Raw genomic sequence first — 144,179 nt, 5'->3', positions numbered from 1 at the left:
CAAATAAGAGTTGGGATTTGGAGAAAGTAAAGGAGAAAACTTAATGAAAGATTTCTTAAATAAGCTATAAAAAGGGAACAATTGATAAAGTAGATGCAATAAAATGAAAAGATCCCACATCTATGCAGTGATGTTTTGACTGGAGGGATACAATCTGACGTGGCAGTGTGATGTGCCATGCTATAATATTCATGTTTCTCTTTCTTCTTGGTTTTTATCCTAATGAAACATTTGAGATGTTTGTACTGTTGCAAAACAAATGGAATTGTGACTTTTGCTTTATGATATATGAAGTTGACTTCATATACTGTCAAATGTACCAGGAATAACATTCAACCAAAAAGGTACGAACAGCGAGAGGCTAGGCATAATGAGGTTCCACCCAGAAGTTCAGTTAGTACAGAGGTGGACCCCACGTATGCAACTACAACTGTGCTTTCCTCAGGCTAGAATGATAGCAAGTTTAGTAGAAATAGAATACTTTTAGTCAAGAGACTTGGGTTTCAATCTTTTGTGTCACTGATTTTATGATCCTTGCCAATTGTATGCAATTCTCCTCATGTATAAAAGGAAGACATACAGAGCTGTTGTAAGTGTTCAGTGAGATACTATATGTGAAAATGCTTCATACAGCCTCTGATATAGTAGGTGCTCAACAAATATAAGTTCAATGTAAAGATGATTGGTGAGCACAGAGATAACGCCAAGTTAAAGAGTCGAGGGGTCGATATAGGAGGAAGCTGAAACTGGAGGTAAAAACTAAAGTGACCTACTGTCCCATCCCAGTTTGCCAGGGACTGTCCTAGTTTTTGCACTTAAAGTCCTGTTTTGGGAAAACTCTTCAGTCCTGGGAAAACTGGCATGGTTGGTCACCCTAACTCAGAATCTAGAATAGGTGTGCAAATGGCAAGGGTATGGACTGCAAGAAAAAAAACAGTGGTGAGAACACAGACACAGTCCGGGAACATTAGGAAGAATGGTGCTGAGATTGACCACTATTTCTCAGGCAGATGGCAAATCAGGCTCAGCATGTGAGTAGGGAAAAGCCCACAGGTGGAATGTGTCAGTAGATACACGACTCAATTGAGGGAAACTCAAGGTCCTATTCAAGTAGCGCCATACAAGAGAAATTTGACACAACTAATTTCTACAGTGAACAATAAAGAAGAGATAGTCTCTTCAATGAATAATGCCGGAACAATTGTTATCTACAGGAAAAAAGAAAACAAATTCGCAACCTCACACAATACACAAAAGTTAGCAACATAGAAGCCTAAATATGTAAATCAAAACTTTAAACATTCTAGAAGAAAATAAAGGAGAAAAGCTTGCAAAAGGATTTCTTAAGCTGTAAAAAGGGAAAGATAGATAAAGTTGATTACATTAAAAAGAAAGGATCCTATGAACATAGTGAAGAGCCGAGCCATAAACTGGGGAACAATATTTGCAGTGCATTAAACCTACAAAGTACTTATATCAAGAGTATGTAAAGAACCCCAAGAATTCGGTAAGGAATGTGCTAGTAATCCAATAGACACATGTGAGGTATAGGCAATTCACAGTAGAAACTTGGGTGGTAAAAACATATTTTTTAAGAAGCTCAGTTTTACTACTAATCAGGGAGATGCAAATTGAATATAAAAGTATATACCTGAGCACTACTTTCTTGGCATTCAGACTTACAGAAACTCTCAAACGTGTGCACAAGGGGTCAAATATGAGTGTTCACTGTAGCATGGTTTAAAAGAGCAAGACACTGGAAACAACCCAAATGTCCATCAATTGTAACATAAATTGTGCTATAATTTAGTCAATGGATTACTACCACACAGTAGTTAAAATAAATGACTAGAGCTAATGATCCACACAAATAAATCTGAAAAGCATAATATTGAAACAGAAAGAGCAAGCTGCAAGGATTTATACAGTATGGTATTATTTATATCAAGCATAAAAAGTGCAATATTATAAATTTTACAGGTACATAAATATGTAATAAAAAATGTAAAAACAGTCACAGAAATAGTAAACCAGATAGTGGTTACTTCTGAGGAGAAAAAGATGAAAATGAATCAGGAGAGTGTTCACAGGACATCAAATGTGTCTATTATGTTTTACTTTTAAGGTATCTGAAGCAAATACAGCAAAATGCCAAAATTGGGTGATAGATCCATGAGTGTTATTTTATTCTCTATACAATACTTCTCTCTGTGCTTTGAGATTTTTTTATGAAAGTAAAAACAATGTTATCGACATTTAAATTCAGATTATTTCAAAATTACTCTAAACTGTAAAAAAGAATGAAAACAAAACTATGCTTTTAAGAGTTGGTCAAGCCAAGTTTAACATTATTTCCAAAGAATAAGTTAAAGCTACAGTGTCCTTATACATATTTCACTGCCACTTAACCAACACTAGATGTCACTTTACTTCATTCATTTAGTTTAATGTGAGCGCTTTTAGTTGAAATTAGATGAACTTGAGTATGTCTTATACATTTTTTTCCTCCAGTTGATATAGAGAACAAGGAAAACTGAGAGTGTCTTCTGCTATATATCCATCCTGGAAGGTGAGGGACATGTCTGTTTTGGTTCATCGTTTTTATCCTCAACATCTGCACATAATACATTTGCAAAAATATTGCTAGCTGAACAAAGGATATAAGAGACTTTAACAGAAGAAATGTTTAAAATTACCAAAATCTATAACATTACACTTAGAACAGTTTTTCTTGCAAATGGCAGCTAGGTATTTGAAGGGTTTTCCAGGGAAAGTTTGTGGTCAACGGGGATGGGACATCATTTCAAATCTTCTTTTTTTTTTTTTTGGCCGTGCTGTGAGGCTTGCAGGATCATATTTCCCTGACCAGGGACTGAACCTGGGCCCTGGCAGTGAAAGCACCGAGCCCTAACCACTGGACCACCAGGGAATTCTCATTTCACATCTTTTAATCCAAAGTTGTATTGCATTTTTGTTTTGTTTTGTTTTGTTTTGTTGTTGTTTTGGGGGGTTTTTTAAATTAATTTTTATTGGAGTATAATGGCTTTACAATGTTGTGTTAGTTTCTGCTGTACAGCAAAGTGAATCAGTTATACGTATACATATATCCCCTCTTTTTTAGATTTCTTTCCCATTTAGGTCGCCACAGAGCACTGAGTAGAGTTCCCTGTGCTATACAGTAGGTTCTCATTAGTTATCTATTTATACATAGTAATGTATATATGTCAATCCCAATCTTGTGTTGCATTTTATTGGAGTGCTGGATCTTCCATGAACAAAGACTCCTTAAATCAATAATTGTTACCTTTTTAGGGGGATAATGACCTTTGATAATAATGAAAACCATGGACTCTCTAAAAATTTTCATATCAACACATAAAAAGTTTTCATGCAGTTTCTGCAGATTTGCAGACCTCGGCTCATTAAAGCTCATGCATGGGCCCCAGATTGAGATCCCCTGCTTGAGATAGGCAAAAGCACTTGCCTAGGTGCTTTTCCCAAGCCTCTTAAACTGCTTTCACTCTGGCAATAACCAGAATGTGCGTCTGAGGCCTGCACATATGATGGGGGCTTAACGATTTGATCATGTGAATGAAAGGTATAGAAACAAACCCCATAAATTCAGGTATTAACCAATCATGGGCAATATCTACTTTGGAAATATTTGGCTTATAGATACGAATCAAAGTATTTGCATATATATATTGTTTTTCCTATCAAAATATTTAAGAAAAGAAAAAATGTAATATTTATTTGCTAAGGTATTTATTGAAAGATTGCTCTTCCCTGCGGAGCAAACTAAATCCCAGGAATTGCTCCACAAATTAAAAATATTTCCTGTGCCCCCTTGTCCAACTCTTTTCATTTTATGCATTCTAAATGGAAAGAACTATTTTAATTTTTTATTATTGATTTTCTTGCATCATAAATAGTTCAAAAGTAATCTTTAGCTCAAACTAGGTGATAGTAGTTGATTTTATGAATTCAAGTTAATGAAATTTCACTACATAGTGTAAAGATACTCAAAATCAAGTAAGTCTGAAACCTCTTTATCTTCTTTGTTTCAAATTCTTCCCTTATTCAAAAGGCCCCCTCTCTTTCTAGGAACTCTCAGTTCTGTTAGTCATTCTCAATCTACCAATATCAGGTGTTGAAAGACAAACAGGATTCTTCTTTAACACGCCAATTCTTTTTATTTAAACAACTTAGGCCATAGTTAACAATAGATATATTGGGCCAGTTATTTTAAATTGTGGTTTTACTCAATAGAGATTATGTTAATGCCATGAGAATTGCACCAGACTTTATTTTTCTCCTATTATGCAACCCTACTACATGTGCAAGGTCATGGTAAAAAACTAAGAGTATTTTAGAGTCCTGATTTGGTGCAATGACTCTGTATAGAACTATCAGGTTATAGCACCCATTGTGAAATTACATGTAGAAAATGGAAGCTGCTATAAGAGAACAGAATCTGTCTTGGGTTCTCATTATTTGTCCACCAAAAACTTTCACAACCCTAATAGATAGAGAAGAACCTACGGCCTTTATCAGTGGTACAAAAGGCTGCATTGCAGCTGTTTTATTTGGGCAATTAAAAATTCAGAGCTGGGGCTTCCCTGGTGGCACAGTGGTTGAGAATCTACCTGCCAATGCAGGGGACACGGGTTCGAGCCCTGGTCTGGGAAGATCCCACACGCCACGGAGCAACTAGGCCCGTGAGCCACAATTACTGAGCCTGCGCGTCTGTAGCCTGTGCTCCGCAACAAGAGAGAGCGCAACAAGAGAGACCGTGAGAGTGAGAGGCCCGCGCACCGCGTTGAAGAGTGGCCCCCCGCTCGCCGCAACTAGAGAAAGCCCTCGCACAGAAACGAAGACCCAACACAGCCATAAATAAATAAATAAATAAATTAAAAAAAAAAAAAAAAGATGTTAGCTGTCATTAAAAAAAAAAAAAAATTCAGAGCTCTGTTTCCTTAAAGCAAAGACCTGAATTCTGATCTTTCTTTATAATTGACAATGCCCCTAGGATGTTTTCTTAAAGAAAATGATCAATATAAACTTTTTAACTCTACGGAGAAAAATATATTTTCACAGCTAAATATTTAATCATTTACCCAATAAAATCTCTAAATTTCCAGTTATTGATTTAACTATTTCTCTCTGGCCTTAGAATTTAGAAACATTTGAACTTTTCTTCATAAAAACTATTAGCATAAGTGCTTAATTGAAAGACCAATCTTTTCCTTGGAGAAAATCATGAAGACTCGTATCATAGACTCGTATTTCTAGTTCTATAGCCAAAATCTTGTAATAACATTTGATCATTTTGCTTTTTGCTTTTATATTTTGCTTTTATATGATAATACCATATACTAAATTTGAGTGTTTATTTTACCATCATTATTGACACTTTAAAAATTATTAGCTTGTTTTAAGGTTTAGAATTTCTCAGTTTGGGGAGTTCAGTGAGGACTGTTGGGAGATAGCATCAGACCCAGGCATTCCTAAAAGCTGGCTCCACCTCCTCATGCTGCTCCTTGGAAAAAGAGACTTTCTTTCTGTTTCAAGTTACGTCTCCTTTTCCTTGAGTTGTAAGCGTATCTCAAGGTCTTACAGTCTTTTCTCCTTCTTATTAACATAATAGAAGTAATTGGGGGCAGATGGGAATCCAATAAAGTATAATTTTGGTCAAACAGAAAACATGTTACACTCCTGATTAAATCCCACCTGTATTCCTCACCCCCAAAGAATGTTAAACGTCACAAGAGCACAAATCTGGTCTGTGTTATCTCCCACAGAATCCTCAGTGCCTGAAAGAATGCCTGGCACATCGAGAGAACTGTCAGTATCGACTGAATGAATGAGTGAGCGAATCCAGTGTTTAGGATTGTGTGACTCTGGCTTTGGGATAAGAAGCCTCAGTCCTCGCAGTCTCCACTCGCCAAGCAGCATCATGATTTTTAAAGATTACCAAGAAGAATTCTTAACTTTAAACATTCTTCAAATTCACAGAGAAAGTTCTGCCTCTGAAGTGATCTTTATAAAATGGTCTTTATATATATTCTGGTATCCTGAGTCACTAGGTTGTTTAAAGACTTTCACAAGTTAATAAATCAACTACATTTATTTTTGCATACAGAATCACTAGATTTTGTCGACTTAGATTCATTTTATATATTTTAAGAGAATTTTTAAAAAATCATAGACACCATTGGTTTTGGTATCAAACAAATACTAGGTAACTATAATTTGTGACCACTTTAACTCACTTATACGGAAGGTCCCCGATGTATGACGGCTGGACCTATGATTTTTTGACCTTACAACAGTGTAAAAGCGATTCACATATAGTAGAAACTGTACTTTGAATTTTGAATTTTGATCTTTTCCTGGGCTAGTGATATGTGGTACAGTTTCTCATGATGCTGGGCAGCGGCGGTGAGCTGCAGCTCCCAGTCAGCCACACAATAATGCAGGTAAACAGTTGATACACTTACAACCATCCTGCTTTTCACTTTCAGCACAGTATTCAGTAAAGTACATGAAATATTCAACACTTTATTATAAAATAGGCTTTGTGTTAGATGATTTTGCCCAACTGTAGGCTAATGGAAGTGTTCTGAGCACGTTTAAGGTAGGCTGGGCTAAACTATGATGTTCGGTAGGTTAAGTGCATTTTCAACTTATGATATCTTCAATTTACAATGGGTTTATAAGACTATAATCCCATCGTAAGTCAAGGAAGACCTGCACTCAAATCCTTAGAGTTCCACAGTGTTCTTTGCTTGAAATCTGAATTTTTATGAGGCGAATCTATATCACAAATAATGCTGAAATATAAGAAAAATTTTAGAAGCTTCTCAACCTCATGTCTAATCATTTGAGCTGGCCAACAGTGGAAGGGCCATATACCCTGGAAAAGGGTAAACACCTGGCTAGAGTGTGGACTCTGCAGCCAGACCATCTGTATGAGGATCTTGGATCAGCCACTCACCAGCAACGTGACCTGAGGCGAATCACCTGTCTTCTCCTTGCCTCACTTCCTCATCTGTAAAGTAGGGATGAGGAACATACCTTGGTCACAGGGCTGTTATGAGACCACTTGAGTTAATGTCTGTGAACTCTTCAGAGCAGTACCTGGAGCATAATTAGTGTTTGCTAAACAAACAAGAAACATGTAACAGTAGATGTTAAATGGCTATCATCCAGAGATGTTATAAAAGAGATTTTTGCACGTTCAGAAAGATGACATCTAAGCTCCCTTCCAGGCTAAATTCTATTATTCTACTCACCTCTGTGTACCCTGCTCCTATGACACGCCTACCCAGTGTATCCCAAACATTCCTTATTCACTTTAAACCTTCACTCCTGCCTTTGGAGAATGTCTTCCCTGCCCTTCTTTAGCATATCCAAATCTTAGCTGCTCTTCTTCTTCTTCTCCTTCTCCTTCTCCTTCTCCTTTTCCTTCTCCTTCTCCTTCTTCTTCTTCTTTCTTCTTCTTCTCCTCCTCCTCCTTCTCCTTCTTCTTCTTCTTCTTCTTCTTCTTTTCTTCTTCTTCTCCTTCTCCTTCTCCTTCCTCTTCCTCTTCCACCTCTTCCCCTTCTCCCTTCTCCCTTCTTCCTTCACCCTTCTCCTTCCTCTTCTTGGCATACCAGTCTCTGGTGTGTTTTATTGCTTTATATCATTCTCTCTTTGTTTTACGTGCAATTATTGTATTCTCAATCAGACGTAAGCCTCTTGAGAACAGTCTTATGCTTCACTTATGTTTCCCAGCACATAAATAAATATGTATTAAATGAATAAACGGTAGGGGGAAAGCAAATCAGAAATCAATTCTTCAGTGATAATTAAATGCAATTAAAGTGGATTATATATCCAGTGTTTATATTATATATTATATATATATAATATATATCCAATAAGCAGTTCTTATTCCTAAAGAAATGTTGGCTCAAAACTCCTCCTTCACTTTTTTGTGGTCTGATCTACTGTTGGTGAAACATTTGTAGATTAGCTGGTTTCCCTTCATTCCTTCTCTTCTGAAATGTGTGGTAAAGTAAAAATGCCTAGAGCAATAATTTGTGGATAAAAAACAGCTGCACATGAAAAATAATTGATGTGGTTTTAAAATTACCCTGAGATGGAAATTAAAATGCCTTTTCAACCTATGCTCTAAAAAGAGTGCTGAAACTAATTCCTTGTTAATCATGAAATGGAAGCAGAGGAAGACACAAGCTTTTGAATGGTCAATTGATTTTGGATAAGTAGAGGTTTTAAATTTTGTTACATTGTATGTTAAAATCTTCAGTTCTATGAAAGGACATAGCTGTAGTTATGTAGTCTTATCTATACCGTTAGTAATGTGAGTAAATTGTTTTCCATAATTATAAATAAGAAAGCTGATCACTCTGACTTCTTTATAAGTTAATTTTTTAAAAATTTTTTTGTAGTTTTAATTCTTTTTCCTATTATGCCTCTGATATTTTCCGGGAAGTGAACCAAATGGCAAATGTACTTTATTCATCTTTTTTCCAAGGGGAGGTTATCAGTGTGTGCTGCCTTCATGCCACCTATACCTGGTATGCAGGTATGTGAATGATGCCAGACTTTGGGACAAGACTGGAGAATTCACAAAATAATATTCTATTAACATGACAAAGACAACATTTGACTGACTTTTTAAACTCTAGATCTACATAGACCTATCCTTTCTAAACTCATAAAAATACTTTTTTTCTATTCACTTTTTCCTTCATCCGAAATTCTTAGCTCTAGAAGATACGCCTGTTACGAGAATTCTAATTTCCTGGTTTTCTTTATATAGAGAATGCCTGAGAAATATTTAAAAACAATACTTTCCTTTAGAAAGAAATTAAGCAGGAAATAGAAAAGGTTTTAGTCATTATTATTTAAATTGCTGTATCTCTTAGCTAATTCACACAGGAAGCCTAAAAATTAAGCAGCATTAAAATGGGATGCAGGGCTTCCCTGGTGGCGCAGTGGTTAAGAATCCACCTGCCAATGCAGGGGACACGGGTTTGAGCCCTGTTCTGGGAGGGCTAGGTGGATGGACCTAGAGACCTAGAGTCTGTCATACAGAGTGAAGTAAGTCAGAAAGAGGAAAACAAATACCGTATGCTAACACATATATATGGAATCTAAAAAAAACAAAAAGGTTCTGAAGTACGTAGGGGCAGGACAGGAATAAAGATGCAGACGTAGAGAATGGACTCGAGGACACGGGGTGGGGGAAGGGTAAGCTGGGACGAAGTGAGAGAGTGGCATGGACTTATATATACTACCAAATGTAAAATAGATAGCTAGTGAGAAGCAGCCGCATAGCACAGGGAGATCAGCTCAGTGCTTTGTGACCACCTAGAGGGGTGGGATATGGAGGGTGGGAGGGAGACGCAAGAGGAGGAGATATGGGGATATATGTATATGTATAGCTGATTCACTTTGTTATAAAGCAGAAACTAACACACCATTGTAAAGCAATTATACTCCAATAAAGATGTTTTTAAAAAATTACATAAACAAGTTTAAACCTAAGCATGGGTTTTAGGAAAAGTAACAGGCTAAAACAGTAAAAGGCAACTACTCTGAACTAAGTATCTAAGGATTAAAATAGAATTAAAGCAATAATTACAATATACTAAAATTAGACAGATAGAAAAGCTTGAATTTCAACCACGTATTAAATATATTTTAGGCATTTAGAGTAGGGGAATTTGAATGTTTTCCTATGGACACTTTGCTGATAAATTTTTAAAAATCCATTGACAAAATACATTTTTCAACTATATGGAAAAAGTATAAAAGAAATAATAACTCACGTAAGTGCAGACTATGTGCAAGGCATATTCCTAGAACTTTATTTGTAATGACTCATTTAATCCTCATAAGAAGTTTATGACGTAGATACTATTACTATCCTAATTTACAGATGAGGAAACTGAGGTAAACAGAGGGTAGATAATTTGCCCAAAGTCACTCTGCTAGTGAGCGGAAGATCTGGGATTCTTCTAGAGTTAGAATGCCAGAGTCTGGTCTCTAAGCATCTCACTATTCTGCCTTTGCAACATGATCAATAATCTTTTAATTCATTTTTGTTAAAGCAATATGAATTCATGGTTAAAATCATAAGTTAAGGTATGTTGTATTACAACATGGAATATCCAAATAAGTTCTATAGAATTTTTAAAAAATATGAGTACATGCTAGAAATCACATTCTTGGGCTATAGGAACTGAAAACATGTAGTGATACTGTAATTTTTTTGTAGAAAAAAAATTAGAAAAAACAATCCACTGCCCCAATAGGAAGAAAATAAATAATAGTTAACTCTTATTAAATGCTTTCTATGTGCCAAGTATTATTCTCAGTGCTTTAATTAACTTATTCAATCCTATGGAAACCTACAAAATACATGTTATTATTAGTCCCATTTTATGAATGAGGTTAAGTGGGCGGTAAAACGCTCACTGTCCCCTCCCACCTCTATTCTTTATTCCTGGAGATTTCTGGATCTTTGGTGTTTTCTTGTTTTATATTGTTAGGTAATTAGAAATGTTTAGGTGGCTTTTTCTGGTGAGGAAGGTTGGAATCATTGATTGAGTTGAAGGATAATGCTGCTTAATGACAGAATAGGGAAAAAACCCATGACAACTTTAAGGCATTTTGCTTTCTACCTGCCATGTAACTACTGCATAATCTAGTTTAGCAGAATGGTAATAGCCACAGGCTCTGGAGTCCAATTTTTCAAATCCTGGCTCTGTCTCTTCTTAGGTTATCTTGGGCAAGTTACTTAACTTCCAAAGATAGTGCTCCTGAGTGGATTACAGGGAAACATCCCTGCCTCGTAGGGTAGGGATGGAAGAGGGCAAGGGGAATAGGAGAAGTCAACATGTGAAAGGGAATGAAAGGAAGGAGGTTATAAATTATCTAGAAATGTCTCCTCCTATCATCATTCAACATTTTCCATTACCTATTTGATGTTTCCTATTTATTTAATGATGAAATCTGTTCAATTTCTGTTAGCGTCCTCTTAGTCATATGAGAACTTTCTAGAATGAATGTGCTTGTATGAGAACTGACCTACCAGGCCCACCCATGCTGCTTACAGTGAGATCACTTTTTTGCAGCTTGTTCTCAGTCTGTTTGCCATCTTTCCTGATGTGTCACCAATGCTGGCTGAACCACACCCACAAAAACAACTCAGAAACAGATTTTCTTTAGCCACATGTGACATTTGTGAGTTGGGATATTTTATTTTATTTTATTAATTTATTAATCTATTTATTTTTGGCTGCGTTGGTCTTTGTTGCTGGGCGTGGGCTTTCTCTAGTTGCGGCGAGCAGGGGCTACTCTTCGTTGTGATGCCCCGGCTTCTCATTACGGTGGCTTCTCTTGTTGTGGAGCACGGGCTCTAGGCGTGCAGGCTTTAGTAGTTGTGGCATGCAGGCTCAGTAGTTGTGGCTCGCGGGCTCTAGAGCACAGTCTCAGTACTTGTGGAACATGCTCCGCGGCATGTGGGATCTTCCCGGACTAGGGCTTGAACCTGTGTCCCCTGCATTGGCAGGCAGATTCTTAACCACTGCACCACCAGGGAAGTCCCGGAATATTTTAAATTAGGTCACATAGGTATCTAATTGATCATCCTTTTTCTGTTCTCAACAAGTATTTATTGAGAACTTATTCTGTGCCTGGCACTGGTGATATAAAGATGAAGTAATACAGTTGATGTCCCTGGCCACCTCATATTAGTGACAAGCCTAATATACCTTATACATTGCCAGGGCAGACTGTTTTTATTTTTTTCATTTAAGTTGCTTTCCAACTTTTGACTATTCATAACTTTTTCATATAACCTGTGGTCTCTATTTTAGCCCTCTGCTTAGCTTCTATGCTAGCATCATTATTTGCAAAAGTGTCCAAGCATCCAAACTTTATCCTTTTCTATCAAGGTCATGACTGATCTACACTCCTCTTTTGGCTCCATCCAGTGCTTTTTTTCTGATAGCGCAAGCTGGTTGCATGCGCTTACTTTGCACCCAGCACATATTATTCCCTTTGTGGTATTACCCGCTGTGAGGTCTAAAACTGTGCTATCCAATACTGAATGAATGAGTGAGTGAAATATATATATAACTTGAAACTGCAGATGTACAGCTATAAAGATGAATTGGCTACAATCTTTGCCCTTTTTAGTCTATAACTAAAGACCTGCCTTTCTAAAGAGAACTTTATGGGTTCAGTCAGATAAAATTAACTTTGACATTGCTTGGGCACGAGATGAGAGTTCAAAAAGTTGAGAATCTGGTGTCATTGTATGTTTGGCATACATCATTAACACTGACATTTCTTAGTGAGAAAGTAGCAGCTATGCTATATAATCCTCTCTCTTTCTCTCTCTCTCAAGAACTTTTTATGGCAGAAACTAAGCCACAATGCAGTTTAAATTTGGAACTAAGCCAAAGTCTACAAATAACAAATGCTGGAGAGGGTGTGGAGAAAAGGGAACCCTCCTACACTTTTGGTGGGAATGTAAGTCAGTGCCGCCACTATGGAAAACAGTGTGGATGTTCCTCAGAAAACTAAAAATAGAATTACCATATGATCTAGCAATCCCACTCCTGGGCATAGACCGGAAAAAACTATAATTAAAAAAGATACATGCATCCATATGTTCATAGTAGCACTATTCACAATAGCCACAACATGGAAACAACCTAAATGTCCATTGACAGATAAATGGATAAAGAAGATGTGGTACATATATATACAGTGGAATACTACTCAGTCATGAAAAAGAACAAAATAATGCCATTTGCAGCAACATGGATGCAACTAGAGATTATCATACTAAGTGAAGTAAGTCAGAAAGAGAAAGACAAATACCATATGATATCACTTATATGTGGAACCTAAAATATGGCACAAATGAACCTATCTACAAAACAGGAACAGACCCACAGACACAGAGAACAGACGTGTGGTTGCAAGGGGGCTGGGGGGTGGGGGGAGGGAAAGACTGGGAGTTTGGGATTAGCAGATGTAAACTATTATATATAGGATGGATAAACAACAAGGTCCTACTGTATAGCAGAGGGAACTATATTCAATATCCTGTGATCAACCATAATGGATAAGAATATGAAAAAAAGTATCTATATGCATATGACTGAGTCACTTTGCTATACAGCAGAGATTGGCACAGCACTGTAAATCAACTATAACTTCAATAAAAAAAAGGGAACTAAACCAAACAACTACGATTCATTATTATCATTACCACCTTACCGTTATCTAATCACAAATATTATTATTACTACTAGTGAGATTTGTAATTTATTAGTTTTATGTTGACTCTTCCCCCAAGCAATTCACCCAACTTTCCATTTTTTTACCTCATCCGAATTGTGTGTTTATATAAACGGAAGTGACAATTTACTTAATTACATAATACTAAAGTTAAAGAACACTGAATCAATACTGATTTGGGGTGGAAGAAGAGGCTACCTTACTAAAGCTGTATTATAGTAACCTATCTCCTAGACATAGTATTTTTCTGCTTGCAGCCAAAGAATCTTTTTGAAACACATTTATGGTTATTTTTGGAGCCAGACATTTGCAGATTATCACTACTTGCTTGAGAGAGAACCCACAGTCCTAATTACAGAAAAGTGAAACACACAGGCAAGGCCACTACAACAGCCTTGCAGGTTGTGCACTGCAAATTTCAGGAAATGCCATTCACAGAGACAGTGATGTGAATGGTGCCTCTGATGTTGTGCAACAAAGCAAGCTGCACATTTGGAAGTACTGGAAATATTGTAGGAAGATATAAAGAACGCTTCATTAATGTGCTAGGTAGACCCACGGTCATCTCATTGTCTTTGAAAGTACTTTCATTTTTTAATTAAGTTTTTCCTGGAAGCCATGAATATTAAGAAGTAATTTGAATGTAAAGAGAAAGATAATTTCTCAATAGGGTACTGATTTCACAATCAATATTCAATTTCAAAAAAAATACACCATTGGAAATGAGAAAAATGATTTTAAAACATGGACTTAGAAAGCGTATAAAGAGCAATTCACCTAGTAGAAAAGGAAGGTAAGGGTATGGGAAATGATTAAGGTAGGACATGAGTCTAGCAATAGGGCAGATTAGACAACTTGATTTCTCTCAGTACAAAACACCTAGTGCTGGGTTAAAAAAAATCTTTTAAACACATTGCTTACCTCACAAAATAATAAGGGAAATCACCGGTCGGTCTTCCAGTATTGTGACTATTCAAAATGTACTAAGTGTTCTAGCCAGCGTAATTAGCAAAGAAAAACAAAAGTTTTAAGGTTTGGAAGTAAACCATGTGTATACACATATGATATGATTGTTTATACAGAAAAATCCAAAAAGTAAAAATATCAGAACTATGAATTTAGTAAGGTTGCTAGATATAAGATCAATACACAAAAAATCAGTTATGTACCAATATACCAACAACAACAATTTTTAAAATATTATTTTTAAAAAGATATATATAAAAATAACCAAAAATAGTGTCTAGGAATGTCTGATTAAAGATTGACAAGATTTTTATGAAGAAAAGTATAAAACTATTGAAATGTCTTAAAGAGGACTTAAATACATGGAGAGTTATACCATACCCATAAAAATTTAAATTCAATTTCCAAAAAAAGTAAATACTCCTAAAATTAACTTTTAATGTAATACAATTCCAATTCAACCCAACTCAACAGATGTGAGTAGTGGAATAGAATTGAGCTTCTGGTATTTGAAGTGAATCTGGAATTCTCTGGGGAGCCTAATATAATTAACGGTACCTCTGATAGAAAAAAAAAATCCCTGTAAAGTTTGTTATCAGAAAGGTGAATGCTCAGATATATGTATACTGCAAAGAGAAAAGCTGTCTTATATACCAAGAACTGGATTGTAATGTCAACATTAGGAAGTTAGGAATGTGATTTCTTGGCAAAGGAATTGCTATCTCAATTGCAAGATGGCATTTTTCATCTATGACTCAGAAGGGAAGTCTGGAATACCAGCCCAGTGCCTAAGATACAGACTCTAGGTTTCCAGATCTAGAGAGGAGAATGTTTTAGCAAGTGTACCCTGCCACACATGAGAGCATCCAAAGCATCCAGAGGTATCTGAATGACTATACCTCACCCAAAGGCCACTTGTTAAACTATAACAGACATGCCACCTGTTCCTTCAGAGGCCAATAAGTGATCTTTGAACAGGGTTGGAGTTAAAAAGTAAACCTATGGTTCACGTTTTTGGATTGCTATAACTAAAATGCAACAACTGACTTGATATAAGTATGCAGTCAGTGTTTGCTTCTAAGATTGGCTCAGTGTTTACATTTTAAAGGAAGAACACATATATTTTGAAAGAGGTTTTCCAAATAGTCTGATTGCTTCTGAAGGAGCTCTTAAAACTATAATACTATGTAATCAGTCAAACTTTCTGTACTACAGTTACCTTTACAACTCTATAACTGTGATTTTCTGGTATTTTACAGTGAAAACAGGGTCAGTTCAAAATATGAGATTATAGATGTTGTTTTTAAGAGTTATTACTTTTTAATTAAAAATTATGAATTCTCAAGAAGACAAAGATAAAATAAGCTTTTTTTTTTCAATAGGCGTGAAACCATCATTTAGAATATGGAGAAATCTCAGACTAGTGACGTGATTGGTGTTTCCTTTCAACATTTTCTTCTGTGTTTCTGGCTTACCCTCTCACCCAGCTTTTCCTCTCATACATCCTCTTCATTGTTAGAAAGAGGTAATAGGCAAAAATGAAAAACTTCATGAAAAGCATGCATGGAAATCTGTTTCCTCTATTATAAACTTTAAGTGTAATTAAGTTTTTTAATTTACTTTTCTCTTCTGTTGTTTTGTTCACTAGTTGTAAAAAGTGAGTATAGGGGCTTCCCTGGTGGCGCAGAGGTTAAGAATCCGCCTGCCAATGCAGGGGACACGGGTTAGAGCCCTGGTCCGGGAAGATCCCACATGCCGTGGAGCAACTCAGCCCGTGCGCCACAACTACTGAGCCTGCGCTCTAGAGCCCACGTGCCACAACTACTGATGCCCACGCACCTAGAGTCTGTGCTCTGCAACAAGAGAAGCCACCGTAGTGAGAAGCCCAAGCACCGCAATGAAGAGTAGTCCCTGCTCGCCGCAACTAGAGAAAGCCCGCGCACAGCAACAAAGACCCAACGCAGCCAAAAATAAATAAATAAATAAAAGTTAATTAATAAAAAAAAAAAAAAGTGAGTATAGGACTTCCCTGGTGGCGCAGTGGTTAAGAATCCGCCTGCCAATGCAGGGGACATGGATTTGAGCCCTGGTCCTCGAGGATCCCACATGCTGCGGGGCAACTAAGCCCGTGTGCCACAACTACTGAGCCTGCACTCTAGAACCTGCGTGCCACAACTACTGAAACCCGCGTGCCTAGAGCCCGTGCTCCGAAACAAGAGAAGCCACAGCAATGAGAAGCCCGCGCACCGCAACGAAGAGTAGCCCCCGCTCACCGCAATTAGAGAAAGCCCGTGCACAGCAATGAAGACCCAACGCAGCCAAAAATAAAAAATAAATAAATAAATAAATAAATTTATTATTATTTTTAAAGTGAGTATAATTTTAAAAAAGTGAAAACAGTAAGGGTATAGATGACCTGAACAGATCAGTCAATTTGATAGAGTTGACATTTACAGAATACTCCATCCAACAACAGCAGACTCACAAGAAGTATACACCAAGATAGACCATATTCTGGGTCGTAAGACACACGTTAAGAAACTTGAAAGAATAGAAATCAAACATGGTATGTTCTCAGACCACAATGAATTAAAGTAGAAACAAATAACAGAAAGATAACTGGAAAACCCCCAAATATCTGGAAATTAAACAACATATCTCTAAGTAACTCATGAGCCAAAGAAGAAATCGCAAGAGAAATTTTAAGATATTTTGAATTAAAGAAAATAAAAGTACAACTTATCAAAATTTGTGGGACACAGCAAAATCAACTTGCTTAGAGGAAAATTTATAGCATTAAATGCATATATCAGAGAAAAAGAACTAAAAACAATAATCTAAGCTTCCACCCTAGGAATCCAGTGAAAAGGGTAAAATAAAACTGAATAGCAAGCATAGAAAAAAATGTTCAATTTTGCATATAATCCAGTAAAAGAAATGCAAATAAAAAATCACTTTTCGGGTGGGAGGGAGGGAGATGCAAGAGGGAAGAGATATGGGAACATATGCATATGTATACCTGATTCACTTTGTTATAAAGCAGAAACTAACACACCATTGTAAAGCAATTATACTCCAATAAAGATGTTTAAAAAAAAAATCACTTTTCACATACTGAACTAGGAAATCTATATTTCTAAAGTATAATACCCAATGCTGGTATGGGTGAGGTGAAATAGGCACCATATTAGTGGTAGTTGTACAGATTGATGTAACCTTTTTGGAAAATAAATTTGGCAATGTGACCTTAAATGTATTTAACGTGGCCTTTAAATGTATGTATTTGACCTGGTGTTTCCATTTTAATGATTATAAACAAATAATCCCAGATTAAGAAAATATTTAATTCACATAAATAGCTATAAAAGTATTATTTATAGCAAAAATCTGAAAATAGCCCAAGTGTCCAAATAAGTGTGGCATTAAGTTGAACAAGGAATATCCAATCACTGGAATAGTTAATGGCCATGAAAATTGATATTTTGAAATAATTTCTAATAAGTTAATAATAATAAGTGAAAGAGTATGGAACAAAAATTGTATGGATAGAAATACAATCAGAAAGAAATATACCAAAATGAAAACTGGTTTCTTGGTATGATGGGTTTGCTCTTTTTGCCACTCCTCCATATTTTCCAAAGACCCATGATGGACATAGTGGTTTTGGAGAACAGTGGTTTGGATTACGGTCTCAGCTCTGCTGTGTGAGCCTCAGTTCTCATTTGTAAAGTGAGGATGATGATTGAAGGTCTCTCCCTAGTGTGACTGTGAGGACTGAAGGTGATAATGTGTGTCACGTGTTTAGCATAGGGCCTGCCGTGCTTTAAGTCCCCAGTAAACACTAGCTATTGTTACTGGTTATAATAGTTTAAAAAACAATGTCCCATCCAGAGTAAGCACATTAGGACAGGTTCATCCAAATTTGCATAGGAATTTTTCTTTCTATTTACTGATCCCTTTGGATTACATGCATATTCAAGATATTTGTTTACTGATTGCAGGATATTTTGAGTCCATAGAGGGGCAATTAAATATCCTTTTGTATACAAAAAAGACGTACATACTAGAAAACCACAAATGTATTTGACTCTCTTCGTGTATTTAAAAGTATGCATATAGCTGGTTCACTTTGTTATACAGCAGAAACTAACACAACATTGTAAAGCAATTATTCTCCAATAAAGATGTTAAACAATTAAATTAAATTAAAATTAAAAATAAATAAATAAACAAAAGAAGCATCAAAGCATCATGGGAAAAAATAAAGTACTATACCCAGGACCACACCAGTGAGACTGAGAAAAGAATTCAAAGCTACTGTTTAGCTACATATTACTTCAAGTCTGCAGGTTTTGATTTTTCTTTTTTTCCAGAGTAAGAGATAGTAATCTGTACCTCTTTCTTTTCCCCTGTTCGGTAGGAAGCCAGAGAATATGATAATTTCACAGAGCAAACTTCCTATAGGGTCATTAGTAGACTGAGAAATCTCCTACTGCTTCAGGATTCTTTTTAATATAAATTCTAATACTGCTTTAAAAGTGTTAATATAATTCTATATGCTTTCATTACCAAAAGCAGAGTTCTGTCCGTAATAGGGATATCATGTATTCTAACAATAACCAATCATTTTAAAAGAGGATTCCTTCTTTTCTGTTTGTAATAAAATCTGCCTTCATTCAAACATTCTTCTTTTTTTTTTATAATTTGTTTAATTTATTTATTTTTGGCTGCGTTGGGTCTTCATTGCTGGCACAAACTTTTTTTTCATTGTGGCGATCAGGGGCTACTCTTTGTTGCAGTGTGCAGGCTTCTCCTTGCAGTGGCTTCTGTTGTTGCGGAGCACAGGGTGTAGGCGCACGGGCTTCAGTAGTTGAGGCACGCGGGCTCAGTAGTTGTGGCTTACGGGCTCTAGAGCGCAGCCTCAGTAGTTGTGGCGCACGGGCTTAGTTGTTCTGCGGCATGTGGGATCTTCCCGGACCAGGGCTCAAACCCGTGTCCCCTGCATTGGCAGGCAGATTCTTAACCACTGCGCCACCAGGGAACTCCATTCAAACATTCTTGAAGGAAGGAAGAAGGTGGGAAAATGATGTACTATTCCTTTATGATGAAGGAATCTTCTACAGTTATGTTAGAGAGACTAACTGCATACATGAAAAAGTGCTTAGACTTCACCAGAGCAATGACTATTTTCATATTAATTTTGTATTAACTTTGGCTTTAAGGCCTTTATTCCTCAAGTTTAATAGGCACTATTTCTGTGAGTAAATAGCATTTATAAGTAGAGAAGGTTTAAAGTAGAACATTGGAGGTGCTATTTTGAATTTTGCAGGAACATAAATGAAATTATTTTTACCGTAACCTTGAGTGGCTATGGCCTTCCAATTTCTTTTACTGCTCAGTTGATAGGCTTTCGAAATGTATTAATACCCTGAAGCTGTTACCTTGAGCTCTGAGGATGGTGTTATGGTTCGACATTATTTAATGAGGTTCTCTGATGTTCCTGGTAACTGAATCTCTCTTCTACGATGAGGTCCATTATACTGAATTTAGGGTTAAAGCAAATTATGTCACCATTTTGCCCTGTAAATTGCATTGTAATCTTGTGAGATTTGAAATAAAAACATACAGAAAAGTGCTTGTGTTTGAAATCGCAGCCCAAGTTTAGTATTAAAAAATATCCAGTGAAATTAAGATCTATAGGTAAAACTTAATTAGAAGCATACCTAGCTTAATTAGCAGCTTGAATACATTGTCCTATATTATTTATCTTGAATCACACTTGCAGACAAAGTTTTTTTTTTTTTAATTGCTGCTTCAGGATGCAAACTATTATATATACAATGGAGGTATATATAAATAACAAGGTCCTACTGTATAGCACAGGGAACTCTATTCAATATCCTGTGATAAATCATAATGGAAAGGAATATGAAAAAGAATGTATATATATATGTATAACTCAATCACTTTGCTGTACAGCAGAAATTAACACAACATTGTAAATCAGCTATACTTGAATAAAATAAATTTTTTAAAAATTGCTGCTTTAGGAGACTATGGGCTCTTTAAAATCAACTTTCTAATTTTTGGACACTAGTTTATTTGATTTTAAGCTAAATAGCTAGAAAAATTGAGTAGGAACTTTGTGCTCTAGATTGCTGATTTAGGAGTACTAGGCACAGAGAAGGCTCAAGCCCAGCTTAGTCACTGGTCCTAACTAGCTGTGTAACCTTGAGTGGACTGGGGCCCATGGAATAATAGATTTTAAATGTATAATTTCAGCAGACCTCAGCTTTCTCATGTCAAAAAAAGGAGGTTGGCCTAATAACATCCAAAGTCTTTTCCTATGCCAATGTTTTATCATGATAATTACGAATTAGGTAGTTACAATACTGATGGAAAATGTTCTTAAATTATCCACTTCTCTTGGGGATTTCAATTTATGGTTTATTGCTTATTGTTTCAACTGTATCTTTTTTTTCTGGCCACGTGGTGTGGCTTGGGGAATCTTAGTTCCCCGACCAGGGGTTGAACCCAGGGCCTTGGCAGTGAAAGCAGCGAGTCCTAACCACTGGACCGCCAGGGAAGTCCCTCAACTGTATCTTTATGTAAATCATTCCTAAACCTGTATCTGGACACTTGACTGCTCTGCCATTCTCTCTAGTTCAACCTGTTCAAGGCCATCTCCTATTGCCCCACCTCCTAAACCAACTAAATTTCCTGATTCTCCTATTCTTGCTAAATAAACTATTATTTTTTTCAACTAACCAGATTCAGAGTCACCAAGTCATTTTAACTTCTTCTTCCATCAATCCCATGATCAATTACAAAATCCTGTCAATTCCTTAGTTTTTTTGTTTTTTCTCCAACCCCTCTCTCTCTTTCCATTTTCCCTATCATCATCTTGGTTTATATCCAAGCCTCCTCATAAAGTAGCTCTCAACACTCCTTCTAGGTCTTCCTTTTTCTAATCTATTATATTATATGCCACATCTAGATAATAACAGCTGTAATCATGAAACTTTCCAACACAGATCAGCTGGACTCACCAAAGCATTAACTGTTTGGCCCTAGTCTATTTTTTCTCCTCATCTCCTACTGACCCTATAAATCCCCTCTCCTATTAGACTCCACCCACTCTCCCAGAAGGCACTTTGTGTATTTACACCTGACCATTACAAGCAAGGCTCACCCACACTGGCCACCACATCCGTCCAAACCAGTCCAATTGTTAAGAGCTCAACTATGTCCATATCCTCCATGTAGCATTTCTAACCTCCTGGGCCCACAGCGTTCCACCTGCTGCTAATCACCTATTTATATGTCACTAATCAGGTATCACTTTATCATATTCTGCCTTAAGTTGTTACAACTTTAGGGACTTCCCTGGCAGTCCAATAGTTAAGACTTCGCCTTCCAATGCAGGGGTGCGGGTTCGATCCCTGGTCAGGAAGCTAAGATCTCACATGCCTGGCAGCCAAAAAACCAAAAACATAAAACAGATTGTAACAAATTCAATAAAGACTTTAAAAATGGTCCACATCAAAAAAAATCTTTTAAAAAAATTTGTTGTAATTTTAAAATAAAAATGTGATCATAACAATTATATGGTATTGCTGAACGTTTCGAAGCTAGAGAAACATTCATCTCTAGTATTTTTGATACATTCCGTGCCTTTTTCATATGGATGTTTCCCATAGTTCTAACTAAAGCATAAATATAATTTTGCTTCCTGTTTTCCCCCACTTAATATATAAGAAAAAAACTATAATTAAGGATAATGAAGTGATCCATGGGATGATAGAGGGGGCAACTAACCCTGTTGGAAGAGGAGAGAGCAAGAGAGAAATGTGTCATAGTAGTTATTGTCTGAACTGAATTTCCGAGAACCTGCCAGAATTAGCCAGAAGGAGAAGAGAAGAGGAGGCAAAGGAAGGCAGAGAGTATGCAGAAACAAGAGGCATGAAGCCCGTTACCCACTCAGAGACTGCAGGAAGTTCACTCTGGGTGGAGCCAGAGACCCTGTGGCAGGAACTGGTACATCATAGCAGGTTTGGGTGCCAAGCAGCATGAATTCCATCTGTCAACGATGTGGAGCCATGAAATATGTGAATAGGTGCTTGGGCCAGATACACTAGTGAAATTACTAACATTTGATGACATACACAATATGTCTACTTGACATTCAATCTCCTCTTCCTTTGAATAGAAGAAGCCTGATTTTTTAAGGGTGGCAATGTGCCCAGGTAAAATATTCACCTCTTCAGACTTCCTCAGGGTCTGGAAAGGCCACATAACCCAGTTCAGGAAATTAGACATAAGCAGGTGGGTGGGGCTGCTGGGGAAGCTTTTTAAGACTCAGATGGCATACATCTTTTTTCCTTTTCTCTTTTCCATTTCTCTTGCCTAGAAGGGGGATACAAGTCCTGGAGGTGGAACAGCCATCTTGCGACCATGAGGAAGAAAACCACGCAAGTCCTGATGACTTCCTTGAGCAGCTGCACTTGTTCTGGACTGTCTACCTCCTGACTTCCTGTCATGGGAAGAAAATCAATCTCAATTTGGTTAAGCTAGTGAGTTGAGTCCACGCAACTGAATGCAATCCTATGTAATATAATGTTATGTCCATTTCTTAAAGATTTGCAATGAACTTAGCATATGAAAGATGCTGAGAAGTCCTATTTAATTTTGTTTAACCTAATATTGATATCATTTGACAATAGAACTGTTTTTCCTCAGAACACTTAGTATATCTCACCGAGCATGAGTATTCTGCAGAAGCTTGGAAAATACTACTCATTTGTGTTGATCCAGTAGATGGATAGTTGTGACCTTCTACTAAGATAGGAAACACAGGAGGAGTAACCTGCTAGGGGAGAAAGATAGTGAGTTTGAATTTGAGATGTCTAAGTGGAGCTGTCCATTGACAGCCCTGAGGCCCACGAGTGATGTTAGAGAGTAAACAAGGTAGGTGGTAGTTAAATCCATGGCTCAATGGGTTCAACTGTAATTGTTAAGGTAGAAAATATTCTATGAGTGTTTTTACCAATGAGGAAATTGGCAATCTAGTCTCACACCCTTTCTTTAACTGACTTGCTATGCCACCTCTCTTGAAAGAGGAAACGGAAAGAATACTGTGCTTAAAGTCAGACACACTGGGGGTTCAAATCCTGCATAGTCGGTTTACTTAGCTGTTTGACCTTGGCTCAGATATTTAACTTCTATGAGCTTCAGTTTTCTCATCAAGTGGTTGACAACCTAACCATAGAAAGTTGCTGTGAGAATTATGAAGTATTCAACATTGTGCCTGGTAAATTGCAGCTGCTCCATCAGTGCCAATCCCTCTTTCCCTCTAGTTAAAAAAGATTTGTTGCTTCATACTTTCATCTCCTGTGCAGTGCCTTTTATACAGCTAAAACAGCATTTAAAATTAAGCCAGGGCAACGATTTCATTTCTGCCTATTAAATATCCATATATAACTTGAAGATGGAATTCTACGGCAGGTCAAAAGAGATTGTATGTACTTGATGGATGTGTACTTTACTGTATTATGTATTTAACAAAACTTAAAGTGCTTCCAATGTGTCTTGCTCTTTTCTACCATTTCATAAATATAAACTCATTTAATATTCATAATAACCTTATTAATTAGATTCTGTTATTATTTCCATACAGCAAATAAGGAAATGGTTGCACCAAGAGGTTAAATAACTTGCCCACACTCACACAGCTAGCAGGTGGCAGAGCCAGGCTTAAAATATGGGGAGTCAGACCCCATAGTCCATGTTCCTAATTACTATACTGCTATATAAAAGATATAAATAAGAGAAATTACCCATATTGCTTACTGTTCTTTCATCCTCATGAGGCCTTTGGTAGACTGTTTCTTTATCTATTTCCCTACGTTTAAAAAAGTAGTTATTTGTCTCTGAGCATCTTTTCATTAATGTCAGAAATAGCAATATGTATAGAAAGTTTTAGCTAAGAGCTATTTTGAAGAGAAAATGTTTAAAATTTGTGTCAATACAGTGTTGTCCAGAGTAGCTATCTCTGTAACAACAACAGAACTGTTCTTGTTTGTTTGAACTTTCTAGACTCCATATAATTAATTTGAACATGAGAGAGCATGTGTGCATTTTTTTTTTTTTTAAGGAAAGTACTGCTTACCTTCCTGGAAGAGCACATGTATTTTCAAAGGCTCTTACTCCCTTCCTAGGAATGAGCAGCTGTAGCCAGGAAGCAGATGAAATAAGAAACACAGTGCCAGTGGCAGGAGGCTTAGATTAAAGCTTAAGGAAATTCCCAGGACGGTGTTTTTAAAGGGCATTTGAAGGGCATAGACCAGGTAGAAAACAAAATATAGGATTATTTCGATGGAAACAATTCTCCATTTCATTTTCTCCTAAAAGTCTTCTAGTTCAAAAAGAGAAGATTGTACTCATGGAAAACTGATGGATAAGCAATAATTAAAACAAACAAACAAACAAACAAATCTGGAAACCCATGTCCTATCTCTGGTGTATATTTATTGGATGATCTTAATTTGGCATTTATATCTTTCACATCATTTTCTCTCTCTGAAAATGTGCAAAATTATACCTGTTCCTTCCCACACATTGATGCTTCCAGGATAAATGAGATAATGTTTATAGTTCCATGGAGGAAAGATAATAAGTATACTAAAAATATCACTATTTCAAAGTCCCTCCTTTCCTTGGAAATGTATAGTAATACCAATGTATACTGTGTTATTGAATCAAATTTTCCATAGAAGTGATGATTTTTTCGAAAATAGATACTTATCCCATTCAGGAGTAACAGTTTCCTTTTAAAAATTTAACCATTTTTCAAATTTAGCATTTTGAATTTGTTGCTTTTTTTCCTTAATATTTATTGAATGCTTGCTATCTGCAATGTATTTTAGTGGAACTCTTTCCTTCTGCTAAACAAAACATGTTTTATGTTTTATTAATGACTCTTTAAGACATCAATATATAAAAAGGGGATTTTAGTTTGCTTCAAGCATAATATCAGCTGACATCATAAAGCTTCTAATACATTTTTAGGCTAATGAAATATAAGCCCTAGACCTAAGTTAAAGGAACTACTAGTTCAGTTTTATTCTACACCGATTCAGACAAACCTGGAGTTGAGTTCTAGGTGCACAGTATAAAAGCAACATTGACAAACTGTAGTATATCTGAAAAGGGGTGAATAAGATGGTTAAAGGTTTGGAAATCATGCTACATGGGCAATTAAACACTTGAAGAAGAGAATAGTTAGGAGGAGCAATAAAACTTGACTTCAAATCTTCAAATACCTATTAGAAAAGAGATTGGACCTATTCTGTATTGTTGCAGACAACTAAACTGTAAACATAGGTAGAATTTTAAGAAGAAAGATGTCACAGTTAAACAAAATAGTACCAAAAATGAAAAGGGCTGCTTTTGAGGCTTTTGTTTACTGAGGTTTCTAGAACAGAAACTGGATGACCATTGGACAGAGATTTTGTGGAGAGGATTCATGATGGGGTAAGAAGTTGGCCTCAAAGACCCCTAAGGTTCCTTTTGATGCTAAATAATCCCATGATCCATTAGAAACCTCATTTACTGTACTAAGTTATACTAGAGTGATATCTTTGCAGCCTTTTGGTGCTTTGCCTCTAAACTAAAATTCTTCAGATGGCTGTGGGGTTTTTGGACCTTATGGCTACTTTTTTCTTACCACTTTGCAACTCATTCCTTGTTTTAACAGGATTCTGCTTCATTCTACTTTGTTACTTCTAATATGCTATGGTCTAGGATAACAGCATAACCAAACTTATTAACATTGCATGAATAATTTAAGTGAAGACCTAAAGAGCTCTCCTGTGAATAATGTATTTGGTGCATGGACTTTTTGCCACCTATTTTAGTTCTTAAAGGCCCTTTTATCTTTCTTTCAAGTTCTCAGGAGTAGTCTAGATTTGTCAATTACGTGGCTTCTGAAAACTGGTTATCAAATTCCATGCTAAGCTTCCTACTAATTCATCATTTTTTAAAAAAATTCTAAACTCATTACTAAAATTTTCAAAAACACTTAATCATAGGCAATATATGCTTATCACTGAGCAAGATTTTCCTTAGGTAGGTAAACTTTTCCTGTATAGTTTCTTCAAAATGAAAATAGAAAAAAAGAAAAAAGAAAAAAAAATTTTTTTTAATGCAAGTAGAATTTATAACTAAATTAGACTATACAACCAAATGAAATTTATTAGAATGCTAATTACTTTTCTCTCCTGAGCTGCTTCATCTTGGTATAAACGTACAGATTTCTTTAGAATATGGAGAATCATTCTGATTTCACTGGTTTTCTTCTTAATCCCTGCTCTTAGTATATAGTAATAGTTTTAACATTACTCAGTCAAAAACATTTAATGAAAATTTATTATATATCTAGCAGGTGTTCTCAGTTAAGAATAAAAGAAAAACATAATAATGTTTTATATAGATTAAGTATAAAGACTGCTTGACCATTAAGGCACTTACTCTCTTGTTAAAGGAAACAGGAACCAGTTACAGAGCAATCAAGGAAGTATATTATCAGGCAGGATTGGTGCAGATATTATGCCCCTAACACTTGTAATGAGAAATGGAGTTCTGCCTCAATATAGTAGAATCAGAAGTTAGTAATAAAAGTGCATTTTCTTTCTTTTTTTTAAGATTTGCTTTGTTAATTAGGTTAATACTGGTGCTAAGAGCCTTTGGTTGTTATAATTTCCTATCATTTATTTGGTAAGAAGAATAATTTGGAGACGTGTTTCACTGACTTCATTGGGAGCATGTCTATAAGATATGAAGAAAGCCCTAACATTGCCAATATTTGAAAAATTCAGAGGGTTTATTTTCTAAAGTGTTACATAAGTGGCTGTTCCACACCTTTTGCCACTTCCCAGTGTTGGCCAGAATAATTTAAATGTCTCCCCAATGGATGACGCTGACCTTGCCCCATTCCCTCCTGGGAGATATAAACGTCTTACATGCCCCCAGCTGAGTCATAAATAATATCTACGTATGTCCCAAAGCTCTGAATTGTCATCATCAGTAATACACACAACTGAATGGTATCTGTAAAGTAGATAATTTTCTGGAAAATATTTAAAGGCACAAAATGAACACTGCAATAAAAAACTGCTTTCTACTTAACTTCAACCAATTTTCCTGGATGTATACGTAGAATTATATCTTCATAGAACTTGCAAAAGTCCCAGACTCAAGGGCTGTGTAATCGTCTTCCATAAGCAGCAGCCCTGAGCAATCCTATCCACAATTAGCTGCTTGCCGTCGCTACTAAATTGTTCCCCATACATTATTACACAACATTATTGTTTCGCAGCACAACTGGAGTGAGAGTGCTTGGAAGGATCAAAGAGGTTGTCTTTGTCGTGCCCCTGCCCCTAGACAAGGATGTTCTTAAACTGGGCACTAGCTAATCCTGTGACCCTTTTCTTTTAGCACCTTGAGTTTGAATTAGGGAACACGTTTTACATCAAAACGGATACACCTCGGATAAAGTAAGCATTGATTGTTTAGCCAAGATGCCCTCCCCCACCCCCCGAAAGTCAGCAGAGAAGCGGCGAATGCCACTTAGCAGTTAATGAGCTCTCCCTTGCCCTTGACCCCGGACTGGATGAGGGGTTCCATCCCTGGGTCGTTAGACTCTGGGAGAAGGGGTGGCGGGAGAAGAGGAGGGCTTGTTTTTGTTGGGGGATGTGGGAAGTAAGAGCTAGCCTGTTTCGCGGTTTTTTAAGCCCCTTGGCATGCCCTGACCTGATCAAGAGGGAGTCAACTGCTCTCTGGAATGTTCCGGGAGAAGGTGGGAGACTGCTTCCAGAGGAGGCCTGTGGGTGCTGGAGGGCACCGGGGGGGTCACCCAGAGAGATGCAGGGCAAGAGACGGGAGGGGCACGAGGGAAGCTGGGGTGCGAGGTGACGGACGCGCGCGGGGGCTGAGGCGGGCGGGTGGAGCTGGCAGCGAGGCAGCGGGGGCGGCTGGTCGGGCGAGAGGATCCCTCCCCGGGCGGCGGCGGCGGCAACACGACCGCGCGGGCTACTGCGCCCAGGCTGTCAAGCGAGCGCGGGGGGCGGGCGGGAGGAAGGGGTGGAGGTGCGAGGGGAGGAGGGCTGGCACCGGAGCGCCGCAGTGTCGGTGCAATAAAAATGCATCCCATGGAACTGCCCATGGAGAAGGACGGGACCGAGACGCAGCAGCAAGAGGACGTGGTAAAAGCGGAGGAGGACGCCCAGGAGGCGGTGGCGGCGGCGGCGGCGGCGGCGGCGGCGGCGGAGGCGGCCGGGAAGTGAAAGGTCTCGCAAAGTTCAGCGGTTGCTGCGGGCGCCGAGCCCCGGGCTAGCGGCGGAGGAGCCCGCAGGACCGCTCCGCGGGGCAGCGCGGCCAGGCGGGCTATGGTGCCGGGGCTCCCGCCGCCCCCGAGGTGCCCGCGCCCCTCCAGGCCGGTGCGCGAGGGTCACGCCACCACCCGGCGCGGCCCCAGCCCGCAGCTCCCTGCCGCCGGCGCCCACTGACCGAGCCTGGCGCCCCAGGAGGAGGAAGAAATAAAGAGCCCCGGTTCCTCCCGAGGACTGCTGGCGCTTCATCCCGCAGCCGCGAGGGCTCGACTCCCTCCCGCACCCGCCCGGCCCGGGTCCTCCCGGCTCCTCCCGGCCATGGGGAGCTGCGCGCGGCTGCTGCTGCTCTGGGGCTGCTCCGCGGTGGCCGCAGGTGGGTGGTGACGCTGCCGGGCCCCCAACCCCCTTCCTTCGCCCCTTGTGTTCCCCACCTCGGGACTCGGGGGTGCAGGCGAGTGCAGGCTGAGAGCGCCGAGCTCAGCTCCCAAGGATGAAATGAGTGGCCATGTTCCGCCTCCTTTCCCCGGGTCTCAGCAGTTTAAAATACTGAATTTTTTTTTGCAACTGGGATACACATGCCTTTGGATAACCCGATATCCTGGGTGCGCCCTGCCGGAGATAGCGCGACCTTGGTTTTTTTCTCGGTTTGGACTTGTAAAAAACTGCCTTTCCATTTTGTGAGGGAACAAAGGACCAAGCTCGCCATCCCCAGGCACTTCATGGCCTGAGGAATGATGGGGAGGGGTGGCCCAGCGACCCTGGGCGCGCGTGGGCCGGGGCCGCCCTCTTGTTGAGAGCGATCGCCGTCGTCCCCGACCTCATGCTGCGTACTAGGGAGCCAGGTAGGGACACCTGGGGCGGGGTGAGTGGCCTCTCCCTGGGCAGTGGCTAGAACTCAGTGAGACCCCGGGCTGGGACGATAGGTAGTGATCGCCCCGGGTTGCACGGAGCCGGCTTGCCGCCCTTGGGGAATTGGTACCCTGGCCGAGGCTCCGCGGGAGGTCGGAGGCGGGTCTGCTTCCTGTCTCGGTAACTGGACGACCGGTAGAGGCGTCGTCAGATGCGCTCTCCCTCCCACTCCCATCCCGGCTGCCTTGGGCTGCCCTTGGCCACCCGTTCCTAGCTTGCCGTTTCTAAATTCGGGAACCCCTTTTGCTCCTCTCCCTCCTCTTGCAGGTCACCTGGTTTCCAGTTAGGCGTAAGTGCGGTTCAGGGTGTAAGGGGGAAAGAAAGTGAGGGACTCTTTGGCCACTAGGTCTCTCAAACGCATCTCGCTTGCTCCAGAAAGGGGAGTGTGGGCTGGAGGGACGGACTGGTGGAGAGAGAGCATTGGCACACTTCTCCCTTCCCTTCGGTTTCATCCACTCAGCCCTCAGAGACGCTAGCATGAAGTAAAAGCCAGGCTTTAGAGTCTGCATCCCAAACGCGTCGGACTCCTAGGAGCATCCTTGCTATACTTGGATGGTCACTTCTTTAGGGATCTCTAAGTATTGTGTCCACCGATTACTCATCTGGCTCGTCTTTTCTGGATTTCTTCCTAGTTTGTGGGGAGGGGCATCTAAAATTATTCAGTACTTTTCCCGAGGAGCCATTAAAGGTCTAAGCTTTTACTTTAATTCTTGCTACTTATGCACCCCTGCATGCACTTGTGCATGCTCCCCCAACCACAAAGTGAACTTTAATAAACCTTTCCCTTTTCAAACCGTGTTATGGCAAAAACATGCAAGCAATCAAGAGGTTGTAAATAAATATCACAAGGCAAGTGTTTCAAGTCAAAAATACTTGTACGGGCAGTATATGATTTTCCCTGAAATGCTTTACAGGTGAGTCATAGCACACTGTGTGTTTGGGTGATCCTGGCCACAAGCAACTGTTGCCCCAGCTAATCAGAAAAGTGGCAAACAGAGTCCAGGCATAACACACACTTGAATTTGACATTTAAAAAATATGCCTAAGGAAGCCCTTTCTTATGGTTGCAAAGAACCATAAGGCTCGTGAGGCTCGTGATAGTCAGTGAGTGTGTGAAATGTCTCTCTTTTAGTCTAAGCTGTCATTTGGCTTCTCCAACAGTATAGTGATAACAATTCAGAGATGCTCCCTCTTAAGAAGCAGAAATGTGCAATTAGCCGGAATTTGGGGTTTGACTTCTTTTTCCTTTTTTTCCCTCTCTGTTTTAACTTTTAAAATAGATAATTTTGCTTCAGGTATTCATAATTAAAATGACAAGCCCAAATTAAGTATTATATTATGTAGTCAGGATGTTAGTAGGTGTATAATGTTTATCATTTTAAGTAATTTTGAAACATTAAAGTCTGTTGGACCTTTGTTTGGGTGGAAGCGCATGTTTCTTTAGGAGGGTGTTTTAGTTCACAGATTATGTTTAAAGGTCCTGTTAGTGGCTGCCAGACTGTAAACATTCTCCTGTTAAGCAAACAGGTAACTACTATAGAACCTGTCATAGGTAGAAGCACTCAAGAGGCAGAGAGCATGTCAAATAAGCTTTTCTGTCATTTGGCAGTTTAGAGGGTTTTTTCTTAGTTACATTTACTTAATATTAAAAATAGATATTGCACATCTTAGCTCCAATGGTCTCTAGCTTTGTCTCCCTAAATGAGATCCCATTGTATACCAATATCTCATATTGATTTTCTTAGGGAATTGGTCCTTTCATGTTTTCATCTTAAAAATATAGTAGAATTCTACATTTCCTCCTTAATGCATTCTCATAAACATGTTAGATAATGCTAAAGACTCAAATTATATTTGAAAGACTAAATTGAGTGATCTTAAAAACATTGTTGGTTTTTGGTATTATTTATGTCATGACTTCAAAAGCAAACGAGTGTATTTCAAAAATAGAGACTGTTAGAAAGCAGTCCCATTATCTTTAGGCCCATTATCTTTACCCAATGTTTCCACTTTCCTTCCTCTCGCCCTTCACCCAAAGTGATTTTATTTTCTTCTATGTGAATTTTACATGAAACGGGCACGCAGGCACACACTCACACACACACATGCACATTCACACACTTGCATATGCAAATAGTATAAATGCAGAACAGTATTCATGCTCAAGTTTGGTAGCATTTCCTCTTTACTGAAAGCCTTGGGGCAATATGGGGATAACTCGACTGTTGAGGATGACTAGGTGGCCAAAAGAGGTTTCCAGATGGGTTTGTCTTGAATAACATATGCTGTCCCATCTCTAGGACTGAGTGGAGTGGCTGGAGTGAGTTCCCGCTGTGAAAAAGCCTGTAACCCTCGCATGGGAAATTTGGCTTTAGGAAGAAAACTCTGGGCAGACACCACCTGTGGTCAGAACGTCACTGAACTGTACTGCTTCTATAGTGAGAACACTGATCTGACTTGTCAGCAGCCCAAATGTGACAAATGCAATGCTGCCCAGCCTCACCTGGCTCACCTGCCAGCTGCCATGGCAGACTCATCCTTCAGGTTTCCTCGCACGTGGTGGCAGTCTGCTGAGGATGTGCACAGAGAAAAGATCCAGTTAGACCTGGAAGCTGAATTCTACTTCACTCATCTGATTATGGTGTTCAAGTCCCCCAGGCCGGCAGCCATGGTGCTGGACCGGTCCCAGGACTTTGGGAAGACATGGAAGCCTTACAAGTACTTTGCAACTAACTGCTCGGCTACATTTGGCCTAGAAGATGATATTGTCAAGAAGGGAGCTATTTGCACTTCTAGATACTCCAATCCTTTCCCGTGCACTGGAGGAGAGGTAAGGGCACATGTTTAACTCTACACTGTAAGTAAGGTAGAAAAATGTTACCAGCCCACATTTTTTTTAAAGCATGAAGGTATACTTGTAGCAACATGAATGAAATTAGAATTTTTCATGAGCTTTATTTGTCATAAATTATTTCTCACCCTTAGACATGGATGTGTAGTCATTTTCAAGCAGGTTGCCCACTGGCTAGGTTTAAGTCAGATTTCTAAGATTTTAATTTTTTTCATTTTAAGAAAGAGTAAATATGCAACATTATCATTTTACCTTAGAGGTTTAAAAGGCTACTGATTTCTTCAGTTAGCAGGACTGCTTACTGTGCTTCTGAAGAGGCAAGAGCTACTGAGACAGCCTATTCCTGGAGCCCATGCTGGTATCTTCCTGAAACTTTTACCATAAATAGGAAGTAAATAAAAACAAAGCCAAGGGAGAAAAAAATATGTTTGTCAGAAGGATACTTTTATATAACAGAGGAGTTTTACTGTTAAGATTGCAAGAGTGCATAGCAAACAAACGAAGGTAGTTTCTTTTAAGATGCAGAAATTCTTTTTGGACACACATAGACATCAGTTGCAGCTTAGGGTCTTGGGTCTATCCTGGGCGCAAGACCATCTCAATATCATTCTGCAAAACAGCCTCCTTAGCTACTAGTCCAATTTCTGTATGGAATGTTTACTCTTTGTTTCATATTTCCCCTCTCCTAAGGGGGAAACATGTCTTTTTTAACTTGCACAGATGTACCTAGAAAGCCCTCCCCCACTGAGATATGTGAAAACATGGAATTTAGAGGCAATTGAGAGAAAGCAGATTAAAAGAATAAAATACCTCCAACGTGTAGATCAAGAAATACCAATGCAGAAAAAAAGAGAAGAGAGAGTATAGTATTTCTAATTCTAGTACATGACACAAACACACAGAGTAGATAAGTGGTTCTCAACAAGGAGTGATTTTGTTACCCCCCCATCACGAGGGGGACATTTTTGCTGGGGAGAGGGACACTGTTGGCATCTAGTGGATGGAGGCCAGAGATGCCACTAAGCCTCCTACAGTGGGCAAGATAGCATCCCTCCCACTACTGTTCCCAACAAAGAATTATTAGCTCAAAATGTCAATAGTGTCAAAGTTGAGAAAGCCTGGACCAGGTGTTAAGCATATATCCAATGCGTGTATTACAATGGCTACAGAGACTAAGATAATCATTCTTCTAGCAGTCATTTATATTACTATTCACAGTCTTCCCAGATGATTATATTTAGTAAACATTCACTGAACCCCTACTATGTGTGTCAGGCATTGTACTCAGTGCTGCTAATTCTGTCTTTGGTTTGGGGGACAGGGGTGCTTGCCAGGGACTTGATGGAAGGACTGGTGTGGAAACTTCTTCTCCCTCCTACCATAGACCCATATGGACTTTTGCCGTTGTTACCCAGCTACTTCTTCTGTGTACACTCCTCAGACCAGGAACAGAGCTGCTGGCACCAGAGCCAAGCAGGATGTGGTACAAGCAGCACACAGACTATTTTCCATTCTTAGTCTTCTTTCCATTCTTCTCTAAAGTTGGCTTAATATTGTAAACCTGCATGCACCCTGTCATGATGGACATTTTTAAAGATACCAGGACAGGAAAGAGACAGATAAGTTAGACTCATTGTTTTCTTCTGTGGAGAACACTTTGTGTTGCAAACAAATGAATGGCTTGAGCTCTCAGATTGCTTTGGAATTGATCCACAGGCTCCTATCAGTTCCCTACATCTCAGTGCTACTGGGCCATGTGTACCTATGAAGTAGCAAAAATAGAGTTTCAGTAACCAGATGGCAGGCATGCTTGCTTAGCAAATATCATATTGAATGTATTACAATGGCCCAGCAATTACTTAGAGATGACTAAAGTAACATTTATTTAACCTATAGCAGAGCAAAATCTTGTCTTCTTTAAAGCCAAACTACTTATTGTCATCAATGCTTACATCAAATTTCAAGCAGAGACAAAAATTTACGTTAGATAGATCTTTCAATGTGCAGTCACCTTTTATATCCAGTTAAAAATTTTTTTTACTGTAGTTGTTACCTCAGCAAACATATTTCAATGGCAAGAAAAACATCAAGTGCCACCTAGTTCTCTCTAGAGCATTATTTGCAAGTGTACATTAAACCATCATAGAATTTCTTCCCTTCAGAGACAGGTTTGGGAACGAATCTTTCCCTCCTGAGTTAGAGAGTCTTCCTCAAAGGTAAGGACCAGACGAAGCCCCCTAGGGAATGATTATTATCTACCTCTCGTATGTTGCTTTGGAATATAAATTAGTGCTGAGCTACAAATTAATTTTTCAGTACAACCCTGTATCCTCAATCACTCTCTTTGAAAATTGAGTGATCAGAAAAATAAGCCAATTAATCTAGCATCAAATAAGTAGTCTCAAATTTCATTTACTCCTTATTTATAATACTATAGACCTGTATCTTCCTCCATTCTTCTTTTTTTAAAATTTATTTTATTTATTTTTATTTTTGGCCGCGTTGGGTCTTCGTTGCGGTGCGCGGGCTTCTCATTGCAGTGGCTTCTCTTATTGCGGAGCACGGCGCGCAGGCTTCAGTAGTTGTGGCACACGGGCTTAGTTGCTCCGCGGCATGTGGGATCTGCCCGGGCCAGGGCTCGAACCCATGTCCCCTGCATTGGCAGGCGGATTCTTAACCACTGCGCCACCAGGGAAGCCCTTCCTCCATTCTATATAAGACTTCTCAGGCTTTCTCTAGGTATTATCCTACTACTCAGACTAATATAAATATATCCCAGACTTAATTTGTTTCCATTGTTCATTCTAAAATATTTCTTTGGGCTTTTAGGGCCCTAGAGAGTCCTGTAGTTTCATATCTAAGAAATCAGATACGCCCATCTTCAGAGTGGAAGGCACCAGTCATCTGAAAGAGGACTTTAAAAATATAGGCCTGAAAAATCCACCCAGAAGAATACTTTTTTTTTTTTTTTTTAATTATTTATTTATTTATTTATTTATTTATGGCTGTGTTGGGTCTTCGTTTCTGTGCAAGGGCTTTCTCTAGTTGCGGCAAGTGGGGGCCACTCTTCATCGCGGTGCGCGGGTCTCTCACTATCGCGGCCTCTCTGGTTGCGGAGCACAGGCTCCAGACGCGCAGGCTCAGTAATTGTGGCTCACGGGCTTAGTTGCTCCGTGGCATGTGGGATCTTCCCAGACCAGGGCTCGAACCCGTGTCCCCTGCATTGGCAGGCAGATTCTCAACCACTGCGCCACCAGGGAAGCCCCAGAAGAATACTTTTTAAATCCAAGAATAATTTTTAAATTTAAATACTTTTTAAATCCAAGTCAAATCTACTACACAGAAACTTTCTAAACTGGTCAGCAGTTTCAAAGAATAGGATATGGTTATCCTAAAATGTGTCTCCTTTACAGGAGAGGAGATTGAGGCTCAGAGGTAGGGCGATTTGCCCAACGACATACAGTTAGTTAGTTATGTGGCAGCGCTAGGACTAAATCAAAGTCTTCTGACTTTAAGTATAGTATTTGTTTCATAAAACCATGTTCTCTCTCCATTACCTCTAAGAATTGCTAGCAAAGAGCTATCTGCCTTTCTCCTCGCTCACTCTCTCACATTTGCTATTCATTTGTATGTGACATGAAGGTAAGAAAGAATTTGCCAGATGGCTTTCTCCTGAGCAGGAATGTCCTCTGAGATGTCAGTGGTGTTCTGGGAATAAAAGTTTCCATGGCCAAACCAGATTGGGAAACACTGACTGGGTTTAACAAAATTAGACATTTATAAGTATTTTATAAGACATTTATAAGACTTATAAATTTATACATTTATAAGACATTTATAAATATTCTCATTATGTGTCCTCTGTCTCCAAGTGGGAAGTATAGGATGGGACATTCCCAAACTTATTTGCCCATGCAACCCTCTTTTTGCAGAACTTCGATTACTATCTTTCAGAACTCTAGAGATCCTCAGAGCACAACTTGGGAAATGCTGGGGTGGAGGTATTAAGTGCTCCCAAAATCCTGGTAAAAGGCACAGATGGGGGGAGATGTTGTTCAAGGGGAAGTTTCAGTTATGCAAGATGAACAAGTTCTGGAGATCTAATGTACAACAGTATGACTATAATTAACAATATTGTGTACTTGAAATTTGCTAGGAGGGTGGATCTTGAGTGTTCTCACCACACATACCGAAAAGTGGTGACTATCTGAGGTGATGGAAATGTTAGCCTGAATGTGGTGATTATTTCACAATATTTGTGTATATCAAATCATCAAATTGTATACCTTAAATATATACAATTCTTAATTTTCAAATATACCTCCATTTTTTTTTAAAAAAGGCACAGGCAGACGTGGTGCTTGGCATGGTACTGGGAATGGGGGTGGGGAAGGGAGAGATAGAGAACAAATAACTAAGTAAAATATACAGTATGCCAGAGTGTGATAAGTAGTAAGGAGAAAATAAAACAGGGTAGGGAATGGGGAATGCTGGCAGGGGAGGGCTTGCTGTTTTTAAAACAGGTTGAAGGATTTGTGTTTGATGGAACAGACAGTGACAAGAACTCTGAGTTCCTGGCAAGTTTTCATGAGTGAACAAAATCTATACTTAAGGGTCCCATTTCTTTCAACCTGTTGATATGGAAAAATGAAGTTGTGTATTAAAATGACAAACACTGGTAAAAATCCCTCTTGCTAGTAGTGTTTCTTTTTTTTTTTTTTTTTTAATTAATTAATTAATTTATTTATTTATGGCTGTGTTGGGTCTTCGTTTCTGTGCGAGGGCTTTCTCTAGTTGCGGCAAGTGGGGGCCACTCTTCATCACGGTGCACAGGCCTCTCACTATCGCGGCCTCTCTTGTTGTGGAACACAGGCTTCAGACGCGCAGGCTCAGCAATTGTGGCTCACGGGCCTAGTCGCTCTGCAGCATGTGGGATCTTCCCGGACCAGGGCTCGAACCCGTGTCCCCTGCATTGGCAGGCAGATTCTCAACCACTGCACCACCAGGGAAGCCCTAGTAGTGTTTCTTAAAATGAGAGCATTTGAAAAGGAACCTGAATGTCATTGATGGAAAAGCACATGACTGATGAGTAATCTGAAGCCTGAAGAGAGTTAAGTGACTTGTCTACAATTACTCAGCTGAAATTCGTGTTTCCTGACTTCTAGCCCAGTGCTGTTTCCACTATACTAGTTTGAAATTCCTTTGTACCAAGCTGTGTAGTGTGAAAGATACAAAAACTATATACATTCCTTTCCTTCGTAATCCTTACAGTCCAGTGGGTAAGAGATTAAATGTGATAATTTATGGACTGATTGATTAAATAATATGAGGTAGTGCATGATTAATTCCCCAAGTATGTTGTGAAAATAATATGCTTTGCAAGATCTGAGTATCTGTTTGTCTCTTTAGGCCATTGAAAAGGATTATATTTTAGTACCTTGTGATAAAGTCAGTGTGGAACAAATGTGCAGAAAATGATAAATTAATCAGGTTTTTACAGGTATTTATATGTATAATGTCCTAAACAATATTTAGGATTTTTAAACTAAAAAGATAAAACAAAGTAATACATGAGTAGAAATGCTTTCTAAACACTATTCTTTGGTTAGCTACTTGTTTTCTTCAATCATTGAAATGTGCTCATGCCTATTTTTTCAGCAGCATCAGTCATGAGTCACAGTGGCAGCTCTTATCTACTGAAGCTTTCCCATCTGCCAGGCATTCTGTAGAGTCCTCTGCATCCCTTATTTTCACAAGAACCCTGTTAGTTGGGTACCAGTATTGACCCCATTTTACAGACAAAGTACCTGAGACTTAGTGAGTCAGAGTAACTTGGTCAGAGTAAGTAAGTAATGAGCTAACTTGTGCCAGAGCTGGGATGATTAGCTTGCCTTAAAATTATTTATATGATTAGGTTTTACTATAACTCCAAAATTAAAAACAAAACAAAACTAAAACTAAATTGCTCTGGTAATTATTAAACTGTAAAACTTACAGTTTAATTGATAATTTGTAATATGGGTATGTGAACTTTGCATAATAAAGTCAATTTTTTTTACATTAGATAGAAAAATAACAAGTAAAGATTCTTTGCACTTAATGTTACCCAAGATCATTTAAAATAAACTATATGGGAATGAGTATTACAGTCCTTCAGTACCATTTAGCATACTTTTTATTTGATTGATTTGTTTGTTGGGTGGAAGGGAAATACTTTTTATCTAGTTGGTAACTGCTTTAAGTAATTCTTCTAAGTTATTAATGTTATGCTTTGAAGCATATTCTCAGCTCTAATTTTGTTGAACTTTTTTGAAAATAAAATGTTGTATATATTTGTTTAGAGTGTTTCAATTATCCACACCCTGGGGCTACTCCCTTCCTGTAGGGGTGGGGCTAGAGACTTATAACAGCACATTAAAAAAAAATGGCTTTAGTTTAAGGAAAACCCACAGGATGGTTATCAAGTAAAATTATTCAAAGGAGCTGCATTAAAAATTTGAACAAACCCAGAGATTAAATCAATAAACTTTGATTTATTGATTTCAATGGGTGAATACCCCCCCCACCAAATACCTTCTTTCTGGCTATTAAAAAAAATCTGTTTAGCATCTGCTTGCTTCCTATTTGTTCTATTTGATGGTTTAACTTTGCCAGTATTTGGTTGTAATTTTCTGGAAACTTTGAGAGATCAGATTGCAAAATGCTGAGTTAGTAACTGATGATTCATATTGAAAAATTAAGGCCAGACAGTGAGGAACAGACACCTGAAGGTCAGGTATATCTGGGCATACAAGGTAACTTCCTACCAAGGAGTGGAGAACACAAACCAGACTGGGAGTATTACAGGCTGGGGGCTCTGGAAGATGAGGAAAATGAATCATGCCAGAGAATATGGAAGTTGCTGCTTCTGATCAGTAATCAGAATTGTCTGAAAAGTCACTGAATGTAATCTCTTTCTCATCTGCACTCCCATGCACTCTGGTCACTCACATGTAACTATAATATCATGTCCCCCATCTCTTCTATTCCTACAGTGTTCACTTCTTGAGGAACTTTGTCTCCTCTCTCACTGTATTCACTCTGTGGCTCCCAGACCCCCAACCTCTGCACCTAGCACAGATCCCCACAAGGCATAAATGCCCAGAGTACATTCGGAGAATACTTCAGGACAGTGAGGAGGCTGGTGCTGAATTGAATTATATGAAAATAACAGTAAAATGATAATACTGTTTACTAATTGTGTTGGATGTTACACAACTCCTAAGTATCCTTTCAAACTAGTCATGATTCGTTCATTCTTCTTACAAATATTTATATAGTGTCTCCTATGTGCCAACTATTTTAGGAGTTGGGGACACACAGCAAAAAGTCAAAAACTGCTGCCCCTGAGTTTACATTCTAAATGTAAGGTGCTAAACAAGTTAAGTAAGTAAAATATATGGAATGTTAGATAGTATCAATAATAAGTGTAAATTAAGAAAGAAAAAAAAAAGCAGGGAAGGGGGCTAGGAAGTAGGAAGGGGGTTTTAAATGTTTAGACAGAGCTCCCAGGGAAAGCCTCACTGTGACTTTTAAATAAGGACCTGAAGGGAAGCAGAAATGAGTCATGGGCATGTCAAGGGGAAGAGCAAAGGCCCTGAGGAAGTCTGCCTCCTACTGATAGGACAGTGAAGAGGCTGGTGCTGAAGCAGAGGGGTTGAGGTGTAGTATAACAGGTGAGGTCAGAGGTCAGAGGGATAATGGGGAGGTGTGGGAGATTATGTGGGCCTCATAAGTAGGTGCCCAGGATGGCCCGAATTTACACCTAGATCACTTAAATCCTGTTAATTATTTGTAGCATCCCCTTTCACTCTCCAAGAGATCCCAGTTTGGACAATAAGTTATCATACAGTCATTGAGTTTTACTCTGAATGATATTGGAAGCCACTGGAGTCTTGAGCAGAGGGGCAATATGATCAATTTATTTTTAATAGGATTTCTCTGGTTTGTGTGTTAAGGAAAGACCAAAGGGGAAGCAGGGAGACCAGCTAGAATGCTGTTGCAATAATTCAGGCTAGATCTGATGGTGCATGGACAGAAGGTAGCAGTGGAAATGGTAAAAAGCTGTTGAGTTCTGGATCAGTTTTATGGATAAAAGCCAACAGCATTTGCTGACAGGTTGGATGCAGGGTATGAGAGAAAGAGAGAAGTAAGTATGTTTTTAGCCTGAGCACCTGGAAGAATGGGATAGCCAATTACTGAGATGAAGAAGACTCTAGAGGGAACAGATTTGGGGAGGAATGCCAGGAGCTTATATGTGGACACGTTAGGTATGAGTTGCCTGTGAGACATCCAAGTGGAAATACCGAGTAGGCAGTTGGATCTGTGAGTTTAAAGTTCAGAGGAGAGGTCTGGACTAAATATATAAACTTGGGAGTCATCAGTGCAGAGATGATATTTAAAGCCATGAAACTGGATGAGATCATCAAGGGAGTGGGTGTGGATAGAAAAGAGGAAAGTCCAAGAATTGAGCCCAGGAGAGGATCAAAGTTAGTCCACTGACGCTGCCATTACCAAAAACGCTTGGAACTGCCCAGGCTTATACAAGAACCAGTCTTACCAATCTGCGGGTTCAATGGTTGTTTAATTTAGCAACAACATGAATTCGAATAACATTGACTTGCTACAGGCGAAACAGAGGGTACAAATTCTAAAATGAAAAGTCAGAGGCAAGGCATGAGAACTGCAACTTTAGGTTTTCAAAAGATGAACCGAAACAAATAGGGAGAAGGGAAAGCACTGATCAGGTAGTGAATGATGATAGAAAAGGGAGAGGGAACAGTATTGAAGGAGAATGATAACCCTTGAAAATATCATGCTGAAAGAGAAATGTTGATTTTAGGTGCTTTCAGATTTTAAGGGCCTCACATTCCATTTTATCTTGACTCATCCAACTTTTAATCTTTTTTTGACCCAAAATTCCAGCTATAGGAGCAATTTTTTGGAATGATTTTTTTAAAAAGGCATTTTTTAAATGCCCCTAAGCTATTACAGTATTGGAAATGAAATTAAAATATAGCATTGTACACATTTTTTCTGCTTAGTGGGCTGTGAAGTTTAATTTGCAAAATGTGACGGAGAACATCTACCTAAGGCAAGGGTGCTGTGCAATTAATCCCATTTATGTAGAAGTATTTACATTTTCACAATCTTGAAAAATATTAATGTTTTTATTAATGCTTATGTATTAATGTTTAGTTGTTCTATTAAGGAGGAGAAGAGAAAAGCATCATTTAGAGATCCCAGTATAATGTGCCAGTTTCTATTATGTTGGGCATTTTGTATACATCTCACTTTATCATCTCTAAGAAACAAGCTCTTTTTCTGGATAGTTTGTCTTGTTAACAAACAAACAAAAACAAAACACCAACCCTCTTTCTATGTCATATTTCACTTGTCTTCCTAACTTTCCTGTAACTGACAGGAGCAGAAGTCTTTCAAGGCATCAGCTATGTTTGCCGATGTTACTTTACACTTCATAATCACAGTTCCTAAAACAAAACAAAAAAAGTATGAAAAACATTCAGATGCTTTCTGCGTGACATCATTTGTGCTAACACTCTATCTTTCAGCAGCTACTGAAACAGGTTTCAGTGTTTTAAAATTAAATCAAAGAGAGAAAATTTAATCACTCCCTTATACTGTTTAATCTCCATTAAGAATTTGTGTTTCTTTTTATTTCAGCCAAACTGACCTTGCTGAGGTCTTTGAGGCTTTCCATCAGTTCCTTTGGTAATTGATGCCTACATTTTTCTCATAGCCTGTGTCCCAATGACTAAGGTTCTCTGACTCCACTCCCACCTCCAAATAAAAAGCAAAAGTAAATGGAGGCCACATAAACCACTTCTCTGTCAGAAGAACTAGGCACCTCAGTCTCCAACAACCCATGTTCACCATCCCAACACACCCAAAGGGGTAGGACACTACACTCACCCTGTTGTAACAATAGCTGTCTCTCTGATGATTACCAAAGTTCAGAAGAACATAGGCCCACTGGGGAATCCTTTCTGGGGCAGGGGACATAGTGAAGAGGTATAGTTTGCAACAACAGAAAGGTAATTGTCAACTCCTGCTCCCCAAACCCCTGACTACCTTCCTGCCCACATGCTCTATCAATCCTGTTTGTTACTTTTGGCCATTTTTCTTTCTAATTTTTATTTCTTCTCTTTAATAATTTAGTTATGTCACATTAGACCACTTCTTTTATCTCTTCTCTGGCCCCCAAATATCTATTTGTCTGCAAAAATGGACATGATACCTAGCCTGCTCCCATGATTTTCTCTCTGGAATCTTCTGTCAGTTCTCTCAACTCCATTGCCCCCTTGTCTGTCCATCACATCCCCATTCTAGATCAATTCTACTGTTCGCCTTCTTGCTCCTTTAGCTAAATAGCTGAACTCCAATGGGAAAAATAATAACACAATTGTGCTGAGAGATACCTCTACAAATTTATGTTTTCCAGCCTGAATTTGGCCCTCAAACTTCCCTGGAAATCCTTTTTCCCTCAGCTCCCTTTCACTCCTGCAATGACTCTTTCAAAGTGTCTTCTCCTCTCCCTAAGACCCCTTCTCACACCCATTGCTTGCTCCCAGCCAAAGAGTTTGTCTCTTACCTCACTGAGAAAATAAAAACCTAAACAAATAGCATTACTGTCTAACCCAGAAAGACCCATCAAGGCGAAAACTGAGATTCATTCTCGATTCTTTTCTCTCCTTCACCCAGCCTCAGTCATTCACCAGGGCCTGTCCCATTCTGCTACTGCAGTGTCTCTTGAGTACGTATGCTTCTCTCCATCCCCACAGCTACAAGTGGTGGTGCAAATCATTTCTATGTATTATTGCAATGTTCTCCTGAAGGTTCTCTCTCTTCTGTCTTGCTTGCTTCCCAATCTGTTCTCTATACCACACTCTGAAGGATCTTTATGAAATCTAAAATGTCACTTCTCTGCTTAAAACCCTTCACTGACTCTCCAGCTTCCTCATAACGTAGTCCACGTTGTTTAATGGGGCATGCTAGGCCCTTTCTGAATACCCGCTGCCTCATCCTCATCACTGCCTCTTACACCCCAGCCTCCAGCTCTGTCTATTGAACTACTTGTATTACCCCAAGGTGCCATGCTCTTTCTCATCCTCTGACCCTTGCACACATGCTTTCTTTTCCTGAGATGCTCCTCTCTTCTGCTCCTCTCCCCAAGTCCTACCTCTCATCCACTTAGCTAAGTTGTCACTCAAATATTTTTGGATGGATGGATGAAAGGATAGATAATTCCTATTCATCCTTGAGGACTTTCCTTAAACTTCAACTCTTTCCAAACTTCTGGGTTAGGTGCACTGTGTATGTGCCTTACACCTGTGCACCCTTACCACACGCTCACCTCTGTCATGGCGTTTATCACATTGTTCTGTGAGCTCCTTAAGGTAGTCCAGACCACACTTCGAGAAACACTACCCTTGCGTCTAACATGTTGCCTGCTAAATAGCTGTTTATCAAATATATGAACTCTGAGGCATTATTATTGTTAATATTATCTATAATAACTATTTGTTACCTTTTGTTGTTTAAAGCATCTTTATGGCAGAGTACCTGGTCTGCAGGCACACTAAACAGTATGTTTGAGAGATGACTTGCTAAATGTCTGTTAAGTTAGCCATTTAGGATGACAGATCCTAAGGCAGATAGTTAATTAGTACAATTTCTCAACAAGAACAATGTCGTAGCCTCCATCCCTTTGCAAACCCAAACCACAGGCTCTATTTCTAATCTGCAAAGGCCTGGTACATAGGGTTGCAGTTTAGACGAAAAAGTACAAATCTATCAACACCTGTTGGAAAACAGCAGAAGGTGCATGTAAAGGTTAACTGGGGGATTTTGTTCAGTTTTTCATTGATATCATTGGAAATGATTGAATAGAGGGCCTCATGCTTCTGCTCCTGCAGTGCTTCCAGCTGGGCTTCTTTTCACAATGCTGTGTTGGGTGCAAAGGTGGGTTTTTTTTGTGATTTTGGAAGACAGTCACCTTATGACACGGCCTCTGGACAAACCTGTGCAGCTATCTGGTTCACTCAGATAAACTGCCAATGTTTTTACTCCCTATCCCTAAGAAATATTATTTCAAGTAAGCCAAACCCCACTCACCTGCATTTCTAGAGTTGGGAGGAGAAACTAGCTTTGAAGAAAGAGGTTTAAATATTCTTTTCTTTGAAAAATCAAACCAAAAAAACTTAAAAATATAAAACTTGTAAGTTATGTCTCTTTCTTATTATCTGAACTTGACTGTAGTATATTCCTGCCTTCAGGGAGTTCACAGTCTGATTGGGACTTTTAAATTGCTGTCTCTTAAAGTATAAAAAAATAATTGAAAGGTGGAGAAGGAAATTCCATGGAAAAGTGCACATGTGTGAGGAAGGTCAATGCTCAGAATGGTTGGAGAGTATGGAGTGGTGGGGAATGGAGAAGAGAGAGGGATGAGGGAAGATGAGGCTAACCCTGAAGGCTCAGTTCAGATTATACAGGGTCTAGTGTGCAAAGTAGTTTGGACTTGATCCTGTGGGTAGTGGAGATCAATCAGTAGCTCTTCTGGGTTAAGGACAACATAATCAGAACTGTTTAAGAAAGACAACTCAGGGAACGGTGTGAAAGATTCTTGAGCAAAACTTATGAGATTAAACTTAATAGTGATAAATTCCTCTTTTCAAAAATCAGCTGTAATACCACCAAAGAGGTGTGACTTACCAGCCATTCATGTGAAAAAGACCTGAGGGTTTCGTTTGACTGTAATCTCAATGTGAGTCAACAATACATCATGACTGCCAAAAAAGCTAATGCAGTCTTAGGCTGCATTAATAGAAAAATAATGCTCCAAACAAAAGAGAATAGTCCTTTTGTTGTGTTCTCTAGTCAAAGCATAGCTAGAATATTATGTTCAGGTCAAGATATTCCTATTTAGAGAAAGCTGAGCAGAACTGGTGAGATCAATTAGAAACCTCATTATATCATGAACAATTAACTTGGGATATTTCACCTATGAGAGAGGATTTATGGATGTTCAGGAATTGCTAGCATTCTTCAGATGTTTGAAGGGGGATTAAATGGACTCTGATGCTTTCAGAAAGCAAGAGTTTGACCAAAGAAAGACTTTTAAAAAAAACAGATGTATCCAAAAGACAAAGTGAGATCCATTGAGTTTCTCATCCCATGAAATATTTCAGCAAAGGCTGAGTGAGCCTCTATGAGAGATGTTACAGAGAGGATTTGTGTACAGATTTGAAGATTTGTCTCAGGACCCCTTAATGTCTCATCCACCTCTGAATACATGGATTATGCCATAGAATGAGTAAATGACTTAAGAAAATTCTTTATATCCAAACTACTCCAATAGCAGGGGTCTTGGGCTGGATACTGCTTAGCTAGTCACATCAGTCTTCCTGCTAGCTAGGCAGGAGCCCTCAATTTTGGTGTAATCTTTTTGGGGAGATCTCATTTCTTTCAAGGTGAATGGGTCCTTCTTCTTAACCACTGAACATAAGGAAGTCACTTAACTGCTAAAGAAATGAGTTCCTACTCTCTCTGAGTCTCTATTTTGTATGAATAGATGATATTTTATCTATAGCTTATATTTCTAGATGCAATGTGGTAGCATAAGTGGAGGAGTTGGAGGCCCATATCAGGTCCATCACCAGGTTTCTGGTGGTTCTATCTCTAATTCGTTCTCACCTCCACTGTTACCACTTTAATTCAAGTTCCTCATCTCACACCCAATCCTCTCAAGTAGCTTAAATGGCTCTCTCTTTAATTTAGGGGTCTTAGACTCTTCATTTGTAAATTGAATCAATGTGAGAAAGGACAAAATAAGGCACATATAAATGTGTTTTATAAATGGCTAAGTACTCTGTAAATGCTAATTATTATTAATAATATTATAGTTCAATTACATTATTAGTGAAGTGCACTTTTAGGTCACTTCATCCAGTCAATCAGCAAATATTTGGATGCCCACTATGTGTCTAGCACTATCTCAGGCTCTGGGGATACAGTAGTAAACAAAAATAGACGTAAAATGCATTCTAAAGCCCAAGCAACTGACTTACAAATAAATTTTTAGAACACAAACCACTTGTAAGTTAGGGACATCCTGTACTAACATTGGTTAACTGTCAATGTTTTTCAAGGGCATCAAGGGTCTACATTTTTGCTTAGTGCTTTTGGACAGATATTTAGAGAACACATCAGTCTTGGTCATTTCATAGTAGATAGAGTGAATATAAAGAATTATATACTTTTTACTACAGCAGTAGCCCAGTCATCTTCACAAACAGGCAAAAATAGACTAGAAGGAGTTAGATTTAGAGAAAAATGAACAAATCAGATGTACAAAGAACAATTCATGTCTCTTCATTCCATATTTAGTTCTACATATCTATTGTGACTCTACAAATTCTTTTAAAACTATATTATGAATGTCAAGCACAAGATAAAGAACTAAGTTTTAAAAGATATTTTTAGATGGCAAAGTTATGTTAAGAGATAAGTATGAGCTTAAAGTAAAACTTCTTATCAAAACTGAAAAAAAATGTATCCACCTACACCTTGCTGGTATTTCAGACTCAAGGAGGAATTTCCAAGTGATTCTAGTAAGAGGTTGCTCTGTAGGGAACTCAGAGTGAGTGAGCAATGTTCAGTTCCTGACCCTGGTCTGGATTCCCTATTTGGACTTGTCTTTATTCTTTTGTTAAGAATAGATACTCTTCATGACTTTGTATGGTAGGTTTGTTGTTAAAATTAATGGTCTTTTAAAACAATATGCTTGAAAAAGTCTCTCTTGAAGGCCTGTTCAAGTTAGTCAGGGAGTTATAACATGTTTAAAAGATTATCAATTTGAAATACGGTAACCAGAACAGGTGGGAAACACCTGTTTTCCAAGAACTTTATAAAATATGCACCAGGCGCATGTGGAAATTCATGGGCCAAGAGTTCAGTGATGTATTATTGCTGTTCCTTTTTAGTTCTCCTTTTTAAAAAGCCCACTTGAGAAAGCATTTAGCTACTTCTGGATGTTCTAGCAGGTGCCGTAAGTGTAACCAGAAGGATATGTTACTTGTGGAGCTGGCCCCTGGTACTTTCATCCTCAGAGGCCATTTTAATCTCCTGGTCAGTTTCAACCAGTCACCTTCATCCCTTCAGTTGCTTATGGGGACAGGGGGAACCAATTCTGTTCATATGTACCTACTGAATATTTAGACTGCTGTGGCCACCCCCAACCCTCCTTTGTTACGTCAGCCTTACCTGCCAGTTTGCCTATCAGTTTAGTTGGTGTGTAACCAGAAATATTATTTTCTCATGAACTAAATAATACAATGACAGATACTATGGAAATATGCAGATAATATTACGACATTCTATTCAGATATAGAAGTGACTCCTTCCTTCCCTTCCCCACCTCCCAAAATAATGACACTGGAACGGCAATCTTGCCTCCCTGTTTTACCGTGATTGTAGGTGAGTGCTCAGGAGGCTACATAAATAATATTCTCATGGTGAATTCATTTTTTTGTTTACTTTCATACCACTGTCCCTACTCATCAACTCCATTTCTTCCCAATTAGCTGTATTGAAATACTATAGGTGTTTTAAAATCTGAATATTCCTTAAGTTACAGAAAAACCTTTGAAATGCATTTGGATTGAAAAAGAATTGGAAAAAAGTGTTCAGCGGTAGAGTTTAGAATTTGTTTGACATCTTAGAGGGGGAAATGTGAGGAAAATAGTGTCATCGGTAGCTTACATATATAAATAAAACAGAGGTCATTTGCTACCTAGCCAGAGTGGTAAATGGTCTAAAAACTACATGATATGAGACACTGTAGATATTTTACCTGGAAAATGAAAGTGAAGTTGGTGGCTGCCCTTAAACATTTGAGGGACTTGCTTGTTGAAGGTAAAATAGACTTATTTTGTGTAGCTTCAAGATCAGTATTAGAAGTTGCAGAGGACAGATCTAGCTTAACACAGAGGAACTTTTTGATAATTAGAATCGTCAAAAAATGAAATATGCTGCCTGATGAGGGTGTGGGATCTAATAGAGAACAGATGGGTATCAGCCATTCTAGAGGAACTTCCAGCATTGAGAAATTTGGTTAAATGGCCTTATGTACTCTTCTGATTTAAAAAAATAATATTTTGAGCTGTTTTCTTACACCGCTTTTAACAGAGCTCACTCAATTTTCAAGAATTAGGGAACAACTGAAATCCTACGCATGACTGATTTTTCTTATTCAGTTTTGTATCCAGAGTTCCTAGCACAGTGCCTGATACAAAGTATCTCCTCAATAAATAATGGTTGAATGAATAAATAAATGCTTCTTTTATTAAAAGGCTTAATGTCATATAGACCTGGAATTTTATCTTTAATCACGGCTCTGTCATCACTCAGAAATGACACTGCTGATAAGAGACACAATTAGGATTTATATTAGCCAAGCTTGCAATCCATCCAGGTTGGAAATGTCTTTTTCTTATCTAAAGTATGAGAAAAAAACATTTTTAGAAACTGAAATGAGATTTAATTTGTTTCTCTTTGGAGGTCAGGATTTCTATTATTGGCTTCATGCTCTGTAAGCTCAATGGCTTAAACATCCTGAAACTTCTGTACTTCCAGTTCTTCTCTATAAATCACTACTCTGGAGCGGAAGGAAACAGACTAATTTTATAGTATTTATTGTTTTCTATCTTTTTAAAAATTTTTTATTTATTTATTTTTGGCTACGTTGGGTCTTCATTGTTGTGTGCGGACTTTCTCTAGTTGTGGCGAGTGGGGGCTACTCTTCCTTGCGGTGCGCAGGCTTCTCTTCTTGTTGTGGAGCACGGGCTCTAGGCGTGCGGGCTCAGTAGTTGTGGCTCGTGGGCTCTAGAGCACAGGCTCAGTAGTTGTGGCGCACGGGCTTAGTTGCTCTGTGGCATGTGGGATCTTCCTGGACCAGGGCTCAAACCCGTGTCCCCTGCATCAGCAGGCGGATTCTTAACCACTGCACCACCAGGGAAGTCCCTTGTTTTCTATCTCTACAAACATATAAATTAGGGATACCAGTCTTTCAGTTGAACTGATTGTACTTCATTACATGTAGGTCAAAGTAGAGAAAATAATATCTACTTTTTATCTTTTAAGCCAGTTTATTGGCTTTTATTTCTGCAAGTTTCTCCTTCTAATTAGCTTTCAGCTCTCTTCTTTAATTAATCTCTTGCAATTAATCCTCGTATGTCAGACTAGAACTTAATGGGAAAAGGTATATGAGATTTATCTCTACTGGGAAAACTTTTCATGGTGGCGATCAACACCTATCTTCAAGGTCTCCTACAAGTGAAGGACAAAGTGGCCCTATGCTACCTATTACCATAGTAATAGCAAATATTTGTCTATGGTTTAGAGAAAGTCAAGAGGTCCCTTTGAAGTCTATTTGTTTTGTAGCCAGGATCTCCCCTCCAGAGTAACAGTGTTTAAAGTTTGATATATTTTTTAAACCTTAAGCAGTACATTTTGGTTGCTCCTGATTAAGTCTCTTGAATGAAAAGTTGAAAGCACATTCTAGCGGAGGTTTGCATTATGGAAATCCTCCAATAGGCACACAAATGTTCAATAAGAAAGTTAGTTTTAAAGTCAAACTAATTGGGACTTCCCTGGTGGCACAGTGGTTAAGAATCCGCCTGCCAATGCAGGGCACATGGGTTCGAGCCCTGGTCCAGGAAGATCCCACATGCTGTGGAGCAACTAAGCCCATGCGCCACAACTACTGAACCTGCACTCTAGAGCATGTGAGCCACAACTGCTGAGCCCACGTGCCACAACTACTGAAGACTGCGCGCCTAGAGCCTGTGCTCTGCAGCAAGAGAAGCCACCGCAATGAGAAGCCCGTGCACTGCAACAAAGAGTAGCCTCCGCATGCCTCAACTAGAGGAAAGCCCGCGTGCAGCAACAAAGACCCAACGCAGACAGAAAAATAAGTAAATAAATAAATTTATATTAAAAAATAATAAAATAAAGTCAAACTCATTGCCATCTGTGGTTTTCTATGGTACATAGTTAGGGAAAGTGTTTGTTTTTAACTTATATGTATATATGCATTTTTATAAGGAAGATTAATTGAGGGGATAAACAGAGGGGAATAAAAATTTTAAAGCCTTTAACATGAAAAAATGGCTGAAAATTTTTGCCACAATGGACAATTTTACTGGCATTCAGTCTTGTTAGTGTTTGAGAGTTGTCTTACTCTTAAAGAGGAGGATAAAAGAAAAGAACTATGTATTTATAGAAATGTAGATATAGTAGACTTAGAGAATTCTTCTGGGTGTTAACAGCTAAGTGTTCATGGTTTATCTTTTTTCAATGTGGGTAGGTTTTGTAAGTAAACTGGAGATCCAAGGATGACTCTTTTAGTGCACTTCATTTAAAGGGATATCTCAATTGCTGTGCTGCAGGAAAATTCACTTTTCCATGTGCACAATTTTACATTCTGCATTAAAGTATCTTGATATTACAGTTAAGCAACTGAGGCATAGAAAAGGGTAAAGAGCTTTGTTTTGATCGTGTTGAATGACAGCAGGGCCAAAGTGAAACCCTAGGAACTTTTAATTCAGTAAGTGAAATAGCTACCCAGAGCTATTGTAATATCATCTACTTTGAAAAAAAAAAAAAGGGATATCTGCAACACTATAGTTTCTGCTCCGTAAATACTGAGTACACCTCCAAATACAACAAATTATAGAAAGCAATTTCATTTGCAAGTTTCATTTGCTCAAGGGAAAGATCTCAGGTAGAATCCTCTACCCTTTAGGGAGGAAGGGGAGGTGGATAGGGAAGGAATAAGAAAGAATAATTACATTTCAGTATTCAAAGTGATCTCCTTAAAATCAGTTAGGTTTTCCCTTTTGTCTCGTTTCTGACACTCAAGAAGTTGCAACATCTTAAAAGTTAGCAGTTTGAAATGGGATTTCTGCTTCTGCTTGTGAAGGATTAACTGCTGTAGGAATTACCTTTCCACATTAAAAAACTAGAAAACCAGGAAAAAAATATGTGATACAATTATTTCAGACTGGCCAACAGGCAGCACAAGACTGATCTCTGAGAGGGGAAACAAATATGACAAGCCCTGTGACTGTCCAGCTTATTGATGGGGCATTTCTAAGGCATGGCATAGGAAGGGGAACCCAGAGTCCAGTGATCTCACTGACTTGAGGAGATCAGTGCTCAAGGAGGCCAAGGCAGCTAGAATTTGTGGGGAAGAATACTGGAAAAGAGGAAGCTGCAGAAAGAGGGAAGTCCAAAGATCTGTCCAAAGGTCCCCTCAAATCTTTGGCTGAATACTGAGCTGCTTATGTGTGAACTAAAACTCTATGAGAGTGGGAAAAGAACTGATAGAATGCAGAGGCTAGCTGAACAATTCCTAGTATTCCCAGAAGGCTGAGAATAGTTCATGTTCCTACCACCCAAAGTGGAAAGACCTCATAATTCACAGGCACTGGGAAGGGTTCTCAGAAGGGTCCTCAGATGGCCTTACTAGTGGGGTTAAATTAGCTCTAGAATAAAGACTAGACTGGATTCGCCCTAACGAAAATTAAAAACAACGCTCAAAACAATTTGACCCCAAGTAAATTAACTGCAGAACAAAGTCTAACCCTACTTAGAGAGATGCATCAAAATCCAGCAACCAACAACATAATATTTACAAATGTCTAATGTTTAATCAAAATTAACAACCATGACACACTACTATATACAAAATAGGTAACTAATAAGGACCTACTGTATAGCACAGGGAACTCTTCTCAATACTCTGTAATGACCAAATGGGAAAAGAATCTAAAAAAGATTGGATATATGTATGTGTATAACTGATTCACTTTTCTGTACAGCAGAAACTAACACAACACTGTAAATCACCTATACTCCAATAAAAATTTAAAATAAAATAACATAAAAGATCAAAAAAAAAATTAACAACCATGAGAATATGACTCCTGACCAGAAGAAAAGTCAATTAATAGAAACATACCCAGCAATGACACAGCTGATAGAATGAGCAAAGGCAATTAAAGCAGCTATTATAAATATACTCCATATGTTAAAGAAAACACAAACACTTTGAAGATAGAAATAGTAAATATAAAATAAAGATCCAAAAAAAAAAAAGATCCAAATGGAGCTTCTAAAGATGAAAAATGCAATATCTGAAATGAAAATATACTGCAAGGGATTAACAGCAGATTAGATAGTGCAGAAGAAAAGACTGGTGAACCCGACAACATAGCAATGGAAACTATAAATTAATGAAGCACATAGAGAAAAGAGAATTAAATGAAAAGAGTATTAGTGAACTGTGGGACAATATTAAGTGATCTGACATTCATGTAGTTGGAATCTAAAAGGAGAAGCAGAGGACAAAAAAAATTTTTTTTAAGGAATAACAGGCAAATCTTCTCTAAACTTGATTGAAACTATAAATCCACAGATCTAATAAGATCAATAAACTTCAAGCAAAAGAAACATGAAGAAAACTATACCAAACAAAGCTGTCAAGGTGATTCAGTGAAGAAAAGGTAGTCTTTTCAACAAACAGTGCTGGAATAATTGGATATCCACATGCAAAAAAAAAGAAGAAGAAGAAGAAGAAGAAAGAAACAAAAAGAAAAGAAAGAACTTAGTTCTCAGCACTTCACACCATATAGAAAAATTAACTTGAAATGGACTGTATATCTAAATGTAAGAGCTAAAACTATAAAACTTCTAGAAGAAAACATAGGAGAAAATATTTATGACCTTGAGTTAGGCAAAAATTTCTTAGCTGGGACACAAAAAGCACAAATCATAAAAGGAAAATATTTATAATTGAATTTCATAAAAATTAAAAACTTTTGCTTTTAAGACACTATTAAGAAAATGAAAAAGACCACAGACTGGAAGAAAGTATTTGCCAATCATATATCTGAATATATATTTACATATCAGGACTTATAAAGAACTCATAACTCAACAAGAAGAAAAACAACAAGAATAAAAATGGCAAAAGATTTGAGCAGATACTTTACCAAAGAAGACGTATGTCAAATAAACACATGAAAAGATGCTCAACACCATTAGTCAACAGGGAAATGCACATTAAAACCACAATGAGAGACTGTTCACATTCACTATCAAGGCTAAAATTAAGAAGACTGACAATACCAAGTGCTGGTGAGAATGTGTAGCAACTAAAACTTTCATCATACATTGCTAGGAGAAATGCAAAATAGTACAATTACCTTAGAAAACAGACTTGCAATTCCCAATAAAGTTAAACACGCTCTTATCAAACCACCTAGAAATTCCTCTAAGTACCCATGAAAAATAACTTAGGTTCTCCCCATGACTTCTATGTGAATGTCCTTAGCACTTTTATTCATAACATCCAAAATCTGTAAACAACCCAAGTGTCTATCAATGGATGAATGAATAAACAAACTGCCAAAATTCTTCAATCGCTTCTTTTTTGCTTCCTTTACTTTGTCCCTTATTCTTTCTTGAAACCTTTACAAACCGTTCCTTATTCCATCTAGGCTCTCAAAAGTCTTCTGTGAGCCAGCCAACCCCTCCCCCATTTTTCTCCTCAGTCTTCTTTCTTGCCTCCTGAATTGAATTTGCCATTAATAACTACATTTTCTTTCTTTGCATTCTCACTTCCTTTGGCTTTTAGGAAAATGAATTTTCATTATTTTCCTACATTGCTCACTGATCCTTCTTTTGTATTATTTCTGGCTCATCTCTTTTCTTCTGACCTCTAACTATGAGTGGCTCCTAAAACTTAGCCTTTAGTTCTTAGTTTTTGTTCTAATATTCATTTTTTTGCCTCTCACCTATGGGTGTTCTGCCCCACCCTTCCCCCCACTGCCTCCACCATGGTTCAAGCTCTTCTCTTTGCCAGATTTATTCTCCTGAAGAGAAGCTCCAATTATTTCTATCCCCTGATCACCTGCTTTAGACTTTTAATTATTCTATAACCAAACAAAATTAGTTGTGATGTAATGGTAATAACACTGAACTTGGACTCCAACAACCTGGGTTCAAGTACTAGCTCTGTCACTTACTAGGTAGGTGAGTTTGGACATGTCAACTAACACCTTCTCAGGGTTTCTATAGCTGAAAAATGGAAATGAATAATAACCACACCATAGGTTTACTGTAAGGATGAAATGAGATAAATAAAGGTGAACGCAGTTTGTGACATGTAAATCCTTATTAAGCATGAGTATCATCTTTCCACAAATATGTGTTAACTCTTCTATGTGCCAAGCATTCTCTATACACTAGTAGGCAAGCAAACAAGGCCCTCTGCACTCATGGGGCTCACAGTCTAGAGAGGAATATAAGCAATTAAAGTAGATATGGTTAAGTTTTAAGTCTGAAAGAAATAACAGGTGCTTGAAGTAGCACATTGGAAGAACATCTTGTCTAGGCTTGCAGTGGAGAGGAATGGTGAAGAAAGTGACATCTAAGATGACACCTAGGGGCTTCCCTGGTGGCGCAGTGGTTGAGAATCTGCCTGCCAATGCAGGGGACACGGGTTCGAGCCCTGGTCTGGGAAGATCCCACATGCCGCGGAGCAACTAGGCCCGTGAGCCACAATTACTGAGCCTGCGCGTCTGGAGCCTGTGCTCCGCAACAAGAGAGGCCGCGATAGTGAGAGGCCCGCGCACCGCGATGAAGAGTGGCCCCCACTTGCTGCAACTGGAGAAAGCCCTCGCACAGAAACGAAGACCCAACACAGCCATAAATAAATAACTAAATAAATAAAATTAAAAAAAAAAATCCGTGGACTCCCATATGCCTATGTAATAATCCACGAGCTCATTCTAAAAAAAAAAATAATAATAATAATAATAATTTAAGATGACACCTAAAAGATACGTAATGAGTTGGCCAAGGGGGTCAAGCAGTGGGTGACAGTGGCAAAGAGGTGTGAAAAGTATTCCAGGCAGTAGAATTTTATGGGCAAAGGCTGGGAAGGGAAGGGAGAGAGACCATGGAGCTTTCAAGGAACAGAAAGGAGTTCAGTATGACTGGAGTATATAAAGTTGAGTACAAAGAGAGGGAGCAAGAATTGGAAAGGACAGACAGTGAAAGCAAAGAGATCATGCATGCAATTTCCAGCATCGGTGAGGCAAACAGAAGGTATCAATGATCCAAGATGAAGCAGAGGGTATTCCAGACTGTAGGCTGAACATGGTTCTAGGAAACAGAAGGTAAATGCTGAGAAGTTACTCAGGTTGACATACAATCCACATCTGAAGGGCCCGTCAATGAATCCTAGCCACTGGGCTGCATTTACTGATAGGGCTCAGTCCCAAAGAAGAGAGACTGGCAAAAACAAGGCAGGTCCCTAATAAAAAGCTATTCACCAATCAATTTTATTTATAAAGAGCAGTAATTTTTCAAGGTGTTTCTATATCTGATATCTTTTTAAAAATCTTCACTGTATCCCTGTGAGCCAAACAAGAGTAGGTATTGTTACTTTTATGAAGGGTACAGTTATTCACATCCATTAATAAAATAAAGGTGGCAGGCACAGTTAGTCCCATCCATTATTAAGATGACAAGTGGAAGTGGGATAAATCATATATAATATTTTCCTTAATCCTCCACTTTAAATTTAACTTTAATTCAGGAATGGCTAGCTGCCAAACAAGTATAAAGTGGGATATAATGGAAAAATCATTAGATTGGAGGTCAGGAAACTGGGTGCTAGTCTTACCTCTGTCACAAGCCTATGGATTGACCTTTGGCAAATCACTTTAAGCACTCTGCGCCTCAGTTTCCACTAGTCGGACTAGATCATCAGTTGCTAAGGACTCTTTTGACACTCAAATCCTATGACTCCAAGTACTGAGGGCAAAAGAAAAGCTAGGATTCCAAATGTATTGAAAAATGTTGTAAAATTTATTTTTAGCCCCAATCTTTATTTTTATTTTGGTCTTCTGTCTTGTTTCTCGTTCCTCCTTGCAGTTCTGTCATTTCCCTTCCCCCTGAAGATATTTAAGAAGCTGCCTTTTCATCATTTTAAAACTGTAAATATGCCCTTGAAACATGCAAAGAGGCTTTTGTGTACTTACAAATCGAGGTTATTATAGTACAAGTAAGTCACTTGAGTGCACTGCATTCCTCAGCTTGCTCCATTGAGAGCTTTATTAGCTTATATTGTCCTATCTTAGAAGAACTAGTTGAGTAGATAAGACTCTCCCACTTTAAAAGGTGGGCTATCTGATGAAAAAGGGTGCTTAATGCTCTAGGGTGTAAGCAAAAGGATTTTGGCACTGCCCAAAGACAGACACACTTCTCTAAGACAAGTAGGTGCTCCACTTAAAGTGGCACAGACAAGGACAAATGTTCTAAAATTAAACCAACCAGCTGCTCCGCCACAGACGCCCACCTGTTAATTATGCTATCTTTTCCTCGTGCAGCCTTCTCTCTCCATGAAACCGGAACTCTCCACTCACGGCAACCCTTAAAAAGCCTGAAACTTCACATACTTTCCCAAAGGTTACCTACCCAGGAAAGCAGAAAGCTGGTTTCAAAAACATATTAGGGTACATGTACTCAAAGAATCTGTGCTCTTTGAGCTTTTCATCTCAAATTCCTAAAACTTTAACTTCAGTGGTGCCAGCAACTAACTTCAGAAGTCAAGTGACATAAAGCCATCCTTGTTTGTGTGGTGACAATATAAAACTAGAGTGTGTGAATCCCACTAAATTTTAGGAACTTTTTAAGTATGGGAATTTGCAGTTTTGAGATAGCTTGATAAACAGTAGAAATGAAGACAAATACATCAGTTTCTATGTTTAGGTCTTAGGTGTGTCATCAACCTAACAGTAAACAGAACAGTTGTCAATGTGTATTATTATTCTTGTATCAGAAAATAAATATAAATCTGTCTTAACATGATTCTATATTGACTCAGTCTTTCAATATGTATTGTTGAGAATCTATCAGACAGTAGTACATGGGAATACAAAGATGCATCGCAGCATAGCATAAACATAAAAATATAAAGTAGAAGATTATAATATCATAAATTATAAAGAAAGTTATAGTGAAGGTTTACCTGTCTATTAAAATACACAAATTACCAAAATTGAATTATCAAATAAACTTATAAAGTTTAAATGCTTATGTTTTCAATTATTTTTCCTATTTCTTAGTTTGATAAGCCCCATAAGAAAATTCATTTGTTCTTCATGCCTTTTTATCTGCTGAATGGAACCACACTTCTAGCTTTATTATGAAAATTTCAATATGTCATTTCTATGATATTTTTATACAAAAATAAGGGCTTAGTCCAATTACAGTTTTATAAATTGTATTTTATACAATTAAGCTCTCTTGGTTCTTTAGACTTCAGCTCTCAGCCAAGATGCAATAACTAGAACCAGACTAACCCTACTGCCTGAAACAACTTAAAAAAAAAAATGGACAAAATACATGAAACATGTTTTCAGGTGTTGCACATCAGGCAGCAGAGGACAGTGATCCCTGAGAGAGAAAAAGCAAATGAGGTGAACCCTATGATTGCCCCAGCTTATTGCCTGGAGTTTCCAGGCTGGAGTACAGGGAGGAGGAACCTAGGAGGAGCCTAATGGATTTCCTGAATTAAAGAGCTGAGAGTCTGGGAAGGCCAAGGTGGCTAGAGTTTGCAGGGCAGAGTACCAGAGAAGAAACAGCTGCACTGGAAGAGGCTTCCAGAGATCTACAGATGGTCCCCCTCAAGTCTGCAACGGAGTACTGATCAACACATGTGTTTAAGAAAACTACCTGAGGCCAGAGAAAGAACCACCCTAAAGGACAGAGGGGGAAAATCCTCAGAGGTCATATAGGACCAGGACTAGTCAGCCAGAGTGGAAAACCTTATAATTCAACCTTGTAATGCATCAGTAGAGTAATTAGAAGGGTACTGCCTGAGTAAAAGTGCAGAGCCAGCCCAATACTAATGAATGCATCGGCCCCACCTAACAAAACTTAAAAGCAAGCCTCAAAAGGAGCGAGCTATTTCCAAGTAACTGCACCCCAGAGAAGAGCTCAAGAATACAAAAATATCCCAGCAATCAACAAGGTAAAATTCACAGGCTTCCCTGGTGGTGGCCTGGGTTTGATCCCTGGTCAGGGAACTAAGATCCCACAAGCTGCGTGGCACAGCCAAAAAAAAAAAAAAAAAAACATGGAATGGGATTAGTAGGTTAGACACTACAGAAGCAAAGATTTGTGAAGTTCAATATATAGCAATAGAAATATGATCCAATATGAAACACAGGGAGAAAAAAATGCAGAAAAATAAATAAATAAATCAGCAATTTAAATAAATAAATCAGTGAACTGTGGAACAACTTCAAGCAATCTAATATATGTGTAGTTGGAGTCCATGAAGGAGAGAAGAGAGAGGAGGGGAACAGAAAATTTAAGAAATAATGGCTGAAATTTTTCTAAATTTGACTGTAACTATAAATCCACAGATCCAAGAAGTACAACAAAACTTCAACACATGAAACAGGAAGAAAAATACCCCAAGGCACATCATAATCAAATAGTTTAACAACCAATAATAAAGAGAAAACCTTGAAGCAGCAAGAGGGGGGAAAAAATAACACATTATGTACAAAAGAACAAATACAAGAATGGCAGCTTTTGTACAAAAACAATGCAAGCCAAAAGACAGTGGGGCAGAATCCTGAAAGCAAAGAAAATTGTTAACCTAGACTTCTATACCTGGCAAAAATAGCTTTCAAAAATGAAGAAGAAGGGACTTCCCTGGTGGCACAGTGGTTGAGAATCTGCTTGCCAATGCGGGGGACACGGGTTCGAGTCCTGGTCTGGGAGGATCCCACATGCCATGGAGCAACTAAGGCCGTGCGCCACAACTACTGAGCCCACACACCGCCACTACTGAAGCCCGTGCGCCTAGAGCCTGTGCTCCGCAACAAGAGAAGCCACCGCAGTGAGAAGCCCGCGCACCGCAAGAGGGTAGCCCCCCGCTCACCGCGACTAGAGAGAACCTGTGCGCAGCAGCAACGAAGACCCAATGAAGCCAAAAATAAATAAATAAATAAATATTTTTAAAAATGAAGAAATAAATAATTTTTCAGGCATAAAACAAACAAACAAACAAAATACCAGCAGAGCTGCACTACAGGAAATGTTAAAAAAAAGTCCTTCAGGCAGAAGAAAAATGATACCAGATGGATATCTAGATCTGTGCAAAGGCATGAAGATCATCAAAAAGGGAAAATAGGTGGCTACATGTAAAATAATTGTTTTCTTATTTTTAAAATCTCTTTAAAAGATAATTGACTTTTTAGAGAAAAAATATTAACAATGTGTTATGGACTTTATATATAGAAGTCAAATGCATGAAAACAACACAGATTGAGGGGAGGAAATGGGAGTACACTGCTCTAAGTGTCTTAAAGTATATGTGAAGTGGTAAACATTATTTAAAGATAGACTGTGCTAAGTTAAAGATGTATACTATAAATCCTAAAGCAATCACTATTTTTTATAAAAGAGTTATAACTAATAAACAAAAACAGAAGTAAAAAGGACCCTAAAATGTTCAATCCAACAGAAGAGAGAAAAAGAAGGGGACAGAATATAAAGCAAAAAGCAAGATGGTAGATTAAACACAACCATATCAGCAATCACATTAAATTTAAAAGGTCTAAACACTCCAATTAAAGGCAGAGATTATCAAATTGAATAAAAATTTTTAAAAGACACAATTATGCTGCTTATAAGAAATCCACTTTAAATATTAAGACATAAGTAAGTTAAAAGGAGAAGAATGGAAAAAGATATACCATGCTAACACTAATCAAAAGCTTTTGATAGTGGCTATATTATTATCAGACAAAGTAGACTTTAGATAAGAGAATATTACCAGGGATAAAGAGGGACATTTCATACTGATCAAGAGCCAATTAATCAAGAGAATATAACAACCTTACACGTTTATGCACCTAATAACAAGGCTTCAAAGTGCATGAAGCAAGAACTGCAAGAAGGAATAGATAAATTGATAATTATAGTTGGAGATTTCAACAACTTTCTCTCTGAAATTGACAGAACAAGTAGAGAAAATCAGTGAGGATATAGATGATTTGAATAACACTGTCAACCAACTTGATCTAATTAACATTTATATAACACTTCACCAGCAACAGTAGTATATACAATCTTTTCAAGGGCATGGGAGCATTTATCAAGATAGACCATATTCTGGGCCATAAAACAAGTACCAATAAATGTAAAAGGATTCAAATCATACAAAGTATATTCCCTGACCACAAAGGAATTACTTAGAAATCAATAATAGGAAGGTATCTGGGAAATCCCCAAGTATTTGGAAATTAAATAACATATTTTTGAATAACCCATGGGTCAAAGAAGACATCAAAAGGAAAATTAGAAAGCATTTGAAGTGAATTAAAAATGAAAACACAACATAGAAAAATTTATGAGCTGCAGCTAAAGAAGCACTTAGGGGAAAAGAAGGTCTCAAATCAATAATCTACAGTTCCATTTTAAGAAACTAGTAAAAGAAAAGAAAATTAAACCCAAAGGAAGCAGAAGAAAGTAATAAAGATAAAAGCAAAAATGAAAGAGAAAAATAGAGAAAATCACTGAAACCAAAAGCTGCTGTTTTGAGAATATGAAGATGTCTAGGGTTTCAAAAACCATTAAATAACAGTTGCAGTTATGATCCTGAAGCTTCTATTTTTGGTAACTAAGAAAACTAGACCAGAAACCATGGGAAATATCTAGTATTTGTATGTGTTTGGGTGCTTGCTCATGCCTGCCTGATTTGTTTTCTGAAGAACATGAAAGATCTTGTGTGCTACTGAAGAGAAAGAATCCATAAAGCCATTTGAAATGTATTACCTATTTTTACATAGGTATTTATACAAATCTGTGTGTTCACATACTCCTCATCAAGAATGCAGAACTGGTGGTAAGACCATCTTGCTTTCTTTAATTTTTCTAAACCCTATTCCCTATTTGGCTTCTCCTTTTAAAAAATGCTATTTGGAGAAATCATTCATTCATTTATTCATTCAACATAATTATGAAATGCTACAATATGCCAAAGACTGTGGGACATGCTGGGGGACACAGCTGTTAACCAGACAAACAAGATGCCTGCCCACTGAGCAGAGTCTAATGTGAGATACAGACAAGTAAATAGGCAATAACAATGTACTAGTGTAAAAATGCTGTCAGGGAAAGAGCAAGTGCCAGGGGAGTCCATGGGATGGGTAATCAACTTGGACCTGAAATATTCCTCAAGCTAGCAGCTGAAAAGTTTTTTTTAATGTGATAACTAAGTTTCTCAAATTATTATGATTCAACACAGGCAATAAAATTTTAGGTACAAAGCAATATGTCAGGTATGAGTTCAATACTGAAAGAATTCCTTGATTATTACGTACCAAATACTCTACTTCTTATTCTGTTCACACTGTGTTAATACTCTGTTGAAATTTCTATCTCAGAGTATAAATAACACATATAGAATACAGTTTTTACTAATTCTCAGTATTATTGAGAATTTTTTGTAAGTATTCTAGAAAAGAAAGAACATATAGGTGATTCTAACCTGTTCAGAACTTCTTAAAGATCTCTTTGTTTTAGTGGGGCATAAGAAATGGCAGAACCTGAGCCGAGAATCCAGATCCTTAGGCAAAGTCTGAGGGATTCCAGGATTAGAGAAGTGAGGCAAGACCAGAGAAATGTGAAGATTCCAAAGAGTATGTAGGAAAGGGTCCATGATTCATTCAAGAAACTCAGATAGCTTTTTTTTTTTAAAGTCTTTATTGAATTTGTTACAATATTGCTTCTGTTTTATGTTTTGGTTTTTTTGGCCATGAGGCATGTGGGATCTTAGCTCCCCCACCAGGGATCGAACCCGCACCCCCTGCATTGGAAGGTGAAGTCTTAACCACTGGACCGCCAGGGATGTCCCTCAGATAGCTTTTAAAACTATGCATTCCTTTAACTCTTGATTTTCTCATTTGGAAATGTGTCAGGATATTATTATAAACTTCCATATTCTAGCTACAAGATTGTACATTGTAATGTTATACTGAAAAGTTGGAAACAACTTAGATGATTAACAGTAGCAGTCTGGCTGAATAAATTATGTCATATCCACACAATGGAATTCTAACCAGGTTTTAAATTATATAGCAGTGTTTCTCAAAATTTATTGTGCATCAGAATCACTTGGAAGGCTTGTTGAAGCACAGATTTCTGGGCCCCATCTCCAGAATTTTTGATTTGTCAGTCTGGTGTAGGGCCCAAGAATTTACATTTCTAACAAGTTCCCAGGTTGATACTGATGATATTAGTCTGGGGGCCACACTTTGAGAACTACTGATGTAGAGTTATTTTTAATGATTTGGAAGAATATTTACAAGGTATTGCTAAGTTGAAACAAAGTTGTTTACATTATATTCTATATGTATACATATAGAAGTTTAGATGGAAAAATATTATCAAGCTGGTATCCCTGGTTGCCTTTAGGATGGATTGAATTGTAGTTGTCTAATGTCTTCTACATTTTGAGTGACAGATTTTTCTGTAATGAGCATAGTATTAATCACTAAAACATAATCAAATTTCTTAGTTAAAAAAATAAGATCATGAAATCCTGGCCAATGGCACTAAAAAGCTGGAAACATCAAAGTGGGCTTGATCCTAATCCCCCTCTGGCTTTTTAACTATGTCTTGTTAGGAGTGCATCTTCAGAAGCAATCACAGGCAGAGGAACAGTGATGGGCCCATAGGTACATCCAGTTCCTGATGGGGACAAAAACAGAAGAGGCTGATATTATATGGAGGGCTTCTACACTTCTTCTTCCTTCATTTAAGTAGTGCCATACAGGCTTCTTCTGGGGATATTTGAAGAAAAACTGGGTGGGACCCAAAAGGCGACCTGCCAGAAGTTTGAAGCATCTGGATTGGCACACTCTTTGTTTCCTGACACAGGGTAGATCCATTTCCCAGGGTATCAGATTAAGGCGTCTCCTTTCTGGAAAAAAGATTTCATGGTTTAAATTCCCATCCACTTTTGTGTCTGTGGCACTCTGCTGTCTCCTTTCCAGCACACAGCCTCAGGGGTCATGATGTCCGTTCCCTGCTGATATCAGCGTGCCAACTGTGGTGTCATGCACACCAAGCACAGAGCCGCCATTCAGCTTCCACAGTCTGGGTCCAGGAAGCAAAAGAGCTTCTAAGTTCCTACAAACCTTGACAGATCTTCCTGTAGTCTTGCATGTGCTGAACAATTCTCACGGGGAGGGAGAGAGAGGGAACTAGGGTAAATGTCAAGGGTAAATATGTGCCAGGAGCAGAGAGAGCAAACAGTTGCCACCAATGGTCAAGAAGAGGATGGGTGGGTGACAGTGTAGTATGCAATAGACTTTTCAGTGGAATACTTATTTAGTTAGCACTTGTTACCTTTTTCCATGTCCTTGCACCACTGTGGTTGATAAATTGGAAGGTAGCCACATCACTGATCTTATTTAGAGCAAGAGTTCTTCACAAATGTCTCACATAATGCCAGTGTTTGAGAGTCATATGGAAAATAAACCCCATGTAAAGCTCACAATGGATTCAATGCTTTTTAAAAAAATTTTTTTAATGATTCAAAATATGAAATCATGTTCTGATTTAGGCTGTTGTTAAAAAAAAAAGACATTAATTCTATATTGACTTTCAAATAGGTGACATATTGTTTGTTGGAAAATTTTATTCCATAATATGTTGCTTTCTACCACTTTCCATGTGAATAAATGGTGCAGAATATTGTTTAAGATACAACTTTTTTAAGTTTTGCAAGTTCAAAATTAGCTACATGTGCAGATACTGGTTAATAATTCATTATTTGTAACTATTGCAACTTCTTACCTGTCCCCTTCTGGTGCTATGACATGAATTCAGTATGTGAATCTGTTTAGGACCCTGTAAAAGGAAGTTATTTGAAATTCTCACCTATTATTTGAATGCCAAGAACAATGTTATAATTAATCAATTCATTTACCAAAAATTTATTGAATACCTATTCTGTGCCAGGCACTGTCCTGGGATACACCAGTGACTCCGCTCAAGAAGTTTACGTTCTAGGGACTTCCCTGGTGGTGAAGTGGTTAAAACTGTACGTCCACTGCAGGGGACACCAGTTCTATCCCTGGTCTGGGAACTAAGATTCCGCATGCCACGTGGCCAAAAAAAAAAAAAATCAAGTTTACATTCTAGATGGGGAAGACAGTAAACCATTAAGCAACTACAACTAAAATGTGCAGGTGGTAATAGCACTAAGAAAAAAAATAAAGCAGGGCCATTATAAGGACTTTGTATTTTTTTCTGAGAGAAATGGGGGGTCTTTAGGTGCGTGTAGATCTAAGCAAGGACATGGTCCAATTTCTGTTAATAGAGAATCACTCTGGCTGCTGGATGGAGAATTGGCTATAGGAGGCCTAGTGCTGATTATCACCTTCCCTTAAGTTATATTTCACTGAGGACAGTTCTGTACCAATAGACCTGGAGAGGTGATCCTACAGAGTAGGTTCTTGCCTTTTCATACTTTCCATGCAAAAGCAATTTGTATAATGAAATTTTTCTATCCAAAGTATTCCTTAAAGAAAAAAATTTTTTTTCTGGAAAATTACTTTTAGATACATTCTCTCTAAATGGGAGTTTATCCAAAGCTTACTTTTTAATAATTACTTTACTTTCATACTACAGTCAGCCCTCTGTATCCACAGGCCCCACATCTGCAGATATGGAGGGCCAACTAAGGGACTTGAGCATTCGCAAAATTTGGTATCCAGGGGGGCCTGGAACCAATCCCCCACGGATACCAAGGGACGACTGTATGTGGTTATCAAAATATTTCTGTTTTTTTGTAAATAGGGTTTTTTTTGACATATTTTTAAAAAGCCAAGAGATGCTTAAGAATTTTTCAGAGGACCTTTGTGTTTCTTACTATATAAGTCAACAAGACTGATTGAGGTTTTTTTTTTAACTGCATAATGAGGTGTAACTTAGTGTTGCCCTCCTTATAATAATGCTTCATGTTACATTATATTTATATTCATTGGTTTCCATGGGCAGTGATTTCCCTTTCCACTAACCTCTACTCCTCCAAAGTAACAGGTCCACTAGAGAATTTGCACCACCCCACCCCAAGGCCCATTTTATTGCCCCTGTATAATGTATAGACTCACAGACATGTCCAAAGTCTGTCCCTTCTGAGCCTTCCTCCCTCTGGTTTCCTCCTCACAACTAAAGCCTTAAGTTGCCTATAGAGTCTGTCTATAACCTGCACAATAAAAAGTCTCATTACTTAGTTACACCTTGCATTTAACCAAAAGTGCTGTTAACTGACTTGATCAGGTACGTTACTCACTGCATTGGATTTGAGTGACTTCTGACTAATTTTAGAAATCACATCCACCCTCAAAGGGTTGTATATTTATTTCCAGTAAAAATATTCCAAATATATGCCACAAGTTGCAAGGCAGATCCAGAAAAGTAGAACCAAAAATACTCATAGCGAAAGTGGTCCCAATTAGTAACTGATGAGTCTTTGAAAGGGTCATACCGCATTTAGAAATATAAGTGCCTGGATCTTTATTTTGCAATCAGTTCCTAACTGGTCTTCCTGCTTCTATTCTTTACCCTTTATAATCCATTCTCCTCGCAGAAGCAAGAGAGAGTTACCTTTTTTAAAAATGCAAATCAGATCACATCACTTCTCTGCCTATTACCTTCCAGTGGCTTCCCACTAGTTAGGATAACTCTACCACGGCCTTTAAAGGGTTCTCTATTCATGATCTGTCATACATGGCCTCTGTCCTCTCCACTGTCCCCTTGTCCCCTGAACTCTAGTCACACTGGTCTTGTTCTTCCTTGGATAAGCCAAGCTTGATTCCACTTCAAGGCCTTTAAACTGGCTGTTCCTTCTGCCCAGAATGCTCTTCCCCCAAGATCTTTGTATGGCTGCCTTCATCCCAAGAGTCAGATTTCTGCTGATTTCTCAATTTATACTTCTTCTGCATCCAAACAGGCAGCACATCTGTTCCTTGGAATAACAGGGCAGCTCTTCCCCAGGTGTGATCAAGGTCTGAAAACCTCTTGTTATCTTATCACTTGCAGATGATAAAAGGTATAAATCAAACCAGGACTACACAGGGCAAATAGTTCAGGGTTTGCACACAGTCCTATATATGCACAGCATTTTCTTTTTCTTTACAGGTTATTTTCAGAGCTTTGTCACCACCGTATGATGTGGAGAACCCTTACAGTGCCAAACTGCAGGAGCAGCTAAAGATCACCAACCTCCGTGTGCAGCTGCTAAAACGACAGTCTTGTCCCTGTCAGAGAAACAACCTGAATGCAAAGCCTCAACATTTTACGCACTATGCAATCTATGATTTCATTGTCAAGGGCAGCTGCTTCTGTAATGGCCACGCTGATCAGTGTATACCTGTTGATGGCTTCAGACCTGTCAAGGCCCCTGGAGCATTCCACGTGGTATGTAAAACAAGTCCTCACTTACGAAAAAAAATCATTTGGTAGTCTAAGTTCCCTTAGAGTGAGTCTGTGCTTACATGGTTCTTCTTCTTTCTTCCTCTGCTGATTCACTCCTCCGACTCCACGCCCATCCTATAAAGTGCCTATTAACTTGTTTTTTAATCTTCCATTTTAGAATTATAAATAGTCAAGTATGATAACCAGATTCCTTGGAAAACATCCATGCCAGTTTTTAGTACCATGACTTCCAGATATAAAGTGTAAGGTGAGCAGTAGGAGAGGTTGGCATAATCATATTTGTGGCATTATCACATAGAAACCAGCTTTGACAGTAAATGGGTACCATTGTTAAGTAGATTTTAGAGTGGAAAAAATAAGAACTTCAATTTAATGCCCAGTATCTTTTGCTGGCCAGCCAGTAGAATGAACAATAATTTTCCTCTGTAAAGAGTAGCCTCTCACCCTAAGGCAGACTTAAATGCTCTTTCCTCTAGGCTCACACTTCTCATTGCGCCTTCCTCTGAACTTTTACTTGTTTGCATCTCCCAGGAGATCACGAACTTCCTGAGGACAGGGACTGGGTGATCTTCATATCCTCAGGACCGAGTGTATTACCTGAGCCAGAAGAAGGTGTTCAGTAGGTGTTTGGTTGAATGATAGCAACATAGGAATAGGGAGATGATGACAATTACTGTCATTGTCCTCACCTCATCTTCTTCCAAAAAGGATACAAGTGGCTCACACAGCAAGTACCTTGTTGGGATGCATCCAGAGCTATGAATGAGGATTAGGCAAGTAGGAGAGCACTCTAATTCTTTCATTTTATATTTTGCTCTGATACTTCTAATCAAACCAAACCAAAAATAAGTAAATAAAACTTAAAAGGCCTCAGAATATCCTTACTTCATTACCTAAAGAGTAGACTTACACATTTGTCTTCTTTCTCCCAGCCCTGATATAGATAGGGCCGTGAGGGACCATGAACCAGTTAGCCAGCAGGATAGTCTGTGTTAGCTGGGCTGAGTTGCTGGGGTGCAGAATAGCATTGGGGTAACTGAAATGCCTAGGACAGTAGCCAGGAAGTTACAAAAATAGAAACAATGCTATTACTTCTAGAAGTGAAGCTGGGGCTTCCAAGTTGAAGGAAGTGCAATACTCATTCAACAAACATCTACTAGTTTCTACTCATTAATGGATTTTTGAACCAATATTGTTTCAAATAAAGGATGGAATAATTTGTTATACCTAAGTTAACTGGGTTCAGGTATTATTCAAATAGAAAATAACCTAGATATTCTAGATACATGTCAACCAACTAGACTGAAAACAAGAAAATTTGCATGAGGTAAGATGCTAATAAATTTCTGCCATTATATTTAAGTGCATTAGTGAAGGAGAGCCTTCAGGCTGCAATGTACTGAATGTTTGTGTCCCCACCCCCAAATTTGTATGTTGAGACCCTAATCCCAATGTGATGGTGTATGGAGGTGGAGCCTTTGGGAAGTAATTAGGTCATGAGAATGGGGCCCACATGAATGGGATTAGTGCTCTTAAAAGAAGAGGCCAGACAGCTAGCTAACTCTGTTTCTGCCATGTGAGGACACAGTGAGAAGTCTGCAGTCTACAACCTGGAAGAACGCTTTTACCAGTACCTGACCATGCTGACACCCTGATCTCAGACTTCTAGCCTCCAAAACTGTGAGCAATAAATTTCTGTTATTTATCATCCAGCCAGTCTATGGTACTTTGTTCTAGCAGCCCAAATGGACCACGACACTGGCCTTTTGTTTCCTCAACTATCTTTGTAATCCAAGCCTTATAGGATTATTTCAGGGTAGAGTCCTGAGCAAAAGGACAGATACAAGCTTAGAGGCCCCCGAAACATGGCCCAGAATAAGCCATATTTGATTTGTCTCATGACCTATGAGACAACCTGAATGGCTCTGGTCAACCAAACTAAATTACCAGAGTTCTCAAGAGCCTTATAAAGCATTCATGAGTATGCATTTAAAAGCAATAGTTTTGAGACTCCCCTGGTGGTCCAGTGGTTAAGACTCCACGCTTCCACTGCAGGGGGCATGGTTTCGATCCCTGGTCGGGGAAATAAGATCGTGCATGCCACATGGCCAAAAAAAAAAAAAGCAGGGCTTCCCTGGGGGCGCAGTGGTTGAGAGTCTGCCTGCTAATGCAGGGGACACGGGTTCGAGCCCTGGTCTGGGAGGATCCCGCATGCCGCGGAGCAACTGGGCCCGTGAGCCACAACTGCTGAGCCTGCGCGTCTGGAGCCTGTGCTCCGCAACGGGAGAGGCCGCGATAGTGAGAGGCCCGCACACCGCAATGAGGAGTGGCCCCCACTTGCCGCAACTAGAGAAAGCCCTCACAGAAACGAAGACCCAACATAGCTAAGAATAAATAAATAAATAAATAAATAAATAAATTTAAAATATGGAACTCACCATCTTCTCAATAAAAAAAAAAAAAAGCAGTGGTTTCTTTCTTTCTTTTTTTTTTTAAAGTAAATCCTCTGAATGTAAACTTTCAAAGAGTTAGCAACACTTTCTTAGGCTGAAGAGAAAATTCTGGAAGTTTTTATTATATACTCTGGGTGTATGCAAATACACTGTCCAGGGTGAGAGCCACTGTGAGTGGGTATCTTGCATCTGCTTCTCACCCAGTAGCAGCAATCCCATCATCGTCTCCTGTGCCCGGGACAAGTCAAAGTATGGAACCTGGAATACTGCAAACTGAAGTCCAACCATATCAGCCCCCCAGGCCAGCTGAACACTGTGACTGTCTCTCCAGATGGATCCCTCTGTGCTTCTGAAGGCAACGGTGGCCAGGCCATGCTGTGGCACCTCAATAAAAGCAAGCAGCTTTATATGCCAGATGGTGGGGACATCATCAATTCCCTGTGCTTCAGCCTCAACCACTGCTGGCTCTGTGCCACCATGGGCCCCAACACCCAGCTCTGGGACTTGGAGGGCAAGGTCATCGTAAATGAACTGAAGCAAGAAGTTATCAGTACCAGCAGCAAAGCAGAGCCACCCCAGTACACCTCTCTGACCTGGTCTGCTGATGGCAAAAGTCTTAAAATACAACTGTTCTCTACAATCTTCTGCCAGCCCACCAAGGCTTGGACAGTGGTGATGGTAACATGGATGTCTGGGCTGTGCACCACTTCATTCAAGAGGGCATTAATGTTTGTCTCTGCCAATCCTATGCCAAGAACATGGGCTTACATGGTGAGCATGTGGGAGCCTTCACTGTGGTCCTACAAAGATGCTGATAAAGCCAAAAGGGTGGAGTCACATTTGAAGATCTTGATCCATCCCTTGTATTCTCAATGGAGCCCTGACTGCCTTAACCATTGTGACCAGCCTGGATTTGCAAAAACAACGGTTGCAAGAAGTGAAAGGCATGGCCGACTGTGTCATTAGATTCGGATTCAGCTTGTCTCCAGCCTCAAGAAAGAGGGCTTCTCCCACAATGGGCAGCACATCGCTGACCAAATTGGCATGTTTTATTTCACAGGGCTAATGCCTGAACAGGTGGAGTGGCTGACCAAGGAATTCTCCATCTACATGACAAAGGTCAGCCACATCTCTGTGGCAGGGGACACAGACAACTGGGCTACCTTGCTCATGACATCCACCAGGTCACCAAGTGAGTTCCCTGATGAGAGGGAACAGAGACAACCTTCCTGTCTTCAGCCTCTGCAGTTGTGAGATTCACACGGAGGATGAGGGAGGGTGAATCATTTTTTTCAACCACAGTGCTTAACACTCAGCAATGTGTTTCTCAGAAAAGAACATGTAGTGAAATGGGGCAGAAACATCCGTGGCTGGTGTCTGGAACTTTGTGGCTCTAAACTAAATCTTCCCCATCCTTATATTTCCAGCTTTTCTGTAAGAATTTACATGTGCAAGGAAGTCAGAGCCCCCCAAAACCTGCCAGTCACTCTATTGTAACATATCAGAAGCTTTAACTGAAGCGTCCTGCAGTGTCGGGGGTTCCTCTGTGGATCCAGCATGTGAAATAGCCCCTGTCCGAGGCTTCGTGAGAAGACCTAGCTCTGACATTAACGGTCAGCCTGTTTGTTCTCCAGTGGTTGAGGACCCTTGTCAACAGACCATATTACAGAAATCGTGTTCTGTGAAAACCAGCAAGTCCGCTGCCACTGCAACAAGAAAAAGAAAAGATGCCGTCTCCTGTCTTATATAAGTGAAAAGAAAGAAGGCTCTCCTTTTTAATACTTGCAGGCTTTTTTTTAAAATTATTTATTTATTTATTTATTTATTTTTGGCTGTGTTGGGTCCTCGTTTCTGCGCGAGGGCTTTCTCTAGTTGCGGCAAGCGGGGGCCACTCTTCATCGCGGTGCGCGGGCCTCTCACTGTCGCGGCCTCTCTTGTTGCGGAGCACAGGCTCCAGACACGCAGGCTCAGTAGTTGTGGCTCACGGGCCCAGTTGCTCTGCAGCATGTGGGATCTTCCCAGACCGGGGCTCAAACCCGTGTCCCCTGCATTGGCAGGCAGAGTCTCAACCACTGCACCACCAGGGAAGCCCCTTGCAGGCATTTTTAATGTTCCTCTCTTTTCCCTTATCACTGCTGTTCTTTTCCTTAGAAAGATCTAGAACTAGCCTAGATTTTCATCCTGTTCTACTACTTAAATGACCATCCACCCCATCCTATCAGGATTTACTTACTTGAAGAATGAAGAACATCATTTCCTGCTCATCCCATACCCTCACCTCTCTCAGCAGGAGTAGTGGAGAGTAGGTAACTGCACTTTATTTCAGCAACCTCTTCAGTGATTATCTCCTGTTGGGATGTTGCCTCTGGCCAGTCGGACCTCATACTTTCATTCAGCGTGGTTGTGCAGTCACTCATTTCATATCATGAGTAGGCCAATGCAGTGTTGTACCAGAAAAGAGAATTCCCTGGGCTTTGGTGTTCATCTTTGTGTGTTGCCAGCTAGGCTTAGGCTTTACCCTTTGGAAAGGTAACCTTCATCTGCTCTAATCATGTAGACTTATTGCAGCTTGGTTTCTCTGTTACACTAAAGTTACTGTAGTCCCTGCCCCCCGCCACCCAAATAGATAACTATCAACCTAAAAAGAGGATCTGGATAACCAAGTAAAGGGGATTGTATAGTAAGTGTTTTTCCATTTCAAAAGGATGTTAGAATGAGAAGTCTCCATCCTAGAAGACTCTATGGGATGGAAACCTCATTTCCTTACTCATCTCAGGCTCCTTTGAAATTGGAAGCCATTTCTTCTTAAAATAATACTCATCTTGTGACATCCTACTCCCCAGCTTTCATACTGATTTCGGCTTCTGCAGCAATGGTGGTAGCCCCCAGTGCTGTAACTATAGCATGTACCAAAACCAGACAAGACCAAGTCACACGTGGAGCTAGGGCCAGGTAAGGGGTGAGAAACAGGTAAGTGGCCAAGGCCATGATGGCTTGCAGGTATCTGGTTCCAGAAGAATTCCTGCTGTCTCTACTCTCTTTAAAAAAAAAAAAAAAAAAGCCATAGGCAATTGGACTAGCAGAGGCTTATGACTGGAAATGTGAATGGTTCTGGTTTCAGATTTTTCCCATCCCTAAGCTTAGGTGCATTTTATTTTCATGTATATTTTTTTCTGGATTATAAAGAGTTGGTATTAAATTTGGACATAGTTGCCTGTTTTGAATGTGATATTCTTATCCCTATGATTGCTTAGCTGAGCAAATTGCACATTAAAAGCATAGTCTTTTGCTTTATTAAGAGCATGGTCATAAGGTCAATTGTCCTCCCACATTTGTGTATCTGTGAACACCATTCATTATACATATGCAGCTGTAAATAACCAGATTCATAAATTGTGCCTGCAGAACAGAAGGTAGCCTCTTAAGAGAGTATTCTTTTACTAGTCAGCTTGTCATAGGTATGTGTGTATAAATCTGACTTTCTTTAGCACAGTTTTTCTTTATATCAGTCATTCTCAAAGTGTGGTCTCTGCACCAGCAGCATCAGGATTACCTGAGAACTTGTTATAATTGCAAATATGTATCCAGTCCTACTGAATCAGAACTTCTAAAAATGGGGCTCAGGAATCTGTGTTTAACAAGCCCTCAGGTGATTCCAGTGCTTGCTAAAGTTTGAGAGCTGTTGCTTTATAGACTATGCCAAATCCCCTGCAGCCAATGTTGTGAGGATGAGTAATTAGTTAATGAAATCTGGTTTTATGGGCTAGAATTTTTGAGGGCTGATGATGGAGAACTAGGGAAGTTAATGGAAATGATACTTAGTCTGTTTCTTAAGCTGTATAAGATTTTAGGGCCATTTTCCTTCTTTGGAAGAGGGGGGTAGGAAAAGGCATGAAGTGGGGTACCAGTTCGCAGCCTCATTTACCTTTAAACACTCCTCCTGTGTCTTTTAAAGTAGTACCACCTTTTCCATGTTTCCCCTTCTTCCCAATCCATTCCATTTAGCCTTCACCAGTTCAATTTTTCCTTATCTGTTCATGTCACTGGAAGGCAGAACAGCACAGTGTTTAAGACCCTAGCACTGGAGTCAAATAGACCTGGATTTGACTCACCACAGCATTTACTAAATTAATGTCTCACTGAACCTCAGTTCCCTAAGAAAATGAGAACAATGTCTACCTTATATAGTTATTGTGAGGCTTAAAAATATGATAGCCAGTGCCTGCCATATGGTAGCCTCTATCTACATTGCTGTTGTTATCTTGTATTATCTCAGCCTTTTCTACCACATTTCTCACAGACACTTTCTCCCCAGTAGCGACAGGAATAAATCATAGTGTATGTGCTTTTTGACATGTTTACAAGGCTAGAGGTTTTGTGTCAAGGAAAACTATACTTTGATTCCAGCCTGCTGGGATCCCAGAAATTATGTGAAGAGGAGATCTTAAGCTTTTTCTCCTTGCAGCTGGGGAGAACTGATGTAGTTCTCTTTTTCCCAGCAGCTGGTGATTTTACAGCTGTTGGATGATGGATGGTAATAAGAAGGAACATGGAACGTTTCATTGTTTTACTAAAATATCATTCACTGGATAACAAGAGGCCATAGAATGCCGTGGAGAATTGTTTAAATGCCTTGAGTTACACTAAGGTTAAGGTGGATTTTTCTTTTATAACCAGAAACGCATTACAAAAGAGTGTCAACATTTTGACTAATGTGTTCTAAATCTAAAAGAAAACATCGAAACCTATGGAACCATAATGTGGGGTTTGAGGAAAATATTACTTAGCTACCTAGCTGTGTAAGGCAAGTTTCAGAATCATTCATATAGTTTCATTACAAAAATTTTTCTAATCTGAATCTGAATACATTTATTCATGTATTTATATTTGCACATCTTATATGTCAGGTTTTATAAATTCAGGACAGATTTAAGACCATAGTTTTCTTTTTAAAAATTCTTTATTGTACTGTGAATAAGCCAAATATATAATAATAATTAGAAAGCTCTTGGCTCTTCAAGGTATTAAGGAAAAGAGCAGAGTGTTTAAAAACAATCAATAAAGTTATTAAATGAGAATATTAAATCAGAACTTTAAAATATTTTCATATAGCAAACATGCATGTATATTTGGAAATGAACATCTATAAATTAGTGTCAGGTCTTCTCAGCAGAGAAAAAATAATTATCATGGATTATAAATACTGCTGATAATAGTTACAACTTATTAAATGCTTATGGTGTGCCAGGTCTTGTGCTGTCATGTTACAAATGTTATTGAATTTAATCTTCACAACAACTGCATGAAGTATCATCATCACTTTCTTTCATAGATGAGGAACTGAGGCCTGAGGCTTGGGAATGCTAACTGATTTCCCAAAAGTTAATAAAAAGTAGAGCTCAGGTTAAATTCACCACCCATTCTCTTTTTGTTGTTGTTGTTGTGTTGTTAAAAACTTAATCTGTACTTAATCTATACTTGATATTATGCCAAGAACAGAGTAAAAAAGAGGGGAGAAAGCACAGGAGGGCAAGTGAGGTAGGGGTGGGCTCAAGCGATTGATTATCATCATGGATCATGGAATCTAAACTGAGCAAAGGGAATTCCCTGGTGGTCCAGTGGTTAGCTTTCACTGCCGAAGGCATGGGTCTGTGCGACCCAGCCAAAAAATAAATAAATAAATAAAAAATAAACTGAGCAAAGAGGGAAGTGAGGACACGAGAGAGCAAACACTATTCCCACAACCAAAGTTTCCTTGTTTTATATTTTATAAAGCCCTTTCCCATGCATTATTTTACTTGATCCTTACTACAGTCCTAGAAGATAAGCATTTTTGTTTCTATTCTGCAGATAAGGGGAACTGAGGTACAGAGAGATTAATTTACCTGCTTGTAGTCACAGTGATAGAGAGCAAGTTCTCACATTCAGAGTTCTTACTACCATACCCTACCTCCACCACCAATATGGTACCAAGAAAAAAACTCTCATTAAAAAGACTATTTTTAGGGGCTTCCCTGGTGGCACAGTGGTTAAGAATCTGCCTGCCAATGCAGGGGACACGGGTTCGAGCCCTGGTCTGGGAAGATCCCACATGCCATGGAGCAACTAAGCCCGTGAGCCACAACTACTGAGCCTGCGCGTCTGGAGCCTGTGCTCCGCAACGGGAGAGGCCGCGACAGTGAGAGGCCCACGCACCGCGATGAAGAGTGGCCCCCGCTTGCCTCAACTAGAGAAAGCCCTTGCACGGAAACGAAGACCCAACACAGCCAAAAATAAATAAATAAATAAATGAATAAATTTAAAAAAAAAAAAAAAAGACTATTTTTATAGGAATAGGTAATCTATCCAAGTCATTTAATTTCTGTTGAACCAGAAATTATCATTGATTCTCTCTTCTCTTCTATTCATTACTGAAATGGCCCAAAGGGAAGAAAGAAAGAGTAAAAGCAATAAGTGTGGAAAATCTACAAAGAAAATAATTTAGAAGGGACTATCTTTTGGGGGTTATGAATCATCTTTGATCAGTATCTTTGGTTTTATTAGGAAGAGGGATTTCTGGATCTACCATTCTTTACTTCCATCTCTAGCCATAAATCATTTTCACTGAATGAAAGGCAGCAGCAATCCCAAGCAGTTCACTTGTCACATTAGACCAGGAGGAATGGGTAATCCTATCACCAAGGGACATGCAATGTTGTATTCCTAATATTAACAAAATAGAAACTGTCAGCTTGATACAGTTAGTGTGAGGCTATTCTCAATTCATTTCAAGGTCTTAGAGTTCTTCTTTCAGTATTCCTATGTTAGTATAGTATAACTTTGCCAGTAGTCCCTTGGCAGTGAATAACTACATAGAAGGTGTACAGAGTGTTCTTTATATTTCATTTACTACCTTGTGTTTCCTAGTAGCAGGGCAAGTCAGTAAAACATGTTCATGGCTGCAAATTGTTAGTGTTTTGACTATAAGACTGCAAATGAATCTAGCCTTATTTTCCCTCTAAACAGTAAGACACACTCTCTTTTAATGGCAAAAGTTGCCTGAGATTACTCTTTTTATTTGATGATTAGGAAACCAGAAGACTTTAAACCTAGAGGCGTTACAAAATAATTTTTGCACTCAGGAAAGGAATTCCCTGTGGGGTTCCTTTCAAGGGTTCCCCCAGAACATTTAAGTATTTGTTTATAGGCTTTTGACTACTTCACAGAGAGGTTGAAGGATAAAAATACCAGAAAGCTAAAATGTTAGTGTGAGAGCTGACACCTCTGAAAGTAAAATATAAGCCAATAGGAAAGTAAGGTTGATTCTCCAAATAGTATAATATTTGTACATTCAACTTTTCATGAACATGCTTTACAGAAAGTGAATCACGTGTATTTTTAGGCCAAAATTTGGGCACTGTAAGGATACAAAAATGAGTTTCTTTAACAGGTTTAAGCTGCTAGTTCTATAAATTGGGAAACAGCAACTTAAATTTGACATTTTTCCTACTGTAAAATACTCCTCAGATATTCAAGGCATATCTCACTTTGCAGATTTTCTTATGAATATTTCCTTTTCAGACCAGTAGCATTTGGGGGTCCATCCTGTGGATAGCTGGGAGCCTAGAGTCAGATCTCTGGATCTGGAAAGCCTAGTCTCCCTGTTTAATTGCTAAGATAATGGAGTGAGTGGAAGGTGAAGCTACATGGAAAGAGAAAAGCTGAGGTTACAGATATCTGACTTCTGGTTCACAACCCCAGGTCTCGTATCTCTGTGGTATTTCATTTGTGTCTTGCCAATTTTGTAAGAGCTGGAAATGTACTTCAATTTGTCTTTAAACAATTACATTCAGTAGAAGATAAGTTGTAATTTAAGTCCTGTCCCCTCTTATGAGGGGAATTTTAGTTACCAGACACATAAGGTTAAAATACACACACACACAGACACACACACATACAGACAAGTATACAGATATATATAATAATTATTCCACAAGATGGAGAAACCTCACAGCCATTTCAAATAGTGAGGAAGACAAGGTCTCTTAATCTTGGCATTCAAAACCTTAATACTATAATTGGAGCTAGAGTCATCTTAGCAATGTAAATATTTAATGAAATAAAATAGTACATGTGTGGGGATACAGAAGTAGTATGGTATTTGTTAATTCTTAATAAGATTTTTTTAATCATATGGAATTCTGATACTTTTTTAACTCTCTCGAGCTCTTTAGATAGAAAAAGCAGAGAAAATTATGGTTTCAAAAACTACAATATATTGTATATGGAAATGGAAAAATGATTACTTTTTCCTACTATTAAATATGTTATATATACAAACAATTAGGAAATTTGTAAAAGTAAACACTGATCAAGTGTCTTTGTCCTTCAATTTTGGCATCTCTAAGGGCACCAGTACCAGGCATGTAACTTAGCTGGCTCAGTCAGCTCTCAGAATTCCTGAAGGGCAATGGTTTCATTGTTTCCCAGATAAGCCCCTAGTAGGCATTAAAATTAAAGGAAACATGGAATTGTAGTACTTCCATATGCTGAATAGAGGCTAAAGATCATAACTGTAGTATATTTATCTTCAAATTCTCATTTGTAATTTAATTCAATGCTCATAGGTAATAAAAAGGGAATTACACTTTGGCACCTAACTTCACTAACATGCAAAGCAAAGAATTACAGCCTATTTTATCAAACAAGTAGGTTATTACTTGTTATGACACAAAGCCCCAATCATTCCTCAGACCTCCAAGAGTCCGCTGTACTTATCACGATTAAAATATTTACTTCACTGTATTATTTGCTTACATATCCAGCTTTCCCTACCTGCTAAACTATCTGATTTTTTAATGGCAGATACTGGGATAGTCACAATGTCTAACATATAGTGGGTTCAAAAAATCCCCAGTCAATATATGAATGAATTAATCAATGGCATTGAAAAAATAGGAGATCCATTTCAGATAATAATGTTAAAAATATCAATAATAATGACTGTTCTTGATTGTGTCACACATCTACATACATTTTCTCTTTTAATCCTCAATTACATGGAGCCAGTACTATTACCCTTATTTTATAGGTAGGAAACTATGTCTCGTTATTAAGGAATTTACCCAAGATTACTGAGAGCAGGGATTGGAAACCCCATGTATCTAATTCCAAAATTTATTCTCTTTATGTCACATTTATCCCCATAATGCTAAGAAAAGAACCCAATTTAAAAATGGGCAAAGGTTTAAATAGGTATTTTTCCAAAGAAGACATGCAAATGTCCAATAAGCCCATGAAAAGATGCTTGACAGTCTTAGGCATTAGGGAAATGCAAATCAAAACCACAATGAGGGGCTTCCCTGGTGGCGCAGCGGTTGAGAGTCTGCCTGCCAATGCAGGGGACACGGGTTCGAGCCCTGGTCTGGGAAGATCCCACATGCCGCGGAGCAACTGGACCCGTGAGCCACAACTACTGAGCCTGCGCGTCTGGAGCCTGTGCTCCGCAACAAGAGAGGCCGCGATAGTGAGAGGCCCGCGCACCGCGATGAAGAGTGGCCCCCGCTCGCCGCAGCTGGAGAAAGCCCTCGCACAGAAACGAAGACCCAACACAACCATAAATAAATAAATAAATAAATTAAATAAATTTAAAACCACAATGAGATACTGCTTCACATCCACTAGAATGACTATAACCAAAAAGACAGATAATAACAAGTGTTAATGAGGATGTAGAGAAATTGGAACCCTCATACATTGCTGGCAGGAATGTAAAATGGTGCTGCTGCTGTCTGGTAGGTCCTCAAAAAGTTTAACATAGACTTATTATATGATCCAGCGATTCTACTCCTCAGTATCTGCCCAAGTGAATTGAAAACATATGTCTACACAAAACCTTTTACATGAATGTTCATAGCAGCATTATTCATAGGAGCCAAAAAGTGGAAACAACCCAGTGTCCATCAACTGATGAACGAATAAACAAAATGCGGTATATCCATACAATGGAGTATTATCCAACCATAAAAAGGAATGCAGTACTGATACATGCTACAACGTAAATGAACCTTGAAAACAGTATGCTAAGTGAGAGAAGCCAGACACAAAAGGCCACATATTGTATTATTCCTTTTCTATGAAATGTCCAGGAAAAGCAAATCCATAAAGACAAAGTAGGTTAGTGGTTGCCAGGAGCTGGAGCTCAGGGAGGAATGGGGAGTGACTGCTTGACGGGCACAAGTTTTCTTTTTGGGGTGATGGAAATTCTCTGGAATTAGATGATGGCAATGACTGCACAATTTTTTGGATATTCTAAAACCCACTGAATTGCATGCTTTAAAATTGTTAAAATGATGAATTTTATGCTATGTGAATATAATCTCAATAAGAAAAAATCAAAAGCTAAAAAACAAACCAACCAACCCATGGCTGGTTACAAAGGAACTTTACAAAATGAATCTATTTCTTTTCAAGTCCCAGTCATCAAGCCGACTGTTTTAAAAAGCAGTAGCTTTGGATGGATGGGTATTGAAGAAAACCAATTCTTTCAGTAGCTGTGGTTGTTGTTTCTGGACATATTCAAATGATCACAGATGTGGTAACGACTGCTTTCTGATAGAGTTCAAACAAGCATAAGTTTTTAATATCAGTACTTCCACCTTAATCTTTCATATGAGCATACTCAATAATGAAGACTATGTTTTACCAGATTCACCTGGAAACAAGCAATTTTCCAATATGAAAAGAAGCACCTGAATGAATTAATTCAACAACAAAAGACTATGGAAGAAAACATGCCCTAGCAACTGGCTTCTTGTACTATAATCAGGGGCTCATTTATCTTAAGTCAACTTTTGTAACACCCTCTGCACTGTATAGAATACTGAGTGACAGTTAAACAGAACTGTCAAGAAAAAAGGAAAACAGTGAGAAATGTGGACTAGAATGAATTTAAAAAAAAAAAGAAAGAAAGAAAAAACTTTGTATAAGAATGCAAAATAGTCGGTGACAAGGAATTTTCCTTTAAAATAACCAAAAGCTATGTGAATACATTGAGCAAGTGAATGTTAATGGGGTGAAAAGTACTTAATAATCCCCCACAGCATTTCTAATAGAATTTACCTGGTCCCCAACTAATTACAAAAACCCATCTAAATCCTCAAAGACATTGAACAAAACCCCACAAGACCTTCCTTCTTTCTTGCATCAAATGCTGCTTGGCAGATAATTTGCTTACAAAATGAGTTCTAGTTTTTCCCTTCACTTAGTTTCTCAGGTTCTTGTCTGATAGTTTTAACAGCATAGGAGAAGTTATATATTGTTAATTCTACTTTTGCTATTTCTTTCTAAAATTATTCAAATTAAATAGATACTAAAAAATTGAAATTGATATGATCCCTTTTTCCCTCCAGAGATTTTATCATAAGAAGCTATTTTAGGTGTTTGTGGGAAGGAAAAAAAAAAAATCTTCCTGATGACATCACTGTTCTAAGATGGAAGCCTCTAATGTTTTAGGGCTCTCTCGGGAGTTCTGTTCCCTGTTTTGCCACTGATTTGTGTTGTGACCTTGGAAAAGTTTAAATATAAAAAGACAAGTGCAAAGTGAACTTATGAAAACAAGACTTAACTGAGATCAAACGAAGAGCAGAGATGGAGTGGGTCACATGGCTATGTATTATAGCAACTGTCCCAGTGACTCAACACAGTAACGCAGGTAGTAATCGGGCTTGAAAGAAATTTCAGATGCCTTAGCTGTATACTAAGATAGTTTCTTACATAGTATTCTAGGAAAGTCAAAGTCTGCCTATAAAAAAGAACTGCAGCAAGACTCTAATGATATTTGTCAATCTTCTCTTGTTCTATATCTTGAAGAAATTGTAGCTGTTACAGAGGAGAAAAGGAGCTAATTTGATATTATGAGGCAATTCCTTAGATACACTGAAATAAATGTCTTAAAATCAGAGTACCTTACTTTATTGCCATTGTACACATGCAAATCTGAAACCAAATTATGCATGTAACCTAACTATTCATTTGTAGGATTTATCCAAATAAATATACCTGTTGGACAGACATCATTTTTAAAAGCCCAGTAGTCAGAAATAATTCTTAAAACCCATTGGAAACAAAAAGCAAATAAGAAATAGTTCTATGTAAGGAAGTAATGATAGAAAAGAATCACATAAATTGGTAATAGTATGATCTTATCTGAATGTAATCTTCATAAGCTTCCTGAGCATCACAATTTTTAGTTTAATGCTATTTTCACTTTTATGGCAGAAATATTTATTACAGTCCCCACAGGAAAGATAAAGTGCCTGAGGAAACTGAAAAAAAGAAGCTAGTAGAATTAATCTTGTAAAAATATGAGACATTCAAAACCCATTTAGCTATATAAAGCGTGTTGAAATTCCACTTTTAGAAGTATATCCTCAAGTAGTCTAGACAGAAGAACTTTAGGTAACATGTGGAGGATAAGAAATGGCAGTGTTAAAGGATACATTTTTTTTAACTTAATTATTTAAATTTATTTATTTATTTTTGGCTGTGTTGGGTCTTAATTGCTGCATGCAGGCTTTCTCTAGTTGCAGCGAGCAGGGGCTACTCTTCATTGTGGTGCGCGGGCTTCTCATTGCGGTGGCTTCTCTTGTTGTGGAGCACAGGCTCTAGGCACACGGGCTTCAGTAGTTGTGGCACGTGGGCTAAGCAGTTGTGGCCCACGGGCTCAGTAGTTGTGGCTCACGGGCTCTAGAGCACAGGCTCAGTAGTTGTGGCACACGGGCTTAGTTGCTCCGTGGCATGTGGGATCTTCCCAGACCAGGGCTCGAACCCGTATCCCCTGCATTGGCAGGCGGATTCTTAACCACTGTGCCACCAGGGAAGTCCCAAGGATACATTTTTAAAGAGTAAAGCCATGACTGTCACACAGATATAAAATAAACATGTGTCAACCGTTTTACTTAACTCAGTAATTAATGAGGGACCAGTAAGACCTTATAACTGCTTCAAAGGAAAATTCGAAGAACCACACATACACTGGCAAATGAAGAAATATACAAAGAGGTGCAAAATAGGTCAATGTGAAGGGCAATGATCAATTGCATTGTCAGACATAACTGATTTGCATTTCTATGGACAAGAGTTATTTGAATTATTATTAATTTTCTACAACTTACAGAGTTGTAAAATGGTTCAGTGATAATAAAATGCAGAGATGGGCAGAAGACCTAAGTAGACATTCTCCAAAGAAGACATACAGGTGGCCAACAGGCATGTGAAAAGATGCTCAGCATCACTAATCATTAGAGAAATGCAAATCAAAACTACAAGGAAGTATCACCTCACACCAGTCAGAATGGCCATCATTAAAAAGTCTACAAATAATAAATGCTGAAGAGGGTGTGGAGAAAAGGGAACCCTCTTGCACTGTTGGTGGGAATGTAAATTGATACAGCCACTATGAGAACAGTATGGAGGTTCCTTAAAAAACTAAAAATAGAACTACCATACGACCCAGTGATCCCACTACTGGGCCTATACCCTGAGAAAACCATAATTCAAAAAGAGTCATGTACCACAATGTTCATTGCAGCTCTATTTACAATAGCCAGGACATGGAAGCAACCTAAGTGTCCATCGACAGATGAATGGATGAAGAAGATGTGGCACATATATACAATGGAATATTACTCAGCCATAAAAAGAAACAAAATTGAGTTATTTGTAGTGAGGTGGATGGACCTAGAGTCTGTCATACAGAGTGCAGTAAGTCAGAAAGAGAAAAACAAATACCGTATGCTAAAACATATATATGGAATCTAAAAAAAAAAAAAGGTTCTGAAGAACCTAGGGACAGGACAGGAATAAAGACGCAGATGTAGAGAATGGACTTGAGGACACGGGGAGGGGGAAGGGTAAGCTGGGACAAAGTGAGAGAGTGGCATGGACATATATACACTACCAAATGTAAAACAGATAGCTAGTGGGAAGCAGCCACACAGCACAGGGAGATGAGCTCCATGCTTTGTGACCACCTAGAGGGGTGGGATGGGGAGGGTGGGAGGGAGGTGCAAGAGGGAGGGGATATGGGGATATATGTATCCCTATATATGTATACATATATACATATGTATACATATGTATACATATGTATATGTATATATGTATATGTATAGCTGATTCACTTTGTTATAAAGCAGAAACTAACACACCATTGTAAGGCAATTATACTCCAATAAAGATGTTAAAAAAACAAACAAACAAAAAAACTGAATCACTTTGCTGTACACCTGAAACTAACACAACATTGTAAATCAACTATGCTTCAGTTACAAAAAAAAAAAAAAAAAGGCAGAGATAACCCACAAAAGTATGCAAGCCAGAACACTTAGTCTTTTTTTTTTTGGCGTGGGGTTGGGGGGGGGGCAGCATTTCAAAGTTTATCTGAATTTTACCAAACAAAAAGAACATTATTTGTTAATTAGGGAAATATGCAAAGAAAAGTATTCTGATAATGTTGATAATGTGGTTTCCCAAAACTTGCTACATTTGAAACTTTTAAGCCCATTGTTATAAATAAAAGTAGTCCCTATACCTGGACTCACAAAGAGAGAGAGATTTTCTTTATTCTAGGAAATCATCACTCTGAAGGGTAAGAGAGAATCCTACCTAAAATTTACTGAAGAACCCAAAATTTAAACTAAAGTGCTCACTTTAAAACCATTGTTGAGCTAATAGTATATTTTAAAACAATGGGAATATTTTAAAACCTTCTTTCATGTGGCTTTTAAATAAGGTTACGTTATTAACAATATTTTTTAACTCAAAAGTGTTTTGAAATTTATTTGGAAAGCCCAAAATGCTTTTCTCTGTCCTGGAGCAGTTTCTGCCTTCCTTTCTGCAGGGAAGTTGGTTTGGAAAGTTTGTTTTTGCTTTGTTTTGGTTTTGGTTTTGACCAAATCATCTAATTTCACAGAAAGTGCCATGATGTATGTTGAAAGATAAACCACAAAACTTGGTTTTAGTTCTTAGTTCTAGCTGTAATACTACAAAACAGAGGTCTGCTGAAACACATCTTTACGAAATCTTAAAATTAATGTCCACAATTTGGAGTACACAGATTTAGTAGCATTTGGAAATTTTGTGTGTGTGGATTCATGCTTCTGAATACTACTTCAACTCCTGATTTCATATGACAAATAGCATGCACAGTGGCACAGAAAAACTGCCATTTAGATACATAAATAAAAACTTTGGGGCATACAGAGTTTTGTACGTGAAAAAATGGAAATAAGCCAGCAACCTGAATCTCAAAACTGACCTGAATCATTAGGCTGTGCACAGTGTTCTCACTTACCATTCTTTATAAATTAAAACTAACTGTTTAAAAGCCATCGCACTACATAATGTTACTATCTGTCCCTACCAAATCATATCTAATAGGGAGAGCCCATAACAAAAGGGAGGCTATTCACAAAGAGCAAATCTTTAATTAGAATTCATTTACATTCCTGTTATCTCCATTTGCAAATTTATTCAGGGGAGTTTCTGATAAGTTAAGAGTTGTTAACACTTGCAGTGGCCCAGAAATACCCCTAGGAGGCATCAGAATTTTCAGTGTACAGACAGATTTTACACTAAACCAATGAGAATCTAAAAGTATTCTCTACCAGTACATGCCCTGAACTTATTCATGCCAGGTATGGGAAATGGGGGCCAATCTTCCTATATTCACCCATCTTGAAAACTGCTAGGTTTCTCCCAGAGGAATAGGACAAATAATCCATTCAAGAACTTAATACCCTTGAAATGGCTCACTTTGAGTCCAAACCAGCCTTTGTCCCAAGGAGCTCTTCAAGGACAAACTGGTCTGAAACATACCAATATTATTTAAGTAACACACTGAAGAGATCTGGCCAAAGTAGATCCCTCAAAGATCCTACTCCCCAGGGTCTTTAGAATAGTATAGTTTAAGGGTTAAGTTGGTGGCTCTGGAGTCAGACTGCTAGAATTCAAATAGCTCCACCACTTACTGGCTTTGTGACCTTGGGCAAATTACTTAAACTCTTTGGGCTTCAGTTTCCTCATTTATGAAATGCAAGTAATAATTATACCTACCTTACTCTTGTGTAAATCCAATGAATTAATATTTATACAATGCCTAGAACACTGCCTGGTACATAATAATTGCTAATCAATATTAACTACTACTATTATTGTTATTATTTATCATCATCATCATCATCATCTTCTTCTTCATCTTTACTGTTCCCATTTCCCTCCCTGACTACTCCATGTTCCTTGGGCCTACAGTAGTTCTCCCATAGCAACTATAGATGACCACCCTATGTAACACTATATTTACCAATATTCCTTGACCAGAAGCACTCTGGACAAAGCTGAATGTCTTTCAATCCTACTCTGCCCAAAATCCTGCTCTGTGACAAACAAAAGTATCCTATTCCCACTTCAAATGATTAATTAGCACCCTGCTTTCTTGGGAAGTTTTTAAAGTGGAACTAAACTCAATAACTAAGGTTCTCAATGCTCCTTTGAATATACATTGGCTGAATTAAAAAAAAAAAAAATTAACACATATTGATTGAAAACCTATTATATGCCAGGTACTGGGGATTCAAAGAAATTTAAGCCACAGTTTCTTCCCTGCAAGAGTTTACAATCTAGTGGAGAGAGGTATATAAACACGATTACCGTACAGTGTACTTACATGCAGTTTTCCTATGAAATTTGTATTGGCTCCATGCATGGTTTTTGTTTTTGTTTTTTTTCCAGGTTTGTCAGCCAGAGCAAGGTTCTTGGCAAAATAGTGAAGTAGGCACAGTTTGTCTTTGGCTCCTTCCCTCTCCCCTTTAGACATTCCCTTTCCTTCCACCAGGAAACTACTTCCTCCTTTAAGCAACTCTGAGTACAGTTTTAGGATTGAAAACAGATGGTTATAATCCCTGCTGATATGTTTGTTGCTAATAATTTAAGGATTTACGCCTCCTGAGCTTAAGTACATTTTTGTAGGGAGCTCTTGAGCCTAAAGCACCATTCAGAAGCTAAAGGAATGAGTCCCAATAGGAAGAATTTCAGGCAACAGGCTGACGGGGAAGCCTCTCGTGGCTGATTTTCATTCTTTACTCATAATTGTTTCTGCTCTATACCTCTTTATTTTTTTGCCCATGCTTTCTTACAAGACCCGTTTTCTCTAGTGTTAAAGTGTAGACCAAGGAATAGATTGTAGAGCTTTTCAACTTCTTACATTCTGCTATACATATTATTGGGCAAGGGTTTGGAATACTCGGGCTTCAGCCTATTTTATCCCATTCTGACAGTATGTTTCAAGCCCCCTTTTACCAGACTCAATTATTATGCTTCATATTCACCATAGAACTCCCACTTCTTCTGTGAAATTAAAACATGCAAACCTTTAATAGGGGTAGAGGAATATTTTATTTGTTAATGAAAAGACATGTTTTCCTCACAATGCTTTCTATTCAAAGGTTTATGCTGTAGCATTGTTGTGCCTGTTTTTCCCTGCTTAAGAGGAGCAGGTTCTAACAGGCTAGCCCATTATTAGAATTCATCTCTTTTCATGCATAAGAAGTTCATTCTTTTAGAAGTTAATCCTTTTCTCTAAAAGGGACATACTATCTCTTTAGAAATTAAATCAGTTTTTTGCCTTTACATTTTGTCTTAAGGTGCTACAAAGCATTGTTCCACTTTCTAAATCATTTGTCATAGCTAAATGGAGGTCCGTGAATTGCCACAGCTGCCTTTAAGTGGGCATTTTTCTTAGGTTCATAGAATAGGCACTGTTTGTATCCTTTCTTCACAAACATTTTTTAAAGTTCCAATGATGGTATGAAAGAATATTCATTTCCCATTGGAATTCAAAGAATGAAAATAAAATCATGTATATGTAAACAATAATGACACAAGAGCTCAAGGAAATTAGTCAATTGATGAAATTCAGGAATTTCTGAATATTTAGCTGTAAAATCTTTTTTTCCACTAACTTTCATTATAAAGTTTGGTAGGACATGAACAATAGTTGGTCCTTTCTTTCTTGGAAAGCAGTTGGGAAGTAAATTTTATCAGACATTCACAAAGCAATTCAGTTAATTTGAGTCCTTCAAAGCTTTAACCAGATTGATTATTCGCTTTGGTAATTCCATTATGGTGAATGTCTGGTGAGCATCACTAGATGATGAAATATATCTTTATTTGGAAGGCAGGTGCTAGAATGACAGCCTATAATTACTTTAGTCACAAGCAATGGGGAAAATGCAGTTCAGAAGGAGGAAAACAGTAGAAGAAAAATCAGAAAGAATACAATTTAGTTTAGGTATAGTCATTATTGACAAATGCAAATCAATCTTCAGAGACTATTAACATTTATTTTTCATTTGTGCCACATCAGGTAGTGCCTGCAAAAAAGAAGAGATATTCTCCTAGCTCTCCCTTGTTTGACTTTCACATCATTTGGAAACATGCTGCACTGGAGAGATGCCAACAGGACCCAGCCATATGACATTTAAGTCTTATCTGGTAGCTCAGAAAGGATTATGGGTAGTTGCCTACAACCAGGCAGTATTCACAATACAGAGTAGCAGGGCTTAGAATCATAGAACCTTAAGACTAGAAGGACCTTACAAGTCATCAAAGCCAATCTTCCATCTAATGTTCAAATATTCTACAACATCTTGATAAGTGATTGTCCTACCCATATGCTTGACATGGCAAACAACCAGATTCTCACAACCTCCTGCCATGGCCAATTTCCTCAACTCTATGTTTGTTGACTTCTAGAAGGCCTTCTGCCCCAAAGAGAACAATTAAAAAGCAGCTTTTTGGGCTTCCCTGGTGGCACAGTGGTTAAGAATCTGCCTGCCAATGCAGGGGACATGGGTTCGAGCCCTGGTCCGGGAAGATCCCACATACTGCAGAACAACTAAGCCTGTGTGCCACAACTACCGAGCCTGCGCTCTAGAACCTGCGAGCCACAACTACTGAAGCCCGCGTGCCTAGAGCCCGTGCTCCGCAACAAGAGAAGCCACCGCAATGAGAAGTCTTCACACCTCAACAAAGAGTAGCCCCTGCTCGCCACAACTAGAGAAAGCTCGCACGCAGCAACGAAGACCCAACAGAGACAAAAATAAATAAATTTTTAAAAATAATTTTAAAAAAGCAGCTTTTCTAAGCAAGATGTGTATCTTCCAATGACGGATTTGAAAAAATCGTTTCCTCATTTTGCCCCCACCTAGATTCTTAGTTATATAGCCTTACATATGAAGGAGTGGTATTTTCTCTTCTATGTCTATTTGCCTCTAATATATAATATTTGTCAAAGTGCACAGGTGTTAATGAGCAAGCTGTTCCAGTAATTCCTTAAATTACTGGTTCAAAGTTTGTATGATTCCCTCCCTGTAAGATAAATATGCTAAAAATGACTTGCAAGTAGGTTAATATTAGTAACAAATAAATACTATTAGACATGAGGCTGAAAACTTGGCCTCTGTGCACTGGTGCTGAATCAAATCTTGGAGACAGAGTTTTGGGTGAAGTAGAAAAGAACAGCTTTATTGCTTTGCCAGGCAAAGAGGGACACAGCGGGCTCGTGCCTCTCAAAAGTGTGTGTCCCAACCTGGGAGGATTTGGTGAGGAGTTTTATAGCAATGGTTCAAGGGCGGAATTGTTGATAAGGGTCAGGGTGTGTGCAGGGCCTGCACTCCTTTAATCTGACCACAGGTGGTCTCCTAATGAGCTTCTCTGGTTCCTTTAATCTGGCCCAGGTAGTCTCTTGATAAGCTTCTCTGGAATGAAGAATGCTAACATCTTCCATTTGTTGGGAATTTTAGTTCTGTAAAGAGCTTAAAGGTATTGTTATGTGTGTCCCTTGGGGCAGAAGCAGGACCCTGCCCCAAGGCTGCACTACTGTTTTTTGGCTGCTCCTCCCTTATCTTTGCATACCCTCCATTCCTTGATTAGCAACTGTTTGGACCTGCCCTTTGGAACTCAGGGAAGGTCATGGAGGCTGAAGGCTATTCCCTGCAAACAAAAAACGGGGGACACAGAAAGGCTTTCATGCCCAGGAGTCCCACAGGGTCTTGCTTGGTTTCAGATATAGGTAGGAAAACTTTTGACATCAACAGAGAAACATACTCTCAGTATAGCAGAGGAGTTTATGAAATTCATAGAATATCCAAAATGCCAAGGTATACCTCTTAGATAATTAGGAGTTGTAGATTTTTTTGTTGAAATAGATTTCTCATTTTCCAATTATAAAGCCAGACACCACTCTTCTTCAACTAAGCCTTAAATACATAATCCCATTTTCCTGCTCTTTATCTAGCTTATGTTTGTGTACCAAATAAGAGCTATGTTTAACTTGTTACTAAATTTTCCTTTTTCTGTTTTGTTTTTTTTTTTCAATGAAGACCTAGTTTTACTTGCACATTTTTCACGAGCATCAAATAGTGGGTGATCTTTCAAGCTTGAACTGTAACAGTTGTATTGCTGAGGAAGGATTTCTTGTTTCAGATGGTCTAGGTAATGATTTACAGCTATTTTTGGTAATTCTCAAAATGACAGCTCCTTGAATTTTTCTGTGTGCAGAAATATTTGCTGGGCTGGCATCTTTCAGACCCTGGGAGGTTCATCCCAATCCTTGGCATGCAGGAATGAGGGAATGCTCTGAAGTCCTTACTCCAGAGGGAACTGACCTGTCCACATTATCTTGTGATACATGTGAATGTTTGATGAGGTTTCCCTAAATGTCTGTGGCCTCCTGAGGCCTGGAATTTGTGGGCCAGGACTAACCTATGAGTTAGGTGAAATTACATATAGGCCTTGGGCAGTCCAAGACCAAACCAGATAAACTGACTTATAATGATAGTTTAATTCCTCTAAAGAAAAGTAGCAATAATTTGCAGCATCTATGTTTATATAGTATTGAATAAATGGTTGTTTTAAAAGTAGGAAGGATACAAAAAGGCAATAAAATAAAAATTAACAACCTTTTAAAATTCTAAACATTATCAGAAAATACATTTGACTGCCATTGGCTGTTGGAAGGTATAAGCTGGGGTAAAAAATTTTGGAAAAGAAATAGTAAAGGAGGGGGAAGAAACAACATAACAGACAAGATAGGAGATAAAAGGAAATCTTTTAAAAGAGAAGAAAATAAAGTATATTTAATATAACTTTCAATCACTTCCTTACTCAAAAATCTTCAATGGATCTTCAGTATTACAGGATAAATTCATCATTCTTAAGCTATTTAATGTATTCCGTGGTCTAGATAGAACCTACTTATTCAACACATGTCCTCTGGTTTACTTACTGACTATTCAGAATATTCCTTTGGGGTTATCTTCTTGTCTTTGCTCCCTAAGGAAAATCCTATGTACTCTTCAAGACACAACCTCAGGGACCGCACTTAGAGTTTTATACAGATAGCAATTATTGACCTTGGTCTCTACTATATTTACTTTGGACTTCTTAACATTGTTTCAAATGCCCTCCTCAGATAGTATTCCATATAATCTCCTTAACAGCAATGATGAATTAGGGATGGTTTATTCTAGGAATTTTGACTCTAATTCTATCAAATATTTGTATCCTGGGTGTTTTGTATGTAGTGGTTTGTTTTTTATTTTTTCACAGGTTATTATAGAATTTAGACAGTTACAAAACTGCTTTTTCTGCTAATCTTCATTATGCTACTAACTTGTGCCAGCTATATAAGTATGCCTTCGCTTCACTAAATTCCTCAACTTTGGAAGATTTTTCTTATTCATTTTTTCAAAAGACTCCATTTTGTTTGAAATCAGGATCTACTACAAGTAAACAAAGAATCATCCATCTTTTACTGAGAACCTTTTAAGAATCTTACCATGCAAATCTAGAATATGACACAAATGAACTTATCTGCGAAACAGAAACAGACTCACAGACATAGAGAACAGACTTGTGATTAGCAAGGGGGAGGGGGGTTGAAGAGGGAAGAAGTTGGAGTTTGAGGTTAGCAGATGCAAACTATTAGATATAGAATGGATAAACAAGGTCTTACTGTATAGCACAGTGAACTATATTCAATATCCTGTGATAAACCATAATGGAAAATATGAAAAAGAATATATATATATGCACATAACTGAATCACTTTGCTGTACAGTAGAAATTAACACAACATTGTAAATCAACTATATTTCAATTAAAAAAGAATCTTACCATGCAGAAGTTATTTGATAGAATTTCTATTTTTTTCATTATGATAAGGAATGTTGAATTTAAAATATTTAATAAAAAGCAGTTGGACTGGAGCATTTCTACCAGAATATATGAAAAATTAGATATCCAGGAGCTAGGATGAAAAGACTTCATTCTTACAGAGCAGTAGAAATTGAATTCCTGCAGATCTCCAACTTTAAGTGCAAATTTGTCTTTAGCTCTTGCCTGGACATGTGAATAGTGATGTATAGTAAACTATTACAACTCCATGGGACTTTATGTATAAACAGCTCCTAGCAGGCATAGTCACAAAGAGAAGCCCAAGAAAATAGGTAACTATAACTCACCTTACACTTGGGCATTCCAAGAGCAAAACCAATAAGTTGAATCTATAATATAAGCTGGGTTTCTATAAAGAAAATCAACAAAAGTTTTTGCAACAACATTGTACTCTGAGTCAATTCTACCATTTAAAAAATCTATATCCTGGCTAATCCCTAAGAATGAAAAGGACAGCTATAATTAATTTTCATTAAGCACAAAAACCTTACTTTACAATACATAGAAATTAAATTTAGCAAGATGGCCACCAAAATTATTATTTATGAAATTTCCCAGATTATAACTCTTAGTCCTCATGTGATTCATTTACAAGTAGCCTGTGCTCCTCCAAGCCCTGAATAAATCCTGCACTTGAACTTTATGTGTGCATAAAGGTCTACAGTAGTCATGTAACACACTTGGATAATGCATATGCTATTTTCAGAGTGCCTCTACCGGTAGAACCAAAGACATATATACCAAGGAAATGAAAAGAGAAAGGGGATCCTGGATAAGATAACACAACTTACTCAAGTGTTAAATTAGGTCCAGCAGTAGTACATCAATGTACTGGTTTTGGTTATTTCCACATTTGTTGAACTCTAAGATTCATTTTGTTTCTGGCCTCTCTAAGTACATGTTGTTTTTAGTAGTTCCTTTATCATCACAGTCAGAATATTTTGGATGTATTAAAATAAACTTTGTTCACAGATTTTCCCTAGCCTCCTGGCACCACAGCTTGGTTAATTTTGTTTCTTCTTCCTGGAAAGTCTCTTCCCGTGTTCCTGTCAGAAATACTGCCCAACTTCAAGAACCATCTCAAAACCCAGTCCCTCTCATAAACAACTGCTAATCTATGGTGATTTCTGCATCTTTTGAATTCCAACATCATTTTGTTTCTTAGGTATTTATTTATTGTCTTGTTTATCTGTAATTTTTTTCTATGTAAATTTTTTTTTCTCCAGCTACATTATACTTTGCTTAAAGACAGAAATCATGTTTTGTAATGCTTTGTGTACCAAACATTGCCTAACATAGCAACTCTCTCTTGTAGATATTCATTAAATAATTGTTGACTGGTTGATATAATTTATTACCTTTATGCTGATTTACCTCTTATACTGTTTCTCAAGAAAACAACAACAATACCTCATAGATCCAAATTTGGGAATCCCATTCTGAGCTGCTTTACAAAACGTTCATTTGTACAGTCATGACATCATGTGTCAATAAATGCATTTTGCTACTGGAATTCAGGGCAATACTTAGTTATTAGGAAGTATTCCAGATGATCCCAAATATTAATTTTTAGAAATTATTTAGGACTTTATGAGAGGGATTGGGTTTTGAGATGGTTCTTGAAGTTGGGCAGTATTTCTGACAGGCAGAAGGGAAGAGGGAAGAGAGTTTCCAGGAAGAGGAAACAAAATTAACCAAGCTGTGGTGCTAGGAGGCTAGGGGAAATCTGTGAATGTGTGGGGACTTCCCTGGTGGCGCAGTGGTTAAGAATCCGCCTGCCAATGCAGGGGACATGGGTTCTATCCCTGGTCTGGGAGGATCCCACATGCCGCAGAGCAATTAAGCCCATGCACCACAACTACTGAGCCTGCGCTCTAGAGCCCATGAGCCACAACTACTGAGCCCGTGAGCCACAACTACTGAAGCCCATGCACCTAGAGCCCGTGCTCCGCAACAAGAGAGGCCACTGCAATGAGAAGCCTGAGCACCACAATGAAGAGTAGCCCCCACTCGCCGCAACTAGAGAAAGCCCGTGTGCAGCAATGAAGACCCAATGCAGCCAAATAAATAAATAAATAAAATTTTTAAAAAAGAAATTATTGGTGAGATAATACAAAAAATATTAAAATTCTCATAAAACTCTCAGATCCCAGATAATTCCACTAAAGTATTCCTCCCTGTGAAAAATACTATTTTAAAAACCCTCAACTACTCTGAATTGTGGGATTAAAAGAAAATGCCCAGTCATTATGACAAAATGTGTTCAAAGCCTTAAAAATATACAAATGTTGACTGTTCAATTTGACCTCTAGAAAACACAGTCCTAATAAAGATGTACACAAATTGTTAGCTACAAGGATATTCATTATAGAATTAAAATATAGTATGTAAAAATATTTTAAAGCCTAAATGACCAAAAATAGGGGATTGGTCAAATAAATTTTACATCATACAAGGGAGCCATTAAAATGTGTGTTGTACAAGAATATTTAATGACATGAAATGATGATCTCAATCCAAAAAAGAAGTTTTAATTGTGTTTTTAAAAACCTTATTAAATATAATTTTATTTTTAAAGTACCTCAAATATATGCTTCAAATATTGATAATGATGTCACTTTGTGATGGGATTACAGATTTCTAAGTTTTCTATATTGAAGATGTATTACTTTTGTGTAAAGAATAAAATAATTTAAAGGTATTAAAAATTTAAGTAGGGCTTCCCTGGTGGTGCAGTGGTTAAGAATCCGCCTGCCAATGCAGGGGACACGGGTTTGAGCCCTGGACCGGGAAGATCCCACATGCCACGGAGCAACTAAGCCCATGCACCACAACTACTGAGCCTGCGCTCTAGAGCCTGCGAGCCACAACTACTGAGCCCGCGTGCCACAACTACTGAAGCCCGTGCGCCTAGAGCCCGTGCTCCACAACAAGAGAAGCCACTGCAATGAGAAGCCCGCGCACTGCAACGAAGACCCAATGCAGCCAAAAATAAATAAATAATTAAAAAAACAAAAACAAAATACAAAAAACAAAACAAAAAAAATTTAAGTAAATGCCTAGCCAGTAATCTCAGAATTGCTCATTAGGTTCACATATCCTACAGCCAAGGATATGAATTAACAACAAGACAAACTAAAGAAAGGATCTTTCATCTTGATGACCAACTTCTTCACAAAAATGAATGAATGTCATATGGCTAAAGCCAACCAATGAGATGAGGTTGTGGGAAGAGTGTTCTTTCCAACATTGTTTGTGCTCATAGCGCTTACTTATTTTTGTTTGCAGGTCCATGGAAAGTGTATGTGTAAGCACAACACAGCAGGCACCCACTGCCAACATTGTGCACCTTTATACAATGACCGCCCCTGGGAGGCAGCTGATGGCAAAACAGGGTCTCCAAAAGAGTGCAGAAGTAAGTACCAAACACACAGACTCAAAGCCTTCTTTGTAAAGTAAACATCTATGGACTCCTTGTTGTCTCTAGAAACACAATATAAAGTAGTAGCCCATATCAAACATAGACCATATCACTGCCCACTGTAACTTCAGCCATTTGGAAACAATTACTGCTTGCAAAATCACCGATATACTATTTTGCCAAGAATGTGTTGCCCATTTGCTGGGACACTATGTGGGACCTAAGCACCCTCCCTGAGACTTTGACATAATAAAACATGGCTAGACGCAAGAGCAACTGAGGATTAGAATGTGCAGTTACCATCATAGCTGAGATATTGAATTATAATCATGAAAATAGCTATCTTGAATTCAGTTCCCAAAACAACCCTATAAAGTAGGTGGTGTTAATCCCATTTTAGAGATCAGGAAACTGAGGCTCAATAAGATTAAGTAACTTGCCAAAGTTAGTAAATGATAGAGTCAGGACTTGATCCCTAGTCTTCAGACTCCAAATTAAATGTCTTTTTTCTGTAATACCATAATGCCTTTCTTTTCACTTATGATACTTGTAGTAACAAATTAGATTTAAAACTAAGCCAGTTCATCAAGAATGAGACTAACATTGCCATGGCTAACTTTGGGTTTGAGGTTGGAAATTAGATAGAAGGGTAAAAAATATGGGAACATGAATCATTTTTTTTCTTTGCAATTCAAAATGAAATATACATGAAATAGAAATACACACGCACAGAGAAATACACATGCCCGTAACAACCTTTACACTCACAGACTTCAGTTTTACTAGGATTTAAAGGCAAGTACAGTGGGTAAAATTGTGAGAAGTCTCTTCCCTTACATAATTTGGAATCATAACTGATTTATTTTAGTTTCTAGGAAATGTAAAGGATTTCCTCTAAGCATAAATCTTAAATTATCTTCCAATATGCTTTTTAAAGACTATGAGTCTGGTCAAAATATCATAACACATCAAGGAAACAATGAAAAACAATAGCACAAACATTTTCAAATGCAGTTGACCTCCAGAAAAAAGTCTGGATCCTTATTCAAATCACTCACCAAGAGAATCTAAAGAATTTCTCCTAAATTCCTAGAGTGCCATTCTGGCCCTTTCCACCGAAACCAGCTGCATATCTAAATACATATAGAACACAGAGACTTGTCACTTGGCGCTATTGACTGATAATCTTAGAAATGTCTTTGAGAAATTGTTATATAAGAAACTCTGCAAGCCTCTTCTATAAGAAAATTAAGGCTTCTATAGGAGACTACCTCGTACTCACCAGTACAGCAATAGCTGAGGAATAGTACTTCATAAAAGGTAAATCAATCTATCTGCCAAGTTACTAACCTCTGCCCACCAGAAGGTTCCTTCTAGGCTCGGAGGAAGGAGGGAGGGAAGGAAGGGAGAAAGAGAAGGAAGGAAGGAAGAAAGGAAAGCAGCTACTGAAGGCCAGAGGAAACAGGGTGAAAGAGTTCTTAATGTATAAATGTTTTTATACTGTTTTGAATCTTGTACTGTGAAAATGTATACTATTCAAAAAACTAAATTTTTTTTAATGGAAGTATAGTTGATTTACAATGTTGTGTTAATTTCTGCTGTACAGCAAAGTGATTCAGATATACATACATATAGATGTATGTACATATATATACATTCTTTTAAAAATATTATTTTCCATTATGGTTTATCACAGGATATTGAATATAGTTCCCTGTGCTGTACAGTAAGACCTTGTTGTTTATCCATTCTATATATAATTGTTTGCATCTGCTAACCCCAAACTGCCACTCCATCCCTCCCCCATCTCCCCTCCCCCTTGGCAACCACAAGTCTGTTCTCTATGTCTCTGAGTGTGAAAAAACTAAATTTTTAAAAATTAGGAATCAGCTTACCCTACTTTTAACTGCCTGAATATTAGAGAACCTGTCATTTTATTTTTAATTCTTTGTTTTCCTCCCATGCTTCTTTTTCCCAGCCTGCAAGTGCAATGGACATGCTGATGCCTGTCACTTTGACATTAATGTGTGGGAAGCATCAGGGAATCGTAGTGGTGGCGTCTGCAATGACTGTCAGCACAACACAGAAGGTCAGCATTGCCAACGATGTAAGCCAGGCTTCTACCGGGACCTCCGAAGACCTTTCTCTGCCCCAGATGCTTGCAAATGTAAGTGAATTAATGGTTACTGGGGAAAAAAAAAGGTTGATTTGTACAAAAGAGATGACTCTCCATCCTTCATTTGCTCACGCACGGGAGAGAGGTCATGAAATTCTCAGACAATCCACTCACACACATCAGTTAACTTCATTGATAAGGGGTAAGAATTTTCAATCTGTTAGGTAGAAACAGTACAATATTCATAAAAACAATGTCCTTTCTCACTCTCCATGAAGTAAAATTGTTTCCTATAGCACCACATTTTGGAAAACAAGATGACTAATAAAAGAGAAAAAAGAATGATGAAGAGGGAGATATATTTAAGATCATCTTAAGACCAAACATATGAGTAAGACACAGACAATAATGGACTCAAATAGACGAAAAAAAAGTGGTTATCTGCACTTGGGTCATTCTAGTGTTCATCTCTGCAGTGAATTTGAACACCTGAAAAATGACAGGTTTTGGTTTCATTGTGAATGCAATTTGGTTGACTCTGCTCTAATGTAGCAATGTATCATAAATGAATTTAGAACATAACAATAATTCCCTACTCTCCCCCCAAATACTAAACTGTTACAGAATGGTTCTGCTTTTTTGTTGGCATAACTCCAAGAAGAGGTTTATTTGAAAAAAGAGTAGAATTTTCAAAGATCTGATCAATTAATGAGACATAACCTGAAACATGACTGTGAAAGATGTATGCAGAGCTTAAGTGAAAGTCCAGTGTGGATGAATAGTCATTTAACTACATGAGCATTTCCACATCTGTCAACTCAGAAATTATTAGATAACAGAAACCACTCAAGACTGTTAATGGAGATGAATGATCATGCCCTTCCTTTCCCCGCCAAGGACTCCATGTTCTAGATGAAAAACAGTGACAGGAAAGGAGCAATACAATGGGAAACAATCATTTAAAATCTTGGGTTTGTTTTTAATTTAAAGGAAAAATTCTATTGCTCTTGAAAATACAGTTTTAACCTCAGGCAGGAGATATCTACATGAAATATGAGTGGTCTTACTTGTTACAAGCTTTCTCTCTTAGACTGTGGAAGATAGAATGTGGAACAGCTCCCTTTCAACCTTGAGCCCCACATTTGGATTTATGTCATAATATTTCTCCAAGAATTCTGTTTTACTCCTGCTCCTTGCTGTACTCAGACTTTCATCTTAATAGGTTTCAAACAGATCTAGAGTAGAAGCTTTCCCTGCCCCTTACGGCTGTGTAATCCTATGCCAGCTGTTGAAGCTCTTTGGACTTCGATTTCCTTCTCCCAACAGGGTTGTAATGAGAACTACATAAGCTAAAGTATGTGGAGTGTTTAGCGCATTGCCTGTCATATAGTTAGCCCCCAAGAAATGAAAACTAGTATTATAATAACTGTTGTCCTATAAGGTAGACAGTGGGAAATAATACTATAGAGTTTCTACTCTTTATTGACTAAAAATACCTTATGTCAAAGATAATTACTTCTTTAAAATCCATAGTACCTTAGGGACTAAAATGTAGTTTCCTTAACTCCATGTGCTGACTGAAGGGTCGGCTTATGAAATTGTTTCAGTCTAGAATATATTCAGCCCTAACACCAATTGTACAGGATATATTTAAATAGATATGTGTATGTGTGTATTCCACATCCTCAGACCACTAGTAGAAATGTCTAAAAATAAGAATGTATGGACTAACAAGCAGATAAAACAGGAAAGGAAATTAATTTGTCATTGAGTAACTTAGATACTTGTAACTGTCTTGTATAGCAACAGGCAACATTTTCAAAAAGATACTGTTATATAGCACTGATTTGAAACAGTATGTTGTACAATGTACCTAACGTAGTCATTCCTTCATTCATTCATTCGTTCATTCAATGGATATACATTGAGTGCCTACTATGTGCCAAGGGCTTAGGATGTGTTCAGGAACAAAACAAAGACCCCTGCACTCAAGGAGTTTATATTCTAGAAGAGAAGACACACAATAAATATAAGTAATAAGTGAAATATATAGTATGTTAGAAGGTGATAAGTGCTTTTATCACCAAAACAAGTTAAGAAGGATCCAAGGTGCCAGAGATTTGGAATGAGGAGTGACAAGATGCAGTATTTTTTTTTTATTTTCCCCCAGTTTTATTGAGAAATAATTGGCATATAGCACTGTATAAGTTTAAGGTGTACAACATAATCATTTAGTATATGTATAATGGTGAAATGATCACCACAGTAAGTTTAGTTAACATCTATCACCTCACATAGTTACAGTTTTTTTCCTTGTGATGAGAACTTTTATGATCTACTCTCTTAGCAATTTTCACATATACAGTATGGTATTAACTATAGTTATCAGGTTGTACATTACAACGCCAAATCTTATTTATCTTGTAACTGGAAGTTTGTGGGGTTTTCTGGTTTTTTTAACTTTAGTTGAAGTTAACAAGCAAACCAGTGATTCTCAAAGTGTGGTTGTGGAGCCATCAGCAACAGCGTCACGTGGGAAATGTGTTAGAAATGCAAATTCTCAGACTCCAGCCCAGACCAACTGAATCAAAAATTCTTTGGGTGGAGCCCAGAAATCTGAGTTTTCCCAGCCCTCCAGGTGTTTCTGATGCAAGCTAAAGTTTGAGAAACACTGGTCTAGTTGAAGGCCTCCCCAATTTTACTTACATTGGTTAAAACAAACCCAGTTTCTAATATCTAACTAACATTCAAGTATCTCCTCTGTTCTGGTATAGCAAATGGCTGGTCACTTTCATTAGAGTAACAAGTAGAAGAGCTACAAGAATAGTGAAAGAAAACTTTGAAACATTGATTAGGGCTAGATTTTAGAGAGTCTTGTATGCTATCCTAAAAATTTTAGTATTTATTCCCTAGGGTACTGGGAGCCATTGTAGTGATTTAATTAGGAAAGTTTCATATATTTCCAATATATTTTACTGATATAATGTTCAGATTAATTTGAAAGCACTGCATATTATTCACTGCATTTTACTTTACTAATCAAATTTTAAATTCTGCAGCTTTACAAAATTGTAAGATGAGTAAATGTACAAAAGATTAAAACAGTGACTTTTTAAAAAAAATGTCTGTGTCTTACCAATAAAAAGAGAAATGGAAAGGTTTATTGGCAGACTTGGAGCCAAGATAAATACCTTGTGTTTTGTTTTGTTTTGCTTTGTTTTGTTACTGTTCTATGTTCAAGCTACTGCTCATATTCTTACAAAACATAAAAAGGTTGCCAGCTCTAACTATTTAAATCCTAGAGGGCTCATGGCTTCAGAGTAAAAAGAGCATGAAAGAGGAGATTATTTTAAAAGTTACCTCACTACTTATATAGCTCTTCTAGGGACTTGTGCCGAAAAGGCTTTATAGGTTTTTGGTCCCCAAACTACAGTTCTATAAAAACATAAGCAAAATTTGAGAAGGTAGCTAAAACTAACAAAACACATAACTTCTTATTATTTTTTAGCCTGTGAAAATGTCAATAGAGACAATATTTTCCATATTATAGTGTTTGATTTCCAAAGTCAAGAGACTTGAGCAAAATTAGGACATTTTAAACTTATTCTTTCGTACAACAAATTCTTATTGAACACTACTGTGTGCTAATTCTTGGGAATTATAACAGTGAGCAAGAGAGACACAATCTTTTTAAAGAGCTTGTGTGTGTGTGTGTGTGTGTGTGTGTGTGTGTGCATATAAATGTATATATGTATGTATATATATGTGTGTGTGTGTGTGTGTATATAGGCAACTAGTGGTGTATACGTGTGTGTGTTAGATCACACAAGTATGACCAGTATTGTTTAGAGAGTGTACAGGGCAGCTCATAGGAGGGGCAATGAACAAGAGTTAATTTTTTGACTTAAGGAGACCTGAAGTTTAATAGGAATCAACATAACATGGGTAGGAATATTCCCAGCAGAGAGAACAACCAGTGCTAAAAAGGAACAGAAGGAAGAAAGACTATAGCATGTTCAAAGAACTGAAAAAATTTCAGAATGGTTATAGAGGCAAAAAAAGAGGGGGAGGACAATAAAGGAGTATGAGGATGAGAGAAATAGAGAAGATGGGTGGTTGGATGGAGGTGCCCTCATCTTGGACGCCTCAGTCAGTGAGATGGCGTGGATTGAACTATCCACAAGTAGATGATAATCAGTCAATAGGTACCTTTAGTATAATTACCTGGACCCTACCAATTGATTTTTTTTTTTTAATTATTATTATTTTTAAATTTTATTTATTTATTTATTTATTTATGGCTGTGTTGCGTCTTCGTTTCTGTGCGAGGGCTCTCTCTAGTTGTGGCAAGTGGGGGCCACTCTTCATCGCGGTGCGCGGGCCTCTCACTATCGCGGCCTCTCTTGTTGCGGAGCACAGGCTCCAGACGCGCAGGCTCAGTAGTTGTGGCTCACGGGCCCAGTTGCTCCGCGGCACGTGGGATCCTCCCAGACCAGGGCTCGAACCCGTGTCCCCTGCATTGGCAGGCAGACTCTCAACCACTGCGCCACCAGGGAAGCCCTACCAATTGATATTTATAGGCAATATCCAAATGTCAGAAGACCAAAGGTATCAAAGCTATTTTAATGAAAACTCCATGAAGAGCACATTAATATATTTAAAAGAAAGAAGGAAAGAAAGAAAGAAAGAAAGAAAGAAAGAAGGAAAGAAAGAAAGAAAGGAAGAAAGAAAGAAAGAAAGGAAGGAAGGAAGGAAGGAAGGAAGGAAGGAAGGAAGGAAGAAAGAAAGAAAGAAAGAAAGGAGCGAGGGAGGGAGGGAGGAAGGAAGGAAGAAAACATTATAACACAATTGTAACATACTTGTCTGGATTAGTTTCTCAACCCCTTAAATTATCATAGAATTCCCCTGCATCTGGGGTACTGAAAGACTTCAAGCTAGAAACTACTACCAATAATTCATATTGCTAATCACTCCTAGTTAAAAACATTTACACAATACTTGCACCAAGTAGGGGGATTATGAAAATAACTGGTACCAATTTAGTCCTTTTAGCATAATTTGTAGGAGGTGGATGGGTTAGTATGGAAGAGCTGTATTTCCTTTTTTCCTTTTCTAGACATACCCTTGATCCTGGGTAGGCTGACTGAGGAAGGCGTATCTCCATTCACTTTATGACTATTCCAGCATATGTTTGGGGCAGAGATGCCTGTGTCCACTTCCCTAGCATGGGTTTTCTTACTGGCACCTTCTTCCAGAACATTATTCTGGTTCTTCCCTTCCCTTTTCTGAGCCAGGGGTAAATTCCACCACTTATTAGCGCATTCAATTTTTTTCTCTTTCTAGTATTTTCCATACTATACTGTTTGATTGGCAATGTTTGGCAACATTTTCATTTTTATTTAGTAATATTTTCTTATCATTAACTCCCTCCTTAGCAGATGTGTCTCTATATCACCTTTAGAATTACCAAGGCTGATAATAAAGTTTATGACAAATAGGTTAATGTACTTAACAGTTATTAAGTACCTACAGTACACCACATTTCATGCTAAGTGCTGATAGAAATATCGCTAGAGCTAAAACTTTTCTGCCCATTGGGTCCCACTTTACTTTTATGAGAAAGGTAGTATCAAGAAAACAAGTGGATATCTCTCAAAATTTAAACTATCTCAGTGTGTGGCTCCATCAACAACATGTACAATGTTATTCAAAGTAACAATTTTATTATATTTACACTACTCTGCTTACCAAGGCAGAAAAGTAACCTGATACTCAGTGTGTGGTCCAAAGACCAGCTGCACTGGCATCATCCAGTTGCTGATTAGAAGTTGCAGAACCTCTGATCCCACCCCAGACCTACTGAATCAAACATGTGCTTTACCAAAATTCTCAGGTGGTTGTGTTATATTAAAGTTTGAGAATGCTGCAGAGTACTTTTCATCAAGGGTTAAATGCAGTTAGCATTTACTCTACAGTTAATTTTTAAAAATTAGTTAGCCAGACAGAATATCCCACTATTCCCTTAGCATCCAAATTAACCAGAGTTTGCATCTGCTTGTATGCACATAGACTTAGATTTTTTTAATGAATTACATAGAGATTTATTGAGGGAAAAAATGGAAATCTAGATAAATGTGTTTCTATGATATAACATTTTCCAAAGTTTGATTCATGGAACACTAACTCCGTAAGATGTTAATAGGAACTAGATATGGGGAAATTTTTCTACAGCCTTCAAATTCAGGAAGTGGTGAATTAGTCAAAGGTTTCTATTCTTCGGGATTTCTCAGAGCTTTTAATATGCTAGTGTTCATGATAAACCTCCTATAGAGCTCTGAAGTCTGTCTCCAAAATTTAATCAGAGAATGCTTTTCTTAACAGAGTATCTTTTAGGACCAGCATTCTACAGAATGCACGGGAAATATTGCTATTGTCTTGTGGCCATATCTATGTGAAGAGTCACAAAGATATATCCTAGAAGATTCCTTCTGTATGTTTGTTCCTCATTTCCAAGTGCTAGAGCCTACAACTGTATATCAAGGAAATAATAAACTTTATATTTCTATCAGTGAAATAATCACAAACATAATATTAAATAGGCCTGGACAATTACTGTCTATTGGATTATCAGCGACGATGTATCAAAACCCTTCTCACCCTTATTTCCTAGTTTATGTCTTCTCAGGAGTTGGAACTATTGAAACCTGAAACAGCAGGTCAAGTTTACTAGAAGTTTATAAATCATAGCTCAATTTAGCCAAAGAAACACTTATTGGAAAAACATCTCCTCTATGGCAGGCACTGCAGTAAGCACTAGATCTGTAAAGATGAAAAGGTCTTCCCTAAAGGATCTTACATTCTAGATGGGGAGAAATTTATAGTAACAGATCATTTCAATCATTTCAATGTGGTGATGGTAATGATATAATAGTAATAGCTGACATTTATTGAGTGCCTACTCTTTTCTGTTCACTGTTCAAAGGGCTGTATATTTAGTAACTCACTTAACTTTCACAAAAGCACAAAAGTATTAATGTCCCCCCATTATATGAGGAAAATGCAATGAAAGTGATACACGAAGTGCCTCAAGGAGAGTTTGGGGGTGGTGTGAGGGCAATTAAGGGGAGGCTTCTTTAAAAAGATGCCCTCGATACTTCCTTGGTGGCTGTTTTTATTTTTTCCTTTTAAAGAGCTGAAATACAAAGTTTGTCCTACTTTCTAATCGATGATTGCCTTTGTTGCCTTTAATGAGATAATCTAGAAAAGGGAATGAATTGATGTTTATTCTTCCTCACAGAATCTATATACTATACGTTTAATAGAATACTTACCTGGGCACATTAATTCATTCAACAAATATTGGTGACATTATTCTTGGGACTCTATTCACAGTTAGGTAGCTAGTTCCCTGCCAAATAAGCCAAGGACTTATTGGCCCCATGGATGTTCTAGGCTATTTTTTTCCTCCTGACAAACATCATGCTAAATACTATGGTCCTTATGTGTACACTTTTAGTTAATGGCCATAAGTTCACCAAAGCTGAATAAACAGGGCCCTGAACCAAATCTACTAGCCAATAGATTTATTCCTGTGAGAAATTAAATCATCTCTGTTCTCACTTTCTCTTTATTTTAACCTTAACTAGAGTCAACTGTGGTCCCAAACAATCAACTACACATTTTCATAGTCAAGAAGTTACTTCTGAGGATTTTAGAGATGTTGTTTGTTTTTTTTTAAGACTAGTGAAGATCATTGAAACTGAATTTATTTCTACAACTCAGAAAAAAAAATTTGTTTAAGGACAGTGCATTTAACGTCTATAAACACAAGAGACAACGTGAATCTCTCCAGCTGAATCTAGGGCTGAGAGCAGAATGGAGGTGCAAACTGGTTGTTAAGGTACATGAGAAATATAACTATCACTGTGTACTGAGACACTTGGAGGAATACTGTCTCTTTGTTCTAAAAGAGAAGTCTCTTCTACACAGATGTAGAGAACAAACGTATGGACACCAAGGGGGGAAAGTGGCGGGTGTGTGTGGGGTGGGGGTGGGGGGGGATGAACTGGGAGATTGGGATTGACATATATACACTAATATGTATAAAATGGATAACTAATAAGAACCTGCTGTATAAAAAAATAAATTAAATAAATAAATAAGAGAAGCTTCTTCTAGAGTAGCTCACTTGAAATCTTTAAAGTCACTTATGTGCCTTTAGTAGCCTATAACCTAAGTAGATTTTCCTATGGCAAGCATATTAAAAATAGAATAATCCTACTGGACGTGGCACGCTGGCTTTCTAGGGGGGAGAAAGCCCTGATTTGTAGCACTGGTCAATTTCTATGGTTTAAATATTCCTACCATGGGGACTTCCCTGGTGGTCCAGGGTTAAGACTCCACACTCCCAATGCAGGGGACCCAGGTTCGATCCCTGGTCAGGGAACTAGGTCCTACATGCATGCCACAACTAAGAGTTAGCATGCTGCAACTAAAGATCCCACATGCCACAACTAAAAGATCCTGAATGCCGCAACAAAGACCCCACACGCGGCAATGAAGATCCCACGTGCCGCAACTAAGACCCGGCGCAGCCAAATAAATAAATAAATAATAAATATTATAAATAAATAAATATTCCCACCGTGGCCTATTTCAAGCTACCATATATATATTTTTAATATCAGGAACTCAGACTCTAAACCAAAAGTGGGATGGTTTCTCTCCTTTGAACAAAGTCTGGCTTCCACTTTCACAGCCCCCTCATCTGATCTCAAGCACTGTCGCTATCTAGTCACTGGTTCCCAAACCTGTATGTGGATCAGAATCGCTTGGAAAAACTTGCTGAAATATGAAATCTCAGAGCCCTGCCCTAGATCTGCTGAATCAGAATCTCCAACAGGGATGGAGACAGAAATATGTATTTTATTTTAAAAAGCATCATTGGTGATTCTGACTCAGCCTTTTGGTCTCCAGACTAGCATGTGAGAACCACTACACATACTATTCCTGTTTCTAGTGTGAACTCTGTTCACTTTCATCCTTGGATCAAAGATTTTGAGCTAATTATCATCTATAACTTAATCCACTCCCTGAATTAGCCATATCTCTGGTGGAAAGTCCTAAAGGATTACTAAAACTCTGGCTAGACATGTTTTTCCTGACTCAGTGATAGATATAAATGCTGGTAAGCATTCATTCAATTATCTTCTCCCACGTAAGACTGTCTAACTCAGAACCACTGCTTTTCTCCAAGAAAATTTCTGGAAGAATTCTAGGATGTCTGTTTTTCATGTAACAGTTTCAAAATAAATACCAAGCAATTCCATTCAGAGGACTCCCTTATTCATAGTATACAGATTTATTTACCATAAATACCTCATACTTTAAAGTGAATTATTATAATGAGATTGGAATTTATAATAAAATTAGCTTATCACTACATTGACAATTTACTTTTACTTCCATGTTTATATTCCAGAACATAGCATTAAACTAGTATAAGTATGTTATGTTGGTATTTAAATAAATATTGAATCCAGTACTTCATGAAGTCCCATCCTCCCCCGCTTCACTATTCTTTTAACACCAAAGGATATGTTAAATGTTCAACGGGTGGGAAATTGATTGGGTATGGAATATTGACAGCTAATCCATGACATTTTTCTATAGAAAATGTCCCTTCCTTTAGTGGGACACGTGGATTGAAACAGATGTTTGAAGAAATGCTTTGTAGAACAGAATTAGTTCTCTTTTTGGGAAATAGCCAGTTAGTTACTTTACAACAAATGAATTGACTTTTATGTCAAGACATATTTTTAACTATTGCATAGTCTCTTTCTACATCTAAAGAAAAATCAGCAAATGGAAAAGAAAGTATCATTCATTCTCTGTCAGAGTAAACAACCTCTTGAAGAACTGACATGCCCTTCCTTCTTCCCTGGTGGGACAAAATAAATGTAGTCAACTGCCTTTTAGCAGAGAGTGAATAAAAATAAACTTATTCCCTCTGCCCTAAAACCTAAACCAAATGTTTACCAAGATACTGTCTGGTTACTTGGTTACCATTACCCTAAGTAGCAAGCTATCTCTGTAAAGAAAGAGTTCTGTCATCCATTCAAATCTCTCTTGTGTTCCTTCTTGCTTTTTATTTCTTCTTTCTTCTTTCTGGCTTAGATGAAAACTGTTCAACTGATGGAAATACAAGTGCCTTGAATGGGTGACTATCTTGCCGCAGACCATCTTTCCATCCCTCACAGTCTACTCAGATATCACCTTCTCAACATGGTCCCAAGAAGAATCACTGTCTCTCTCTGCTTGTACCTCTATTTAACAATTATTTCATTCTACCTTTAGCATGGTTATTCTTTACCTTCAAATTGTCTTTGAAGTAAAATTGTTAAATTAATCAAATCCAGAATACCTTATCACAATATCACCTTCCATTTTTCATTCTTGTGCCTGTATTCCAGTCCATCTCAGAAAAGAATTGTTCCCCAAGGGTCATTGACATTTCTTCCAGTAGTAGCTCAGTGGGCTTTTTCTTTCAAATTGTAGTTTTAGCAAATCCACATGAATTCATCTTATGTCATATAAACAACATAGACATCTTTGTTTTATTTTGGAAGCAACTGTGAATGATTCCAGCATAGAACCAATATGAAGTAAATGTTTTTGAAAAGCAAACTTTAAATAGAACAGTGACTTGGCAATAAGAGTTGGGAAACTTTAATCTCGGTTTTAAAAGAATCTAGGATGTAAAACCAGAAGGTTAAGAAGTGAAAGAGCTAGGTAAAATACACATTATCATAATGTAATAATCATACTAGGACTATCCTTTAAAAAGATTAAGTAACATTAAAATTCACCACAAAAAGGAGACATTTTATGAACTGATGAATAATAAAAGTCAGTCAAATTTGGGAAGAGAAGTGGGAGAGGTCATGGAATTCTCTAAAATGTCTCCAGAACAGTTCACTGAATAAATCAATAATATGCTATTCTGCATTTGATGAGAAGAAGCACTAAATAATCAAGCAAATAATTATAAAATATCTAAACTCTCAGAAACCCTAGACAAAACTAGATGGGGTATACAGAAGAGAACGAGCATTTGTTGAGTGGCTATTATAGGTCAGACACTGTGCTGGGCAATTTACATAAGTTATCTCATTTAGCAATCTTTACGAGTTAGGTGGTGTCTTTTGTATTTTATAAATGAGGACACCAAGGCTTAAATTGACTACATAATTTGTCCAAGTTCGCACAGCTGGTCAGAGGCAGAGATTTGAACCCAGATTTGACTGAGGCCAGAAGACCATCAGTCATTAAGAAATATCTATTAACTGGCTATAATTAATCCATTTTTAAAAAACTCAACACAGATTTACTCAGTGCCTATCATGTGGCAGCCCTATCCTATTCACGGTATATATACAACAAAACAGTCCCTAACCCCATGGGAACAAACTATAAATAAATTTACCCAAGTAAATATGTAAATTAAAAACTGCATCCAAAGACCCCAAAGACTTTGATCCAAAGACCTATAAAGATCTGAAGAACTTGATTCCATACTGTGACCTAACTGATGAAAACAAAATGAGTAAACAAAGGCAGAAATAATTGGAAATTTTATATATATATATATATATACATAAATATATATATATACATAAATATATACACACACACACACACTTGTATTCTTGGATCTTAAGAACTGTATTTATCTTAAGGAATCTTAGTATAAGAAAGGTGGAGGTAAATGGAGAGTGCTTCAAATAGACCAACAAAACAATCAGGAAAAGAGAGATGCTAATGAATAAATATGAAAGAAGATAAATATTCTCAGATCAACTAGTAAACTGCTCAGGGAGAATACAACAACTTTTTACATATACTTGAAAGGTATAAGGGGACATAGGGAGGGGCAAAGAATAATTTAACTTTCCTAGAACAAAGAGTCATAATTAGATATAATTGGATGAAAGTGAGGAAAGGAATTTCAGATTGATTAATGTGAAAAAAAATGTTTTGCTGCCAGTGAGAGGCATTTATGGGTAGGGAATGTCTCCCACAGAGTTAGAATAAAGAACTTTTCTTACAAATAATAAATAATAATACTTGACTGAGTGTAGCATTAAATGTAGGAAACAGTCTTGCACTCATGCAGGGAACAGTCTTGCACTGGGAAGATTCAGAATATTCTGTTCTGTTGGACCATTTCAGTTTTTTATGAATTTGCTGTGTTTCTTCTGTTTCTAATATCTTAGTGTTGCAATGCTATGATGCTAAGATACTAAAAACCTGTAAAAGAAATAGTATGAGCCTTTTAGGAGGTTCATCAAAACATAAAATCATTTCCTGGTTGTTGCTCATTGAGAGGCACATTCATTCAACAGAGATTAAGTTCTGAAAATGGGTCAGTCATGGTCCTAGGTTTTGGGGATACAGAGATGAAAAGACATGGCCCCTACCTTCTAGGCCTTCACAATGTACTATAGAGACAGCAATGAGGCGAAAAATCATAACAAAGTTACATTGGAGGCCAGAAGACCATCAGTCATTAAGAAATATCTATTAACTGGCTATAATTAATCCATTTTTAAAAAACTCAACACAGATTTACTCAGTGCCTATCATGTGGCAGCCCTATCCTATTCACGGTATATACAACAAAACAGTCCCTAACCCCATGGGAACAAACTATAAATAAATTTACCCAAGTAAATATGTAAATTAAAAACTGCATTAAGTATTAAGAAGAAAAGGGTACCATGACAGAATCTAGCAGCGGCTAACCCATCAGTTCCATGCAGATAAATGGAGTCAATAGGAATTCTTTCTCCAAAGGAAAAAGGAGTTAGAGATGACCCCAGTTTCTCACTAGATGCCTAGCTAGGAACTAGGCACCTGAGTGGTACCTGAGTGGCCTGGGAATATAGAAGGCTGTCTTCAACAAAAAGATAATGGTGTATGATCAAACCAAATTCTCCAAAGCAAAATACATTGTCCAAAATTATACTAAAAAGTTTTCCCATAGTAAAATTTGTCTGTACACTCAAAAGTACTTTCTTCAATTTTAACTAAAGTAGCAACCCAGGAATATAAAATCGGCTATTTAGCTTGCTAAGATCTCTTAGATATACTCAGAAATAACTGGCTCAGTTACAACTAGTAAACAGGAAAGGAATAATACAGAAATCAAATTGAGGGTCTGAGCAGTGGTCACATAGTAAAGCATTAAAAATAAAGGGCATTGGGACGTCCCTGGTGGTCCAGTGCTTAAGACTGTGTGCTTCCACTGCAGAGGGCACGGTTTGATCCCTGGTAGGGGAACTAAGATTCTGCATGCTGCGTGGTGTGGCCAAAAATAAGTAAATAAATAAAATAAAAATTCAGTGGGAATACATCCAAACAATTGAATTTAAAAAATTTTTTTAAAGGGCATGACTTTTGTATTTATTTGCATTACCCATTTAAAAGCTTATAGAAGACAGATAGGAAATACAGTTATATACCTCATATTTATTTTTAAAAAGCATTCAATAGAGGCAAGAATGAATAGATCTCATGCATAAATGGATCGCTTTCTTTTGTGTGGGATGTACAGTTCAGGAGACATTGCATTTCAGTAACTGATAGGCAAATCCTAATTTAGATTATTTTCTTATTAAATTTATTCTAGTGTTTTTTTTTGAAATTAACATATACCTTGAATATTGTGGAACTAGCTATCTTTGAATACAATGTATATAACATTTAAAGGATGAATAGAAAGATGCTCCTTAGGAGAGTAAAGGGGTAAACCATATTGTCTTTGAGTAAAGTTCATTTACAGTTTTTTCTTTATTATTTGTAGCTATCCATCCACTAGCAAAAAAAAAAAAAAAAAAAACAGTTGATAGTAGAAGGAGAAAATAATGCCAAAAAAAGGTAGAAGACTTCATTTTATCTAACATTTAACTTCACACTTAATATAGTAATGACAGTTCATACTGTCTCCTTCTGTTTGGAGCTACATCTCAAAGTCATCTTCTGTTCCTTCTAAGAACCTCGGCAGGAAGCTGGACAGCTTTCAAAATGGCTTTGATATTAAAAATTCTCCATCAGAAATTCTGTAGGGCCTTGGCCTTTGCAGGAGAAAACAATGTTGGGAGGCTGGGAGGCGCAGCTGAAGGAGTGGCCGCTGAGCAGTGGTGAAAGGGCTTGACGAGCAGCTTCTTTCCCAGCTGAGGGCCTTGAACTTTGAGTTCTGTTTTTAGAAAAGATAAGTCAGGAGCAAATACTTTCAGGGTATTTTGCTCCAAGTATAGCTTTTACTAATAAAATGGCAAAAGCTAGAGCCATCAGGTAATACTAATGAGTTCTGGCAATTTAAAAAAGGTGAGACGCTAAACTCAGCAGGCTGTTTCTCCTGCACACTTGGCACTGTGGATCACTCTCTGAGTGAAAGATGTGCAGACTCATAGAGCTCAAGTGAAGGTGGGAATAAAGATGAAAAGGCAGCAGTGGTCTCCTGCGACTCTACCACCAAAGGCTTTAGCAACCCCATCAAAATAAAGGAAGCCATAACTCTTCCATTATGTTCCTGGCCATTTTGTACCCATGTTTACATGCTTATTATGTTCATGTAGATTGACAGCTGTGACTTTTGTCCTACATTCCATGGCAGGGTATATCCCTATAAGCAGCAGGATCATAGATAATACCCTACTTTTTCTCAACATACTGTGATCCAAAAAATGAGAGTAATAGCCGATTAATTTTTTTTTTAAGCAGAGAAAGGAACATGTAACAAAAGAGTAACCTAATTCTATAGGATTTAGATTAGTCAAGAGAGCTGTTTGCCACCAATTCCTCACAGGTGCAAAGCAAGGAATTTCAGCCTATTTTGAAAGCCAGTTAGATCATTAATTTCCTTAAAAAACAACCCATATCTATAATGAGGCAGTTATTATTCTTTCCTCTGTGTTTCCATGCACCCTGGTCTACCTCTGTTTTAACATTTACTGCCCTGTAATTATTTATTTGCATATCTCTCTTCCCTCTCTGAAGAGATATGACTGTATTTGTCTTTGTATCTTCAGCCCCTAGCATAATTCATGTTAACACTAAAGCTCAAGAACTCTTTGGTAAAGGTATAATGAATGAATGAATGAATGATGGACATTTTAAAACCAATATGTTTCATCCAGATAACAATAATAGTTATTATCTAAGCATATGGTACCACTAAATGCCTGAAACATTGCTACACATATACACTATCTCATTTAGTCCTCACACAAACAACTCTATAGCCTAGGTATTTTTACTCTTCCTTCATGAATGAGAAAACGGAGACTTGAGGGGGTTAATTTCACAGTCATATAAGGAGTAAGCCTCATAACCAGAATTGAACTCTTCTAGTCTGACTCCTAAGTTTGTGCCCTTACCAACACTATTACATTGCCTTTGTTTTATTTTGTCTTCCTGAGATATTACAGGTACTTTCCAGACAGCTGTATTTGTTGTCAGCCTCTGCGATTGAAACAATTATTAGTTTAGAGCCTTACAGATACACAAGGTTATTTAAAAATGTGTTCATCCATTGTTTCATTAATAGTTATGTTTCCTAGGAGAAAAGCAGCTCATGTCCTCTTTTCTGTGCATGCTCTATGGAGGTACAATACTTCACAAAATAGATGTAATTACAAATATATATCTGTAAAATTTGTACAACATTTAGCAATTATCTAAATTCATTATTTGAAGGAAAATTGTTGTGAAATCTTTTGTTAAGTACCCATTTCCTCTATCTCATCTGTTCTGGAAGTTTTGTATTACTATGTCATGTTTTCTTATAACAGGACATACCAGTAGAGAACATACTGTTTAAAATAAGGTGTTTTCATTATTAAAGAAATCTTGTGACAATAGTGAGGAATTAAAATGACATTTTTAATAATTTTGCTTTGCCAATATGATTATGTGAGAGCAGCCTAGGGAAAATTTTCTTTTGAGGGGTAGTGGTAATAATTACTCCAGTAATGATTTGCTACCTAGGTAAGCCACATAGTTTCTAAACATATCTGGTTACCAGGCAATTTTTGGCTGTCAAGAACAATTTACCACAGCTGAATACACCAAAAGTGGTAATGAAACAAATAATTAAGTTTAGAATAATAGTATATGATGTTAGTTCGATCTTTACTACTGGGTTTTATGTCTAACAAGGAAAAAGAGCTGAAGTCAAGGATTTACGTTACTGCAGTTGGGTTCTAATTTGACGTTCATCATAATGAATGCATAAAAAGTAAGTGCTTGGGTTGCATTTTAGAATCAACAACTGGTAAGAAGTATATGTTGGAGGATCAGAACCTGAACCAGAATCGAAGAAGAACCTTTTTTTTCCCCCCCAAGCAAGAAGAAAATATATTTCCATTTTGGAAGAAAATAAGAAATGTAGGTTATGTGTGTCAGATATTGCCTGCCATACAAACTTCAAGAGATAGGTATGCAAGGCAAGCCTCCGTGTGCAGTCCGAAAAAGTATGCCATGAAAGGTGTCAGGGCCTTCTGCCTGAAGCTAGTTCTGCATAGTTTCCAACTGGTATTTTTATCTTGTAATTATGTGAAAAGTCACATTGACAGAAATCAACTAGCACATGTGATAGAATCACATTCTTCTCTGGCAATTCCTGAAATGTGTGTAGGTTTTAAAATATATGGCAGGGCTTCCCTTGTGACGCAGTGGTTGAGAATCCACCTGCCAACACAGGGGAAACGGGTTCGAGCCCTGGTCCAGGAAGATCCCACATGCCGCGGAGCAACTAAGCCCGTGCGCCACAACTACTGAGCCTGCGCTCTAGAACCCGTGAGATACAACTACTGAAGCCTGTGCACCTAGAGCCCATGCTCCGCAACAAGAGAAGCCACTTCAATGAGAAGCCTGCACACCGCAACGAAGAGTGGCCCCTGCTCACCGCAGCTAGAGAAAGCCTGCTCGCAGCAATGAAGACCCAACGCAGCCAAAAATAAAATAAATAAATTTATTTTAAAAATAAATAAATAAAATAAAATACATGGCAGTACAGAGAGGTCAAATCCTAGAAAGGATTGGATCTTCTATTAGAGTAAAAGATAATGGTGGTGGTGGTGGAATACCATATAATAATAGATGAGAGTCCTACATTGTCTTTCTTCTGGCTCCCTGTCTGCTGTCAAGAACCAAGTTGACTTAACTGAGGGATACAGTAACTATTGGTTTAGTCACCATCAAAATGATGAAATGTTTATACTGGATTATGGGATTTAATTTAAAGTCATAGCATTTTGATACATTCATGTTACATATTATATAATACCTCCAAATTATTTAATTAAAAACAAATGAAAAATCAAAAGTGCTTTGCTATCTTAAGAGAAAATGCCTAATGTTTTCATAATGAGGCCCAACCAAAAGAAAAAAATCAGAGGATTTAATGTGGAAATAGCGATCACTGTAACTGTATGAATTAAAATAAAACTGGTCTCCTGAGAAATTCAGTGTTTTAGAAGCAAAATGTTTACTTCTCTCTTGCGTTAGGTAAGTTTTTTTTTAATCTTGTAATAATTATTCTTCTAAATTATGAATCTCTTTAAGGACCAAGACTGTCTTATCCCTAGGAGTTTGTTCAGTATTTAGCACATAGTAGATGCTCATTAAATGTCTGTTGAGTAAGTGAATAGATAAATAAATGCTGCCTTAAACAAACACACACATTGTTATCCTTTCAAACAAAATCTATTATGGTGTTTTCCTCCTCTGCCCTTTGTAAGTACTTTTTTTTTTATCACTGCCTTTTAATTCAATTAAACAGTCTGTTTTAGAACAGTAATCCAATAGAAAATAGGGAAAGATCAAGAAGACAGACTTCACAGAAGAGGAATAAGAATAAAAACAAACAAAAACAGTCTTTTTTTGAGCAGCCATAATTTGCTATTTGATAATTGCCTGTTAAGTGCTAGGGACATACATTATGTCTCATTTAACTCTCAGTACCACCTGGTAAAATAGAAATGCGGGGCTCATAAAGGTAAAAATTTAGCTAGGAGTTGAACCCAAGTCTACCTCCACTAAACCCTTCAGGGGATAGGTGAGACCCATGCTCACCTTCAAGGAATTTACATACCGGTTTGACAGAGAAAAGTAAACATCTGACTGTCTGAAATGCAAAGTAGAAGTGACCAGAGCTATAAGAAGAAATGTTATTTTTAAAACACTAGAGGGTTTCAAAGAAAGGATGAAATCATATTCAACTGTGCTGAAATAAGGAATGACTTCTAAAAGAAGGTAAACTTGCCCATTAGATGGGTAACTGGAATGGCTGCTTTGGGCTTCACACCTGGTGAGGTGGGAGAGGGTAGCAGAGGGAAGGGTGCTGCATCTTTTTTCTGAATATCACTGAATATCAGTTTTGAAGCTCTGTCTTTACAAGAAAGGTGCAAACAGAGCTGCTACCTTGAGCACTTCCACTACTCCAAATGGTTGACTCGCTTTGACCACACCCTTCCAGCGACAACTTTAGGGGTGACACTTGAATAGATCTTAAAGGACGTGTAGAATTTTGAAAGATAGATATAGGAGAAAAGATTTCCCTATTGAAATTAATAAAGGTACAGAACAGGAAAGATTGGGGTTTCATTTAATTAGAATAAAGGCTATCTGCAAGAATTCATCCCATTCGATTAGAATAAGGGCTATAGGCAAGAGAGTCATGAAAAGTAAGACTGGAAAAGTGGGCTAGGCCATAGTATGAAGGATCTTAAATGTTTGATTAAGGGGCAGTTGTGTTTTGTAAACTACAAATGCTTCATAAACATTAGAATTATTAACTAACACATGTTGGTTGAGTAAGCAAATAAATGAATACTCCCAAGAAGATAATTTATACTTTTTGCTTAAAAAAAAAAAAAAAAAAGGCAATATTCCATGGCCTTACTGTAGTGGTTCTCAACCAAGGAGAGCATAAGGGAGGAGAGGAAGGGTGTGTTTCACATATGTAAGATGTAAAGAACTTTTGCAGACTTCTCACATTTCTGCTGGTTTGAGAACCACTGCTCTAATGATTATAGGCTTAACAAAATTAAAGAGATCTAAACAGAGTACTACACCATCAATACCTGCATTTCTTCAGCTTCTGTTCTCACAAGTCACCAACACCCTCCTGTTTGACAGCATTACTGTCCTATTATAAATCTTATGTGACTTACTCATTCTGTTGTCTTACATTGTTAATCACTTGAAACTTTCTCATCCTTTGGTTTCCATAGCAACACCTACTTGATTCTTTTCACTCTCTATCTGGTCCTTATCTGCTTTACAAGTTACTGCTCTTCTAACTGCCTGGACCAGTGTTCCACCCTTGGTTGCCTTCTCACTCTATATACTATCCCTGGGAAATCTCATCCATCCCTCCTAGTTTCAATTCCCATCTGCTGACAACTCTCAACACTGTATTTGTGACCCCATCCTTCTTCTACACTTCAGATTATTATTTCCAGTTGCATATTATAACTTATTAGTGCATCCTTCAGACATCTCAAACTTAACATGTCTAACCCTGAACTCACCATCTTCTCCCTCCCTTCCCTATCTCCACCCCGACATGGATTCACCTATCCCAACCTGCTCTAGTCATTCACTTTCATAAACTAGAAACCTTAAAATCTTCCTCAGTTTCTGTTTGTCCCTCAACAGTGCATTCTTCCTCCTCATCCAGATGGCCTCTGAACCCTATCAATTCACTATTAAGAAAAAAATGATTTGTCACATCCAACCTTTTCTCCCGTTCCTTCATCTGCTGTCTTAGTCGAATTCCTTGTTCTCTCTCATTTCTTTGGTTTCTCTGCCATCAGTCTCTCCCTACTGCAGTCTATTTCACACAATGACGCCAAAGTAACTGTCAAAATTAAATTATAACCATGTCATAATTCTGCTTTTTTAACATTTTACTTCCTATGATTCTTTATACCCATAAGACGAAATTCAGCTTCTTGGGTTAGGCCCTGCCTCAATCTGGCTCCAAACATAACTCTATAGCTTTTTCTTCAGCCTCACCAGCTCCAACTGCTTTCCACTCAACGTACACTCTAGACACACTAACCTTCTCACAGTCCCCAAATAGGCCCTTTCACATATGACTCCTACAGCCTGGAAGGTCCTTCAGGTCAATTCCGTAAATTCTTATTTGGGCATCTACTATGTACCAGACTCTGTTCTGGGGCATAGAAAGCAAAAATAAGAAGATAAAGATCCTTCTGTCAATGAGTTCAGAGTCCAGTAATAAGGGAGACAGGCACATAAATAATAATGCACTGTGATACACACAAAATAGAAATATATACAAAGAACAGAGGCAGCATAGAAGAGAGGGTGGTTAATTGTCTGGAAGGCGTGGGACAAGGAAGGGTAAAGGTAAAGGCAATGCAGGCACAGCCAGGGGCACTGAGGCATGAAAGAGTTTCACGTTTTCAGGAAGCAGGAAGAGCTTCCACATACAATGCAGAAACATAAAATGCATTGAGGATGAACCATACACTTAAAAATGGTTAAGATGGTAAATTTTATGGTATGTGTTTTTTACCACAATTAAAAAATTTTTAAAATTATTTAAAAGAAACGCAATGGGGAGAGAATCTAAAGACAGGCTGAAATAAGCAACTGCCTATCTTCCCCTCCTTTTCACCTTGCAAACTCCTACTCATCTTTTAGGATCAACTCAGATGTCTAAATGACCCCTCCTTTGTGGATCCTATGTGAGACCCTCAGCCTGTGCACTCTTCCTCTGTGCTCTTACAGAGCTCTATTAGAGTGCTAATCACAGATTATGGAAATGTTTTGTTTATTCCTCTGTTTCCCCCACACGGATATGAGTTCCTTGACTCACATTCGTGAGTCACCATAACTTATACAGGCATAGACTCTACACTTCTACAAGAATTATCTAATGAATTCATTAGTTATTTAATTCACTATTAATTAACCATATGCTACATACTATACTAAGTGCTTTATATACATGATCTCCTTTCACCCTTACAACTGTATGAGGGTAGATATTGTTCTCTTTTCCATTTTATAGAAGAGAAAACTGAGAAAACGAGAGGCTAGGTATCTTGCCAGAAGTCACACAGTTAGTAGTTGATGTGAAGCCAGATTGAAGCCAGAGCTTCTAATGACAAAGAAAGTAATCAATAGAGTAAGTTTCCAAGGGGATAAAGGAGGGAGTGGGACCTAGAAAGTTAATTGAGAAGATTCAGAAGGAAGAGCTGGCCCGGCAGGTGTCTGACTCTGTGCTATGCACCTTGCTGAAGTAATTTCATTTATAATAGTTTCATCCTCATCAAATCTCCGTGTAATGTAGATACCCAAATGAAGAAACCGACATTCACAAAAGTTAAATTTTTTGCCCAAAATCACAGAGCTTGTGAGAGACAAGGCCATAAAGCAAGATCTCTTCCAGCTTTCTCATTTGATTCTTAGAGAAAAGCGTGGAAAGTTGAAGATAAAGAGATTTTGAGGTGGAGAAAAGATTACCTGAGGACCTTATCAGTGGATCAGAATCTTCAGACCAAGTGGTTAGGGTGAATTAAAAAGCCTGGAGAAATTTTGGGACACCCACTGTGAGGAATTTTATTTAAAAAAAATAGGCAGGGACAATTGAATAAATAGGGCTAATGAGCATCAGTTAGGGGGCCCTACTGAGGTTAGGGTACACAAATTTGTGATAAACCCAACAAGCACATTCTTTTTTTACTTTGTTCAGCTACTTTTGCTAGCCCATGAACAAAGAAGGTGTTGGGGACTGTCAAACTGAGCAGTAGGCAATCGCAGGAGTTGGGAGAGGGCTGAGAGGAAGGACTTTTGATTAATAGAAAGGACTTGCAGAAGTGGCTGATTATAGATTCTAGTCTGAGGAGCTGTCTTAGCCCATACAGGCTGCTATAACAAAATACCATAGACTAGGTGGCTTAAAAGATAAACGTTCATTTCCCACAGTTGGAGAAATAACTGGAGGTTGAAGTCCGCAATATGGTGCCAGCATGGTCCAGTTCTGGTGAGAGCTCTCTTCTGGGTTGCAGACTGCCAACCTCTGTTGTTGCTTCACATCCTTCACACAGAAGAGAGCTCTGCATTCTTCATCCCCTTATAAGGGCACCAATCTCATCTCCCCCAAATTGTATCCAAACCTCCTAAAGGCCCCCCACCTCTAAATACCATCACATTGGGGATTAGGCTTCAACATAAAAATTTGAAGGGGGGGACACAAACATTCAACAAATCAAATTAAGCTTTCTTCCTATACCAAACCTGAACTCTCCCAGTTGTATAGCGGTGGAGAAACAACCTATCATTTTATCTGGGGTCACTATAAATTGATGACTACTAACCTCAAAAGGTGGCCTTTATGCTGCTGGCAATTATATTTCACTTCCTAAGTGTCTCATTCACTCTCCCACTCCCATTCTTCATCATCTCTCTCACCTGATGACCTTGCTTTCTATTTCATCCAGAAAATACAAGCAATCAGGGGACTCCCCTGGTGGTCCAGTGGTTAAGAATCTGTCTGCCAATGTAGGGGACACGTGTTCAATCCCTGGTCCGGGAAGATCCCATATTGCTGCGGGGCAACTAAGCCCATGCGCCACAACTACTGAGCCCACGCACTGCAACTATTGAGCCCATGCACCACAACTACTGAAGCCCGCATGCTCTAGAGCCCTCACGCTGCAACTACTGAGCCCACGTGCCGCAACTACTGGAGCCCGTGCTCCACAACAAGAAGCCACCGCAATGAGAAGCCCACACACCGCAACGAAGAGTAGCCCCTGCTTGCTGCAACTAGAGAAAGCCCAGGCACAGCAACGAAGACCCAGCACAGCCAAGAAAGAAAAGAAAATACAAGCAATCAGAAGAAAAATCCCACCAGCTCCCACCACTGCATTTATTCACTTCCCTGCATTTGTATCCATATGCTCTGCCTTCTATCCTATTACTATGAACTAATCATGCTCCTACCCAAGTCCAACACCTCCTCCTCTACACCAAATCCCATCCTTTTTTTCCTCTCTCAAGTATTCCTTTAAAAATTCTCCCATCTCTCTTCTACCTGTCAATTTTTCCCTTTCTACTGGATCATTTCCATCAACATCAAACATGCTGTAATTTCCCCCATCTTAAAACAATCAAAACAGACAAAAACTCAAACCTTTACTTCAGTTCATATATCCATTCGGTATTAGCTACCACCACATTTCTGTGCCCTTATAGAAAAGCTCACAACACAGTTGTCTGTTCTCATGCTCAGATTACTCTATTCCCATTCTCTCCTGAGTTTTCTTCAGTGAGGTTCGCCACTCACTGTTACACTGAAACTGTTCCTGTCAAGGACACCGGTGGTCTTCATGCTGTCAAGTACAATGATCCATTCCTGGTCCTCATCTTCTTGGACCTGTCAGCATTTAACACAGTTGATGTCGTCCACCTCCTTGAAACTTTGGCTTCCAGGACACCATGAGCTCATGATTTTTTTCCTTTCTCACTAACTGCTCCTTCTTTGTTGATTCATTCTCATCACCCCAAACAAAAGCCATTCATATTTAATACCTTTAATTTTAGGATAAATTAGGTGGTTTAGCAGCAGATGTGCTTTTCTGATGACATCTTCTTATCTGTCATTAATTAGCTTTCATTCATTGAGCATACACCAAGTGGGTACAGGAGGAGCCTCAGAGATACGCTGTGTGGTGAAGGGAAGCCAGTTTGGGATGGCTGGGCCTAATCTCCACAGATAATCTGGTCACTCATTGGTCCTCGTGTGTCCTCTCTGTTGTAGTGTGTTCCTGTCATCCAGTTGGATCAGCTGTCCTTCCTTTCAGCTCAGTGACCTTCTGTGACCCCAGCAACGGTGACTGCCCTTGCAAGCCTGGGGTGGCAGGGCCACATTGCGACAGGTGTATGGTGGGATACTGGGGCTTCGGAGACTATGGCTGCAGGCCTTGTGACTGTGCCGGGAGCTGCGACCCTCTCACAGGAGACTGCACCAGCAGGTGAATGTGCATGGCTCTTTCTCTCACCTCTGTGTCTTTCAGATTCTTTTGAAGATCTGGTAGTGATTTGGAAAACGTTGCATGCTGCTAGTGGAGCAAAGATGTATTTGCACATCTCTTTAAAAATTTTTTGTCAAATTGCAGAGTCAAGTAATTTGTTCTTGCAAGATTCTAGAGATGGCCTTGTTCATTTTGCAAAATAAATTATTCTTTTTAACAATAAGCCCTTTACAACACTATTTATTTCTGAAAAGTGAAAGGATGGGAAGGTAGCTAATAAGGTTTAAATCTCTAGAAATATATTCATTTCATTCAAGTTCTAAGAAATTCCTTAATAAGTTCTTCATCATTTTTTATTTTATTAGCAGCACAGACATAGACTGGCATCATGAAATTCCTAACTTCCATTCCATGCACAATAAGAGTGAACCAACCTGGGAGTGGGAAGATGAGCAAGGATTTTCTGCACTTCGACATTCAGGTGAGACAATAGATATTACTGGGTCTAGTCATATTTCCGGGTCTGGTCTTGAGTAACAGTGATTCATGACGAACCAGAGAACAGATTTTGGATCTAATAAGGGGAACTCTAGTTCTAAGGTTAACAAAGTAGTGACCCTCATAAGTATAAAACTCTTAAACATAGCTAAATGGTATTTAACAAGCTTTTGTTTATTTTCTTTTCTTTTTTTTTTTAATTTATTTTAATTATTTATTTTTATTTATTTATGGCTGTGTTAGGTCTTCGTTTCTGTGCGAGGGCTTTCTCTAGTTGTGGCAAGCGGGGGCCACTCTTCATCGCGGTGCACGGGCCTCTCACTATCGCAGCCTCTCTTGTTGCGGAGCACAGGCTCCAGACGCGCAGGCTCAGTAATTGTGGCTCACGGGCCTAGTTGCTCCGTGGCATGTGGGATCATCCCAGACCAGGGCTCGAACCCGTGTCCCCTGCATTGGCAGGCAGATTCTCAACCATTGCGCCACCAGGGAAGCCCCTGTTTATTTTCTGATTGTTAGAATAACATGTAATTAGTACAGAAAATTTGGAAAATGCAGAATATCACAGTAAAAAAAAACCCCAAATCTCACTATCCCACTGTTAATGGGTGTGTTTCCCTCTCTCTAAGATTTTTTTTTTTTTTTTTTTTTTTTTTGCTGTGGACCATTTTTAAAGTCTTTATTGAATTTGTTACAATATTGCTTCGGTTTTATGTTTTGGTTTTTTGGCCGCAATGCATGTGGGATCTTAGCTCCCTGACGAGGGATCAAACCTGCGCCCCCTGCATTGGAAGCCGAAATCTTAACCACTGGACGGCCAGGGAAGTCCCTTCCTCTCTCTAAAACATACTGTTTTACACAGTTGAGAGCTAACTCAATGGAAATGTACAGATTCATTTAAAGGAAAAACATTCTTACAGACCTAGTGTAACTCAGTATGTACAAAGCAAAAGCTAGCTGTGAACTCCTTATGTTTAAAGTTTTATCCAACTATAAAACAAAAATAATTTTACAAACTAAATATAAGCCAAATAAAATGAATAAAATTTAAATTAACATTAATTGAATATGAAAAATGATTTTTACTGAAGCCAAAACACTGTTTACTACATAAATATGATTCCTTGAGTTTATCAAGTCTATACTACTCTTTATTCTGATTTAATTTTCCTATGATGTTTACCTGTTCTGTCATTTGAGGAGCATGCTGTGATACTGGCGGGAACACATAATTTCTGTGTTCATCCTATCTCTATTCTTTTCTCATAGAAACTCAAGTGGTTCTGTTTAGCATCAACTTAAATCATATCACAAATACAAATGTGGACAAGAAATCTTGTTGTCAGCATTTGGTTGTAAAGTGCTCACCAAATCATCCAAATAAAACTTAAAATAACATATTAAAATATTTGTTATTATTAAACATGACAAACACCAAAAATGTGATATGAACACCCATATGAACACCTTCTAGTGTTATCAAATCTTAATTTTGCCATAATTGCCTCATATTTTCATTTAAATTATACAGATGCATTTGAAGCCCCTGATGTACCAATCTACAAATAGACTAGCCTTCCTTACTCCACAGAATAACCACTAACCTGAATTTTGGTGTTCATCATCCACTTTCACATTTTTACTATTTTACTATATGTATATTAAATAGTATATAATTAATATATTTATGTAATGTTTTAAAAATCTCATGTACATGATAACTTACCTACCCTTAAAATTTTTTTTTTTTAGTTAAATGTGTACTTTTTTAAGATTTATTCATTCTATTATATGAATACAACACTCTGTATTCTCCCGTTGTTTGCCATTTAGGTTATTTCCAATTTCCAATTTTCCACTATTATATATAATGCTACCATGAATGTTCTCTTATATGTGTTATATTGTGCACTTGAGAAGCAGTTTCACTAGATCAGGGGCTGGCAAACTACAGCCCTCAGGCCAAATGTGGCCTGCCATCTACTTTTCTACAGGCTAAGCTGCCTGCTCTAAGGTTTAAATGGTTACTTTAAATGGTTATATAAGTACCTACATAAAATCTTTAATTTTTCCCCATGGTCACAAAGCCTAAAATATTTATTATCTGTTCCATTATAGAAAATGTTTGCTGACCCTTGTTCTGGGGTACAATCTAGATACTGTTGGGTCACAGTGTGCTTATTGTCAAATTTACCATTTATTGCCAAATAGCTCTCTGAAGTGGTTGCATAAATTTGCATTCCACCAGCAAAGTATGACACCCTGTTGTTCCACATCCTCACAAATAAGTACTTTGTACTTATTTAACAAATGTCTATATAGCACATACAAGGGGCCAAGCAGTATGCTAACTCGTTAACTCAGGCACAGTTTAACTCATTCAATATTTTTTGGACTTCTAAAACTGATGTTATCAAACCTCTAAATTTTTGCCAATCTGATGGGTGTGAAATGGGATCTTGCCATTTTAATTGCATTTTCCTGATTAGTAATTTTTTTTTTTTAATTTTTATTTATTTATTTTTGATTTATGGCTGTGTTGGGTCTTCGTTTCTGTGCGAGGGCTTTCTCTAGTTGTGGCAAGTGGGGGCCACTCTTCATCGCGGTGCGCGGGCCTCTCATTATCGCGGCCTCTCCTGTTGCGGAGCACAGGCTCCAGACGCGCAGGCTCAGTAATTGTGGCTCACGGGCCTAGTTGCTCTGCAGCATGTGGGATCTTCCCAGACCAGGGCTCGAACCCATGTCCCCTGCATTGGCAGGCAGATTCTCAACCACTGCGCCACCAGGGAAGCCCCTGATTAGTAATTTTTCATGGTTTCTTGGACTTTCAGGTTTCTTTTCCTGTGAATTTCCTATTTGTAGTTTTCTTACTAATTTGTAGGAGTTCTTTATAGACTCATTCATTTAACAAATATTTATTGAATACTCATACTATGTGCTAGTGCTGTAAATCTAGTAATTGAACAGACAAAAATCTCAGTGTCCAAGGAGTTCACATTCATGCAGAGGAAGACAGCTAATAAACAAGTAAAATATTTAATGATGTTTAATATAATAGAGAAATAAAGCAGGGATGTGGGATAAGAAATACTTGAGAGGGACATACTTTTAAATGGGGTGATCAGAAAAGTCCTATGAAAGAACTTTTGAGAAAAAAACCTGAAGAAGGTAAGAGAGTGAGCTATACAGATAACAGAGGAAAGAGAGTTTAGGCAGAAGATACAGCAAGTACAGAAACCCTGAGGTGAGACTAGGCCTGGCTTATTTAGGAAACAGCAAGGAGGCCAGTGTGGCTGAAGCAGAGTAAGAAACCACAGTTTTAATACATTCTCATAGAGAATTTATGGGCCTTTCAAGAATCAAGAACTCAAATTATAGAAACACTTGGTATCTGCAATTCCATATCATGGGTTTTTTTTCACTTAACATAATCTTATGATCATTTTCCTAATTGGTTTCATTTTAATTCACAACAGGAAAGAAGGTGGGAATGATAAGGTAATATGAAGTTGTCATATTTATCTTTTTTAGCATTTGAAAAGGAAAAATCTTTCCCATTAATTTTGTGCCTTAATGCTACGTAGTCTGAATTCTATGATGTTAACTTTAATAACCACTTTTGAAAGATTTCTTCTCTTTTTCTAACACAGTGGTTTTCAGAATTCTCCAACTTTGTCTGCCAAGCCAAATCTGTAAAAATCAAGGTTCTAGTGCCATAAGACGTTAAGCCAATTATCATGTTACTAGGGAGGGAGCTGGCAGCACACTAATGAAGCACATAACGGTGCTGGCATCAGAGTAACTCCAGACTCTCACGTCCACAACAGCTGTTAGGTCTCTGATGTCCGCAGAGAGTCTCTGAAATTCATCCAGATGAGCTCCGGATTGAGGAAGAGACTGTTCAGTCTCCTGCTACAGCAATATTCCCAATGGGTATAAAATAGTGCCCCTGGGCACCTTTTTCAACAGAAACGTGATAATCAGTTTTCTAAGCACTGTGGTTCATTTTCAAATCTATTTGCCTACCTACCTATTTACCTGCCATAAGTTTCCATAACTAGGAATATAATGCACTACACCAAGATACTCTTCATTTCTACCACTTCTTGTGGGGTAGAGCATCAGATGTAAAATTTCACTTCCTGTCCAACAAAACTGGCTTTAACTAGTACCAGAGAACTGTAAACAATACTTTTTTTTTGAAACGTTCTAACAACCCAGTATAACTAAATAGGTTTTCCTCTTCTTCCAAATTTCTTTTAAGAAAACACATCTGGGCTGAAGCCTAATCAAAAAAAGATTTATTCAAAAGCAAATTTTAATGTCTGATTTCTTAACATATGAAAAGGGAGTACTGGAAAGCAGCCAAGGAAAGGTCTTCAAGTAACAGACTTATTCATGTTCTTTTTATTAAATTTGTTTTTCTTTTTTCTTTTTTCTTTTCTTATACAATTTTTAAAGGTTACTTTCCATTTACAGTTATTAGTATATTCACTATAAATATTCACTATATTCCCCATGTTGTACAATACATCCTTGAGCCTATTTTATACCCAATAGTTTGTACCTCCCACTCCCCCACCCCAATATTGTCCCTCCCTACTCATGTTCTTATAGGCTCAAGGACTAAAGAGAAGAGCATTATGTTGAGGAGTAAGATATGCATGGTAGTTACCATACTCTCTTGCTTTGGTGGAATCATCAAAGGCCGTGGGCTGTCCACTCAGGTTGCTACAATTTCTGAATGAGCAATCCTCTGCTTTGTTTAGATGATAAGCAATATTATTTAACAAATCACAACAGCTCATTTTAAGCATCTTTATCTTTATTTAATTCCACTGTGATTTTCTACGTGCAGATCTCGTTCTGGTTTCTCAAGAAACTTTAGCTAGAGCCAGTATGTCAATATTTTCCATTTTCCATATCTACCTACCCAATCTCACCAGAATGACACTCTCATTTCCACTTGTATGTCTGTCAGCATCTCTAATTCATTATATTCTCCTCGTACTAGACCTCTGTTGTTTTTTGCCTGACCAGATCCATTTCCCCTTCTTTCTTGCTATTTCTGTGGTAGCTCAACCCAGTTTTTCTTTGGGGAACCACTCTTCTGCCATTTAATACAGTCTTAGAGAGGCCAATCAGATGTTCTGTCCCTAGAATTTAAATCTTGAGATGAAAGTGACAAATTCTGAAAATGATTAAAGTTCATGATTCCAATGGCAAAGCCATAAAGAGACTGCCCAATAGATCTCTGGAGCTCTCTTGTTTCTTGTCCTTTCAGAGTTCTGGTTCTTCGGCTTTTTCTCCATTCTATGAGCTACTCAATAAACTTTCAATAATTAAATTAGACTATTGATTACTACAAAAAAAAAAAAACTTAATACACTCCTAAAATGCTCTCCTTCTCCTAACTTCCCTATTTCTGTTAGTGAAACTACAATCCTCTCTGTCACCTTGGCTGAAAATTTCAAGTACATTTTTATGTTTCCTCATAAAATTGGATGCTTGTCCTCATCCAATCCAGTGACAGGATTTGTAGACCTGTAGACCCTAACTCTGCAGCATCCCTTGATATTTCTTCCTATCTACACCCATGGCCACCTCTCAGACCCACATCCCATCTGCCTTAGAAAGACAGTACAATGGAAAGATCGGGGGCTTCAGATTCTCCCCAACCCAGGCTTAAAATCTGGCTTTTCTACTTGTTAGCTATACGCTGCCTTGAACAAGCTAATTAACCTCTCTGAGCCTTTCTTTTTTCATTTGTTAATAGTACCTCTCTCATAACCTTATTGTAAATATTAAATAAGATCATATGGATAAAATTCCTTATAAACTTTATGGCTTATAGTTGGTACTCAATTTAGTTACTGTTGTGTGTTACCAATTTTACTAGTTTCTAACTGGTCCCTGCCTTCATTTTTTCTCCATTCCAATAGTTTTGATATGGTAATGCCAGATTAATTTTCATATATATATTTTTAAATTCATGTAACTTCTTTAAGCTGATAGCTTTGAAAATTCCCCTTTATCTAACAAATTAAATTCAGGCCCTAACTGCATATCAATCAAGGTCCTCCATGATACCTTCTATTATTCTCAACTCAATCTGTACCCAGGATAAACAGAACAACTGGTTCTTCCATGAACACTCTCTCCCCTTTCTCTCTTACATTTCTTTGCTCATCCTTTTATCTCTGTATTCCTGTCAAATTTCTATTTGTTAGAATCTTAGATGAGTAAATAAATGTAAAAGACTTAAAATAGTGTCTGGCATGTAGTAAGTGCTCCCCAGCAAATGTTACCTGCTGTTATGCCACTCAGTGCCTATAAAATGCAATGTGTGAGGGTAGGAGGGGAGGGGTTAGGGAAGAGGTAGAATTATACCTAATTGTTAAATCAGTAAGAATGAAAATCCTGGGGAATTTCCTGGTGGTCCAGTGGTTAGGACTCTGCTCTCACTGCCGAGGGCCCGCGTTTGATCCCTGGCCAGGGAACTAAAATCCCACAAGCTGAGCGGCATGGCCAAAAAAAAAAAAAAGAATGAAAATCCTATCCATTCTGGGCTTTAAGAATATAAAGATGAATAATAAGACATAACCATCGTCCTCAAGGATCACAGTCTAGAGAGGGAACAGGTACATAAATAAGTATAAGAATGCTATTATAGACTATGTACAAAGGCATTTTGAAAGTCTTCCAAAGATTTCTTCTGGCAAATCTTTCATACATAAAAATTGTAATACACAATTTTAACTGTTGGGAGAAAATAACCTAGTTATTCTTCAAAGTCCACTTCAAATCGTTCTTCAGCCATGAAGCCTTTTTCCATCTTCCCAAACATGTGGCCTTCCCATCCAAGCATATTGTACCTGACCTAGAACACTTATTACTGTTTACACACTTACTTTATTCACCTTACTGAATTATAAGCCTTAAGGCAAGAATTGTATCTTGCTCATCTTTATATACTCTGAAGTATGTAGCATCATGTCCTGCACATGATAGGTGCTTAATAAATATTTTAAAAATTGGATAGCATTACCTTCAAAGGATTTCTCAATGATTTGATTTGATTTGATTTTTATTGTGGTGAACATTAATTGTAAGAAAACAGTTGTCTTTCCTATAGGTTAACCATTCAGTTGTTCCATTCCATTAGCATGGAATATTAATCCAGACTATATTTAGCATAACATCAATTACAAGTATTAAAATATATCATTGTTTCTACATTTCTATATTTCTCTTAGGTCAATACTTTATTGGATGATAACTAATTCAAAAAATGACTCTATTTCTTTTGAGTGACTTTTCATGGTTTCTTATGGATTATATCGTATGAATCACTCAAGCCTTAAAGAGTTATGCCACTTGGATTTACTTGCGATTGTTTTTTGTTTTGTTTTTTTTTACTTTTTTTCTAAATAACTAACAGCATTTTCATTTACTTTCTGTAGGTAAATGTGAGTGTAAGGAACAGGTGTTAAGAAACTCCAAGGCATTCTGTGGAATGAAATATTCATACGGTGAGTTTGAAGTGCTTGAATGCTTCTAAGGATCTATTCAAACTAAGTACGAAGAGTTTTTAAGGAAATGGGTGGCCTGGTTTATGACATTCACAGTAAATCAAAGCACTAGTCTTATATAATAATAGTAAACATAGTAGTCTGGCCTTGACCTAGATTTTCCTAATAGAGATGGTGTTGCATGTAATGGTGAGAGCAGGAGGCTTTTAGAGCAAAAGCAGGGTTATCCTGCTATGTGGAAAAGAGGCAAAGAAGAAAAAGAAAAAAATCTTGACACGTAATCCTTTCTTATAAATGCTTCTTGTATTAGTAATCTAAAAGGGAAGCCTCTAGCCACTTAAATGATTTCTCAGCCAGTTTATCCTGTAGTACTACTAGGCAGAAATCAGTTTAAAGCAGTATATTTCACAGTGATTAAAAGCTCAGGTTTGGGCTCAGACCTACATGGGTTTTATTTGTGGTTTGTTGGGTGGGTAACTTAACGTCTCCAGACTTCCTCATCTGTAAAATAGGGATGACGCCACCTTCCCCATGAAATGAGATTTTTGAAAAGCACACAGCACATTACCTTGCACATACTAGATGCTCAGTCAGTGTTAGGGAGGAGGAAGGGGAAATATAGTGGGGAGGCCTTGAGACGAGCTCTCTGCCTGAGTCTCTTCCCTGCCCTCTCAGTATACTCTAGACTCCTCTACCTTTCAAATGCCAGGAAAATACAGTGTATGGACAAAGGAAAATGCCATTGCCCTAAGTAAAAACTGTTACTATCTTCAAATTCTAAATGGCTTTATGTTTATTATTAAGTATATTAAAGATGCCTTATCTTGCCAACATATCATTGACTAGTGTCTGAATCTTTTTATTATTCCATAATGTATACAGCATTATTTATTATTTATGCATTACAATGAAGAGAAAATTTTAAGTCATGATTTCTGAAACAAAACGTTTAGGTTCTTGATAACATTGTATTTAATCTCATAAAAGATAAAAACATAAATGTTAAAAACCTCAAAGATCTTATCTAAAATTATGTGCATATTTCCCTCCTTTCACCTGCCAACTTAGTTAAATAATAGAAGCAAACTTTTGAAATGCATAGTGCCCAGTAAAGAAAAGTCAGTTTAGAGGGAAAGGTATTTACTATTAAAAGCAAAAAAACATGACAATTTAGTCCAAAGTCATTCAGTTCAATAGAAATATCAACTGGTTTTCATTATCACATAGATTCAGTAGCTCTATGACTGAATTTACAAATAACCACATTGGTATCTTTTAATACAACTGTATTATTTTCTGCTTAAGAGAACTTGAATGCTTTTAATGATGTCATAAAGTATCTTGGTCTTATTAAGTGCAATATAACTATAGACTTGGGGAAAAATGGTCTCCCCCTCCCCATTCTCTGACTTAATAGAAAAAATACTCGATTCATTTTGTTTATTCTTTTAGCAAATATTTATTGAGTTATAATAGTGAGTCGATAAGGTTACTGCTCTCTTTGAGCTTACAGTCTAGTAGAAAAATAATAGTGAACTTTTATTGAGCATTGGCCATGTGCGAGGGGCTACTACAATACGTACCCTTCATGCATTTATCTTACCAGGGTTCTAGTCCAAAGTCTACCTCTAATCAATCAGTCATACACGTTTGAGCAGTTTACTTAATTACTTAAAACTTGCTTTCTCATACATAAAACAAGACTAGATGAGCTCTTAAGAGCCCTTAGACGTCTAAAATTTGGTGAATCTATAATTTGGTGAATTTGGTGAATCTATAAAGAAAACATGGCCGTCTGACAGCCATATTCTCAGGATATGGTACCAGCCAAGATAGGGTTCTTTTATTACACACAATCTTCCATCATCTTCCAAGATATAGATGAGCCAGTAAGAACTCTCCTAATAATACAGAACATTGCATTCAGTGTTCCTTAGGTCTATGTTTTTCCCCACCCCAATTTATCCCATTACTTGATCCCTATCCACATCCATTTCATAGATGGAAGAACATAATAGAATCAGGAGTCATATCGAAAACTGGAGCTCTGCCATCACGTAGGACAGCTTCCTAATCCCAGTCAGCTTGCATTTTACACCAGGGAAGAAAATTAAGTAATCAATAATATTATTTAATCTCTTTAGAATACACAAAATATGTCCTGGCAGTAACATTTTGCTTTTTGTCATAACATTACACAAAGCTAGCTATAAGAGTATAATATAGTCAGAATCTAAATAAAAACCAGGATAACAGTTCTACTTCCTGTGCTCTTTTTTCTATTTAGATTTGATAGCTGAATGTGTTTAAAATTTATTTGCAGTAGGCAAATGGCTGATATTCTCTTAGCATAGTGATATGGACAGAAGTAGCAGTTGAAAAATGTTAAGAAAGAAGAGGATAGTTAATATAGATAAATGAGATGAAGTCAGTGCAAAATCAATGAGCCTAATGATTTTCTTTCTTTTTATTGAGGTGTATACAGTTAATGTACAATATTATATGTTTCAGGTGTACAACTAACGATTTACAATTTTTAAAGGTTATATTCCATTTACAGTTATTATAAAATATTGGCTATATTCCCTGTGTTGTACAATACAATATATTCTTGTAGCTTATCTATTTTATACATAGTAGTTTGTACCTCTTAATCCCTAATGATTTTTAAAGCAAATTTCCACATTATCATCATTGGTTCACTTTTCCATTATACTCTGAAATGCATATTTAAGTTGTTCAAAGTTCAAAGGATAGTATGAAATTCTATGCATTTTGACTTTTGGAATTGTGTTGTTACAGTGCTAAAAATAAAGATTTTATCAGCTCATGATAAAGGATCTCATGCTGAGGTCAATGTGAAGATTAAAAAAGTCTTAAAATCCACCAAATTGAAAATTTTACGAGGAAAACGAACATTATATCCAGAATCATGGACTAACAGAGGCTGCACTTGTCCAATCCTCAACCCTGGTGAGCATTAGTCTCTTCTAGCTTGTTACCTACCGTGTTTCTGCTGATTTGCTGCTTGTCCTACATTCTCTGAACCACAACCTAAATAAACTCAGCAAGAGTATCTCTCCTTTTCACCATCTGATCTAGGGAAAATCCAAATGGAATTCTTTGAACTGACATCAAAAATTTTTTCTCTTTCACATGCTCTATAAAAGTAAAATATTTTAAAATCCAGCAATATAATATTTTCTGTCCTGAAAGAGAAGTCTCAGATTGGTTCCAGGTGTCAGTAGCAAGGAAAGCACTTTCATGAATTTATCTGCCAATAATACTGTATTGGAAAGCTAGGTCCTATTATGATGCCCTGGTTAGAGCTTGCTCCCAAAAGGGAGTTCAAATGCAAAATTCCATCTGTGCAAATACTATCGAATTCATTTTTACTGTTGCATGAGAAGCATCTGTTTCTCCTGGATAGAAAACAACTCTCAAGTTCTCATCATCTTCTTTTTCATTAAATGATCATTTTGGTTTCAAATTAGAAACAGCAAAAATAAACAAACAACAACAAAACTACAGAATCTTAGAGAAACTTGCAGTGGAGGGAAATTTGCACTTTAAAACATTGTGGCAGACATAGAGGCAAGCAGGTAAGCATGGGATTCATACCTGTTCACTCTACAAGTACACTCCTCATACTGTGTCATAAGCTGCTTATTTCTGTCTCCCTCATTAAATTTGAGGATGGGATTTAGATTTTTGACCATACTATCTCCAGGGCCTACCATTAGTACCCAAACAATAGTAACAAAGTACCCACAGAGTAAGTTCTAGTAAAACAAATAATATATTTTTTAATCTTCTGTATTTCCCTGTTTACGAAGTTGCCAGCTGTGTCTTAATGGCACTGCTGAAACAGGTGTGTAATTTGTGTTCTGGATCTAATTCTTTTCAAATTTAAGTCCAGGAAACCACAGTTATGTTAAGAAGTCATTTATGGTCTTTGGTTAATAAATTTGAGAGAAATAGATAACTGAGTGAGAGAAAGAGAAAGAGAGAGAAAAACTATCAATAAAATACTCCCCGCAACCTAAACGATCTACACAGTGATATAAAACTCTTGACTTTTGACTATTGGCTAATCTCTCACACCCTTTTATACCTCTTCATATTTTATTTAAATTAATCTAAATTTTAATAAGGAAAATTTTAAAGACATTTTAAAATAAATATGTTTACAAAGAACAAACGAATTAATCAGAATCTTGGATTTTGAATACCGGAGACTAGGAGTCATCACTTTAAGTTCTGTTTCCCGGGGCTCTTTCTATAAGCACTTTCTACTATCTTGGCAAAAAAAAAAAAAAAAAAGAAAGAAAGAAAGAAAGAAATCCACTCAGTTTTTTAGTAAGACATTATAAACAAAAGCTTTGACAATCTGAGCCACCCTCCAGGAAGTGAACTATACTTCCTAATCAGATTTCTGCCAAATAGAGTAAAAGAATCAACTGAGTTCATCACAATTGAAAACATAAGCACAATTATTCAAAGAATTCTTGAAAACATGTTTATTCACTTTGATGAAAAGACCAGAACCTGCCAAAGCAAAACCAGACACTCTTTCATTTCACTTTGTTTTTCCATTTTACAAGTTCAATAGCTAAGGCCAAAGAAAGCTGATAAGAAAACTCTGAAACTTTAAACGCCAACGTTTCCTTTGCTACTTTTGAAAAGGAGTAATCTAATTGGCATCCCTGCAAATTCATTCATTCCTCCATTCATACATACATACATTTACTCATTCATCAATCATATATTTTAGAATACCAAGACTAGCAGTAAAGTATTATATTTTCTTTCTCTATGGTTACAAAGTAAACTTTGCGCCCTCAAACTTATAGCAAGGTTGGGACTTCCCTTGTGGCGCAGTGGTTAAGAATCCGCCTGCCAATGCAGGGGACACAGGTTTGAGCCCTAGGCCAGGAAGATCCCACATACCGCAGAGCAACTAAGCCCATGTGCCACAACTACTGAGCCTGTGCTCTAGAGCCCGTGAGCCACAACTACTGAGCCTGCGTGGCACAACTACTGCAGCCCGTGTGCCTAGAGCCTGTGCTCCGCAACAAAGAGAAGCCACCACAATGAGAAGCCCGCGCACCGCAACGAAGAGTAGCCCCCGTTCACCGCAACTAGAGAAAGCCCGCGCACAGCAACAATGACCCAACGCAGCCAAAAAATAAAAATAAATAAATAAATAAAAACTTATAGCAAGGTAGATGTCAAAAGCATAGAGATAGGAAAATAAAACGTAAATGCTAATAAGTAATACAACAGGTAACATTGTTTTCCATGCTAACTTTTGGCATGATGCTGTTCCATAATTTATGGATTTATTCAGCATCATTTTTATTAGTTTAATTTATATTTATACTTCAAAGTAATGTCAAACTCCTATAATATTTGTTCTATTTATAGTTTCAAAGTAAATTCATTTAAAATACTAGACTTAGGGCTTCCCTGGTGGCGCAGTGGTTGGGAATCTGCCTGCCAATGCAGGGGACACGGGTTCGAGCCCTGGTCTGGGAAGATCCCACATGCCGCGGAGCATCTAGGCCCGTGAGCCACAACTACTGAGCCTCCACGTCTGGAGCCTGTGCTCCGCAACAAGAGAGGCCGCGATAGTGAGAGGCCCACGCACCGCGATGAAGAGTGGCCCCCGCTTGCCCCAACTAGAGAAAGCCCTCGCACAGAAACGAAGACCCAACACAGCCAAAAATAAATAAATAAATAATAATTTTAAAAACTTCCTTATAAAAAATAATAATAATTTAAAAAATAAAATAAAATACTAGACTTAACACTGAAAGTTTCCTAAAAATTGTTTATCGTATTTTTAAATGAGGATTTTATTATTTTAGAGATGATACAAACAATATCAAGACGATTATGTTTTAACTAGTCTGTTAATTAAATATTGGGATTCTTTTTCATGAAGAAGCTAAGGTTACCCTTTAAAGAATTTAAATACCTTATAATCCATCTTACATATATATATATGTATATATTTTAACAAAAATGAAATCATAAGTATATGCTTCATTCTGCAACCTACTTTATTCACTTATTATCTTTACCTTCAGTTTTAATTTTCATATACTCTAATACTCAGATCATATTCCAATTTCCCAATTGATCCCAAAATGTTCTTTAGACATGGTTTGTCCTTGCCAGTATTCAATCCAGAATCACACATTGTATCTAGTTTTTAAGTCCCTCAAGTATCTTTTATTCATGCAGAGTTTCTTTTTAGTATTGAAGAAATTATTATTGTTGAAGAAACCAGGCCAGGTGTCCTGTAGATTATCCTGCCTTCTATATTTGTCTGGTTGGTTCTTTGTGGTGTCATTTAGCTTGTCTCTCTACTTCCTATATTTCTTGTAATCATAAAGAAAAGCTTGATAGACTCAAGATAAACATTTTGTCTAGAATTCATCATAGATATTGTTGTGTGCTTCATGTTAAATCACATCACAAGATATGTAGTACCTGGATGACCCACCGTCAGGGTTGCTAAACTTGACTCGGGTTGGAGTGATTACAGTCTGATCTCTCCATTGGGTTCCCTTTTGAGACTAGAAAACAATGAGTATGAGTTACTTAGTCACTAAGCAAACATCCAGTTCCCCATTAACTATTCAATTTAATGATTTTATCACCAATTGGCAATCCCTTCCTCAATGAATAATTTCATTAGAATTTGAGAAATGATGTTTTTCTAATTTCACCTAATTCCCTTCATTTATCAATTAACATTATTCTGTAAGAGGACTTCCTCTCCCAAGCTGGGCTATTAGGTTACCATGAAATATAGTTCCTATTATAAAAGCAGGATAAATGCTAAATTCTTTCCTTTAATTTCCAATTTCCAAAGTAAGGAATGGTTTTAACAACTGTCTCAAGATGACAAGTTAATTTTTCTCTGGATTTCTCTTTTTTGAGTATCACTTTGGAATTATGGATTTTTGTTGATTCAGTATGTTAACACACACACAATTATTACATTCTTGGTGCTCAAATTATCACAACTTTGGCGAGTTATAACCCTCTCTTGCTGGTTCCTGTATCCTTTTAAAATGATTCCCATTAACCTTTGAAAGCTTCCTTGCTTTTTTTAGCAGAATAAGAAATCCCATGCTTACCTTGTATCTTCCTGCCCTGGACCTAAAAAAAGCATTTCTTCAAGAAGCCTTGTTTAGTTTTGTTTTGTCTTTAGTGAGACCTGTTATTAGAGACATTATGTTTGTTACAGGTGTTCATTACCACTGGAATGACATTTTTAAAGCCATTTTAGTGCATGAACAAGACTGTATATATTAAACCATGAGTTTAAATTGATATTTTCAATTGAATTTTAACATCTCATGTTTTCCCTTAACTTGAGTTTTAAAGTATATGTCTCTTTATCTTATATAGGAAAGTTTTATTTTATAAATGTAATTACTTATTTGCTCTACCCTATAATATTAAAGAAAATTGTTTCAAAATACTAATATTGATATTACTACAGACATGTACTGAGGGAGATTATCACACTTCTTTTTATTAATGTATAGATAATGAGATTGTCCTTTTGGATTTTTATGTTTGTTAGCCAAAATTTTTACTTGAAGCCTGAAAAGAATTTTGAATTATAAAGTCAGCACTAGTCAAGTCTCATCTTTTTTTTAAGTATGACAAACAAACATTCTATATTCCAAAAACACATCGACTTTATATAGGAGACATGTGTTATTTTGTATAATCCATAGCTCTCTTCCAATACGTTTTCCCAAATGATTGTTTCACTTTTATAAAATCCTCCTTAATATACACTACCATACATAGTGAGTCTCCAAGAAATATTGAACTGTAGCAGCATGTTAAGTACCCACGGAATCCTCACTTCTTCACCATAGAGGGAAAGAGTAAAAATTCAACAATCAGACAGGCCTGAGCTTGAGTCAGGGTGCACTGCTTACTGGGAAACACTGTTTCTCAATCTTGCCAAGCCTCGTTTCCTCATTTGTAAAACAAGGAAAGAAGAAAGATAATACCTACTTCATAGGGTTATTTTCAAGATTAAATGAGATAATACATTTAAAGCACTTAGCGCATAATAAATATTTACTAAGTGTCAGCTATTATTGCCTATGACTCCCTATTTCAACTATGAATTTATAAAACCGTGAACCATGTATATATAAAACTGCTAAAGTCACATCTCTCCCTTCAATAAACTATGATACTACATAGTCCCTAATTTTGTTCTCTTTCAGGTTTGGAGTACCTTGTAGCAGGACATGAGGATGTAAGAACAGGCAAACTAGTCGTGAATATGAAAAGTTTTGTCCAGCACTGGAAACCATCTCTTGGAAGAAAAGTCATGGATATTTTGAAAAGAGAGTGCAAGTAACAGAAAAGGTGTATAGCACATAATGGCAATTCTCTATGTACAAAACACAAACATAATGGAAAGGAGACCTCAAAGATGAAACTGGAATTTTTTTTTAGTGCCAAAATATATAGAAATGTTCCAGTGCATGGCCCTTGTCTACCCCATCTCTTTTGGGCCCATGTTTAAATACAGTTTGTTTCATAAAGTGGAATGAAAAAATCCAATACCGATACCTATTTTCTATGGGACTGATTCTGAAATTCATAACTATTAAGAATATTTTAATAGCAGTAAGATATTTAGCAGTAATCCATTAAGGGCAATGCACCTAACAAGGACTCCTCCCATCTTCAGATATGTTACTTACATTTGTGCTACTTGAAGTAATTAATGAGATTTTAAGGAGTCCCCAACCCTAGTATCAGAAAAGGTGTTTCTTTAAAAGAGCCTTCTCTTGCGTGATGTGTGTGAACTTTGGTCTGTGGGATGTTAAATGGAACCTCTCCACATGTATATAGTATTTCATTGTATAAAGCACTTTACTACCTACCACTTGTGTTGTGAAAGTTTGGAGACTGCCGTTGACAGAAAAAAAAAAAAGAAAAGGGCATGTAAGAAAACCTGCTGAAACAGAAGCACTATCACTACGCGCGGACAAAAAGTGACCACAAAATGGAAGTTGTACTCTTTAAACTTGAACACTTGAGAGTAACTATGTGAAGATGCAACCTGAAAGGAGAATATGTTTGCATGAAGTCTCAGCTTTGGGATAGAGGTTAGATTCCACAGATACCGGCCATGATGAAACTTTTAAAAAAACTGAACAAGAAGAGACTCTAAAATAAGAGAAAGGAGTCATAAGTGTAGAAAATGCTTGGATAAAGAGGAAATGGACTTTAAATTTTAAAAAGCCCATTTATTTGCAATGCACTTGTATACGCTTCACAAATTATTGTAGACACAATTTGTTTTATTTTTGTGTTTAGTATTTAAACCTGAATATGGAAACAGTTTCCTCCTTGTCTTTATTAGCAGTATATGGTCATTCTATTCACTCATTTTTTGACTCAATGTATGTGATAGTTCACCAAATTACAGTTTTTCATTATTATTTCTCTTCTGTACTCATGCATAACCACTATACATATCGTTTCTTCTGTACTTGAATATATAAAACGTGAACCACAGTGCCATAAGATTAACTTCACATACAGAACATATTTTTCCTGAGGTCCTGTGGACTTGCAAAAAATATATATATATTGCTCTGTTAATTTTTTATATTTCATATATGTAATAAAGGAATATGATCTCCTGATTTTTGCCTCATTTCCTGATCAACTCTTTCACTGATGCTAAAGATTATCTTCTCTTAATGAGGGAACTCAAATATAATTCCTTAAATTAAGAAAATCAAATAAGGACCTGGTATTTCTACTCTTATATTCTGGGGTTTGGGGATGGAGTGGAAGCTAATTCAGATGGGTTTACTTTCTGTAGCTGTTGGACGTGAACTTTTTCATCAGATGCATTGCATTTTTTTATATTACATTTACTTTTTAACTAATTTAAAAAGTAATAAAAGTTCACTGTTGAAAATACAGAAAACCATAATGAGAAAAAAAAATGCCTATATTCCAACAATCGTGATAATAGCTGTTAGCAGTTTAGTGTAGATGCTGCTAGACTACTTTCTATGCATATACATACCTCTTATAGAACTGGAATTATACTATACATACTCTTATGAAGTCTGCTTTTATAACCTGTAGCCTATCTCTTAGTTTCTTACCTATTCCTATCTTATCCTGATAGATGGAATGCTATCTAATAGACATCATTTACAAGCAACTTATAAAACATGGTGGTAAGTACCTCATACCAAGAAAAATATTTTGACTATGTCAGATATAGGATTTCCTTAAGTTTCAAAATTGCCAGGTTGCCTTTTTTTCCATTTCACTTTATATAAAATAGCTATTACACATTAAAAAGAAGAATATAAATAATATCTATTTTTAAAAGAGCAGAAAGATGCCCACAATATATTATTCAGTGAAAGAAAATGACAGAACAATACTTACAGTATTAGCTCCCACCCCCAAAACACATTTATAATATATATAGCATCTCAAAAGTTCTGAGAGATAGATTATAGTAGTATTTACCCCTGCAGGGGAAAGAGAATTCTCACCTTTTATTTTGCATATGTCTGCATTGCTTGACTTTCTTTCATTGGTCACGTACTGCTTTTGTAATTTATTTTTTAAACACTTAAAATTTAATCAACTGTTTTTAAAGTATGGTCAAGCAAAATCATAACTGAAAGTTTAATTTAGCTAGTTTACCAAATTGCTGGGGCCCTATATGGTTTTCCAGTCTTTTTGATTAGAATCTTCACTAGGTGCTCTTTCAACACCTTTTTTGGCAACATTCCAAAACACAGGTCACTGTTATAATCATTTTTTAATGTTTTGATTCTCAAATCATTTGCAGCCCTTTCACTGCAGTTTTAATTTCCTATGAGCATTATTGGCTTCCAAAGTGAAAAAAAAAGGAAAGAAAAAGAAAAATAGAAGAAACCTCATGTTCCTCTTTGTAAAAGTAAACAACAAAATGAAATGTGAGCAAGCCGCCCCGTGACCCCACTCCCATTCCATCATTCCATCATTCTGCCACACTTCTGTATACCTTCTCACCCTCGGCATCTTTCAAAATAACCATCACAGTACCAAGGCAACAGAATCACATAAAACTTCCATCTATGGCTTCAGATGAACATGAATACTTCCTTCACGAGCTAGTGGGAAAGTCTCTGCCCCAGAGCTTTATTCTCTGTATTGTTGGCCTTTATTAGCCAGCAGATTAGTTGCATAATCTCCACATACCTATGTGTATAATTTGTCTGAGGTCAACCCAGTCTATGCCTTCTTATTACATCACTTTCCCCATAGAGGAATGTTACTAATATTTGGTATTTGATGCAATGGAAATTCTCAATCACAGGATAATCTTTTAATAGTGAGGTCAAATCTGTAGGGATACGATGGCGAGTCCAAAAAGCAGTGTGCATCTGGCTGTATTAAACAGAGAGCAAGGCCTGTTACGGGTAAACATAGTTCTTTGGGATACTTTGGGTTCTTGCAGAACAAGTCCCTTTCTAAATGATTAGAGACTTATCAACTCTGAAGGGTGGGGAAAAAAACCCTTGAAAATTCCTTGTGCTGGCTGTCCCTTTGCCACTCCTCTGGAATGCCTGAGAACAAGGAGCGCGAACACCGCCTTGGCTGTTCAGAGTTTTGTCAGAGGCCCCAGGACTGAATTGCCTTTGTGTTCATTGTTTCAATGAGAAGCAGTCCCCTAACCTAACTTTATCAAAGAGCCAAATTACTCACGATTTATTTCCCACAGTTTGGAAGGAAAATATTTATGAACAACCTCAAGTTTGCAAGGGAGATTGGTATGATAAAAATGGAATAGAAGCAAAAGGGTGTGTGCCTTGCATGACGGATTTTTTTTAAAAAGTCTCTCAGAGAATGATTTGTCTGAGAATACTTTTTGAAAAATGATGCCCTTGTTCCTGCTTTCCTACACTTGCGCCAAAGGTATTTAAACATTTCTCTACTTTTTGAGCATTACTGACTGTGTTTGAGACCTGCAATATTTTAAATGACAAACTCTCAGCTTTATTATTCGTCAACTCACATAGGGTGAATGACCCAAAAAAGCAGAATACTAGTGAGAGAGAAAGAAATATGCACTGGGCCAAATAGATAGTTCCAGAATTGAGAAGCATGTTCTGTTAAGAGAGAGTTTTAGTAAATGCTGAACACATCTCTAGTTTCTTACTATGTAGTCACAGGTGGGTGGCTGTGTTCCAAAGTGTGATCATTAATAATGAGTCAATTTAGAAATCCAAAGCTCTCCAAGATTTACTGGGGATGATCAAATCATAGTGCACTTATCTGAATAGAGGGGAATGGCAGCCAGGCAGGGAAACTTGCTTCCCAGAAAGAAAAATAACCACTGTCAGCAAATTTTCACAGTGTGAACAACATGGTCCACCCAGAGACTCCCTGGACACCCCCTCCTCAGCCAGGGTACCATCAAGGATTTCCAACTTGGTGAATAAAAAATAAGAAAGATAATATATCAGTAGCAATCAATAATTAAGAAGGCACTTTTCTAAATGTTTTACATGTGTTACTCTTATTTGATCCTCCTAAGCACATGTAAAGGACATGCTATTATTACCTCCATTTCCCAGATAAGGAAACAGAGGCACAGAGAGACTAAATTGTCCAAGGACACTCAGCTAATAATTGTGACACCTGGGTTTGAACCCAAGCATTCTAATTCCCAGAGTCCATATTTCAACCACTAAAAGGGGATCCTAGCATTCAGAAAGGAATTCATGTGAGATGATGCCAACTGCACCATTTTCTCCATTGGCCATTTCATTTATTTATTTATTATTTATTTATTTATTGACGTATAGTTGATTTACAATGTTGTGTTAGTTTCTGATGTACAGCGAAGTGACTCAGTTATACATATATATACATTCTTTTTCATATTCTTTTCCCCTATGGTTTATTAGAGGATATTGAATATAGTTCCCTGTGCTATACAATAAGACCTTGTTGTTTATCCATTCTATGTATAATAGTTTGCATCTGCTAGTCCCATACTCCCAATCCGTCCCTCCCCCGCCCCTCTCCTCCTTGGCAACCACAAGTCTGTTCTCTGTGTCTGTGAGTCTGTTTCTGTTTCATAGATAAGTTCATTTGTGTCATATTTTAGACTCCACATGGCTGTTTCTTTTAGATCATAGTTGAGGGAAGAACACTGAAGGTCAGCATTTCTCCCAGTTTTCCTTCTCTATACTCCAGATTATAATGTATCCCATTGTTCCACCTTGCGATTACATAATTTTCTACTATCTTTCTCATTATTACATTGCCATTAGAGTAAAACTGTTTACCATAATTTATACTAAGATGAAATAATAAGAGTCTATTTTTATCTTTGCTCTTTTCCTCTTGATCTGATTTTCTGAGATCTATTTAGGCATAAGGTCCACTTTTGCATTTATCAGTAATGTCCTTGAATAAGCTACTATACAATTCAACAGCATTTCAATCAGTTCTCTCAGCTCTAAATTTTGCTGTGTAGAGCAATTCTGCTTGCAAGATAAATGAGAAGGAATTACACCAGAAACACACAAGGAAACGGAAAAAAATAGAGAATGTAGGCACTTGTCAACCAAGGAGAGAGAGCAAGAGGCAAGAAAGAAGGGGTAAAGATATAAGAGAATAAAGGAAAGCAACAGCTGGAACAGGAGCCAGGTGATCTGTTCTAGTAAGAATATGCAAAATATTTTAAAGTAGAACATACTCAGTCAACCAATTCTTCCACTGGTTGACTGAAGTATGTTCATAGATACTTCACATAGATATCATGATTTATATGAGATCATTGCAAATATTTATTACAAAATTTTTCCATCCAACTCTTTTGCTATCAGCTATGTTTGAGGAGTCAGAAAAGCTAAAAAAGATAAAGCAACAGAGAAACCTCAGGTGATAGTAATTAGGAAATTAGGAAACCAATTGGTTTTACCATATATTGAAATAGAATTTTAAATTTACCTTTTACAAGGTACATAGTCATCAAAATATTTAATACCAGTAAGCATTGCCTAAGACTCATCTTAATAATGATTATCACTTTTGCCCTTATTAAGTGCCGGATGCTGTGCTAAATTTTATACAACTTTTCTCCTCAGACCTCACTTAACAATCTTGTGAAGTTGGTACTGTTATTAGACAGAAACTGAGGGCCAGAGGGTTACTTGTCCAAGGTCACCAACAAGTAAGCAGCGAAGCTGAGATCTGAACCCTGATTTACCTAGCTTTAGAGCCCATACTTTTAACCCCTATGATCTACTGAAGCCTCCAAACCAATGATTCTCAAATAATGTCCATAAAAATCAACAGACATGTTTGTTAAAGTGCAGAGTCCCAGGCCCCTATCTCACAACATCTGTTTCAGAAGGTCTGGGTGGGGACCCGGGAGGGACAATTTAATAAGCACCAGTGGTGACTCAGATACAGGTGGTCTATAAAAAAGACTTGAGAAACACTGCTCTAGGCACTTTTACAGAACAGTCTCAACAAAGTCAGAATTATCATTAGTTCTGCTTCTACAAATGTATCTCCCTCTGGTCATAAATCTACTTGGCCTTCATCACACATATTATTTTATGAATAACCGAATCATTAGTCCTGTTATGGTTACCCAAGAACTAAAATGGTGGAAAAAGGGAA

The 144,179-nt window shown here is 37.7% G+C and overlaps 2 protein-coding genes across 3 annotated transcripts; both read left to right on the top strand.

The window, feature by feature from the left end:
• Positions 1-28,464: 28,464 nt before the first annotated feature.
• On the top strand, positions 28,465-139,166 carry NTN4 (netrin 4). Of its 2 annotated transcripts, none has more exons than XM_036867214.1 (10): positions 28,465-29,052; positions 31,889-32,418; positions 66,799-67,077; positions 95,112-95,238; positions 97,223-97,411; positions 121,224-121,437; positions 121,806-121,918; positions 129,396-129,464; positions 132,267-132,437; positions 137,732-139,166. In XM_036867214.1, exons 1-10 carry the CDS (start codon positions 28,998-29,000, stop codon positions 137,866-137,868), a joined length of 1,884 nt encoding a protein of 627 aa, XP_036723109.1. In that variant the 5' UTR covers positions 28,465-28,997; the 3' UTR covers positions 137,869-139,166. The 2 variants fall into 2 exon arrangements, with proteins under 2 accessions (XP_036723109.1, XP_036723107.1); XM_036867212.1 differs by having other exon boundaries at positions 121,803-121,918; positions 137,732-138,450.
• LOC118901959 (receptor of activated protein C kinase 1-like) lies at positions 68,418-70,514 on the top strand. The gene is given in 3 exon segments (XM_036865799.1): positions 68,418-68,422; positions 69,642-69,790; positions 69,793-70,514. Coding segments are annotated over 3 exon segments (876 nt in total).
• Positions 139,167-144,179: the final 5,013 nt, after the last annotated feature.

Source organism: Balaenoptera musculus, chromosome 10 (assembly GCF_009873245.2).
Source record: "Balaenoptera musculus isolate JJ_BM4_2016_0621 chromosome 10, mBalMus1.pri.v3, whole genome shotgun sequence".
Classification (NCBI taxonomy): domain Eukaryota; kingdom Metazoa; phylum Chordata; class Mammalia; order Artiodactyla; family Balaenopteridae; genus Balaenoptera; species Balaenoptera musculus.
Note: the sequence above shows the minus strand (reverse complement) of the source record. Positions and strands in the feature narration are given on the sequence as shown.

Excerpts from the sequence above, each read along its gene's own strand:
- NTN4 (XM_036867212.1), top strand. The coding sequence starts at position 28,998 with ATGGGGAGCTGCGCGCGGCTGCTGCTGCTCTGGGGCTGCTCCGCGGTG. Across the intron at positions 95,239-97,222 it reads GTCTCCAAAAGAGTGCAGAA|CCTGCAAGTGCAATGGACAT; the intron begins GTAAGTACCAAA and ends TCTTTTTCCCAG. Across the intron at positions 97,412-121,223 it reads TGCCCCAGATGCTTGCAAAT|TGTGTTCCTGTCATCCAGTT; the intron begins GTAAGTGAATTA and ends TCTCTGTTGTAG.